General features: G+C 42.5%; 2 protein-coding genes across 3 annotated transcripts; one reads left to right on the top strand and one right to left on the bottom strand.

The window, feature by feature from the left end:
- Nucleotides 1–23,162: 23,162 nt before the first annotated feature.
- PPP1R3B (protein phosphatase 1 regulatory subunit 3B) lies at nt 23,163–34,455 on the bottom strand. Of its 2 annotated transcripts, XM_033173044.1 has the most exons (3): nt 34,182–34,455; nt 32,885–32,985; nt 23,163–25,301 (listed from the first exon to the last, which is right to left on the bottom strand). In XM_033173044.1, the coding sequence occupies exons 2-3, from the start codon at nt 32,887–32,889 to the stop codon at nt 24,410–24,412; spliced, it is 897 nt and encodes a 298-aa protein (XP_033028935.1). In that variant the 5' UTR covers nt 32,890–32,985; nt 34,182–34,455; the 3' UTR covers nt 23,163–24,409. The 2 variants fall into 2 exon arrangements, with proteins under 2 accessions (XP_033028935.1, XP_033028936.1); XM_033173045.1 differs by lacking the exon at nt 34,182–34,455 and having other exon boundaries at nt 32,885–33,142.
- A 33,314-nt stretch (nt 34,456–67,769) lies between these two features.
- TNKS (tankyrase) lies at nt 67,770–135,415 on the top strand. The gene is made up of 27 exons (XM_033173974.1): nt 67,770–68,333; nt 76,152–76,376; nt 78,128–78,223; nt 93,032–93,068; nt 93,739–93,814; nt 102,675–102,769; nt 104,155–104,221; nt 105,355–105,541; nt 106,378–106,499; nt 108,884–108,975; nt 109,070–109,148; nt 114,942–115,113; nt 117,946–118,025; nt 118,600–118,745; nt 119,346–119,511; nt 123,679–123,898; nt 124,096–124,205; nt 125,120–125,308; nt 126,038–126,275; nt 127,192–127,274; nt 127,537–127,657; nt 128,244–128,341; nt 129,699–129,773; nt 131,016–131,121; nt 132,278–132,464; nt 133,155–133,311; nt 134,958–135,415. The coding sequence occupies exons 1-27, from the start codon at nt 67,790–67,792 to the stop codon at nt 135,042–135,044; spliced, it is 3,855 nt and encodes a 1,284-aa protein (XP_033029865.1). The 5' UTR covers nt 67,770–67,789; the 3' UTR covers nt 135,045–135,415.
- The last annotated feature ends 8,764 nt before the right edge of the window (nt 135,416–144,179 follow it).

Raw genomic sequence — 144,179 nt, 5'->3', positions numbered from 1 at the left:
ACCAGGACTAATTTCTGAGTAAACACACATCTGTTTGCAGGTTTATTCAAATGTGGGTCAAGATGAAATGGCGAGGGAGTCAACTTAATAATAAGATGATGAAAGGAACAGTGTGAAACACACTTATTTATTTCTTGAATGTATGAATGTGGGAAGAAATTACTAATTCTGCACCAAAGCCCTGCAATGATTGCATGCTGAAAATGAAGACATTTGCACCTACTGTATTAATGCTCCAAGGGACTTTTTTATGTGTCATTATGACCAACAGGTGGTGGAAGGAGCGAGCCGCATTCCAGTGAGTGAGCCCGTCACTGGCTATACTGCTGGTGTTAGCCCTCTCACTGGTCAAAGCTAAAGGAGTTAAGGGGCAGAGGGATTAGGAGAGAGACCTGGCTGGGGAAGATGAAACAGGTTTGTAAACGCAACTGAAACCAGTTTAGGTGAGATTTTTTAAGTAAACAAAGGGATTTTACTCTACTGAAACATTACTGCTCTAGATTGTGCCCATCCAGTACCCATTTACTCAGGGATAATCTTTCTTTTTGATTTTTCATAATTGATGTATAAGCCATTAACAGAGCAATAATCTGAAAACTTCCTCAGTTGGTATTTCAAGCCAGGTCTAGAGCGGGAGAGGATGGCTGCATCATCCGCGTATAACAAGAGAGGGGTCTTTCTGGTGCCTATTTTTGGGAGATGGCCATCCGGGTCCATTAAGGTTGCCTCTAAGTCATTCAAGAACAGTCTAAACAAAGTGGGAGCCAGAATGCAGCCCTGTCTCACCCCCCACCGGTCGTCTTGATACAATCCGAGAGCTGACCCTTCAGCCCATATCTAACCTGCAGTTTGCTTCCACTGTACAGAGCTTTGATAAAGTAGAAAAGGCATTTATCCTGCAATATCAGGTGTAATTTGGACCATAATTTGGATCTGGAAATAGAGCCAACGGCCGATTTCAGGTCCATAAAGGCCACAAACAGTTTTCCCTGTAGAGGTCTAGTACAGTGTTTTTCAACCTTTTTTGGGCAAAGGCACACTTGTTTCATGGAAAAAATCACGAGGCACACCACCATTAGAAAATGTTAAAAAAATTAACTCTGTGCCTATATTGACTATATATAAAGTAATTTTTCAATTTTTCCCACGGCACACCAGGCAACATCTCGCGGCACACTAGTGTGCCGCGGAACAGTGGTTGAAAAACACTGGTCTAGTATACTTCTCGGCTAGGAGGGACAGCGCTAGGCAATGATCTGATGTTGAGTGATTCTTGCGAAGGCGGCCAGAGCTTCAGATATTATGTTATTGTTGTTCAGAAAAGTTGTCAGTTTGATATAGAGAAAGCGGGCATACAGCTTTCCTGTTATAGAGATCAAACTAATAGGCCTATAATTTAGAAGACATGTTTGACTGACCTTTCTTAAAAATTGGGACAACTATTGCATGTTTCCAACTGATCGGTACTTTGCCTGAATTGTTAACTGCTGTAAAAAGTGCTGCGATAAGAGGGGCCCACCGGTGCTGGTTTGATGTAATCAACTCCGCTGGAATAAAGTCGTTTCCCGGGGCCTTGCCAATCTTCAGGTTCCTAATTAATGTGCAGACCTCTTCTGCTGTAACTGGGTTCCATCCTGGGAGCAATGATATTTCTGCGGAATCTTCATCATAAAAGCAGGGGGAGGAGTTCATATTGTCTGTAAATATTTTTCTGAAATGGTTTTCCCATACTTGGGCTGGGATGGCACAGCTAGGGGCTGGGGAACTGTTACTTAACATACCGGATACCAATTGCCAGAAGAGTTTGACTTTGTAATTTAGCAAAGCATTCAGTAACAGGGATCAGGAATTTTGTTCAAACTGCCTTTTTTTCCATGACCAAAAGGGTTTTGTACTCTTTTTTGATATTTAAATAAGTTGGAGGTAGATAATTTAAACCAGCATTTCTACAAGCCAAATAAGAGTCCCTTAAGGCTTTCTTCTTCATGTGGCACTCTTGGTCAAACCAGTTGCTCCCTTTAACAATGCTGGCTAGATTTGTGTTCACTGAGACCACATCCTGCAAGTACTCAATGAGATTTTCGTAAGCCGCCAGGGAAGAATCTGTTGAAAGAGCATTAATTATAGTTGATCTTAAACTGATTGCAGTTTGCGAATTCAGTCTGGTCTCAGCTAAGATAGCCAGCTCAGGGGTCCATTTTTCCCTACGCTTTGCTGACCCTTTAGCTTGACTGTTTATCTCTTGTTCTGTGTGTGACCTCCGATTCGAGTTTTGGCCTGAGATGGAGAGAATCAGAGGAAGGTGATCACTCTCGGTTCTGTTATCAATACTAAAGTTTTTGATTGATTTAAAGGCCTTCCTGTTTGTGAGACAATAGTCTACTGTGCTGGCTCCATTAATATTAATATTTATAAATGTAAACTCTCCTTCGCTGCCCAAAGGAAACACCCCATTTACAATCATAAGGTAAAGACTTATCTGTAAAGAGGCCAGGCAGAAGCCAGTGTAGTTGGTTATGCAGTCTTTGGGGGACCTGCGGGGGGGGGGGAGCGTAAGGAGGAAGGACTATTTTCCTTGAGTTCCGTTAGCATATGGAATTTAGCTTCCAGGCAGTTGTCGGTGGGGCCTATTCTGCCGTTCAGGTTGTGGCGGAATAATGCCTGGTTCATCATGGGTTAACCTATCACTCCCATGTTAGGTAGGTGTTCCCTGGGAGGCGGAGCTAGTTGGCATTCTAAAAGGAGGGGGAACAACCTTGAAAGGCAGTTGGGGGTTTGGCAGTTGGGTGTGGAGGTTTAGAAAGAGAAACTGCGAGGTTAGGCTTTGGGGAATGGGAGGAAAGGTCATTACCATTGCTAACGGGATGCAGGAAAGATTATAACTGAGCTGAATTATATAAGAAGAATTTGTACCAGTAATAACTCAAGACATCCATGTTTTCAAGTTACCTAATAAAGTTAAAAGTGCTTAAACGTTCGCTGACTGTGGCAGTACCTTAAGAGGTTTGACTAAGAGGAGAAAACAAAGCTTTCCTGTGGAAGAGGAAACCGTTTGCTTATTCTCCTGTCATACAGAGGGCTGGACAGTGAAGCCAAGTGTGCCACGTAGTTGCCTAAAGTGAAGGCAAACTGCAGTAGGTGGGAACCCTGGGAGGGAGATCCCATAGGTGGCAAGAGGTTTTCAAACGGAAAGCACTGAGGTACCCCAGAGACAACTCCCATTTAACCACTGAAGGATTCATCCTAGTTGTCAGTGAAATTTAGGGAGAGTCACCGTAGGGGAAGTATCGACAGGGGAGGGAGTAGGACCCCTCACACAGGTCTCCCATTATATAGAGTGGTGCATCAGGGCACTTAATTTGGAGAGAGTATAATTTTTTATGGAAATTGTGCCATGTACTCTCAATCTGTACTTGTAGTTTGTATGGGGGATATAAACTGAAACAAGAAAAATACTTTTGGGCCCAGAATGCAAGATGATCCCCAGCGCCAAGTGTTCTGAATCTTTACAGTCAATAACCTGTGTCGTCAAGCAAGTAGATACCAGTGTTAAAGCCGCCGCCACCCTTTCGACTTACTTTCTCATACAGTTTAGTGGCCTTAATTCCGTTGGCAAAGTAAGCCTCCAGGACTATATAGAAAGTTGCCCAGGTTTCCTGCAACATTTATCACATCGAAACGCATTATATACTCGCGAAATGACTCATCTCCTACTTTGTTGGCCCACCCCGCTATGTTCCATGAGATAATATTTAGGCTACTCTCGTTGCTGGCGATTTGGCTTCATTGTGGAGGGCAGATTGTAGTCGGCTCTCCCCGTGTCTCAGTTATAACACTCAGTGTTGGAAGTGTTGTTCTTTCTGGGGTTGTTTGACAGACTTGTCCAGATTGCCAGCCGCCAGCAGTAGTGTCCAATTGTTTGTGGCTTTTGGGGGATCAGAGTCAAAAGTAATTCAGTCTGTCTCTGGCAGCCTTGGTGTAATGCTTTCCTCAGGTGGGGCAACGCCTGGCAATGGATGGTCTGTTTTCTGTGAGGATACTGAGTGGTGGATTTCGATATCTACCAAAGTCCTGGTGGAAGAACTTATTTTAGACATAGGTGAGTTGGGTAAGCATTCTTTGTGTGTTTGTCCATTAAACTCAGAAGGTTTTCTGTCCTGGGGGATGTTTCGGACAAATGCTCCACCCAGAACCCGCCTTAGTGGCACTGGGGTTTGTGCCTCAAACCTTTGGTGAATGCCCGCCGATCATGAGGGCTTGGATTGATTGGAGTCGGTCCGACTGCACAGAAGATTCGGCAGTAAAGGCTTTGATTCTGTGTCTTTAAAACCACGCCTCAAGATAATTTTATGATCCTGTACGAAGGTCTTGTATTTCAGAAGTAGTTTTGGAATAACTGAATCAGAGAATGATAATGAAAGACTAGAATGCTGAGAGTCCGATGAAAGCAGGTTTACCGTGGTAAGATTGTCAAGCTGGATGTTTAGCAACAGTTTGAAATTTCGCTTTGCACTTGTGATTGAATTCCAGATAGGGAGCAGACCATTAGAAGGGTAAACATCAAGAACTACTTGAGAGCTTTGCAGGATTAGTTTGCTATTTTCATGTTTGTTATTCTTGCTGTAAGAGGTTTTATGGGTTGTGGCACAAGAACAGCTACACCCCTGAGTTTGAAGATCTCGTTGAGGAAGAGCGCTGTGGCCAGACTCTTGGGTGGCAATAGGACTGTTCTGGGTCGCCAACAGCACCAACTCAGCCAGGAGGGACACTACCTTTTCTAATTTGAGGTTAATTTCCTCTCCATTCTTGCTGTTAACAAACAGTGGTCTGCAAGTACTTCAGCATAAGGTGGTACACCCTCAGGTGATAATTCATCGGCACTCAGCAATGAGTTCTCTCCAATATAGTCTCCCCCCATTAAAACATTCCTACACTCCTGGGATGAATGAGTTCTATTCAATGTAGAGGGTTCTAAGCCCTGCTCTGGTGAAACTCTAATGTATTCATCCAGTTTACTCTGCTTTGCTCTTAGGCTGTGGGCTCACTTGTAAAGGCGAAGACGGTCTCTCTTCTTTTTTCTGCTCATTTTGCAGAGTAAGTTTGTACTCTTAGAGGCGCAGCTGCTGCTAATTGCTGCTGCTTGTCGAGGATCTCGGCATCCTTCCAGCCCTTGTTGGAAGTAGATTAAAGCATTTAACAGCAACTATAGCTGATAAACAATCAGTAAAAAGAGTCAGTCCTGTAATTATAATAGCTTTGAGCATTAACTTAAAACCTGAGACTTAAAGGTAAAAATAATATAAAATGATTAAAACAGACTGAAGGATGTGGAGCTCAAAGTGATGCTTCCTCCCTCAACACCATCTTGAGAGGAGGAGTTTATCAGCCCATGGCTGAAAACTATGGCCAGAAAAGCCACCTCAATTGGACTGTCACCATCCCTTTTGTATCAACTGAGCTACGATACCGCCCTTGTATCGCTGAGGCAAAGGCTTTGGGACATCTCACATAGCGACCTGTGATCCAGATCCAATGTAATCTGTGGCCTGACTGGAGCTGGAATCCAATATGGGCATGACTTTCAGTTAGCCTCATATCTTAGGAATTTGTCTGTACCCACGTACCGGCGGTTATTTACCAAAGCTAGATTAAATGTGTTTCTATCGGAAGTTCTACATGGTAGACTGAGAGGCATCCCCTATCAGAATAGGCTTTGTTTATATTCTCAGGACATCGATTGTATGAAGCATATCCTACTGCATTGTGGGCAGTATGAGAAAGCAAGGGATCAGCTGATCAAACCCTTACTAGCAAATTTGGTGGGAAAATCTGAAGCCTCCCTTATTGAATACCTTCTGGAGGATAGGATAGGTCAAATGATAATACACTGACCGTGGCAAAGTTTCTTTCAGAGGTGGCAAGGAACAAAGACCATCATGCTCTAGACATAACAAAATGACTACCTCGGTCTCTTTCACCTGTCATTTGGTTGTTTTAACTGTATCTTGTTCTGAAACTGTTTAGTGGGTCTATGGACTGCAGTGAAGATATTTGATTTGACACAAACTAAAGATCCCAAGTAGCCTGTATTGAGCAATGCTGTTCATTCAATCATTTTTTTTTCCAGAAGAGAGGAGAACTTGAAAAACCAAGGTGGTCACCATCTGTGCTTCCAATCGGAGGAACTTCTGCCATCAGGATGCCACCGCAGGAGGCCCTATTCTGTGTTACCACAACGAGGTTCACCTGCTGGTAGGACAAACCAGCGATTCTAGATCTCAGACTAGGGAGGAAATCTCTATTGTGTTCCATCTGCAACTCGTGCTCAGACTCTTTCAGGTTGTGGTGACAGAGTTGTCACAAGAGGCCCTATTCCGTGTCACCACAATGAGGCTCACCTGCAGGTAGGAGAACACTTCTTCTTTTATTCCTGCCCTTCTTTCATTTTGTTCCAGCTGATCTTACCTTCAGGCTTCTCAGAGTACCCCTTGCTTGGCTAGGGAGGAAATCTCTACTATGTTCTGCCTGCAACACATTGTGCTAAGACTCTTTCATGTTGCGGTGACAGAGTTGTCAGAAGAGGCCCTTTTCCGTGTAACCGCAATGAGGCTTACTGGCAGGTAGGAGAACACTTCTTCTTTTGTTCCAGTTCTTCGTTCCTTTAGGCTTTGCAGAGTCCACTGTATCTGAAGTCACCTGCATTTGGACTGTGCTGCTTTAGGTAAGTTCACATTCCACCACTCAGTCGTATTTTTTTAAGACAATGTGTTTTGTATTGGTCACTTCTTTTTCTCATTTTCTTTTCTGCTGGTGTCTCCATAGGTCTTTCCAAATAACTCTTCTTAACACCTTAAGGTTTTCTTTTTCCTGAGAGAACATTCACAGAATGTTCTTTCAGGTTTTGCTTTTCCCCTTGTTGCATTGCTCAAAAAAAAAGCAAAAGACACTGGTGGTCGGCTCTCCTGGTTCCCAGGACGGGGTTCAAATCCCTGCGGTGTCCATGCTTACTTCCAATGCAACTGCTATGTCTCTCTATACCTCTCTGTCTCTCTATCCCTCTCTATCTCTCTATCCCACGCTGCCCAAATAACAATTGGCTCCCTTTTTCTTAGCCAAAGTATTAGCATGGGAGGGTGGTGACTTCAGTGACTGAGCTTGATTCTTAACTCCACCATTGCATCAAAGGACCATTTCAAGCACCACTTTCCTGGCAATGTGCTGTGGCTGGGAAGATGCTCACTTGATGCATCACTGGTTGTGTGTCTGGGTTGGCTGGATCTGGTGGCTGCTTCCCCTCCTAGCATTCCCAGTCACTGGTGTGAGAAGTTTCTCTATGGATCTGGTCTGTCTGCATTCCAGACACTACTGGAGGAGCAATTCTCCCTGCAAAGGTAACAGACAAGGTGACCTTATGGGGGAAACATGCTGTGGAGCTTGCCATGCAGGGCGGTGTTTTTGTTTTTTAACAATTCATGATCAATAGCTTGCCAATCTTCTGCCAATAAATGGTGGATCATGAAGCAAGGAGAACTGGGAGGAGACCTGGGCCAGGTGTGATGCAGGTGCAGGTGCAACTTTGATTACATGTGTTCTGGCAACTTAGAAAGTTCAGTGTCAAGTTTGCTTGCTTTCAGATTGGCTGGTACAACCAAACTATTGTCCGAGGCGGCCTCTGTTTCAAGGCCAGAATTGATTTGTATTCCCATAACTGTTACTCACTTTCTATTTTTGCAGATCATGGTGCAAGACTGTAGGTTTTCCCCCTTGCAATGTTAAGCAACAGTGACACAATTATTCAAGGTAGGCAAATCTGATAGATAAAAATGGAGCAGCCAGAAATACTTTTGAAATCTAAAGGCTTGTTTGTTCTGTTGTTAAAAATAGTTCCTAACTGTTTCTTGTTCAGGAAATCAGTTTTTTGGGGGGGAGGGAGGGGCAAGATTGCTATTGTACAGAGCGTGGTGTGACATAAAACCAGCACATTTTTGGTGCTTTGCTTCTCTTCCGAAAGCTCAACAACTTCACAACCTTTTCTAGGAAAAAAGCACTGCATAAAACCATTTTGGAGATGTGGGAGTATGCCTCCCAGAATCGTTGCTATCTCTTTCAAATACAGTAAACGTCTAAGCAGGTATTGAACATGCACAGTCAATGGAAATAGGAATGGATGGGAAAGTATTAGAAATCAAGAAAAAGTATTTTACTGTGAGCAGCAAAGGGCGGAGGGAAAATAAGCATCTTGAAAGACAGGCGTAAAGTCAACTTTTAAATTTGTGTTAAATTTGAATTAATTTGTTGAAACAGGAAGAATTACCAACATTGGAATAGTGGCAGATGAAGCTAATGGACTACACAGAATTGGATAAGATGACAGGAAGAATTTGAAACCGACGGGACCAGAGATTCTTGGAAGAAATTTGAGAACTATTTGAAAAATAACTGTAAACAGCAAATTACGCTAGTAGGTTTGCAGGAAGTTTTGTAAGGAGAATTATATGAAATATTATGGGATAAATTTACTATAATGAAAATTGGTTGTAGATTTTTAAAGTAATAGTAAAATTATGAAATTACAAAATTAAGATATGAAAATTGGAAATCTTTAGATGTGGTTGATGGAAGTCCCCAAAAAAAGATTGTATAAGATGTGAATAGATGTTAAATAATGTGTGGCAAATATGTTAAAATTTAATTTAAAAAAACATTTTTTAAAAAAAATGAATTAATTTGTTGTTAATTTGTGCTAAATTTGGAAAACTAATAAAAATTAATTGGCAAAAAAGGAGTTAGTAATGGTTCCCAACCTAGATTATTTTAAAAAGAGTAGACAAATTTGTGGAGGAGAGGGCATTGGTTGGCTACTGGCCACGATGCCGCCACTCTGCCTTCACAGTTGGAGGTGGCGATACTCATGCCGCCTCGTTGCTGGCCAGATACTGTGAAAAAATATCAAAGTGGCACGGAGCTTTACAAAAAGATAACATTTAAAAAGAAAGTCTCCTGATTTCCCACTGTTGTTTGCTTATAAGTAACAAAGCATACGAGCAAGCGACTCTTATTTAAATTACCTGGAAAGTGAAAAAGCCATGAATGCAAAAGGGCAAAGATCATGTACTGTTTACAAAAGAAAACAACACAAGGAAGCTTCCTAGCTGTCATTTCACAGTGTATATAGACTCCTCTCCTGCCTTCTCTTAGTTTACATAATCTGCAAGGAAGGAGCCTTTCACTGCTGCCAAGAAGTCCATCGAAAAAGTTACACTGGTTACTCCCAGAGCAGCATGGGATCCTGATATTTCTGACCCGCCTCCACAGCCACAAGACACATGGCAGTGTTTGCAAATGTTTGTCCTCATCTGACCCAGAAACCAAAACACAAGTGCCTGGACAGGGAAGTGCCCCCTAGAGAGTAGGAAGGGGGTAGTTCTTTGTCGTGTCCAAGGACTCTGGAATGTCACTTCTGCTTTAAACATACAGACATGCAATTAAAGTTTGAGTGAATGTTCAGAAATAGGACTATGTCTCCCTGGGAGAATTTCAACCCCCCTGCCCCCCATTCATGTTTCTGAAATGTGAGGAGGAAAGTTAGCAGGGGTGGTGTGGGAATAACCAAAGGCACTATTTATGTATATAGATTCATAAGGTATAGGCAACTCCCAATGTGCCGTGTGTTGAAGTGAAGTAATGAATAATAGAAACACAGTTCAAAAAGCCTGCAGGACCCCCCACCCCTTTCCTTGACATTTTTGTTACACTTCTTGGTTCAGCGTGATGCCTGTGTGCGTGTTTTAGGTTGTGCCTAAAACAGAAGAGAAGACTCCCTAGAAAAGACCTTGATGTTGGGAAAGATGGAGGGCACAAGGAGAAGGGGACGACAGAGGATGAGATGGTTGGACAGTGTTCTTGAAGCGACTAGCATGAGTTTGGCCAAACTGCGGGAGGCAGTGAAAGATAGGGGTGCCTGGCGTGCTCTGGTCCATGGGATCACGAAGAGTCAGACACGACTGAACAACAACAACAAAAACAGATGCTGCCTGCATCTTGGAGGCGATCCAGACCAAAACCAGTTTAATTCAGGGTGTACTATACAAGATGCAACACCAGCATCCCTAACAGGTGGCCATCCAGCCTCTGTTTAAATGCATCCAGCAAAAGAAAGCATATCACCTCCTGAGAACATAAGAATTTGCAGAGGTGTTAGATGCTGACAGGGTTTCACTCAGCAACCTCACTGCAGCATTCTGAAGCTTCTGGATCAAGCCTAAGGGATGCCCCACTGCTGTGATCCCAATTTTGAAGTCACCAGTGCCTGAACTACTGGAGAAACACAGTAGTGGATAGAAATTGCAAAATAAAAATAAAAAAGTAAAATGCTAATATAGCCCATCTAATTTGTGTCACTATCTTGCTGGGCATGTGCAGCATGCAAATTACACTGTCTCATTTTGAAGGCTTTGGTCTGTCCATCCTATTGAGAAGTCCCAGATGGAGACCACAGCCCATTGGCTACATCCAAACTATATTTCACTGGACCCTTCAGTCTGAAGCATGAGTGCTATGTCCTGCTAGACATTTGAGGCACTGACCCTGTGCATTTGGTGAAGTCAAAGTTTCCAGGGCAGCTGTGAGGCAGGGACATGCAAAACCATTTTTTCTCTTTCTGTAGAATGCCATAAACATGCTCCTTCACAGGTTCCTTTACATGCAGAATGGAAATGTGTGGACTACTGGGAAAGCTCAGATGAGGGCAGACATAATCTGAGTACGTGACGCTAAGATACTGCACTGCAGTTCTTCTGGCGGTTGCATAATGGAAATGTCAAGATTCATATCTGGTAACTGATGACTGGGCAGCAGCAGTCTATTTGAATTTCACGCCATTGTGCCTTTAATATGCAGGGATGAAAGCACTCTTAGAAAATGAGGTGCTGGGATGCAAGATCCCCTGACCTTTCTCCTAATCTCTGGTTTCCTGCTCTGAAGCTGCCTCATACAGTAAAGGTAAAGGTAAAGGGACCCCTGACCATTAGGTCCAGTCACAGACGACTCTGGGGTTGCGGTGCTCATCTTGCTTTACTGGCCGAGGGAGCCGGCGTACAGCTTCCGGGTCATGTGGCCAGCATGACTAAGCCGCTTCTGGTGAACCAGAGCAGTGCACGGAAACACCATTTACCTTCCCACCAGAGCAGTACCTATTTATCTACTTGCACTTTGACATGCTTTCAAACTGCTAGGTTGGCAGGAGCAGGGACCGAGCAACGGGAGCTCACCCCGTCGTGGGGATTCGAACCGCCGACCTTCTGATCGGCAAGCCCTAGGCTCTGTGGTTTAACCCACAGCGCCACCCGCCTCATACTTAGTCAGACCATTAACCCCTCTAGCCCTGGGCCAGCCTCCAGGGTTATTAGTCACTGGGTACCTGCTGAGGGCCCATTGCCTATCCCTGGAATCTTCTGGCCTTGTTGCCATTGCCATGCCCTCCAACCTTTCTCCAATGAAAATAGGGACGTCCTATTAAACAACAACAACAACAACAACAACAACAACAACAACAACAACAAATTTTATTCTTTATACCCCGCCCATCTGACTGGGTTGCCCCAGCTACTCTGAGCAGCTTCCAACATATATAAAAACATAATAAAACATAAAACATTAAAAAACCCCTCAAGGACAAGGTAGAGAAAGCAACTTTGATCTCAATCTCATTACTGTAAATTACTTTTAGTCCTGGCTTCCTGCCACGATCATGTGAAGCTCAGCTGTGATCCTCCGTGCACACCAATGCTGGCTGGCTCACAATGAGATATTAATGGTTCCCAAAAGATGGGTGGGGAAGTACAACATCCTTTGCCAGATTTGGATTCTCAGTGAAGTGATAAAAGACGCCATCAAACATGTCAAGACATTTTCCACCTCACCCCCGGAGCAGGAATTATGGGCTTGTTCTGTGATTATAGCCCACTGCAGGTTAGGTTTCTGTGCAGTGGTCTGGGGGGGGGGGCAGATCCTCCTTTTTTGTGACCAGGGAGCGGGCTCTGTAGCCTTTGCTGCACACACAGTTCTGTGATGCTAGGCTTTTAATTTCAAATCACAATTGTAATCTACCCTTGAGCTCAGACAGCATATGGGGGGTTTTCGTCTCCCCTGTTGCATCTTCACAACAGCCTTGCGAGGTAAAAATCCTCCAGTGTCCCTATTTTCCAGGGATGTCCCTGATTTAGAGAAGCTGTCCCGGATTCTGATTTGATCCTGGAATGTCCCGCTTTTCCTTAGGATGTCCCTATTTTCATTGGAGAAATGCCGGAGGGTACGGAGTTATCCATCCTTTGACCTGTCTGAAGGCAATGCTGCATAAACTTTTTTTAATGTTTTATTACGTTTTTATGTATGTTGGAAGCTGCCCAGAGTGGCTGAGGCAACCCAGTAAAATGTGTGGGGTATAAATAGTAAAATTATCATTATGAAACGAGACGTCTCTATTTTCATCGGAGAAATGTTGGAGGGTATGGAAGTAGCTTTCACTGAAAGTCAAATCACTGGAGCAAGGATCACCAAGCAAGCTTCTTGTCTGCACTGGTATTTCACCCTGTGTTTTCTTTGTATAAATCTTAACACTTCCAGCATTTTATCATTCTTATCGTAATATGTTTTAGATGTTTTAAGACACTCACCATCTGCACTCACTTATCTCTATTTTTATTTGCACTTTGATATAGTTCAGCCTGTCCCTTCTGGCAACAAACATTTATTTACCACAGACCATTTACTTCTATTATATAAATTGTTAGCGGAAACAAAGTACTTGTGAGACAGGTGGCTCCCGGGGCCAGGGTGGGGGTACAGACCAAACACAAGTGTGGGTTGAAAAAAGCCACAACTTTGTTGTCTATGGTGAAGTAAGCAGGCTGGGCATAGCATTGGGGCCTGGATCTGTTTGCCCAAAAGGACTTTGATACACATTCCAGCACACCTAGGTCTTTGGTTCTGTAGAGGGGCCAATCCGCACCATACATTTAAAACACACCCAGAAACTCCGAGACCAGAGGGAAGAAACAGTACAGGAAGATTGGAAGAAATTTAAAGACTATCTGAAACGACGTGAAAAGACAGACATTTGAAATTAAAATCAGAGGACATTTAAGGCTACAGTAATGCCAGAAGTTAGATTAAGATAGGATATAAGAAGTAGTTAGAATTATGTTATGTTGTTTTTTACTAGGATTAAAAATAGAGTTAAATGTTGATTAATGTTTATAATGACTAAGATTAGGTGAGAAAGAAGATTTTACAATGTTATAAAGTTACTAAAGAAGATTAGAAATGAACGCAGAAGAGAGGATGTGAGGAGGTCCCAAAATAATGCTTATAAATAGGATAAGGATAGTTAAATAAGTGTTTGTTTGTAGGATTTTTGTATTTTTTGTAGTGTTTGTTGTATTTTGTATTTTGTGTGTTTTCTTTTTTATTGTTAAAACTTAATAAATTTTTATTTAAAAAAAAACCATACACACACACACACATCCAAAAGCATATTTAAAGCACATTACTCCCACCTCCCCAAATTCTGGGAACTGTAATTTGTTGCAGGTACTGGGAATCAAAGGACTGTTGAGGGAAACCTCAGTTTCCAGGATTCTTTGTGGGAAGTTGTGTGATTTAAATATACCGGTATATTGAATGCACTTTAAATGTATGCTGCCTCTCTTCATATTTGTGACTGGTGGGATGCAAAGAGTCCTTATTGCTTTAGGATTTCTACCATCCAGAGGTTTACAAAAATCCCAGTAGTTGTGTTTTTCCTTCCTTCTTTTGAAGTTTAAATAGAGGAAAACATTGCAGCCCCACAAAATACCAATAGGACAGCTGAGGCTGCAATCCTAACCCCACCTGCTTGGAAGGTAAGCCCCACTGAATTTAATATGCTTATTTATGAGTAGACTTTATTAGAATTGCACTGCAAATATGACCACTCTCCCTGATCTGTGGGGAAATAATGATACTGGCTGAATGTGCAAGTATGACACCATTTAGTGCATAAGGTACTTGATCACAGAGAATGATGGTTGCCAGGCATTTATACAGCTGTGCCACAGATCTGCTATATTCATTTATGTTTATATCTGACCTTTCTTACGAGGAGATATGGCGGCATGCCTGATCCTCTCCTGTTTTATCCTTGCAACAACCCTGGCCCAAAGTCACCCAGTAAGCTTCATAGCTGAGTTACGATTTGAACCATGATCTACTATGAAGCATACCAATACCCTCCTTTTTTCAACCTAGCCAATTCTGTTCCTTCAGAGCAAATCTGTTGCAGCGGGACTTCTTTTCTCAAAAATTACATGCACAAAAATCACAAAGCATAGCTTTTTAATACAAAATTTCACCAGGGAGCTGGTACAGTCTGTGAATTCAGGACATATACAGTATGTGCTACATTTAAAATGTTTAATGTATACTGCCTTTTTTCATACGTGGAAGGAAATTTGTAACATTTGAAGAGAATCTCCTCCCAGTGCAGATATCAGTGTTCTAAGCTGCTAATGTAGCCTATGCAATATGTTGACAGCAGACATGCTTTCCAGTTGGCACATGGAAAGCCAGATACCAGTGCCTTATGGAGGGAAGCAGAGGGTCTCAGCTTGGCATTGGTTCTATGCCTCACACAGTGAAAACAGCACATTTAGCTTCCACATTCCATTGGGGGAGGGGGGAAGGAAACCAGAGGCCTGTGACTCATATCGCTGTGGGCTGGGGTGTGTGAGGATGTCCACAATAATTTTTGAGCAGATCTGTCATCATCACTTGCTTCCCTTCAGGGGCAGGAGGATGGACTTGGAGATCCCCTCCCTCTTAGTTCCTTTCAGCTGGGGGCGGGAGGGGTTTAATACAGTGGTACCTCGGGTTAAGAACTTAATTTGTTCTGGAGGTCCGTTCTTAACCTGAAACTGTTCTTAACCTGAAGCACCACTTTAGCTAATGGGACCTCCTTCTGCTGCTGCGCCACCAGAGCAGGATTTCTGTTCTTATCCTGAAGCAAAGTTCTTAACCTGAAGCATTATTTCTGGGTTAGCAGAGTCCGTAACCTGAAGCGTCTGTAACCTGAGGTACCACTGTACACCCTAGGGGAGCGGCTGTATTGTGGTCAAAGGAAGTGTGCCTTCAGGCAAGTGTTCTTAGAATCTCAACTCTCACCCGTGGGAGAATTTAAACTGTAAGGAAAAGTGCCCCTTCACAGTTTAAACATGTCTTTGTGTGATGTGTGTGTGAATTGGCCAGGGAGGACACCCTTCCTCTGAAGCCATGTTTCACCTTTCCTGCTTCATCCATATTTTTTAAAAACGTATCTTTACAAGTAGCGTATAAATTCTGTTATAGTGGTAACTCTGGTTACGAACTTAATTTGTTCTGGAGGTCCGTTCTTAAGCTGAAACCTTTCCTATCCTGTGGAGTGCTTTTGCTAATGGATTTCTGTTCGCATGCTTGGGCAAAGTTCGCAACCAGGAGCAGCTACTTCCAGGTTAGCGGACCTCATAACCTGAAGCGTTCGTAAACAGAGGTACCACTGTACCATTTTTAAAAGCTGTGTGATTCCATGTTTGGTGGAGAGGGTTTTTTCTGTGGAAAAGGAAACCTGTCTTGTGCATAAAAATGACTGGTTATAATACTTAACATTCCAAACTATTTATCTATCTTTACAGTTTTATGCTGCTTTGACTGTCATGGCTCCGCAAAGAATCCTGGGTTTTCCAGTTTTGTGAGTGTACTCAGAGCTCTCTGTTATGGAGTCCTCACTGAACTACGGTATGTTCCCATTTAATAGACACTCTTTTTGTCTCCTAATGATTGGCTGTCCTTCAGAGCCTCTCATGGAAGGTTTAGAGGACACACCGACCAGGAAGTTGAACTAAGTACTATGCGCAGGAAGTCTCGTGAAATTTCACATTATGGGGAAATGAACTGCTAACTAGAATTTTTGTACACCAAAATTTCGAAAGGAAAACTGTTCCATGCTATGTTGACCGATTAGCTAGAATCCAGTATGTTGTTACCCCATGCTCCCATTTCACATTTGGGCAAAGCAACTTACTAAGTATTGGTGGTTGGTTACTCACCTACTTTAAAGGATGTTATTCTTAGAAAAAGGAACTTCACTGGGGGAAGAAGAGAAAGTGGGTGGGTGAATGCTGGAGAAGGATGACGTATCTTAAGATTAAGATACAGTGACGGCTGGTTCATTAGGGCATATGGGGCACTTCCCACTAAACAGTGTCTGACCTCTTGCTTAAAACCAGTGCTCTGACTCCACTTACTGTTGGCCTCCCTGCCTTCTTCTCTACTCATCCCAGTGGGTGCAAGGCACCATTGGCCACCTTAGGCCACGTCTCAACTATTCCTTTTAACAGTATCATATTACTTTAAACAGTCGTTCCCCCCAAAGGATCCTGGGAAATGTAGCTGGTTAAGGGTTCTGTGTCTTGTCAGCAGACCGTTCTTCTGAGAGTCATTTAACAATCAATCCTCTTCCCAGGGAGCTCTGGGGATTATAGCTGGTGTGCATGTGTGTGTCTCCTAACAACTCTCAGCACCCTTTTATGCATTTTCAGTTATAAATACAGATAAACTGTCTATTTGCATGTGTGTGTCTCCTAACAACTCTCAGCACCCTTTAATGCATTTTCAGTTATAAATACAGATAAACTGTCTATTTCTAAAGAGCCCCCTATTCCCCCCTCCGTCCTTCCTCCATTCATCCCATGTATAGATATCATTCACACAGAGGCAAATTATTTAACAAATCATGTGTCGATACTGAGAACAATTGTAGGTATTAGTTAATACCTACCGTAGTTCATTATTTCAGCAGATTACTAAAGAAATTGCTAGGGGTCAGTGGTGGTGTCTTTGCCCCCCACCATGTTTCCTCAAAATCATCTTTAGTGTATTTTTAGAGTCTTAAGCTGCTTAGATCGTTCTTTCATGAGCACTATGTTCCAGATCTTCTCACACCATTCCTCCAGTGTCAAATTAGCAGCTGCCTTCCAATTTTGATCTACAACTTGTCTGGTGGCTATCATAAAAACCTTAAACAAAAAGCTTTTCAAAAAACTTTAATAATACTAGCCTTTGGTCACAGGGAACCATTTGACCTGTAATAAGAGTTACTTTATGTATTTTTAAGCTCTAAAAGCCTTGAACCTTCTTGCAGTTCCACCACATATGGTAATAAGATCCTAGTCAGGGCTAGCCTGCCTGTGAGGTAACAATTCACCCAAGTAAAAATGCTAACTTTATTAATAATAAATGTTATAAATATTAATAATAATAAATATTATTATTATCCAAAGACAGGAGAGCAAGAGTGGGATCAGGAGTATGTGTCTGTTCTGGAATAGCTTTAACTATGGAGAATATATTAAACCAAAAATACTCTTAGCAACAGACATTCCCACCACATGTGCAGGAACATACCTATTAAATAACAGCCCCTCCAGTGAGAGTGTATGGTTAACCCTAGAAAGATGAAGAGAAGTCCAATGCCACATACAAATGACTTCCAGTGAGGCTTCTGGAAGCCTAGCTCAAATTGTCCTTAGGCAGGGGTTTGGAACAGATTTTGTCCCAGTCATACTCTTCAGTCCGGTGACCTAGGTCCTATTCCCATACCACTGAGATCGTGGGAGTTACTCATAAGATCATCTATTAGTATTTTATCTATGGATGAGGCTACCCCCTTAGATTCCATATTTGGATGTGTGCAGAGTGTCTCAAATGCAGTCAAGGATCTCAGTCTTTCATCATTACAAACCAGCATCCTAGCAGGCGAGTGTAATTGAAGCAATTGAGTTCAATTAGTTCGGACATTGTTTGTTTTACCAGATTATCCATAGCAATCGGTTGTCCTTCTGGGAAAATACCTTTCAGTTTTATTATACCAGCCTTTGCCCATTGTGGGAATTATTTATACTTGTCAGTAAAGTAAATCTGTGGGTGGTCTAGAATAGGAATGAGTAGCAAAAATGGAGGCCAATTATGTATGATTGTGTTTGCTTACCATTTATCCTTTGTTATGTGGTCCTTTCTTCTTTCCTTTTTTTGCCCTCCTTTAGATTGTAAATACCCTGGTCCAATACTTTGGCTTGCTTTTTTTTTTTGCTTATAATATTTTGTAAAGTGCCATGTAAATTGATAGGATGTGCAAGCAGTACAACTGAATATTTTGAGAAGGGGTGGGGCAGTGAAGACTTACTCGTTCTAGCTCTGAAATTCTAATCCTTTATCCTGGAGCAGGATCAAGCAGTTGTGCCTGAACACATTTATTAAAAGGTCTTTTTCAGTTCAGTTGTTTGCAGACAATCACTTTGAACAACTCCCTTTTAATCTTCCATACATGGAAAACTTAAGTTTTGTTTCATAGCATTACCCTTTATCAGTTGAAGGCTGAATGTTACGTACTTGCTTACAAAATATGGTTTATTTCATTCATATTATCACAAAAGCATATGAAAAAGGAGAACGCCTTGCCCATCGCGCACTAGAATGCATGTCTAAAGAGGTGCACATTGTTCTTAACAGACTGGACCTCTGCATCCCCTCCCAAAAACCTGTTTCTTAGACAGACACAGAAACACCTCTTTTTAGTAGGAAATGAACCTACTAAGCGTCACTGTGTTTAGAAATGTTTGGGCAAATATATTTTTATATTAGAACCAGTTAATTTCCACTGCACATTTCTACCAGTATCAAAAACTGTTCCATCAAATCACTTTTGTAGCATTAAATGCCCCTTGCCATATAAATATCTGTTGTTGTTTAGTTGTGTCCGACTCTTCGTGACCCCATGGACCAGAGCACGCCAGGCACTCCTGTCTTCCACTGCCTCCCGCAGTTTGGTCAAACTCATGTTAGTAGCTTTGAGAACACTGTCCAACTATCTTGTCCTCTGTCATCCCCTTCTCCTTGTGCCCTCCATCTTTCCCAGCATCAGGGTCTTTTCCAGGGAGTCTTTTTTTCTCATGAGGTGGCCAAAGTATTGGAGCCTCAGCTTCAGGATCTGTCCTTCCATTGAGCATTCAAGGCTGATTTCCTTACTCAGAAGGAATCCCCACTGATTTCTGTAGGGCTTATTCACAGATAGGTCTTGAAAGACTTCAGAGACCAAGAATTGAATTATCCGGTAAATTGCTGGATTTGGGTTGAGCAAATACTGGCAAGTTTTTCTGGGCAGTCTCTCATTCATCATGTGTATTCTATAATGTCCACAAGTAACTTGTTCTAACTAGCTGCTTTTAAATTTAGTGTTAGTTTCTCTTTCATATAAATGATGAGTCAGTCACACTGCTTCTGCTGCACTGCAGCAGCCTTTTAAAGGGGATTCTGATTTCCTTGAACAAAATATTCCCATTGACACCAGTTACTCTTAAATCCTGTGCTCCAATCTGGTTATAGTTGCTCATGTAAACTCCATTTAATGCCCTCAGAACAACTGGCTGCCTATAATCCCTGTTGTTTTCAAAGGACTGAGGCTGCCATTCTAATGCATAGATATGGGTGGGAAAGGAATTTTAGTTTGCATTTTAATTTAAAGCTGCTTAGCCTGTACTTCCAGAACCAATATGCAAACCAAAGCACAGCTATTCTTGCCGAACAAAAGATGCTAAAAAAATGCTTATTAGGGGAAATGCACGCAGAAAAGTGTGTTAGTGTGAATAACATATTAAAAAATGCATTGCATTGCGGAATTGCTTTCAAAGTATTAGGAGAAACATGCATGAAAGTGTGTACTAATTTTCACATGGGCATGTTTTTGCAGACAGATGCAGAAATGGCATCAGCTTAAATGAATACTGGGAAAGTGAGAAACAGATATTCATCCATGCCTGCTCCAGGGTAAGAGTAATTAAACATAGGGGGACTTATTTCTGAGTAAACAGGCATAGGATTGGAGCTACACAGTGCAATGTTATGCATGTTGCCTCAGAAGTCAGTCCTGCTGTGTCCAATGAAGTATGCACCCAAGTAATTGGGATTGCAGCTTTAATTTCTAAAGGTAAAGGGACCCCTGACCATTAGGTCCAGTTGTGTCCGACTCTGGGGTTGCGGTGCTCATCTCGCATTACTGGCCGAGGGAGCCGGCGTACAGCTTCCGGGTCATGTGTCCAGCATGACTAAGCCGCTTCTGGTGAACCAGAGCAGCGCACGGAAACGCCGTTTACCTTCCCGCCGGAGCAGTACCTATTCATCTACTTGCACTTTGACGTGCTTTCGAACTGCTAGGTGGGACTGAGCAACGGGAGCTCACCCCGTCGCGGGGATTCGAACCACCGACCTTCTGATCAGCAAGCCCTAGACTCTGTGGTTTAACTCACAGCCACCCGCATTTCTGAAGGTAAGACAGAGCAATTGTTTCTTAAAATTGTGGCCTCCAAAATTGGATACACCAGGAGAGGCTGAGAAGTCTCCCTCCCTCAACTTCATTGCTTTTTATCAATGTCAAATCATGGTCCAGGTGTGCATTTTCTGGTGCAACCTGATTCCTTAGTAATTCTCAACCTCTGTAATAAAGAGGGCACCACTTAGCACTAAGGTTGTGCAGCCATGAAGCAAGTGTTCTTAGACATAGTTGTGGCACCTCAAATAAAATCCAATGAAAGATCAACCATGGCTGTGATCCTATGTACTTACTTAAAAGCAAGGCCCATTGCATAGAAGGGCCAGATCTAGCCTAGAGGACAGGAGTTACCTATCCCTTCTTTAGGTATAGCACACTCGTTTTACAACAGTGTGACTTTGCTCATCCTTAATTTGCCATCTGGCACAAGCCCTCCATTTTTCTCTTCCTCCCAGGCAATATTTTAGCCTCCAAGTTTACTTCTTAGGTATGTTTTACCACTGAGCTCTCACTTCACAAAACGCAAAGTCTCATTGTAACATTTTATTTTATTCAAGATAAAAACAAAAGCATTGTGGTATTACAGACAATACTACAGAAAACAAATCCATTGTGATTGTAAAGTGCATTTTTTCAGTTGTGTACAAAATATTTAAAAACATGCAAGGCACTGAAGCATAAAACCGAGGATGACAATTCCTCAGTTACATTCATATTGGCAATTGAAACCAGGAAGCCAGAAAGATGACTTTAAAAACAAAATGGCGGGGTAAGAGTTGAAATGAAAGGTGTTGTTTGCAAGAAGCATTCCTGGTTTCTATTTTACAGTCTTGTCTCCAGCTGCTTGCCTGGCAAGTTACTTACAAACACCTTTAGCAGAGCCAGTAAAGTCCCCACCCATCTAGCTACACATATATATTATTATTTACAAGAACGTACTGTCCTGATGTAGCTCCAAAGGAAGTAATTTAAGCCTTTGGGAGTTCAGCTTTATGCAAGAAATTGGATCCTGACTTTTTCAACAGTCTGATGGATTTATGTAGTGATCTTGCTGGAGCTCCTCAGTTCCAATACTTCTTCCCCATTTACTTCAGTCCTTGGTCCAGTTCCTACACATGGCCCCAGTATGTAGGTTTTACATGTAGTGGATCAAACAAGCAGGTCTTTAATCTGTAATCTTAGCCCATGACTAGAGGCCTGTAAGATTAAGTCTCACTTATACCCCAGCCTCATATAAAATCCAAATATTGGGGCAGCGTGCGACTCAGACCCCTGGGTAAAGTAGCCTTCAATCAAAGACTGGTGGTTCCTCACAACTCAACTTTCCCACTTAATTCAAAACATCCTGCTGAACATCTAGGGGCAGTTCTGGGGGGGAAAAAAACCTGTTTGTGATTTTGCTGGTTTTTCCATGGGTGACATCTACTCAAAAGTAAAGTGCAAAAATAGCATTATTTCCCCATGAGGAATTTTAATATCTAGTAGAAACTGTTCCGTAAAAGATGAAATTATTTAATACAGGCTCTTTTACCAGTTTCAATCCCAAGGTTGTATTTTAACTATTTTTCGCTCATATGCATTAGTAAGCCTTTTACGTTACATCAGGCTCCATTAACTTTGTTCATATTTCTGCACTTGGAAGAATTGTAAGAAGTGCACTATTTTATGGCAAGAGCAGCCATGTTTCATTACGGTTTTCATCGCTGGGAAATAAATCCTTTCCTTCTATCACTCTGTTAAAGCTATCGCAACCGCAGCAGTGAGCTGGATCGCTTTTTCCGTAACTGAAGAGAATAAATGAAGACATTGGAGCAGATTCAGCCACTCCCACTTCTCCCCAGAACATCCCAGTGCTACGGAAGCCACTCCTTCCATTCTAGGTGAGCAATGGAGGAGGGTGGGTTGGTGACTAGATAAGCATCAACTCTTAGGAAGCCAGATTCAGACCAAGTTACCCTAGCAGATTATTTTCTATTCTTTGTGGGGGAGCAGATTTTTGGTTTTAAAAGCACTAGCATCTGAGACCACCTGGGTACTTAATGCTGACATTTCCAACATGCAGATGCTTATAAGCACAGTTCCAAGTAGGAATTCAGGTTCTGTCTGTGCAGACTGAACAAGGGAAAATGACACAACTCCTACTGAGTTAGATGAGGAATGTGCCAGCTTTTCAGGATTTTTAAGAAGCTATTAGTGGCACATTAATTAGGATCCTTTTCCATATTTAATAGCAAGTGGACATTCCAAGGCAAAGTTTCTTCTACTGTGTGCCATCCTAAAGCACACAGCATTGTATGGATGCATGCACTTCACAATTCAAGATGACCTGAGCAGTTTTATGTAACAGAATGCAAGAGGAACCAGTAGGGTTAGGTAGCTGGGCACTTAGAAATATGACCCAAGAGTCTTGCAATATTTCATCAGCAGATTATGGAGCTATAGCTATAACTTTCAGTCCACCTTACTGTAACCCCATACTTGGGGAGAGCTGGCATAACTCAAGTTTGCTTCACGACTGAGCTGCAATACTCCTCAGATTCGTTTGTCTCATATGTTTGGGGTTGAATTCACTTGCAGCAATCAAAAGCTCTTGTGAGCTGGGCTTACACAGTACAAAGGCTGGAGGGAAGCTAAATGGCTTTCTTTAGTGTTCCAAGTCACAACGTAGGGGCTTGGATCTAACAGTCCCCAACGGACCATGAAACATGGCTGTCCGCCGTAGCCATGTACTGTGAAGCTAATGTGGAAATAAACAACTCAATCATTGTTTTTTTTGGCTCCACAGCCCTTGCTTCCTCCTGCCCTTTCTGCACTCTCCTTTCCTAGCCTACAGGAACACACAAAACTGCCTTCTACTAGGTCAGTCCATTAGCTGCATAGCTCTGTACGGTCAACACTGCCCAAAAGTGGTTTCAATCAGGGTCTCTCCATGTCCTACCCAGAAATGCCTGGGTTTAAACCTGGGCTTTTCTGCATGCAGAGAACACATGCTGTATCACCAATATACAGTCCTTCCTCCTCCTGTGAGTGAGCAGTGGGGGAGGGATGTTGCACTGAACATAACGAATATTCCTCATACAAGTCGATAACCTTTATTTGATTTTGTCAGTAACACTCAATTTTATAAAATTAACGGGGATGGGGAAGTAGTAAAACAAAACAGTTATTTAACCAGACAACTATACCGGCCTCAAAAGAAATACATTTAAATAAAATGGTCATATGAAAAGTTACGTGTTCATAAAAAAATAGATTATTTTTACTCTTTGCAGCCGACCCAAAGTAGTTGTTCAAGGCACATTAATAAGATCGCAGCCCCTCAACCTACTCTAACACGCACATTTTGCTCAGGGGCTACGAGATTATAACATGAATGACTTCCCAAAAGACTCTCCTGCCTCAGCCATTGTGAAGAACTTAAAACATACTGTTCCCGTAAAAAAAAAAGGGCAGAACAGTGAGTAAGCACCCTGGTATCTTCCCACAAATGAAGGCATTTCCTAAAATGGAAGGGAGCAGAGTCATAATACAAGCTAAAATTACAGCCACTTCTATTTGAACGCCTTGGTCTCTTCCAGATCGGACAAAGTAGATAAGGGAAGATGCTAGCATAGCTCCCTCACAAGGCTGGATATTGTCTGCATAGTTCCTTGTCAAACATGGAATAGCTTTTTGGAGATGTGTACCCCAGTAGGGTTCCATAGCTCAACAGGTGAAGCTAGGCAAACATTTCTCTGTACGGCTTGCAATACTGTGGTGAATCTCCAGCACTAGTCTTAAGACAGCAAAGAGATCTCCCCTTTTCTAGCTGTTTAAATTCATCACATCCAGGATGATGCAAAGAGCACCTGTTTTTAAAAACCACCTGCAGTCAGGAGTTTCACAAGTCCTTTAGTTTCAGTTTCTGCCAACTCAAAACATGCGAGCCTCCTTTCTCAACTGTGCCCTTGCAGCAAAACTCCCAGGAGTTTGCTGAGCAGGATTGTTTGCAAATACAGAGCCCAGGTCTTTCATTCAGTAGTAAGGCCCGCGTTTCTCATACCCCGAGTAGCTGGGCCATTCAGGAAACAGGCCGTAGGAACACCGGGGGCTTCCAAACTGGTCAAAGGCAATCCCAAAGCCAGGTCCGCCCTGCGGCTGAGAAATCTCCCGGGCAGATTTGAGTTCAGACCGTATGATCCTGTAGTTGAGGCCTTTGTTGCTGTCCCAGTATACCTTGCCATCACACTCATAACACACAGCAAACTCTATTCTTTCATGGGGTTGAACTCTCTCCGGCAAGCTGACCTCAAAGGAGAACGTGTCCTTATCTGAACCTGCATAAGTGTCCTTAACATACTGGCAGGGGTAGTCTGTGAAGGTTTTCCAGGTGTCAAATGTCATCCGGATCTTCACAGCCTTCTCAAATGCAAGATTCCTGACTTTCACGGTGCCGGCAATGGCTTTATCTTTCAGCATGCAGTTTTCAAGGCAGACGTAGTCAGCTTGGAGGCGATTCCGGAAGTCCAAATAATCTGCAGAAGGCTGTACGAAATCCAAGACAAAGTCGTCTCTGTCCACGGTCGTCAGGCCCACAATGTTGTCTATTAGTTCCGTGATATTAAACGGGATATCCAACGGCTCGTCAAACTGGGAGAACACTTTAACGACCGTGAGAGACAAGCCCCTGCTGTCCGCAAAGGAAACCCTCTTTTTCACCCGGTTGCTCTGCAGAGCTCTGACTTCCTTCCCCAGTTCGTTTAGCTCGGTGTTGCTGTTCAAGTGGATGCAAGGCCGCAAAGGCGTCTTCGGCTTCGGAGCATTTTTGCAGGCAAAACTCTCCCTTCGCAAGTAGGGCGTGCGCAGGTAGACCTGCATGGCTACATCCACTGCCATTGTGGGCTTGTGAGGAAAGGAGTCCAATATTCTGAAGAAGGAGAAGAAGGAAGAAAACAAAGACTGATCAATAATCAGAGGACCATTTCACATCTCACGCAGCTACAAAACCCAGGTTTTACAGTATATGCAAGGGGAGTCCTACTGGATCTGACTAGGCCTATTTAGTCCAGCATCCCACAGTGGCCAACCAGGTGCTTATGGGATAGCCACAAACAGGATGTGATCACAATGGCATTTTCCCACATCAATACATTATATGGTACTGTACTCCATCGTTTAACTATGACTTGTTTAAAGTGATACTTCCTCTTAGGTGTCCTTAATCTCCCAAAATTCAGCTTCATTGGGTGACCCTAGGTTCTAGTTTTCAACAGCATTCCAGAACCAATCCCAGCTCTCCATGATACACACATCTTTGCAAAATGTGTTTGCCACATTCACAATTTATATCTTTAGCTCGACGGCATTGCTTCAGGGTTGTGTATTTCGTTTTGATGGGAGATTCAGCCTTAAAGGTTCAAAAACCTTAAATAGAGTATTAAAATGCCTGAATCCATGACCCTCATATGCAGAGCAATCCAAAGCATGCTTATTCAGAAGAAAGTCCTGCAAAGTTCAATCAGTTTGCTCCAAGGTACATGCACATAGGATAGTAGCCTTTGTCACCAAGAAAGTGATCTTGGCCAACATCCTTGGTACAGAGAAACAGAAATTCCACAACTGCCTCATGCAGATTTAAAATTATGTAATGGAAGAGGTATATGGGTTGCATAATTAAAAGCATTCCAATCTGCATACCTGCAAACCAACAGATTTTGACTGCTTTTGCAATCAGCTGGCTTGGATATATGTTCAGAAGAATGTAAATTATCAAACAGAGAAAACTGGATTCAAATCACATTTCCTACATCACCCCCACGTGACAATTTAAAAAATTGTTTAAATTACAGTGGTACCTCAGTTTCCGAACGTCTCCGTTGACAAAACATTTCAGTTTTCGAATGCCGAAAACCCAGAAGTAAATGTTTCTGTTTCCGAATGCACCTCGGAAATCGAACAGCTTCCACTGAGTGTTCCTCAATTAAATTTGCAGGCTGCCCTTGGCACCTCGGTTTTCGAAGTTTCAGAACTTGAAAGGTCTTCCGGAACGGATTACGTTTGAAAACCGAAGTACCACTGTAATCAATTTGAATATTCTTTTTAAAATTTCAACCAAACCATGTTGATGAAAAGTGTAGTAATTTAATAACGATGTTCCTCCATTGGCTCCATCATACAGCCATTTCAGATGGAGTCCAATGCAGAATTTCAATGCAGAAGATCCATAGTTCAGATTCCTGCTCCATCCTAACAGTCTTCTATTTCACATGAAACACAATTATCAGCCCTCGTCCTCATCTACACCAGACAATCCCAGAAATATATAATATTTTATATTTATTTTAAGCAGTCTAATTGAGGAGCAACTCTTCTTCTAAACAATGTTTCCCAAACTTGGGTCTCCAGCTGTTTTTGGAATACAACTCCCATCATCCCTAGCTAGCAGGACCAGTGGTCAGGGGTGATGGGAATTGTAGTTCAAAACCATCTGGAGACCCAAGTTTGAGAAACACTGGTCTCACTTGAAAGCATTTTCAAAAAGCAAACACAGGGGCACATCCATCACCATGCTCACCCAGGAATCCAGAAGTTGCTGGACGGAAACCACATTGCAATCTGAAATGCTGGTATCCCAACACCGCTAAGGGCACAGATTGGTTCAGGCAGCTGAATGAAGTGCAACTTCTACACTGTCTCTAATAAGGCTTCTTTAAGGAGCAAATTTGCCCCGCCCATGAGTACTGTACTGGAAACTTTCCTTGGGAGTGTAGAAACAGGAAGTGGCAAGCTGATTAAGCAGCAGTGACAGACTCTATTGAATTCATTGCTGGAAAGGAAACCGCAGCAGACGTGCGACCGGAACCAGCATTAGCAAGTTCAGTCAGCGGCCAAACCCGTATTGAGACATTTCGCGAATTTGAACATTGAAGAAATGGCACAAATCCAAGTATGGAGTGACAAAAAGGGTTAAAAGAACCACCACAAACGTAAAGACAGACTGGAAAGTAATGTATTTCCTCCTATGCATGCTACCAGTTCCTAGGCCTAATTGAGTAATAAATTAGCTAGGTGATGCTTAGTGCCAAGTTCAACATTTGACCAGTTTCAAGTATTCTGCACCTCAAATGAGTGTAAATCTTGGATTGGAAGACTAGAATCTATAGCACAGGAGCATCTATCCCTTATTTTGCCATGTACTGGTCAGCTTTTCCTAATATGGTCCCCTCCAGACCCTGTTGGAACCATAACTCCCATAATCCTGACCACTGACTGTGCTATTTGAGGCTGGTTGTTGTAGTCCAGGATATTTGGAGGGCACAAAGTCCAGAAGCCTGAATTATGGGTTTGCAATAAACTGTCTCTAGGTTTCCATTCAGTTTATGCACGCACACACAAATTTTCTCAGTGACCACATTTCAATGTTGCCAGCTTATAATAGAAAACACTGAAATAAGAAGGGAGTAGTCCAAAGCAGGAGTGAGAAGTCTGTGACCCTCCAGATCAGTGTTTCCCAAACTTGGGTATCCACCTGTTTGTGGACTACAATTCCCATCATCCCTGACAGTGGATCCTGCTAGCTAGGGATGATGGGAGATGTAGTCCAGCAACATCTGAAGGTCCATAGGCTCACTCACCATTCCTAGTCTAGAAAACAAACTACAGGTAAAAATGGGAACCAATTGGGCGATAGCTTAAGCTGAACAAATTTAAGTTTAGCAGTCCCTGCACATTTTTTAAACCAAATCTACTAATTTATCATTCCAGATGGTGAGATTATTGCAAATAGGAAGCTCTGCTAATTTACGCAATTCTGACTAAAGTGCACACTGATTCAGCCAACAGATAAAATTATACCTGACAAACCCGAGACAACACCCATTTTGTGGATAAGCAAACCAATCTCTGTTTCTGCTCAGCCTTATACTGTCTAGAGACCTTTCACAACTTGGTCTCAGAGTAAAGCCCATATATACCATAACAATGTGGAGCAAGGGTTACCTATACAACTACTGTACTGTGTATATTTCTTTGGGAAGCAGTTTTCAAACAGCATTCTTGGGATCCTTAGAAATAAGAAGCTTCTCATTGAGAGGATGACTGACCAGTGGCAAACAAGCTGCCTAAAGGCAACTTGCCCGCCACTACTCATTTTTCTCCTGCAAGGTGGTGCAGATAGGGAGTGCTGGGTGGGTTTTGCAGTACATTTGATGCAGGGTAACATGAATACCCAACACAGACAGCCTGCTCTTCTCCAGAACATGACCCAGAATCCTCTGCAACATACAGCGGATGCTCACAGGTCCCTCACAGCAGACATGCCAATGTGGAATTGGTTCTCTAAAGATAACCAAGTTTGACAGCTCCATCATGTTCCAAAATTCCTCTTGACTGTAAGAAAATCCACTTGTCTGCACTCAACCCAAAGTATATCAAAATGGGATGAACTACTCCAAGGAACTTCAACAGAGGGGGACTGTAACATGAAACTACTGAACTGCAATACATCAAACCATCTGAATGGGAAGAACTACTCAAGATAAAGGAATCGGATGACACCATGGCCTTTGGGTAGTGCAATAAAAGTTTATGATGGTGATGATAAAGGAACTTTGTAGTGAGATTGCATTAAGATGTTCAATCATTTGTACTGCCATTTTTTATGCACTGAACATGATTTTTAGGACATTATTTATTTTAACTGGCTTATCAGTGCCAGGATGCCTGTGTAACCAGCAGCTGTTTTTGTGAATTACCACCATTAAGTAATAATTATCAAATGCCAACAGTGCCCTTCAGCTCTCTATACTGGACAAACAGGCCAAACCCTACGCCAAAGGATAAATGGACATAAACCTGATATCAGGAATCACAAGACAGAGAAACCTGTAGGAGAACACTTCAATCTCCCAGGACATTCTATACAAGATCTCAAAGTAGCTGTCTTAATACAAAGGAATTTCAGAAATAGACTGGAAAGAGAAGTTGCTGAATTGCAACTCATTACCAAACTCAAAACCACGGGAGAGACCTGGTCTGCACAAAAACATTGGATTCTTATCTCATTATTCATGACAAAGCTATCTTTAGCCATCTCACCCCTTGCTTTTTCCTTTAGGACTAACTGCAGTCGTTAACAGTCATCAACAGGTTTTCCACACCCATCAGCCAATCACCCATTCCCACCACCCTTCTGAGTAATACCCCTCCTTACTCTCTCACTATATATAAGGGTCTGGTGACTTCTATTTCAGTGTATCTGAAGAAGTGTGCATGCACACGAAAGCTCATACCAAGAACAAACTTAGTTGGTCTCTAAGGTGCTACTGGAAGGATTTTTTAATTTTTTTAATTTTGTTATAATTATCACTGTGTGTCCCTTGCTGCGTTTCATTCCCCACCCAAAAACTGTTTTGTACCCACTTCATGCATCTGATGAAGTGGACCACAATCCAGGGAAGGTTATGCAGTAATAAATGTGTTAAGTCTTTAAAGTGCCACAAGATTCTTTCTTTGTTTGAGAGACAATGTGCCAGACTTGGCCATCTATTCATGTTATCATGATGCCAGGTTTTAGCAGTTCTGTTGTCATGCAGATACCCCCTGACAAAACACCAAGACAATTCCTTCCTCACAACTCTTAAAAGAGTGGCAGAGCATATGCTTTGCATTTGAAAGGTTCAGTCCCTGGCATTTCCAGGTAGGAATGAAAATGCCCTCTGCCTGAGAGTCTGCAGAGCTGCTTCCAGTCAGGGTAAATACTTAGCTAGATGGATCCAGCTTCCTAAGAACTCATCACAGTTCTGACCAATTCGAAATCCTAAAAGACAGATTTTCTTTTGTTCAAAAAGTCACCTGCTGCATGATTTCAGGAACCGTATGTCAAAACGAAACCCTCATTTAATGAATAAGATTGCTGTCTAACAACAACAGAAATTTCCTGTTTGGAATCTAGTTTGGCAGATATTGGGGAAACAAGTCAGTTTTGGCCTCTCGCCTATTTGCAAACAAATATTTATTTATTTTTGCTGGAATTCAAGTGTCACGCCCCAACTGCAGTTACAAAATTGGCTACTGTGAGAACAGGATGCTGGCCAAGATAGGCCTGATTGTCTTAAATACTCTCTCCAAACTAAGTCAGAGCTAGCATGCTAGTTTTGCATCTATTTCCCAATATGCCCAATTTCACATCCTCCTCATTAATAAGGCTAAGCAAAATGATTTGTTACAAGTAACTCCCAGATGAAGCGTGAAGGTTTTGCTGCGATTCAAGCTTTGGAAGGATAAAGCCCTTTACAGATTTCTGTTGAGAGTCACAAGTACAAAGCTTCCCATGGGACCGTATTAGAGCTGAGTTTGCTGAGGTTTTCACACCTAAAGGATGTCAAAATCTGAAACCAGCCCATTATTAGTCAGGGGTTCACTGTAAAAGTCCATGTTTCAAAACACAGGCATTTAAATATTTAAATATGGATTTTTATGTATACTGCCCTTAACTCCATTGAAGGAAAGCATATAAATGTATATAAAAAGAAAGGGTAGCATATTAGCATGGTCAGTTTTTTTTTATTAAAATCACTTTGAATGACACTGAAAGAAGATCAAACCTATCCATTCTGAAGGAAATCAAGCCTGAGTGCTCACTGGAAGGACAGATCCTGAAGCTGAGGCTCCAATACTTTGACACCTCATGAGAAGAGAAGACTCCCTGGAAAATACTCTGATGTTGGGAAAGATGGAGGGCACAAGGAGAAGGGGACGACAGAGGACGAGATGGTTGGACAGTGTTCTTGAAGCTACCAACATGAGTCTGACAAAACTGCGGGAGACAGTGGAAGACAGGAGTGCCTGGTGTGCTTTGGTCCATGGGGTCACGAAGAGTCGGACACGACTAAACAACTAAACAACAATTATCATCATATAGAATCAAAGAATTGTAGAATTGGAAGGGATACCAAGGGTCATCTAGTCCAACCCCCTGCAATAGCTACATGAAACTGCCACATTCAGAGGCAGTACATATCTATCTGAATACCAGATATTGCATAAAAAGACCAACAGGGAAAGTAGTTAACTGCCTGTGAGTTTCCTAAGACTGGCGATTGTTTAAAACGCGAAACTAAACTAGATGGATCTTTGGTTTGTCTAAGGAAGGCCATTTTTATATAATCTTATCACTGCTTCAAGCCATTAAAAAAATACAAATATTAGCAGCTACCATAGTGCTTTCAACAATATCGGGAGAGCCAAAATCAGGTTCATTTGTTTTCATTCCTTTTTTTGCTGTTAATGAAATGACAGCAGACTTATTTCTCCAATTTAGAAAAATGTTTCTTGAATGACCTTAATCTGACCCAGCCACCAGACTTCTGCTTATTCTCGCCTTCATCATTTGCTGCAAATCCATTTGTCCATGTCCTTTATGATGCAAAAGCAACTGCTCATTTTTCTATAACCTTAAATATACAAAATAGAAAATTCATTCCAGTAGCACCTTACAGACCAACTGAGTTTGTTCTTGGTATGAGCTTTCGTGCACACGAAAGCTCATACCAAGAACAAACTCAGTTGGTCTCTAAGGTGCTACTGGAAAGAATTTTCTATTTTGTTTCGACTATGGCAGACCAACACGGCTACCCACCTGTAACTTAAATATACAGGCACTGCAGGTTGTATAACAACTACACACCTACTGAAATTCCCTGTTCTACGCAGCTATTGAAACTGCAGGAGCCCCCTCCCCCTTTTCATCTAGCCATTTTAGGTAGGATGTGGGTTTTGCTCCAGTCTCCCGCACACTCTTTTATGTATGGGCATGATGAAGCCTTTGTGCTCCATCAGAAACCCTCCAACACAGAGAACAAAAGCCACCCACCTAGATATCTGAAACAAGAGCTTCTGAAACTGTACCATCATCCAAATGAGATATAAGCATACTACAGATGTGCAGCCTGATCCGATGTATGGTTACAAGGTAGAAATGTCCCACCAAGCATAGGCTATCAATGGCTACTAGAGATAGCTATGTTCTACCTCCACTGTATAACAGTTGTTGATTGAGAACTGCAAATTGGGAGATTACTATCGCACTCAGGTCCTGTTTGCAATCTTCTATCTGCCTTTGGTTGCACAGCCTGAGGAGAAGCCTCAAACTGGTACAATAATTGCTTCTTCTTCCCAGGGAACTGTACTTCTAGAAGTAGGGATTATCAAAGTTCTCAGCAGAGTATAACCCTCAAAATTATTTGGGGGCAATTGATGACACATCCAAAACTGCTACCAATATCGTTCAATTCTATCCCTGACCCTGCAATGGCTTTTACAGCCTGCAATCCTATACCCATTCAACCTGGAAGTATTCCTGATTGAATTCAACAGGGGCCTGCTTACTTTTCAGTAGATGCTACAAAACTGTCCTGTTAAGTGAGCTTAGAAAAGCGGGAAAATGGATACTGAAAAGGTTCATCCTGTGCGCAAATAAAATAAAATAATGTAGCATTATGTTTTACATACCTCATAAGGACGAAGGTGGTTGGCTGTAAAGATGCTGCAAGATGATCTGGGCTGGAGGTGCACCCAGATTTCACAAGGCACAACAGCTATAGATTCACTGCCTGGAAACAGCAGGAAAAAGGCAGGATTAGCAGAGCTCCAAAACTAATGCCAGGCCCCACCCCTTCCTCCTCCTTTACATTCATGCCAACAAGGCAACCACCTTCCAAGTTCTACAGAGATCAAAGATATAGGCAGAGGCACCCCTATTCATATTTACACATACCCTTGCACACCTTCTTCACACGGGAGTGGATTCGGAGAGGAAATGTGTCTAGAGGTAAGATTCCTAGGCAAACTTGAAAACCCTGCTGAATTCAATAGGACTTCTGAGCATTAAGTGTTGGGAGGGCTTTCGATAATCTCAAAGCAAGGGACAAACGCCACCTTCTTGTTTTCCACAGTTTATAGTTGCAGTGGCTTCAGGCAAAAGCGGGCATTATAAAATATTGTAAGCCAATCTGCACCATTAGAAAGAAGAAAGAAAAACAACAATTGCTACAGAAATTATCTCCGGCAGGTGCGCCTCTTCTAAGATAAACCATTCACAGCCCCGATTTAAATTTTAAAGGTCCTCTCAGGCATGACTCATGCGACCTGATAAGGCAAGCTGTTGTCAGATCTGGTCATCTCCAGGTTCGCGCCTTGTAAGGCCGTTTTTGTTCGACTACGACTCACCTTTAGCGCCACTGTGAAAGCAAGTTCGGCGCTCTCATTTCCCGTTGTTTTTTTTTAAAGGAATGAATCCAAAGCGGAAAACGAAAAGAGCACACAACAAAGCAGACTCCCACTCCCCGCTTTCAAACCTGCCTCGCCAGGTGCTCAGCACGTTAGCCTCGGGGATTCTCTCTGTTTTCGTGGCTCAGGGAGCTGCAAGGCTGGATCCAGTTCAGGCTGAAGAGATGCTTCCTTGTGGCCCCGATCCCATCAGGACTTGCTCTTTACCAAGTTGTGCGCAAGCCTATTGCGCTTCCTCGGAATCCACACCGTGGCAACTTCCTCCCTCCCTCCTTCGCGCGCGCACACACCCACCACCAGGGAAGCGCGCACAGGATCGCCGCAGACCATTCCTGCGGAAACCAAGTCCCTTCTCTGCATAGGATTACGCTACCTAGGCAATTTTATTTTATTTTTTAAAAAATGCATTCCTTACATGGCTCGCTTGGGGGCCGACCTCGGAAGCAAATGCTGGGCAAAGAGAGAGAGAGAGCCCTCCCTGGACACCTGGCTCGCCACATTTCTCCGCCCCACCCCATACCTGGAGCCGCAGGGCCGAGAACCAGCTTCCCGTGCTTGCAGCAGTTTCACAAGCCGTCCAATTCGGGCCCGCTGCGCTGCGCGGATGCGCCCTGCCCACTCGTCTGCCTTCCTCGGCCCGGGCCATTCGGTTCCAGCGCGCACGCGAAGTGAGCGCCCCCTCCGCTCCCTTAAGAGCGACCCGTTCGGCAGCGAGCAGCCCCGGCAGGGGAGGAAGCAGCGGCGCGGCCAATGGCCGGCCTCTTAACCCGCACTCCGCCAGCCAATGGCGGCGCAGCTTCCCCGTGAGAGACCAGGAGGATGGCGCGTGGACGCCAGGCTGGCGGGGAGGGAGCGGTGGCGGCGGCGGCAGCAGCAGCCCCGGCAAGTGATAAGAGCTCATCTGTAGTGCACAGGGGCTGGGGATGGGATGGGGCATGGAGGGAAGCCTGTGCCAAGCGGACCACTTCCACCCCAGGCCTGTGCGCATTTTAGGGCCTTCTCTCAGACGGAGGCGTTGCTCTTGGTGCCCAACAAGGCTTCCTTTTCCTAATAAGCACAACATACGTTTAAGAACGCATTTCCTTTCCCCAACTGGACACACAACAATAATCCTGGGAACTGTGGTTTGGTCAGGGTGCCTGGAACCTGTAGCTCTGGGTGGGACAAGCTAAAGGTTCCCGAAAATGTGTGGGGCGGGTGCAGCCTTGAGCTGTGCCACCCTGCTTGAAGTTAAAAAGTCCCCTCAGGGGAAGATGGTGAGGAGGGGGGTGGGGTAAAGGGATTTATGAGATTTAATAGGAAGGCTTACCATGGTACTCCGAAGTCAGAGGGTAAAAAGGATCTGGAGAATGGAAGAAATATTTAGGTTTTATGAAAATGAGTTGATTATAATAATTTTGAAGTTGGAATTAGAAGTAATAAGAGCAACAGCTTTACTGAGTTAAGAGAAGAAAGGATATAAGAAGTTAAGATTTGGAATGTGATGTTTTATTTGATAAGAATAAGTTTTATGTTATAAGATTTGTTGATTATAATTGCAAGATTAAGATAATTGCAAGATTAAAAAAAAAAGTCCCCTCAGGATTCTCTGGAGGAAAGTACCTGTGCCAAATATATATGGTGCCTATGCAGCCAGTGTTTCCCAAACTTGGGTCTCCAGCTGTTTGTGGTGGGTTTTTTGGGGGGGACGACTACAATTCCCATCATCCCTGACCATTCGTCATTCTAGTTAGGGATTAATGGGAGTTGTAGTCCAAAAGCAGGAGACCCAAGTTTGGGACACAGTGAGCCAGAGTGTGACCCTGCATGGGAGTTTCATAGCAAGTACAGTACTTGTTTTTCCTTGTAAAAGTAAAAAAAAAAGGTAAAGGACCCCTGGATGGTTGATATCCCAGCACACATGGGTCTCTTTTCAGGACAGCTTTTATTCTCCCAATAACCCTGTGAGGTGGTTTTCTCTGGGAGTGGACCAAGGTCACCCAGTGAGCTTTTCCCCCACCCCAGTGTTTTTAGCTGTTCCTGTTTTATCTGTAAACCGCCTTGAGTCTCTGTCAGGGAAAAGGGCAGGGTATAAATGTATAATACAGTGGATGCTCAGATTGCGAATGCGATCTGTGCAGGAGGCGTGTTCATAACCCGCATCATTCGCAACCCACATTCCGTTATTTACGGGTTCGGCACAGTGCGCAACCTGAAATCACACAACCTGAAGCGGCCGTAACCCCGAGGTATAATTGTAATAATTTATAGGTGGGGAAGTATTCAAACCTGGGTGTTCCCAGTCCTAGTCTTGACATTCTAGTTTAAGTATGGGCAAAGGGTTATAATAGAGATAATAAAGCGTGGAATCGGCACCACATCTACCTCTGCCTTTTCTCCACATGTCACAATCTAGGAGGGAGGGATAAAATTAATCTTTGTCATAAGCAGTAAAGTATTTTGAGCTAGCCCTGATTGAGGATTATTTTCACATCCCAGCTGGAATACCTCAGTCGATTGAGTATGAGGGTAGTGGGTTCATGCGCCATGTTGGGCAAAAGATTCTTGCACTGCCCAGGGGACTAGTGGGACTAGGTGGCCCTCATGGTCCCTTCCCACTCTACAATTCTATGATTCTGTATAACCAGAAACCATTGTAAATAACTGCCCAGGGGCCAGATGTCTGATAAGATAGTGGCCACAATACTTGCCAAGAAGAAAGACAAATTGTGTGCTGGATAAATATGGTGTAGCTGACTGTAAATGTTTAGGGGTTTGTGTGAATTCCAGGCTCATGCACCTAATGCCAACCCATAGAAGTGCCATCAGTTTGCATTGATCCCTGTTCTGAGGAGCGTAGAATGATTTGGTGTAAAAACATCTGAAAATGACCAATAGACTACAAAGTTTTCAGGCAAGGATTGCACCAGAGTGGAAGGCAAATAGAAGCTGATCTTGTCAACAAAGTGTAGGATGGATGGGTCAAGAAACATGCCAGGATCAGAAGCAAGGAGACAACCTTTGGAGTAAGCGGGGAGGCGGGGACAGGGGGGGAGAGAGGGGGCAAGAGCTGCAGACAGGAAAAACAGGACTTGTTGTTGTTGTTGTTCAGTCGTTCAGTCGTGTCCGACTCTTCGTGACCCCATGGACCAGAGCACGCCAGGCACGCCTATCCTTCACTGCCTCTCGCAGTTTGGCCAAACTCATGTTAGTAGCTTCGAGAACACTGTCCAACCATCTCATCTTCTGTCGTCCCCTTCTCCTTGTGCCCTCCATCTTTCCCAGCATCAGGGTCTTTTCTAGGGAGTCTTCTCTTCTCATGAGGTGGCCAAAGTACTGGAGCCTCAACTTCAGGATCTGTCCTTCTAGTGCAGTGTTTTTCAACCTTTTTTGGGCAAAGGCACACTTGTTTCATGAAAAAAATCACGAGGCACACCACCATTAGAAAATGTTAAAAAATTTAACTCTGTGCCTATATTGACTATATATAAAGTAATTTTTCAATTTTTCCCACGGCACACCAGGCAACATCTCGCGGCACACTAGTGTGCCGCGGAACAGTGGTTGAAAAACACTGTTCTAGTGAGCACTCAGGGCTGATTTCTTTGAGAATGGATAGGTTTGATCTTCTTGCAGTCCATGGGACTCTCAAGAGTCTCCTCCAGCACCATAATTCAAAAGCATCAATTCTACGGCGATCAGCCTTCTTTATGGTCCAGCTCTCACTTCCGTACATTACTACTGGGAAAACCATAGCTTTAACTATACGGACCTTTGTCGGCAAGGTGATGTCTTTGCTTTTTAAGATGCTGTCTAGGTTTGTCATTGCTTTTCTCCCAAGAAGCAGGCGTCTTCTAATTTCGTGACTGCTGTCACCATCTGCAGTGATCATGGAACCCAAGAAAGTGAAATCTCTCACTGCCTCCATTTCTTCCCCTTCTATTTGCCAGGAGGTGATGGGACCAGTGGCCATGATCTTAGTTTTTTTGATGTTGAGCTTCAGACCATATTTTGCGCTCTCCTCTTTCACCCTCATGAAAAGGTTCTTTAATTCTTCCTCACTTTCTGCCATCAAGGTAGTATCATCAGCATATCTGAGGTTGTTGATATTTTTTCCGGCAATCTTAATTCCGGTTGGGGATTCATCCAGTCCAGCCTTTCGCATGATGAATTCTGCATATAAGTTAAATAAGCAGGGAGACAATATACAGCCTTGTCGTACTCCTTTCCCAATTTTGAACCAATCAGTTGTTCCATATCCAGTTCTAACTGTAGCTTCTTGTCCCACATAGAGATTTCTCAGGAGGCAAATGAGGTGATCCGGCACTCCCATTTCTTTAAGAACTTGCCATAGTTTGCTGTGGTCGACACAGTCAAATGCTTTTGCATAATCAATGAAGCAGAAGTAGATGTTTTTCTGGAACTCTCTGGCTTTCTCCATAATCCAGCGCATGTTTGCAATTTGGTCTCTGGTTCCTCTGCCCCTTCGAAATCCAGCTTGCACTTCTGGGAGTTCTCGGTCCACATACTGCTTAAGCCTGCCTTGTAGAATTTTAAGCATAACCTTGCTAGCGTGTGAAATGAGTGCAATTGTGCGGTAGTTGGAGCATTCTTTGGCACTGCCCTTCTTTGGGATTGGGATGTAGACTGATCTTCTCCAATCCTCTGGCCACTGCTGAGTTTTCCAAACTTGCTGGCATATTGAGTGCAGCACCTTAACAGCATCCTCTTTTAAAATTTTAAATAGTTCAGCTGGAATATCATCACTTCCACTGGCCTTGTTGTTAGCCAGGCTTTCTAAGGCCCATTTGACTTCACTCTCCAGGATGTCTGGCTCAAGGTCAGCAACCACATTACCTGGGGTGTATGAGACCTCCATATCTTTCTGGTATAATTCCTCTGTGTATTCTTGCCACCTCTTCTTGATGTCTTCTGCTTCTGTTAGGTCCTTTCCACTTTTGTCCTTTATTGTGGTAATCTTTGTACGAAATGTTCCTTTCATATCTCCAATTTTCTTGAATAAATCTCTGGTTTTTCCCATTCTGTTATTTTCCTCTATTTCTTTGCATTGCTCGTTTAGAAAGGCCCTCTTGTCTCTCCTTGCTATTCTTTGGAAATCTGCATTCAATTTCCTGTATCTTTCACGATCTCCTTCACATTTTGCTTGTCTTCTCTCCCCCGCTATTTGTAAGGCCTCATTGGACAGCCACTTTGCTTTCTTGCATTTCTTTTTCATTGGGATGGTTTTCGTTGCTGTCTCCTGTATAATGTTACGAGCCTCCATCCACAGTTCTTCAGGTACTCTATCCACCAAATCTAAATCCTTGAACCTGTTCTTCACTTCAACTGTGTATTCATAAGGAATTTGATTTAGATTGAATCTTACTGGCCCAGTGGTTTTTCCTACTTTCTTCAGTTTAAGCTGGAATTTTGCTATAAGAAGCTGATGATCTGAGCCACAGTCAGCTCCAGGTCTTGTTTTTGCTGAGTGTATAGAGCTTCTCCATCTTTGGCTGCAGAGAATATAATCAATCTGATTTCGATGTTGCCCATCTGGTGATGTCCATGTGTAGAGTCGTCTCTTGTGTTGTTGGAAAAGAGTGTTTGTGATGACCAGCTTGTTCTCTTGACAGAACTCTATTAGCCTTTGCCCTGCTTCATTTTGATCTCCAAGGCCAAACTTGCCAGTTGTTCCTTTTATCTCTTGACTCCCTACTTTACATTCCAGGTTCCTATGCAATACTTTTCTTTACAGCATTGGACTTTCCTTTCGCTTCCAGGCATATCCGCAACTGAGCGTCCTTTCGGCTTTGGCCTAGCCGCTTCATCAGCTCTGGATCTACTTGTACTTGTCCTCCGCTCTTCCCCAGTAGCATGTTGGACGCCTTCCGACCTGAGGGGCTCATCTTCCAGCGTCATATCTTTTATATGCCTGTTGTCTTTGTCCATGGAGTTTTCTTGGCAGGGATACTGGAGCGGCTTGCCAGTTCCTTCTCCAGGTGGATCACGTTTGGTCCAAACTCTCCGCTATGACCTGTCCATCTTGACCTGTCCATAGCTTCCCTGAGTAATTCAAGCCCCTTCGCCACGACAAGGCAGTGATCCATGAAGGGGAAAAACAGGACAAATATCTGGAAATATCTGGGGCTGGCCTGGCCCTACCATTTGGCAGAGTAAGGTGGCTGCCTCAGAAGGCAGGTGCTGGCGAGTAGTTGCAGGACAGAGCTGTGTGTGCTGTGCAACCTGCCCTGTAACCCCTAAGGTAACCTGCTGCCCTCATGTGGTATAGGATTCTGCCCTATCACCAATGTTGAAATAAAATTACAGTATTATTATTATTTATTACATTTGTATACCGCCCTTCATCCAAAGATCTTAGGGCAGTTCACAGCATAAAATACAAAAGAAAACCACAAAATAATTAATAGAAACACACACACAAACACACCCTCCAAAAAACACATTTAAAAGGCTGGGTTGAAGAGGAACGTTTTTGCCTGGCCCCTAATGATATATAATGAAGGTACCAGGCAAAGCTCCCTGGGGAGAGCATTCCACAAACGGGGAGCCATTGCAGAAAAGGCCCTTTCTCATGTTGCCGCCCTCCAGACCTCTCATGGAGGAGGCACATGAAGAAGGGCCTCAGATGATGAACACAGAGAGGCAGTCCTTGAGGTATTGCGGTCCTGAGCTGTTTTAAGACTTTATAGGTAAAAAATGCCAGCCTTTTGTATGCAGAATAACGAGGACATCTTTCCTTTGCTTCAGGTAGCGAACTTATTCTATCAGTTCCAGTTACAGGTAGGTAGCCGTGTTGGTCTGCCATAGTCAAAACAAAATAAAACAAAAAATTCCTTCCAGTAGCACCTTAGAGACTAACTAAGTTTGTTCTTGGTATGAGCTTTTGTGTGCATGCACACGAAAGCTCATACCAAGAACAAACTTAGTTGGTCTCGTAAGGTGCTACTGGAAGGAATTTTTTATTTTATTCGATTCTATCAGTGTTATGTTGAACCCAGAGACTATGCAGCACAGAGTTCTGGAGAGAAGACCTGGAACGAGAACATTGCAGTAATTCAAAACAACTCTTCTCTTTGGCATAGACTTGCCCAGTCATTAAAACAGACTTTTTTTAAAAAAAATCTGGCTTTCAAACTTTGATGTGGGCATTGGAACCCAGCCTGTTTGATTTGGCCTTGACAGATTAGCTTCCCAGTGTCTTCCAATGTTCTGTTCAGGTAGGACTGGCATGTACTATTGACAGTGTCCACTGCCCTTTGGACAATGAAAAGGGCCACAGTTGTTGGTAAGGGTGGTGTGATTTCCATGGAACAATAAATCTTAAATGCTATATTATGATGCACATGTATCTATGGCCTTTTAAACTGTGTGTGTGAGAGAGACAGATTTTGTTTGTTACTATGGTATGTTATTTTTGTGTTTTTATATTGTAAATTACCCTCTGATCATCAGATGAAGAGCAAGATAGTAATGTAATCAATAATAGTAATACTATTTCCCTTACTTTTTTCTTTTTCAAGCTGAAAGCAGCCTCTTGGGTTTCAGCAGCTGTTTAACCCTTCTTCTTTGGTGCTCAGAATTCACCTCCCTGCTTTTCACCTCCTGCAGGGAAACAGAAAATCAGGCATCTGTTTCTTCTAGCCTGCAGGGCCAAAAGCAATTCTGTGATCTTGTGTGATTTTAAAAGCAGCAGGGAGGGGGAAAGATTCAGAAGGGAAGGAGCAAGCCACCCCTCCATACTCCATTCTTCCATGGAAACTCAAACACCACAGTGGCTGCTTCAACTTGAAAGGAGAACAGAGGAAGCAGAGTGCACAGTGCTGCATGAAATGTGCATTGTGGCCCCAAGTTCTCAGGTGTTTGAATTCTGCTTCCTCATTCTGAAAACAGCTTGACTTAAAGCAACATTTTAAATGGCATTTTTACTATGCTAGCGATGTCATAACTGTAGGGAATCTCTTGAGTAAATCTGTGCTCCAGGGCCTGTTAATAAAGATGGTAGCTATGTTTATTGAGGACATCTGTTTTGGCCAACTAGAATGCAGATGGCCAAGACAAATCACTGGGACATCCTTCTCACTACCTAGAGCAGGGGTCACCAGGGGTCCACTCCCTCAGACCTTGTGGGGGGCTGGACTATATTTTTTTGGGGGGGGAAGAGAGAACGAATTCCTATGCCCCACAAATAACCCAGAGATGCATTTTAAATAAAAGCACATATTCTACTCATGTAAAAACACCAGGCAGGCCCCACAAAAAACCCAGAGATGTGTTTAAAATAAAAGGACACATTCTACTCGTGGAAAAACACACTGATTCCGGGACCGTCCGCAGTCTGGATTTAGAAGGCTATTGGGCCAGGTCCAGCCCCCGGGCCTTAGTTTGCATACCCATGACCTAGAGGTCATTGAAGCCTGGCTAGATATTTGATAGGACATCCTGCTGTCTTAACTAGGCTTCTAATCAATGCTCTCAGTCTTTACTGTTCTGTGTAAGCATCTTCTCTGGAGTATTTGTGAGCTTGATGCCCTCCACCCCACTGGAAAAGTTATCACACACACACACACACACACACACATATATTCCTGACTGTAAACAGCTAGGTTGCCAACAGTTTTCCTGTTAGGTCTTTCATGCCTTTAATGGATGTGTTAAGGGCAGGCATTCAACAGCAGAATCACAGCTCAGCATGGAGGTGCTGTGGTTTAAGAGTAGATTGGCCAGGAAGCCATGAACTCCCCAGGTGGCCTTTTAGTCACCTAGTTATTGTATTTAGTTATTGTATTCTATTAATACAATATAATAAAAAAGAAACAATAGAAATACAGTTAAAAATTAATATGAAAGTTTAATATTTGACTTCCTTTAGTAATGTATTCTTTTGAAATGTTTTAAGATATAGATATATTTGTTAACTTGATTGTGTTAAATGTGCACCCTGTAGCTGACCTCCTTTGTAATGTTTTATTTTGAAATATTTAAGATAATATTTTATTTCCATGTTAATTGTGTTGCTTTGAAGATATACTTTGTATCTGACTTTCTTCAGTAATGCTTTATCTGATGTTTTAGCGTGTTGTAAACTGCACTGCATTTCTGTGCGCTGCTCTGATTCGCCAGAAGCGGCTTAGTCATGCTGGCCACATGATCCGGAAGCTGTATGCTGGCTCCCTCGGCCAATAAAGCGAGATGAGCACTGCAACCCTAGAGTCGTCCGCGACTGGACTTAACGGTCAGGGGTCCCTTTACTTTTACCTTTAAACTGCTTTGAGTTTAAGGATTTTTTCCCTTAAAAATATAAAGCCGTATAGAAATGAAATGAATAATAACAATAATAATGTGGGCATGAATGAAGCTTGTGGACCACTGGTGGTCCACTTGACTACAATTTGGGAACTCCTGGCATTGTGGAGAGAGAATAGTGTTGAACTAGTTCATTTCGTTGAACTAGGAGTGGGGAGACCCAGGTTCAGTCTGCACAAGTCAGGTGTGAAACTCTCACTGGGTGCCCTTGATCCTCTATCTATCTATCTATCTATCTATCTATCTATCTATCTATCTATCCATCTATCTATCCCTGATGTTTCACAAGGTTATTGTTTGTATAAAAGTGGGTGGATGTAAGGGACTGGACTGAAGGGGACGAGATGGAGGAGGAATGGTGGAGATCGCCCCCCTCTTCTGAAGCTTCGAGAGAAGAGGAAGGCAGTATTGATTTACAGCAGGGGTTTGAGGAAGATCACAGCATAGAGACGGGCAAACAGAACAGTTGGGAGGTGTTAGAAGAAGGGGGGGAAGGAGGCAGAGCCAGAGCAATTAGCTGACATGTTGTCACTGGAGAGTATTTCTGACCCCCCTTTACCCAGAACTTGGTGTTCATTAAGAGTGAAAGAGCTAAGGACCCAGAGACAGTTGACCACGGGCAGACACCTTAAGGGGAAGGGAGGGAGGAGAGCTCAGTTGGAACAATGCCATTATCGATAGGCAGACTGCATTCTTTTGTCTTTTGCTATGATGAATGAATAAACTCATTCGAAAAGACTCTTCCTTGTTTTTCTCTCCTTCTTGCTGCTACCGGGGGGGGGGGGGGAGGGATAGAATTCCCGAAGCCTGACAGTAGGTGGGAAGCACGTGTGTCCCTTTGGAGCTCTTTGGAGAAAAGGTGTGAATGTACAGTACTTAGTCATAGACTAAATGGACTCTTGAGTTTCTGGAGCTTCCTGGGATACAAATGGGATCTGAAAGAAGGAATCTCTTTGCCCCCTCCTCCTAGATGGATCTGATGCACTGGCGTAGCAACCCTTGCTGGCGGTCGGGGCGTGCCCCCCCCAATACCTGAGATCGCCCAAAGTTGTTCAGCATTTTTGGGGAGATCGCTGCCGCTGCCTGCTTCAAACCCTTCCAAAATCATGAGAGGACGTAAGGTCCTTCACATCTGACCATGACCAGCAGGTATATTTACCCATTTCATCACCACTAATCAATGATCATTTTAGATGGATGAGATAATAATTTATTCTTGAGATGTGGAAGAAGATATGCTGCTCTAAAGCTTTTTAAGTTCGAACTGATGTGCTATCAGAGAATTGTCTTCCCCTTCTTCCTCTCATTGCTTTGTCAGAATTTTCATTCTGCTGGGCATATTCTGTATCATATTTTTTTTGACCTAATTCTCTGAGTTAGAGATTTCTGCATTGCATCATAATGAACAAGTGCCAACTTTCTGAACTCTGGCAGCTATTTAAAGAGTGACCAGATCAAACAGGGCATAAGACTGCCTCAAAGTCACTGGATGTGACTGGAGAATAAATTGGCACGGTTTCATTCCCCAACACAGAGCTTGTACTAAATTGATACCTACGTGGAGGCCGATGAGCCAATTCTAAACAGGGATTGCATAACATGAGCATGTCTTTTAAACAAACATTATTTGGTTCCGATGATGAACTGGCTTGCCAATAAAAGGTGGGGGTGGGAAGAGGCTGTTCTTCCTCTGTGCCGTAAAACAACTGAGATCCTAGCATGCTTTCTCAAGTCAGTAGCTGGAAAACTTATTCAGAGTCTTAGTGAAGGCAGAAGGCCAGGCTGAGTGGTCCTCTTGCACCTTCTCATTGGTGGCCTTGTGTCTGCAACAGTTCAGCACAGAAAAACACATTCCTGCCACTGACTACCGCTAGTGGAAAGGATAAAAACGGAACTTGTGACATTGGAGGCAAAAGGTTTATTCCCTGGTATAAACTACCAATGATCTGACTTGGTAGAAGGCACCTTCCTGTGTTCTGTGGACAGCAGAAGCCAGTTCCTGAGCAGAAGTAGACTCCCTGGTCCATGAAAACTGGGCCTTGAACTTTCATCAGCAAGCGCCCTTAAACATGGTTGGTTCCAATGGAAGATATTGGAGTGGAAACAGGAACTGTTAACAATGACTCTCTGGACTCAGTACTCTTGCGAGCCATTCTGATCCTACTGGATTTGCCTCATGCTTCCAATATTAACTGTAAAAAGGTCATGTTGAAGCTACTATACTGCAGGACATAAGGGGAAGCTGCCCTGCCTCAGTAATAGAGAACAGTGATAGAGAACAGGCAATTTCTCCCCCCCCCCCCGGAAGAGTGATTGACTATTAAACCACTCTGAGAACTGCAGGGTTATGAGAGGAATAAAGGTAAAGGGACCCCTGACCATTAGGTCCAGTCGCGGACGACTCCGGGCTTGCGGTGCTCCTCTTGCTTTATTGGCCTAGGGAGCCGGCATACAGCTTCCGGGTCATGTGGCCAGCATGACTAAGCCGCTTCTGGCGAACCAAAGCAGCGCACGGAAACGCCGTTTACCTTCCTGCCGGAGCGGTACCTATTTATCTACTTGCACTTCGTGCTTTCGAACTGCTAGGTTGGCAGGAGCAGGGACCGAACAACAGGTGCTCACCCCGTCATGGGAATTTGAACCGCTGACCTTCTGATCGGCAAGCCCTAGGCTCTGTGGTTTAACCCACAGCGCCACCCGCGCCCCTTATGAGAGGAATAGATGTCTTCTAATAACACACGACCTCAATACCTCAAGGACCGCCTCTCTCCATATGAAACGACCAGGACCCTGATATCATCTTCTGAGGCTCCTCTTTGTGGGCCTCCCCCATGAGAGGTCTGGAGGGTGGCAACATGAGAACAGGCCTTTTCTGTGATGACTCCCTGTTTGTGGAGTGCTCTCCCCAGGGAGGTTTGGCTGGCGCCCTCATTATACACCTTTAGGCGCCAAGCGAAAGCAACAACATTCAGAAATTACATTCATTCAGGAGCAACATTCCTCTCTCCTCACTAGTGCTACCCTAATTGCCATTCTGTGCTCATCCGGGGATACTATAGGCATTGTTGCACTCGAAGTTAATTCTTACCTGCATCTGTGAGCCTGCATGACTCTGCATGCCACATAAAATAGTTTGTGTAATATGTACTCTGATGTGAGAAAGGATGAGGCAATGTGAGAATTTGTGAGATGTTACTGCAGTTGAGTTCCACTTGAATATGTTTGAGGATGAAACTGTACTTGGTTCCAAGTTCATAAACCTCCTGGCAATGCTTATCTGGTTGGCAGGAAGCCTGTGAATTTGCTTGTTAGTTACCACGAAGTTCCCTTGACACTGCCAAGTCTTATTGACCAATGAAGCTCTCAGTCATGCCACCCGGTTAAAGGTATCTTCTGTCTTTAAAAAAAACCCAGCTGTTACAAATCACTTATACTTGAATAAAAGTCACATGGTTTGATGAGACTGCTAGTTTTTTTAAAGGGAATAATTGAAGTCAGTGATGATTTTTTTTGGCAGAATATTCTTGAAAAGAATGTAACCCCGGTTATGCAAGAAAGCTAAATGCAGGATTTTCTGCTTCTGTAGCTGACATTTGTAAGGGTCATCCTGGCCTTCAGAGGAAAAAATGGGCTGGTCAGAAAGCAAGCAATACTAAATAGACATTTTTCTTAGCTTCCTGTGGAGCATCTACATACCACAGCCAAGGGCATAGTTTTTTGGGTGGGGCAGCTGGCCCCCAATCAAGTAAAAAAAAACAACTTACCGGTAACTAAAAGTAGAAATAATCAGAATATTTGAAATTGAAATGCTTGCTGAGGTCGCTTGGATGATGTGGTGCATTCTAGCGATGCAACTGGTAACCTGACTAAGCGATAGGCGTGGCTTCCATGAACTGACCAATCATGTCACAGGTAGCTCAGTTCTGGAAGCTTCTCATAGTTTCTGGTATTTTCTCCTGAGAGCCTTCACCTGCAGGTCCTGTCTAGAAATGAACTGGAAGTTTCCCACAGACTATTTATACTGCAGAAAGCCCTCGGGTCTCAATCGATGATATAGTTCATTGGAGGAAAAAGGAGAAATTTGAGAAGAAAGTGCTGATATGGTTTTCAGCAAATCCAATAAAACTTGTTTTAGTTTAATTTTTTTAAAATGAAAAAGATGTGTGCTTTATAATTTTGCAAACCATACTCGTTAACCGCATGGAAGGTTAATTTTTTATTTCACTTCCTAGTTTTCAAACGACTGAAGATTTTGACAGATTTTTCTGAGCACTTGTTGGGGTCGAAAGAAAACAATTTAAAATAACTGTTGTTGAGACATTTCATTCCGAATCTGCTAGATGGAGCCAGACAAAGGATGCTGACAGGTGGGTGTCCTGCTCCCCCATAACATAATTCCTAGCTACACTCATGACCTCAGCGGTGAAGCACCATACAGATGGTCCCAAGTTCAATCCCAAGCATCTCTGGAAAAGATCTCTCAGGTCCTGGAGAGCCACTGCTGAGCCAATGTTCCGATTTCTTAAAAGGCACTTTCCTACCGTATCTTATTCCTAAAGCCTAGGAAAAGAAGTATCATGTGACATGCATTGCTTCATTGGCCGCCAGGGCCAGAAAACTGAGTGTGGTGGCATTACTTCACACGTCTTCCTTTCCTGGACATTGCTGTGGAGGTGAAGCAAGGAGACCTTGGGCTGCTGTTCTTGGCAACAGGCATGGATTCCTTATGTTGTCTCATCTTGCTTTGGGCTATGTCTGAAAACTCCAAGGGCCAGTAATGTGAAGACTTCTGCAGCAGCATCCCTGTGGGGCAGGGATGATAAACCTCTAGCCTTTGGGTGCGGTTGGACTCTATATCTCCTCTGACCATTAGCCATCCTGGCTGGGGCAGAGAGCAGTTGAGCCCATTGGTGGTTGTCCCTTCCTCCCCAGCTGATGCCAGGGCTGGCCTGCCCATGAAGTGAGGTGAAGCAACAAGCTCTAGGCAACTGGGAGGAGGTGGCACCACTCGCCCCTCACTGCCACTGCCACCACTGCACCACCTCCTGCGCCTGCTTCCTCCTCCTCTGCATGCTGTCTGCCTACTGCTGCTGGGTGCACAGGCGTTGCACAGTGGAGGAGGAGGAGATGGGCGCTGGCAACCCATGCCACGCCACGCCACTGCTCCTGAATCTTCCATGTAATGTGCCATTTGCCCCGAGCTGGTTTTGCTTTCTGAATTGCCTGCTGGATGCCTCTCTTCTTTCTGCCAATAAAAATACTGGTTTAACAGCTTTGCCGTCAAATTTATTGCACCTATTAAAATGCTGGTATCAAATTGCAGCTCAGCAATAATCCCATGTGACTATGATGCTTGGCTGTGTGACTGATCTGGATAAGAATAGATGCTTGGAAAGTTAGAGACGTTGTGTATGTGGGTAACAGACCTGCTCTTATTGTAGGCCCTCTTGAGTCATCTTCTCCCAAATGACACATCTGCGTGGTGACATGGTCCTCCTGAGGCACAGCCCAAGGCAGTTTTTAGTAGCACTTGTAAGAAACTGATGGCACAGTACACATGAATGAATATGTGTCATTGTAATCATTGTTACTATTATTTAAAAAGTTGGACAGCCTGTCCAATGCAAAGGAGCGAGAATGTGGGCTGATGCACCTTCTTGGCAACTTATGCACCAGGTGTTCGATTTGCAATGGAATAAACCACTGTGGGATTTTAGTGCCACACATGTGCAGTGTGATAGCATCCACTTCTCTGTAGTCACTAGGAGGCTTAAATCAGCATCACTTTGCCCGATCACACATTCACTGGGTGCTATTTGTAGATATGTCATTTGCTTATATTTAACACAAGCAGAAGTACATAAGTAACATGGGCTGAAGTGCAACACCAGGCTTTTCGTAAATATGGTACTGTTTTCCAATGTGGAATTTGTTAGGAGCTGTAAATAGCTCGGGATAGTTCTGCAGAATTTTATGAGCAGGCTATTTATGGAAAGGCATTTTGGTCAGCCAAGGGAAGTGTTCTTAAGAGCAAAGCCCAGTCAGAAGAATACCAGTGATAACAGCTGGGAATGGCATATGCTTTCTTTTTGAAGTCTCTTAACTTTTTCATGTTCTCTCCTCCTTGTTCCTGTCTCAGAACCAATCTATGCAGTCAGCTAAATCACATGATACAGAGTTTGTTGGATGGTGCCATTTCAGATTTCAATGGCTACTTATTTGTTTCTGGGCTAAATTTAAGATACTGGTTCTTAACCCTACGTGACCTGAGCCCTGGAATATCTGGTGGAGAGTGCCTTCTCGCATATATATCTCCCCATTTGTCAAGGTCTGTGAGTGAAACTTTTTAGTAGGCTCTGGTGCTACAGAGCCATGATTTTCCTCAACAGTAAATACTGTAGGTCTTTCTCAGTAATGAGAAAGTCCTGCAGAGGGGTTACTCTATTGCCAAAGCCTAGACAGCCAGATGTTGGTGAGGGAGGGCTCCATCAAGGGTTCTGCCATCAAACCAGTTCAGATACCTTTGACACGATCTGGTCTCCCTTTTTCTCTTTTATTGAAGAATAACAGGGTTATTATACAGCCAGATGGGCGGGGTATAAATATTATTATTATTATTATTATTATTATTATTTTAATGCCACCATCACAGAGGTGTCTGCAGAGGTGATATATTGATTGAAAACGTATTGTATTGTAACTGTATTGTACCTTTTGAATAAATGTTTTTTTGGCAGGAAAAAAACCTCATTTCTTCCCCCAATGTGGCAGGAGCAGTTCTGATCTCTTGACGCAGACAGGGGTATAAATTCACTGTTGGAGGCAGTATGCCTCTGAATACTAATTGCTGTGAATTGCAGGTAGGTAGAATGCTGTTACACTCACCTCTTGCTTCTGAGCTTCCCATAAGCCTCTTTAAGGTTTTTAAACCACTTTGATTTTTCTTCTTCTTACAGTCAAGTGGTACATAAATGTTATGGGAGGGAAAAAAGGCACCTGACTGCTCGCTCTGAGAATAGGATGTTGGAGAAGATGGGCCTTTGGCTTGGTCCAAATGGTTCTTATGATCTTTGTTCCACCTCAGTGACCATTCATGAGCCACGAGCTTGGGCCTGCAACTAGGATGATCGCTTAAGCACACCCCAAACGATGAATGATTTGCATTAAAGACTGCATATGCCAATGTATGAATATAGATGCAAATTTGGAATTAATTAGTTCAGTTTAAATATAAATGTAATACAGTTTCACTGTTGTGGGAAATGCCAGGACAATTGACAACAGTTAGACGACACATTGCCACCCTGCTAAAAGCACTGTGCAGAAATGACAAAAGCAATAACTGTTCAGGTTAGATATAAAAACAAACAACATAAAAGCAATACGTCAGCAGGATCTGAGCAAAACAGAAAATCCTGACCAGACATAAATGCCAACATCAGCTCATGGTTGAATGTCCATTTCCCATATTTATATATACTGTATATAAAAACTTCCTTGAGGCTCAGGGACTGTGTTACCACATGGTTTGCCTGCCTGTGCAGATGGGTTTTCCAAAATTGTGGGGAAAGGTTATTGTACAATTATAACACACATTGCATCACAATTGGCTTAAACTGTAATAAGCCCCTTATTTATTTTGGAGCTGTAGCATTCATGCGAAAGGCTGGGCTGGATGAATCCCAAACCGGAATTAAGATTGCCGGAAAAAATATCAACAACCTCAGATATGCTGATGATACAACCTTGATGGCAGAAAGTGAGGAGGAATTGAAGAACCTTTTAATGAGGGTGAAAGAGGAAAGCGCAAAATATGGTCTGAAGCTCAACATCAAAAAAACTAAGATCATGGCCACTGGTCCCATCACCTCCTGGCAAATAGAAGGGGAAGAAATGGAGGCAGTGAGAGATTTCACTTTCTTGGGTTCCATGATCACTGCAGATGGTGACAGCAGTCACGAAATTAGGAGACGCCTGCTTCTTGGGAGAAAAGCAATGACAAACCTAGACAGCATCTTAAAAAGCAAAGACATCACCTTGCCGAGAAAGGTCCGTATAGTTAAAGCTATGGTTTTCCCAGTAGTAATGTACGGAAGTGAGAGCTGGACCATAAAGAAGGCTGATCGCTGAAGAATTGATGCTTTTGAATTATGGTGCTGGAGGAGACTCTTGAGAGTCCCATGGACTGCAAGAAGATCAAACCTATTCATTCTCAAGGAAATCGGCCCTGAGTGCTCACTAGAAGGACAGATCCTGAAGTTGAGGCTCCAGTACTTTGGCCACCTCATGAGAAGAGAAGACTCCCTGGAAAAGACCCTGATGTTGGGAAAGATGGAGGGCACAAGGAGAAGGGGACGACAGAGGATGAGATGGTTGGACAGTGTTCTTGAAGCTACTAACATTAGTTTGGCCAAACTGCGGGAGGCAGTGAAGGATAGGTGTGCCTGGCGTGCTCTGGTCCATGGGGTCACGAAGAGTCGGACACGACTGAACGACTGAACAACAACAAGCATTCAAACAGTCTTGATAGTGGTCCCAGGCATCCTGAAAGTTCCCACTCCTGAAAATGTCCATGTTGGACCCATTGTTGCTTTGTGACAACTACTGCCCCATTGGAAATACCCCCCTTTTATAGGGAAGTCAATTTCAAGGGTTGTGGTGCACCAATTGCAAGTACTCTTTTAGTGAAACAGATTATCTCGACCCATTTCAATCCGGGTTAAGGCCTTGTTATTTATTTTATTGCATAAAATTTACACACCACTTGATTATAAAAGACCCCAGAGCGATTTGTGAAAAAGATAAAAACAAGAAAATCAAGAAAAAAATTGCAACAATCCTTTAAAACACACAAAGGGCCTGATGGACCTTCATCTAGAGAAGGACAAGGGGGATGTCGTCCTGTTACTCTTACTTGAATCTCTTAGCAGCTTTTGGTACCTTTAACCATGGTATCCTTCTGAGCAGTCTTAGTAGGATGGATATTGGAGGCCCTGTGTTACAGAATAGTTAAGGGGCTGCAAGCCTATGCACATCTTTGAGGGTGAGTTCCATTGAATTGAATACTTTGGATTGTGCAGTAATTTTCTCAGCCATTGTGAAACAAATTATACATGTCTTGTTATGCTAAAAATTAATTTCTAAGGGTGGAATTCAACATCACATTATGGTGAGCGTTCTGTCAGTGCTGCGTTCTAACCCCCCCTCTCCTGCCCCCCCTGCCCATGTGCTGTTCTGAGGTTTTCCAGAGCCCCCTAAGCCAATTTGTGGGGTGGGGGGGCAAAGCAGCAACAGGACTTGCACTGACAGGATTGATTAGATGAATCCTGCCCAATCATTCCGTTCCAGAAGATCAAGACTGTAGCCAAGAGTGTGACAGATTCTTAGGCTTAGTGCAGGATGATGGAGAAGAATGACATACCCAGAGGGCAAAACTGAAATCTTAAATCGCTTTAGACTGGCAGGTGTGAAATGCCTCACAGGAAGCCACATGTTAAAGCTGCAATCCTATGCCCACCTACCCAGGAGTAAGCCCCACTTAATGAGCATCACATACTTCTGGGTAGACATGTGTAAGAAGGTAAAAGGTAAAGGACCTCTGGATGGTTAAGTCCAGTCAAACTTGACTATGGGGTGGTGGTGCTCATTTCGCTTTCAGGCCAAAGGAGCTGGCGTTTGTCCACACATGAGAATCAAAAAACACAGCAACACGAGACCAAGAGCAAAATGATAGGAGTTTTTAAGAGCTTTAGTATTAAGCATGAACATTCCAAGGGAAATTCCTCCTAACAATATAACAAAACGTAATGTGTGTAAATAGTCTCTACTAATCCAACATGGTAAGTATAGTGAAGTGAAGAAACTAGTGAATATAATATTCCAACGGACAGTGTTTCCAGATAAAGTCACTGTTTTGGTGTTACTTCTTCAGCAGATGATATGTGATAAATTTAAGGCCCATCTTGTGGCATAGAAAGCATACTAGGGACTGTGCTCATAATAGTATGTAAACACTGTCCACACACAACTTTCCAGGTCATGTGGCCAGCATGGCTAAACCGCTTCTTGCGCACAGAACACCGCGACGAGCGCCAGCATGCACAGAAACAGCGTTTACCTTCCTGCCGCAGTGGTACCTATTCGTCTACGCGTGCTGGTATGCTTTCGAACTGCTAGGTTGGCTGGAGCTGGGACAGAGCAATGGGAGCTCACCCCGTCCCGCTGACTTGAACTGCGGACCTTTCAACCTCTAAGCCCAAGAGGCTCAATGGTTTTGTCCACAGTGCCACCCGCTCCCTCCTTCTTACATGTGTAAGAACCACACTGTAAAAGCGACATTGCCATTCTCCATAATTTCTTGGCTGGTGGCAGAGGGTGACGGTTGTAAATGCTTGAGAAGGGTGGGTTTGAGGTGGAGGAAAAGGTTGGAGCAAAAGCCGCCAAATGAAAAGCCCAAAGAGTGCACCAAAAGACAGACACCCAGACAAAGCTGGACCATTGTTGACAAATGCAGCAGGGATTCTGACATGCGGCATAAATGAAGGGAAGGGCTTGCCTGGTCTCTCACCATGCCTACACTTATGGAATGTCTCAAATTGCCAGTTCCAATATTTACCTTACTGTAATAGCCACAGGCCTCATTGTGCTACACCCTGTGTAAACACCTAGCAGGAACCAGCCCCTGTTGAGAAGCACACCCCTCTGCAGGTTGGAGTTGCTTGGCATATAATGTGGCTCCTGTTATGAAAAGCCAGAGAGTATTCCTTCACCCGCTACAAAGGAGGTGGGGAGGGAATGTGTCAGGAGAAGATCAAAAGTACAAGTGCTGTGCGAAACGTGGGTCGGGGGGGAGGGAAACGATTAGGGATTAAAAATGGTATAGAAGTCTGCTGAGAAAAGTATCTCAGAAAATGCACGGGAAGTGAAGATCTGTGCTTAAATTCAGAACATCTCTCGGCTTTTGTTTTATTGCTTATTTACACGGCAAGGCGATCCTGCGTATCAGTGGATATTGTGCGCTGTGAATTAGAAGTTGAAATAGCAGTTCAGTGCTCATGAGTGGTCGCTGGAGATTTGGAGTTCATGGGAAAGGGAAGCCCCCTCCCCCCCAGGTTGAAATGCAGAGGAAACCCAATGCATTGAACAAAGGGCCACTAAGCTAAGGAAACAACCATGGGCTGTGTATAATTTTCTAGTAGGCGTGATAAATTAAATTTATCTATTTATCTATCCTCCAGGATAAATTAAATTATATGGAAACAGAGATGCAGTGGATTTCCCTGTCCTCAAAAGAGGCAGCCTGTTGCATTACTATGAGCCTGCTCTAGACCTAGTCTAGAGACCTTTCTGGAGCATACTCAAAACAGTGCAAAAACACAGGGGTAAGTCTCTCTCACACGCCCACACCCATACCCACACCCTTCACCCAAAGGTCTTGGTGAGGTACACACACACATATTTGAAGCCAAACTGACAACATATGAGCTAAAACCAAAATACATAAATCATGCTATGACCTCTAAGAAAAATGTCCTTTAGATGGCAACAGGAACCAGACACTGCATCAAAGAATTTTGTGGTGCATGTGCCCCATGCTGTGGATTCATGGAAGAGAACATGTTCTGCATGTCAAAAGTTCAGGTTCTTCTCTTGATATCTCCAGCCAAAAGGCTCTCGGGTAGCAGAATTGAGAAAGTTCTCTGCTGAAGTCCTTGAAGAGCTGTTATGGACAGCTTAGTCTAGAGAGACGAATGGACTGATGGCATAGGAGGCAACTATATGCTTCTGCCTGGGTCTCTCCCTCAGTGGTGGCTGACCTGGTGCAAGGTAGGGAGTGATTCCCTTGCACTTGGGCTGGGATAAGTGACCCTTATTCCAGGTTCAGCTGCTGCAGCACAGCTAAACATAAAGACTGGACCCTAGACAGGTTTTGCATTGGTCTGCGTTAAAGGTGAGATCAAATGCGGTTTTTAAAAAATGCCAAAAAATCAGATGTTATAATTACCAATCACTAAATGCCACTCCACTGTTTAAGTCAGATACTGTACTTAATTCCACTGGAACTATGAAAACAGTCAAATATTGGTCCACATATCTACTTCTTTATGGTCCAGCTCTCACTTCCATACATCACTACTGGGAAAACCATAGCTTTAACTATACAGACATTTGTCGGCAAGCTGATGTCTGCTTTTTAAGACCAGCTCTGAGGGGATTGTGTTGCTGGGGTGCATAATTTTGGGACTAGGGTGGGGGAGAATGCTCTTTAAGGTCCCCAGTGCCCTCACCTAAAATGGTCGCTGCAGCTCCGCATGCGAAAAAAAAAAGACAGAGCAGGAGGCATGCCTGAGAGGTCGCACTGAGTAAGACCGGTTCTGAGGGGATGGTGTCGCTGGGGTGCGTAATTTTGGGACTAGGGTGGGGGAGAATGCTCTTTAAGGTCCCCAGTGCCCTCACTTAAAATGGCCGTCATGCTGTTTTTACATGAGTAGAATGTGTTCTTTTATTTAAAATGCATCTCTGGGTTATTTGTGGGGCATAGGAATTACCGGTAGTTCATTCCCCCCCCCAAAAAAAATATAGTCCGGCCTACCACATGGTCTGAGGGAAAGTGGACCGGCCCACGGGTGGAAAAGGTTGCTGACCCCAGCTCTAAAGGGACAGGGAAGAATGAAAACAGGAGCTTCCAGAATACTCTCGGGGTCAGGAGTATTTTAAAAAGCAAAAAACAAAACAAAACACAGCAACGCGTGGCCGGGCCAGCTAGTGCTGTATAAATATGTCACTCTTTATGGTGTCATAATCAAAATGTGAGGGAGATAGTGAAAGATATAGGAAATTGAATGCAGATTTCCAAAGAATAGCAAGAAGAGACAAGAGGGCCTTCTTAAACAAGCAATGCAAAGAAATAGAGGAAAACAATAGAATGGGAAAAACCAGAGATCTGATCGCGCTGAAAGAAGCGGCCGAAAGGGGAGAAAAAAGGTAGCTTCCTTTTTTCTCCCCTTTCAGCTGCTTCTTTTGACACTGGCTGGGCTGCGGAGCCGCAGTCCTGCCAGCGCCGAAAGAAGCGGCCGAAAGGTAAAAGCGCTTCTTTTGGTGCTGACTGGGCTGTGGCTCCGGGGCGGGGCATCGCACTGTGCACGTGCATCATGACATCATGACGCACGCACACGCCGCGATGCCCCGCCCCCAGGGGTGCCTCTTGGCTTCTGTCTCCTGAGAAATCTCTTTGTAGAACAAGAAGCTACAGTTAGAACTGGATATGGAACAACTGATTGGTTCAAAATTGGGAAAGGAGTACAACAAGGCTGTATATTATTTAACTCATATGCAGAATTAATGCAAAAGGCTGGACTGAATGAATCCCAAACTGGAATTAAGATTGCCGGAAAAAATATCAACAACCTCAGATATGCTGATGATACAACCTTGATGGCAGAAAGTGAGGAGGAATTGAAGAACCTTTTAATGAGGGTGAAAGAGGAAAGCGCAAAATATGGTCTGAAGCTCAACATCAAAAAAACTAAGATCATGGCCACTGGTCCCATCACCTCCTGGCAAATAGAAGGGGAAGAAATGGAGGCAGTGAGAGATTTTACTTTCTGTCAGATGGTGACATCGGTCAGGGAATTAAAAGACGCCTGCTTCTTGGGAGAAAAGCAATGACAAACCTAGACAGCATCTTAAAAAGCAGAGACATCACCTTGCCGATAAAGGTCTGTATAGTTAAAGCTATGGTTTTCCCAGTAGTGATGTATGGAAGTGAGAGCTGGACCATAAAGAAGGCTGATCGCCGAAGAATTTATGCTTTTGAATTTGGGTGCTGGAGGAGACTCTTGAGAGTCCCATGGACTGCAAGAAGATCAAACCTATCCATTCTGAAGGAAATCAGCCCTGAGTGCTCACTGGAAGGACAGATCCTGAAGCTGAGGCTCCAATACTTTGGCTAACTCATGAGAAGAGAAGACTTCCTGGAAAAGACCCTGATGTTGGGAAAGATGGAGGGCACAAGGAGAAGGGGACGACAGAGGACGAGGTGGTTGGACAGTGTTCTCGAAGCGACTAACATGAGTTTGACCAAACTGTGGGAGGCAGTGGAAGACAGGAGTGCCTGGTATGCTTTGGTCCATGGGGTCATGAAGAGTTGGACACGACTAAACGACTAAATAACAACAAAGACTCTTCGTTATTTTTATCCAACAGTGATAGAAACAAAATGTCAGATACTGAAATAATATTTTATGGGGTGTCAGTATTCCAGAACAAAATGAAACACCAAATTATTTTGAGAGTATCTGATTAATTTTAAGCATCAAGCTTCATACTGGAGAATTTGGGGAAACAAATTCATATACAGAGAGAGAGGGGGGCGGAGAGATTACAGTTTTGCCTCAAATGACTGTTTTGTAATTTTGGAACAATTAATCTGTATGAAGGATGGAATTAATGCAAACTTTTGAGAAACCTGTTGTTTTTTTGTCAGGAGAGGATAATAGTTGGGTATTGTGTTTAGATGGTCTTTTGGGTGGTGGTCTTTCAGCTGATGTGCTACCCTGAGTGCTGTCATGTTTTCTGGACCATTCGACTTAATGTATATCATTTCTTTTCCTTCCCAGTTTAATGCGGCAGAGCTGACTGCTGGTTTTACAAGATATCCCAGGACCTTTTGTGCTAGGAAGGTCACTTGGAATTAAAAAGGGGCCTCTGAAACCAAATTCGAGCTCCAACACTGCTAGGCAGGAGGAGAAAAGCAGCCTGTGAGCATTTGAATTTTGAATTCTCACATCTTGTCTCTCTGTTATTATCCCTGCCTGTGTATATTAGCCTCACCAGAGTGGCGCTAACGTTTTGTTTTAAGAGAGAGCTATCCAATTTTCTTTTGTTCTTGGATGGCATGAGGTGCTAACCCCTTGGAAATTTTCCAGACTACCCATTTCTGGGGTACATTTGACCAGTCCAAGAATGTTTCATGAGGGCACTTTAAAGTGTCTCTTACTTTCAGTTTTCTATAAATATGCCCTTTTGTGAAAGGCAAGTTCAAAGCAAAATCCTCTTGCAGTTAGTTCCCTTGGCTTGGCCAAGCTTTGTGCAGCACAGGGCCTTGCAGAACAAGGAAATACATACACTCTTGAATGTGAGCCTGGCCAGGGAGCTCTTCTAAAAATCATCACTGGCATCTTGACATCATATCTGTTATCACCAAGTGCACCGAGGAAGCATTCAAAAACAGTTTTCTTTGGTTTTTCTCTTTCTGTTAGGGTTGACTGTTTTTCCAGTGGTTTCTGTAGCCTTTAGTGAGAGCTTGCTCTGCAGAGATTGGTGATAATGCTGTCTACTCCAGGGGTGAGAAAGCATGTCTGAGAAATATGGGCCCATTCAGGTCCCCAAGGTTCCTCTTTCTCATTATACATCCCCCTCCATCAGCCTGAGGGCCTCATTCCTTATTGCACAGCCCTTTGGGAGCCACATAATGATAGTGGGTGGGGCCAGAGGCAAATGTAGACAGAGCAAGGGACGCAACTCTTAAACACATTCGCACACACCTCCATCACAGCATGCAAGAGGCATTATCAGGAGGAGGAAACAATCCACTCAAGGAAGATGTGGAGTAATACCGCTGATGGGTGTAGTCTGGGAGGGCCATGTTTATTCCTGGAATCTGAGCTTCCTGACCCCAGCTCTACTCCTTCCTGCAGTCAAAGTTACAAGAGCAAACCAGGCTGCTTTTTCTCTGGCCAGTGCCAGACCCTCCATGTGTCCCTATTTTCCAGGGACAATCCTGGATATACAGAAGCCGTCCCAGTTTCTGATTTGATCCCAGAAGGTCCCACTTTCCCTTGGGACATCCCTATTTTACTTGGAGAAAGGTTGGAGGGTATGGAGTTATGCGACCCCCCTGAGCCATGGAGAAAAGTAACTATACAACTTTTAGAAGACATATGAAGGCAGCTCCGCATAGGGAAGTTTTTAAATGTTTAATTATGTTTTTTTATATATGTTGGAAGCCACCCAGAGTGTCTGGGGCAACCCTGTCAGATGGGTGGGGTATAAATAACAAAATTATTATTACAATCATTATGGAATAGGACATCCCTATTTTCATCGGAGAAACGTTGGAGTATGTAGTTGACAACCCTGCCACCTCTTTACTTCCTTCAGGTGCTGCCCTTTCAGCTGAGTTGGTGTTATTATTCCAGTGCAAGGTTGCCTCTTGTCTTACTGGCCCAGTGGCTCCTGAGTCTTTAATTACAGCTTGCCGTGAGGAAATCTAGCAGATGCTGCATTTCTAGGAATGGAGAGAGAGTGTGTGGGGTGGTGGTGGTGGTGGGAATTTCTCTGGTTAAATTTCTGCACCTAAGACTACTGTTGAAGCACAAAGGGAAGGCTGGTGGGGGGAAGGTGGGCCCCACATTCCTTAACACAATTGTGGAGATGGGGGGGCAGGGGGCAGAGGCTTGCCAAAGGCTGCCTAGTACATTCCACTGGCCAAGGTAGCCTTTGAACTGGGATCATATGTGGTGTGAATGCACGCTTCTGCTGGAGGCAAATAATGCTTATTCCAGAGAATTGGAGGAAATTTTGCAACTGGGCTGGGAAACAAGCCTGGCAGCTTTCCATATCATTTCAAAAGCTGCAAAACGTGTTCCACCAGAAGCTGACTGTGGGACAGAAGAAATGCCTGTGTGTCCAAGCGATGCCTCTTTCTCTTTCATCACCTATCATCACCTCTCCTATAAGCAACAGCAGGGGTCGGCAAAGTTTTTGTGGCTTGGGCCGGTTCATGGTCCCGCAGACGCTGCAGTGGGCCAGAGTGCGCATGTGCGCACGCATGCGCAAACGCTATTTTCGGCACTCCTTCCGGCACTGAGGAGGCATACGCAGCATCCTGCAGCCAATGGGAAGCCGGCCAGGGTCATGGAAGATGGTCCCCGCTCTGCTCCGTGACGGTTTAGCGCGGCACACATGAGCTGACTGAATGGGCCGGTCCATGGGCTGGTTAAACGACCCCGGGCCGCTTGTGGCCCATGGGCCTTAGGTTGCCGACCCCTGAGCTACAGTCTTATTTCTTTCCATTGAATGGTGGTCCGTGCAGCCAGCTAGGCGAGATGAGCTCTGGTGATGCAAATACTGGGTTGCAGATCCAGAGGGGCACAGCACTGTGAAGAGAGAACTGCTAGGTGAGGTGGCTGCAGTCACCTTCCTTGTACACAAAGGGTCCAGCCTCCCCGCTAGTACAAACATCCATTTGGAGCAGGAGAGTGGAACCTGTCAGCTGTGGAACTCGCAGGGTGACTTTAGGCCAGTCACAGTTTGAGACAAGTGCCAGCCCATCCTCTTCCCTGAGCCCTGCGGCGGTGCTGGTGGAGGATCAAATCAGAAGCAGGGGAGGGTTTCGTAATTCTGGGATTGTCCCTGGAAAATAGGGACACTTGGAGGGTGTGAGAGTGGTGTTTTCCAGTAATGTGCTGGGGAACCTTGCAAGGCTTATTAGATGGTATTCAAAGAGATTACTATTGACAGGCATGCTTTCTTGAAGGATAACATGCCTGCTTCCACTGAACTTCTGCAACGTTTGGCGTGGCTGAGGGTATGTTCTTGGTTCATCATTTGTTCCAAGAATCCTGGCCGGTTCCCTGCATGGGCAGAGCATGCTTTTTCCTCCCTCTCCCCCAAATATGCCCCAGGACAATCTGTAATGCACTGACAGATGTGCTCAGCAGACAAGCTAATGTGGAAAGAGTTCCCCGGAGGTGGAAAGTCTGAAAACCTCTCCCTTTACAAAGTTTTAACTGTATTTGGTAAGGGTTGCTGCTGGGAATTGCAACTCTGTGGGAAGTAAGCGACAGTGCTCCGAATTCTTTGAGAGGGGGAATGTGCTTTGAAGGTGGTTGTGTGTGTATGCAGCTGTAGCTCAAAAAAGTTACTGTTGGGAAAGGTTTGGCTGAGCAAGGATGAATAAACTTAACTAGTACAGTACTGTAAATGCAGTAAGACTGCCTCCATGTGGTTATCCGAGTAACGTGATTAACTTTTGGCCTTGGCTGTTGACAGCAAAGATAAAAGAAATACCTGTATCATCAGATCGCTGCAATTGGTTTCAGCTTTGCATTTTGACCCCTGTTGAAGGCCTGAAATATGTGAGGCTGAAATGTATATTGTGATTTCCCCACTCCCCATTTTGGTCCATTTTGGATGCTGAACCTTTATCAGAAGAGGGCAACCAAAATGGTCGAAGGCCTGGAAACAATGCCTTATGAGGAACGGCTTAGGGAGCTGGGTATGTTTAGCCTGGAGAAGAGAAGGTTAAGGGGTGATATGATAGCCGTGTTCAAATATATAAAAGGATGTCATATAGAGGAGGGTGAAAGGTTGTTTTCTGCTGCTCCAGAGAAGCGGACACGGGGCAATGGATTCAAACGACAAGAAAGAAGATTCCACCTAAACATTAGGAAGAACTTCCTGACAGGGAGAGCTGTTCGGCAGTGGAATTTGCTACCAAGGAGTGTGGTGGAGTCTCCTTCTTTGGAGGTCTTTAAGCAGAGGCTTGACAGCCATCTGTCAGGAATGCTTTGATGGTGTTTCCTGCTTGGCAGGGGGTTGGACTGGATGGCCCTTGTGGTCTCTTCCAACTCTATGATTCTATCATTGTTGTTGTATATGACTGTCTCCAGAGACAATGGAGTGTGCCTCTGGAGGTGAAGTCAAACTGCTGCATTAGCAGCACCAAAGCAGCACCCAGGGTGCAAGCCTGGGCAGTGTGTATGGAGTCCTGAGCTGCCCAGAAGACAAATTTGGCAGGGGGCAGGTTGGGGAGAGAATTAATTATACCCTATGCTCCTGAAAGGGACACGGGTGGGGCAGTGGGTTAAACCACAGAGCCTAGGGCTTGCCGATCAGGTCGGCGGTTCGAATCCCCGCGACGGGGTGAGCTCCCGTTGCTCGGTCCCTGCTCCTGCCAACCTAGCTGTTCGAAAGCACGCAGTACAAGTAGATAAATAGGTACCGCTCCGGCGGGAAGGTAAACGGCGTTTCCGTGCGCTGCTCTGGTTCGCCAGAAGCGGCTTAGTTATGCTGGCCACATGACCTGGAAGCTGTATGCCAGCTCCCTCGGCCAGAGCGCCGCAACCCTAGAGTTGTCCGCGACTGGCAGGGGCGGAGCAAAGGGGGTGTGATGGGGGCGGTCCACCCTGGGTGCCACCCTGAGGGAGGGTGACACTCGGCGCGACTCCCAAGCCTACAGCGAGCGACGGCCATGATGGCCCATCTGGGAGCCGGCAAAGTGGCAAAGCTCTCTCCCATTCCCCAGGCTCACTGTAGGCTTGGGAAGCGGGGGTCGCCGTTGCCCCGCCACCCGGTAAAAAGCCTCGCTTCGCGGCTTGCTCGCTCACCCACTCGCCGCTTTGCTTCCTTCCCGCTCGGGCTGCGGGTGGAGGCAAGGGGCGGGCTAGGGAGGGGCGTCAGCGGTCCAAGAGAAGCGTCCCCTCCCGCCCCTCACCTCCACCCGCAGCCTGAGCAGGAAGGAAGCAAAACACCAAGGAGGTGAGCAAGCTGCGGAGCGAGGCTTTTTACCGTTGTCCCGCCGCCTCCCAAGCCGCCCAGTAAAAAGCCTCGCTCCGCAGCTTGCTCGCAGTTTGCTGTCGCTGCCAGCAACCCGCTATGTAGTGCGCATGCGTGCTACGTAGTGACGCTGTGCATGCGTGCTATGTAGCGACGCCCTGCCCCAGGTGCACGGTGTGTCGCTCCGGGTGCCGGAACGGCTTCCTACACCTCTGGCGACTGGACCTAACGGTCAGGGGTCCCTTTACCTTTTATGCTCCTGAAAACAACCCCCCACTTCTCTACATTTTGCAGTGTATTTCTGTGCACTAGCATTTTTTTTAAATGTAAAAAGTTGCATACAAATTTCTTTCTGGTGTATGCATTGAAAAGCATGTACCGGTATTTCACATAAAGAGTGCACACAGCAGGATGGAACAGGGTGCAAGGAACCTCTGAGTTCCAGTAAGACCAAAAGCACATTGGAATTCTCTGCCTGTCCCTTCCCTAGTATCCCCTGGTGACCATATTTTATTTCTCACACAATTCTCCTTGCAAATGATGTGCCGGATTCCTCTGTTGGGCAACATTAAAGCTCATCTGAAAGAGAATGCTGGATACAGCCCAACATAAGAAATACAACACACAAATTCCACATGCAAAACCACACACCATCCCTAATATGAATAACAGTGCCACATTTTAAGTAACATAATCAAATGAAACACTTGATTCGTACTTTGGATGAAGTTGGCTCTGTTGTTTCCAAGGCCTTTGGCTGCTCATCTGGTAGTTCTAGAATCCATCTTGCTTTGGCTACCAAGGGCTTAAAGAATTCTGATTGAAAGAGTCTCCCCTTTGGTGGGGATTCCTCCAGTTATTATTCCGAAATGTGGAAATGGTGCATCCAAAATACTATGCGAAGGTTTTTTTTAAAAATATCAAAATATTATGCGAAGGGTTAATGCTGTAGCAGAGAATCCTGCAATGTCATATGCCTGAGGCAATTTTTTTTCAGTTCAGTTGTTAAGTTTTAACTGTTAGAGCAGCAAGTATATTGTGTTATGCTGCTGTCTGCCTCAGAGTGAGTATGTACGTGTCAGTCTCAGATAATTTTGTTTTCAATAGACGCAGGAGTTGGTAAACGGACAACTGAGGAATGAGGAATTTGCTTTTAAAAATGGATGTTAATTGGAGAAAAATCTGTAAAATAAGCAGAATGAAAAAGGGGAATAAATGGAAATATCTGAGAGACTGGGAAGCCAGTTTTTGAAAAAACAACAACAACCACGTATTAAATCAGCTTTAATTTGGTGTTGATGTGTTACAAATTTGAATTTTTTAAAATAAAAATTAATTGGCAAAAGAAGAAAGTGAGGTTTGCAGCATAAACCAGCACCAAACCAGCATACCACTTTGGCACCAGTTTGCAGTCAATCAGACAAGGTTGGGTTTGGGGGTATACTGATGGTCCCCAGTTTGAATGTCAATTATTGGCCTCGGTCCAGTATATCTGAAGGAGCGTCTCCACCCCCATTGATCTACCCGGACACTAAGGTCCAGCGCCGAGGGCCTTCTGGCGTTTCCCTCATTACGAGAAGCCGAGCTACAGGGAACCAGACAGAGGGCCTTCTCGGTAGTGGCACCTGCCCTGTGGAATACCCTCCCATCAGATGTCAAAGAGAACAACAACTAACAGACTTTTAGAAGACATCTTAATGCAGCTCTGTTTAGGGAAGCTTTTAATGCCTGATGAATTACAGTGGTGCCTCGCAAGACGAAATTAATTCGTTCCGTGAGTGCTGTCGTACAGCGGAAATTTCGTCTTGCGAAGCACGGTTGGAGGAAGCGCTGTTTGACAAAAAAAAAATCGCGGCTATAGGGAAATTCGTCTTGCGAGTCACCCTTTCATTAGCGAATGCCTTTCGTCTAGTGATTTTTTCGTCTAGCGAGGCATTCGTCTTGCGAGGTACCACTGTATTGTACTTTGATATTATGTTAGAAGCCGCCCAGCCACATGGCCCACATTGGCGGGGTATAAATAAATTATTATTATTATTATTATTACTCAGTTTTGGGGAGGTGCTAAAAGTGGGGTTTGCAGCTCAAAATGGCACCAAACCAGCACACTACTTTGGAACCAGTTTGCAATCAGACAAAGTTAGAGGTTTGGCCATTTAGTTGTGACCCCTGTTTGAGTGTGTTATAAGAATTTTAAGGTCTCAAATATAGAATATTCATAAATGCGACGGGGGTGGCGCTGTGGTCTAAACCACTGAGCCTCTTGGGCTTGCTGATCAGACTTAACTGTCCAGGGGTCCTTTATTTTTACCCTTTTTATTCATAAATGCACACATTCTAAATATATGAACCATGAGTCTGAAATAGTATGGAAGAGCAATCCTGAAGCCATTTTGACTCTCCCAATGAACTCAAATATTCCTCTACGTAAGGGAGGCAAATGGGGAAAGCCTTCCCATTGTCTTTTTTATTGTAAATCCTGTCTTAAGGGCATATTTGTGTATGAATAGGGTGAGCCTGTGACCTGGAGTCAGGAACTAAAGTGTTAACCATCACAAAAGAATGACCAAACTGCCCATATCTGCTGTTTACCACCTCCTTCTGTGATGTATGTATGATTTTTTTTTTTGGGGGGGGATCTTGGGCTACAGGGTGGGCAACTTCAAGAGTCTATATAAGGGCTTGCGCCCCATTGTTCAGGGTTCCCCTCCCTCCTGCTTGTGCTGAGTGGGGATCCTATTGCAACAGTTTATTTTCCTTCAATAAAGATCAGGCTTACCAGCCTCTTTACTTCTCATCATACTCTGGTTGGCCTTTGTTATTTTTGTCATACCGATAGAGAACCCACTTAAGGACTATTTGGGCTCTGGAATATCCCAAAAGGGAAAGGTAGCAGTTTTTTCTTATAACAAGTGGAAATTACTGGCTGGGTCGAGATGACATGGGGTCGGGGGGCCAACTCCGATCTCTTGCAGGGGTGCAATTAGTGCCAGCGCCTTCTGTCAGGAGTTTGGGTGTAACCTTTGACGCCTCACTTTCTATGGAGGCGCAGGTTACAGCTACAGCAAAGTTGGCATTTTTCCATCTCCGCCGTATTAGGCAGTTGGCCCCCTACCTCTCTCGCCCTGATCTGGCCACAGTGATCCATGCGACGGTCACCTCCAGACTTGATTATTGTAACTCGCTCTACGCGGGGCTGCCCCTGAAGCTGACCCAGAAACTCCAGCGGGTGCAGAATGCCGCGGCGAGGCTCCTCACGGGGTCTTTGCCGCAGGACCACATTCATCCAGTGCTTTACCAGCTGCACTGGCTCCCGGTGGAGTACAGGGTCAGGTTTAAGGTGCTGGTTTTGACCTTTAAAGCCCTATGCGGCTTAGGACCCTCATACCTAAGGGACCGCCTCTCCTGGTATGTCCCAGGTAGGACCTTAAGGTCCTCAAATAATAATTTGTTGGAGGTCCCGAGCCACAAGGACGCTAGGTTGGCTTCAACTAGGGCCAGGGCCTTCTCAGTACTGGCCCCGACTTGGTGGAACAGTCTGGCACAAGAGACCAGGGCCCTGCGGGATTTGGCATCTTTCCGCAGGGCCTGCAAGATGGAGCTGTTCCACCTAGCCTTTCGGTTGGTTTCAGTTTAACCCTGATGTTTCGTTCTTTTGGGGTGATTGATGGGCTACTTAAAAATGAGGCTGAAGTTTAGATTTAGTTTTTAAATTGTATTTTAATGAACTTTTTAATGTTTTTGTTGTGGTTTTTATTGGTGTTAGCCGCCCTGAGCCCGGTTTGGCGGGGAAGGGCGGGGTATAAATAATTTTTTATTATTATTATTATTACTCATTTCAGAGAGCAGCACAAAACATGAGGTTTGCAGCAAAAACTGCAGAAAACTAGCACAAATCTTTGGCACCTGTTTGGAGTCAATTAGACAAGGTTGGATTTATTGGCATAAACTTGTGACCCCGATTTGCCATTGTCAGTTATTCGGTTTGGGGGGCGGCACGAAACACAGGGTTTGTGGCACAAAACTAGCACAAAACTGTGTCATCCAAAATTTCTGGGTCACATGCTAATGAAGCTTGGATAGTAAACATCCACAGGAACAAAGAGAACTCCAGCTTTAAAAGCAGAAGAATTCAAGCAGGCAGGAAAACTCTCAAGATTGCATGAGCCTAAATTGAGATTGGGATGCGGGTGGCGCTGTGGGTTAAACCAGAGCCTAGGGCTTGCTGATCAGAAGGCCAGCGGTTCGAATCCCCGTGACAGGGTGAGCTCCCGTTGCTCAGTCCCAGCTCCTGCCCACCTAGCAGTTTGAAAGCACGTCAAAGTGCAAGTAGATAAATAGGTATCGCTCTGGCGGGAAGGTAAATGGCGTTTCCGTGCGCTGCTCTGGTTCACCAGAAGCGGCTTAGTCATGCTGGCCACATGACCCGGAAGCTGTACGCCGGCTCCCTCGGCCAGTAAAGCGAGATGAGCGCCGCAACCCCAGAGTCGGACACGACTGGACCTAATGGTCAGGGGTCCCTTTACCTTTAAATTGAGATTGCAGTTATCTTGTTGTAAATTAATTAATTTTGGAATTGGACTAAATAGGTTTCTGGCATCCCCTCCAGGCCTCTGATTTTATAGCCCTTCCTATAGAAGTGACCGATAAAAAGAGGTCAAACCAGCTGGGCGAGCTTAATCTTGCAGATACTCCTTTATTGTGAGAACGAGACTTTGCATAACTAAAGAACTGGCTAAGTACAGGTGAAATGGATAGCGGGAGACCCTTCTGATGTCATCAAAGTGTGTAGGAAAGAGAACAAAGAACAGAGTCCTAAGTCCTATCTCGAAACAAAATAAAAAATTCCTTCCAGTAACACCTTAGAGGCCAACTAAGTTTGTTTGCAGACTTCTTCAGCACACGAAAGCTCATACTGTACCAAGAACAAACTTAGTTGGTCTCTAAGGTGCTACTAGAAGGAATTTTTTATTTTTTATTTTCTTTCGACTACGGCAGACCAACACGGCTACCTACCTGTAACTAAGTCCTATCTGTATGTTTCCTTGGAAGTAAGCTCCCCTGTTCAGCAGGGCTTACTCCCAAGTAAGCAGGCAAGAACTGGGTCACTTTTAGGCCCCTAAGCCCTTCCGTAGCAACCACAACGCGTGACGTCACGTCCCCCCAGCGTGGGCGCTGATTGGCTGCGAGGAGGCGGAAGCGAGGGCGGGCGCTCCGTCGCCGTTGCCGCAGTGACAGGACCGGGCCGCTCTTAAGAGCTGGGAAATGGCGGCGGCATCGTCGTCGCGTCGCTCCCAGCAGCAGCATCACCACCCCCCTCACCACCCGGCCGCGACTCCCGCGTCGCCGCCGCAGAGCCCCAGCCTTTCCCCCCTCGGAGCTTCCCCTCAGCAGAGGCCCAGCCTAGCCGGACCCGAGGGGGAGGCTCACGGGAGCAGCGGCCGGGAGGCGGCGGCGGCGGACAGGCCTTTCTCTCCGGAGAGCGCCTGCGAGGCCTCCGGGCCTCCTCCTCCTCCGGGCTCCGGCGCCAGCAGCGCCGCCAACAGCAGCAGCAGTAGCAGCAGCTCCGGCTCGTCGCCGTCGTCGTCGTCCTCGGCTGCTTCCAGCCCGGCCGCCGCCGAGAGCCCCGACCCGCCTGCCCCTCCTCTGCAGCCGCCCCCTGCGCCCGTGGGAAGCGGCACTTTCCGGGAGCTGCTCGAGGCCTGCCGCAATGGGGACGTGACCCGCGTCCGGCGCTTGGTGGATGCCACCAACGTCAACGCCAAGGATATGGCAGGGAGAAAATCCACCCCGTTGCACTTCGCGGCAGGTGAGGGGCCGCCGGGGGTGGGGCGAGGCGGGCCGGGCCGGGCCGGGAAGCTGCCTGGGGCGCGTTGCCCCGAGAGGGTCCTCTTGATGCTTGCGGGGAACGACCGCCTTGTAATGCTTAAGTGTGCTTAATCGGAGAAGGGAACGTCATTGCACCCCAATATTCCACTTCCCCAGAATCTGTACGAGGTTGAACATAGTTGCAGAAGAGGCAGAAATGCTCTTTACTTTCTCAAAGGGATGCTCCTTCCGCACAGATCAGAGGCGGAGAGGACAGAAAGCCCGTCTGTTTATAATTTGACACCCTGGCGGTTGGCTTCCTGCTGTTGGTTGGGTGGGAGGGTAGATGGGCCTCCGCCCTGCTTGTTGTGCTCCACTCTACTTGTAGTGGCTGGATCAACAGCTCCTCCAGCCCAGATTCCGAGGGCTGCGCAGCAATCAGGCACCTATCCTGTATGTGTGTGTGTCCCACACAAGGGGCAGCGAAGGAAGGGGCATGGAGGCGATAGTTGCCCTTTCCAGGAGCAGCCTCTGCCTACTTGGCCCTTTCTCTCTGGGCTAGCTAACTGGGAGAATTGGGCCCTCTGACACAGATTCCCACTTCCCTACTGGGGGGAAATGTGCAACTGAACCAAGGGGTAGGAGGTGGTGGTTGCTGCCTCCCTAGGGCAGCCACCCACCCCCCTGCCCTTTTTCACTCGCTTTGCCATTTTCTGTGGGTGGCAGTCTCTGGAGGATGGGGCCTAGTAGTATATAAGTAAGTAAGCAAGGGGAGGAGTTGCTGCTGCCTCCTCCTGCTCTGTTTGGGCAGTCCAGCAGGGAGGAATGAATCCTTTCAGGTAGTAAGTGCTGCCTCTTCCCAGACTTTTCCCCCCTCAAAGGAATAACAGGGAGAATTGGTGATTACTTAGCTGTCCAGAAGGAATGCCCACCTGTTCTCTCTCTCTCTTTCTGCTAATATTGGACTCACAGCAGGGGTAATGAAGGAAGACAAGGCCTTGAAAGATCTCTGACTGTAGGCCTGCTGTAACTAAGCTACCCTGGAGAGGTGAATGGTCATAAGCTTTTTAAGTTCTTCATTCGCCACCTCTTAAAGGACAAGGGTGTAGAGGCCCATAGACCCTTGGTGTCAATTTAAGGTGAAGCACCAGTTGCTTCTAAGGGCCACTTCACATATTGCAACACTACTATTAACATTTCATAACATTTGAACGGCTTGGACTTCCATCAACTCCGGCTGGTGACCCAGCTATGCCTCTCATCAGGGATAGCCTAGCTTGTGTTGTCTATACTCTGGTAATATTTAGGTTAGATTACTACAATGCATTCATTACACGTGGGGTTGCCTCTGAAGATGGTTCGGAAATTTCAGATGATGCAAAATCCCATAGCCAGGTTGCTCTACGGGGCAATACAATTTGAACATATTACACTGATCTTGGTCCGACTGCAATGGCTGCCAATTTCCAGGCCCAATTCAAAGTGCTGGTTTTGACCTATAAAGCCTTAGACAGCTGAGAACTGCAAACTACTTCTCTCCATATGAACCTGTCTGGACCCTGAGATCATCCTCTGAGGCCCTTCTTAATATGCCACTTCCATGAGAGGTCCAGAGGGTGGCAGCCTGAGAATGGGCCTTTTCTGTAGTGGCTCTCCCGTTTGTGAAATGCTTTCCTCAGGGAGATTAGCCTGGAACCTTCATTATCTATTTTTAGGTGCCATACAAAAACATTCCTCTTCAACCAGGCCTTTGGTTGACTAAAATCTTATACCCCTTTTAAATATGGTATATTTGTGGGAGAGGTGGGGGAGGGGGAGAAAGAGGATTATTGGTTTGTGGGGGGCTTTTTGTTCTTGTTTTTATCATGTCCTTTGTGTTTTTTTTATATTGTATTTTTATGTTGTGAACTGCCCTGAGATCTATGAATAAAGGGCAGTACAGTATACATATTTAATTAATAATGATGATAATATTTCATGTGTATACTGTAAAATGTTGATGAGGCAAGCATTTGTATCCTGTTGGTACAGGTTTTAGCACAGGAGTAGTGAATGTGGTATCCTTAAGATATTGCTGGACTCCAGTTCCCATCAGCCCCAGCCTGCTTTGCCATTGGTCAGGGATGATGGAGGTTGTAGTCCAAAAACATCTGGAGGGCCCCACATTGGCTACCACTGCATTCTGTGGTTGAGGTTTTTTATGATACCTTATAGTGGTATAAGTTTTTGTGAATTGGATTCTGCTGTTTTTCTCTGCAGATAACTGCTACCATGAGTTGCCCACTCTGTGTGAGCAGTTTAGTGTTGGCATGATAAACTTGTGTGGGATTGCTGCTCTTGTCTACAAATGTACAGTGTGATTTATTGAGTTTGAGGAATACGGAGGGAGAGTTTGCATGTGTTACTTTATGGGCCTATTCATGCACATACTATATAACATTATTTATTACATTTGTTAGTCTGTAGCAAAAAAGTCTCAAAGTGACTTAAGATAAAATAAGAAATAAAAAAATTAAAAGCCAAAAATCTGGTAAATGATGTGCAATACAAAATTCCTAAAACACTCATCCTAAAACACAATAGGAACAAGAAGTCCCACCCTGCCTCCACTAAATGATGAGCATCACATTTTAGAATGCACTGGGGAGAGCATTCTACAAATGAAAAGGCCACCACTGAAAAATAGATTTGTTCACATGAGCAGTTAACTGTGGAGGGGTGTTATTGGGTTGTTGTTTTTTATTATGATTATCTACTTTGTGATTTTATATTCTGATTTTATCCTGTGAATCTCCCTGAGACCTGCGGGTACAGGGCAATATAGAAATTCAATAAATAAATAGGCTAATTGTGAGAACTGTCTCAGAGAGCCAGCACCGCCTGCACCTCCTAATTGAGTGTATTCTTCTTGGCAAACTTCAGCTTTTGTTGCCATGTAATGTGTGAAGAGGCCCTAATAAGTACAGAACTAATGCTTCTCTTTTCTCAAAAGTATTGTGTATCTTAGTTAGAGCTGGGGACTTTAGGATTTTTCCTGAAAGTCACACTAAAAGAACAAGTCCACATCTGTACTTATAGAATCGTAGAGTTGGAAGGGACCCTGAGGGTCATTTAGTCCAACTCCTGCAATGCAGGAATCTCAGCTAGACCATACATGGCAGGTGTATGCAATTCAGTGGTATCCAGAGTAGATCCACTGAGATGAATGGACCTAAATTGGTCATCTACATTAATTTCAAAGGGTCTAGCCTGAATATGACTTAACACTAGATTGTTGTTGTTGTTTTAGTCGTGTCCGACTCTTCGTGACCCCATAGACCAGAGCATGCCAGGCACTCCTGTCTTCCACTGCCTCCCACAGTTTGATCAGACTCACATTGTTAGCTTCGAAAACACTGTCCAACCATCTCGTCCTCTGTCATCTCCTTCTCCTTGTGCCCTCAATCTTTCCCAACATCAGGGTCTTTTCCAGGTAGTCTTCTCTTCTCATGTGGTGGCCAAAGTATTGGAGCCTCAGCTTCAGGATCTGTCCTTCTAGTGAGCACTCAGGGCTGATTTCTTTCAGAATGAATAGGTTTGATCTTCTTGCAGTCCATGGGACTCTCAAGAGTCTCCTCCAGCACCCTAATTAAAAAGCATCAATTCTTCAGCGATCAGCCTTCTTTATGGTCCAGCTCTCACTTCCATACATCACTACTGGGAAAACCATAGCTTTAACTATACAGACCTTTGTTGGCAAGGTGATGTCTCTGCTTTTTAAGATGCTGTCTAGGTTTGTCATTGCTTTCCCCCCAAGAATCAGGTATCTTTTAATTTCGTGATTGCTGTCACCATCTGCAGTGATCATGGAACCCAAGAAAGTAAAATCTCTCACTGCCTCCATTTCTTCCCCTTCTATTTGCCAGGAGGTGATGGGACCAGTGGCCATGATCTTAGTTTTTTTGATGTTGAGCTGCAGATCATATTTTATGCTCTCCACTTTCACCCTCATTAATAGCTTCTTGAATTCCTCCTCACTTTCTACCATCAAGGTTGTGTCATCATTATATCTGAGCTTGTTGATATTTCTTCCGGTAATCTTAATTCTGGCTTGGGATTCATCCAGTCCAGCCTTTCACATGATCAATTTTGCATATAAGTTAAATAAGGAGGGAGACAATATACAGCCTTGTCATACTACTTTCCCAATTTTGAACCAATCAGTTATTCCATATCCAGTTCTAACTGTAGCTTCTTGTCCCACATAGAGATTTCTCAGGAGACAGATGAGGTGATCAGGCACTCCCATTTCTTTAAGAACTTGCCATAGTTTGTAACACTAGATACAATCCAGATTTATGTAGCTTTTAGATTCAAGAGGACATCAGACCACTATCTGGTGTTTACTTCATATAAAATGTTTACTTTAATTCCTATCCAGATAATAATGCATTATGGTTTTAAAGGATTTATGTCAACTGAAGAAAGTGTTCAAAAAGTTGGTTTAAAAGGGTTACATGAAAAATTTGATGCAGATCCCATTGGTATTAGATTTGCTGAGGTGACAAATAGGATGTGTCTGACCTTAAGGAACTCAGCTTGGGATTTCCAAGGTTGTTTGTCTATGCCAATTCGTGGAGCCTTTTTTAGTATCAAGGGCAACTGACCCACAGGAAAAAAAATCAGTTGGGGGCTGCACACAACTATTAGTCAGGTAATTAACTGTATTCTATTCTCTTATATTATAAATATCATAGGTTCATATATTCCATAATGGCTGGAATATAATGCTGGGGTTTTGCTTAGTTTCTCAGGTGGAGATCTAGTGATTAGCCTAAACAATATACTGTACCGGTAACTAGCACTCCGAGAGAGAGGGGCCAGTGAAGACACACACCTTCTCCTTCTATGAATTAATACTTCTGTTGGAGCAGGAAAGACAGGTGAGGGGGGAGTCTTGGAGCACTTTCCAGTAGCAGCACTCAATTGGTTGCTGTACTCTCTGGCCCTTTCTGGAAGGAAGTGGCTCCCTAGAAATGCTTAGAGGCTGGTTGAGATTAAACATGCGACTCCATCCACCTTATAGATTAGAAGTTTCCCATCCCTGGTGCAGGTCCCCCCTCTTCGAGGAGACATTTGTTCAAATCTCTCCTTAGCCATGAGGCTCACTGGCTGGCCCCCTCAGCGTATTCTACCTCATGGGGTGGTTGTGAGATAAAATGGGGGGAGGGAAGCATGAGCACTGCCCTGAGCAATTTGAAGAAGAGTTGGGGGGGGGTGTAGTGTCTCCTGCACTACACGGATGACTGTCTTCTGGTGGGCCAATTTTTCTTTTTCCTTTTCTCTGAACAAAACTTCTTGTAGCTCAGTCTAGCAGCTGAACAATGAGGAGTAAGCAAGTTTTTCTTTTCCAAAAATAGCTATTCCTTCATTCAAGTAGGTTTCTCCCAAACATAGTTGGCCCTAATCCCACACTAGTTATCAAATTTAAGAATTCCTGAAAGGCATCCTTGTCACCTTCTGTCTTGCAACTAACAGGCAATCTTGACAAGAATTGGAAGCAACTGTTTATTAGTTATATGTGATGTGTGTTTTTTCCAAATCAAATTCATATTTTTGCTTGCATTACAGTCATACCTCTAGATACGATCGCTGCGGGTTGCGTTCGTCACAGGATATGAACGCGCCGAACCTGGAAGTACTGGAATGGGTTACTTTTGGGTTCGGTGGTTCGCGTATGTGCAGAAGTGCCAAATTGTGTCGCGCACACGCGCAGACGTGGCGCTTCAGGATACTCGCTGCTCGTGTTGCGAACGGGGCTCCGGAACGGATCCCGTTCTCAACCAGAGGTACCACTGTACTTATTTTTTTTGTATGTAGGTACAATTTTACTCACTATTTGTAGTTATTATTTAAAATTATTTTGTTTAGACCTTTGTCTAGGACAGCAGTTTTCAAACATGTCATGGACCCTTTGAAAATGAGTGGAGGCCTTGGTGGATTACTTAAAACATTTTTCTTCAGTGCACCATCAAAATCAGTGCAGTATTATGAAAACCTTGATAGTTGGGTACCAAAGGAATAAAACTGGAAATTTGTTTGTCTCGTTTATATGCAGGTGCAAAAACCAGACAATCCTAATCAGTAACTTTTGGGCAGTTTGAGATACATGGCTTGATTGACCAATAACTAAGAAAGCTGAACATGTCTGATACACTAAAATTACAGGTTGACTCAAAATGCAGCATTGGGCACCCAGACTATGAACCCTAGGCCTTGTTATCCTATGCAATAAATTCAGTATTGGCCCTAGCAAACTTGATCACTGTTATGTAAAATAAATAAATAAATCAAGTGCAGCACCAAGTACAAATATTCCTACCAATTCTGCATTCTTTCCACAGTCTACATAAATGGCATCGTAAGCCCCCAAGAGCTTCTGGACTAGGACAATTTGCAAATAAAAATCTTAATCAAATCCATTACTAGATAATTTAATCCTGTGCTCTTGGCAGTTAATAGCTAGCTTGGTATATGTTCTGGGCTTTCAACCCTGAAGGCAGAGAAATGTGGAGCTCATAACTACAGAGTAGGCACATTTCATTTTGGGGTGTTGTAGAAATAGAGACAAGTAAAAGTGCCATTTTTAAAGCCGTTAGCGCTGTCTCATTTGGGTTAACAATACCCATCCTTAGTCAGTTGTGTTCAGAAATGATGAAGTCAGATTACAAGTGCACACAATAGCAACTGGAGCTACTGCTGAATGAAAAACCTTCAAGAGATGAGACTGGAAATAAAGGGATTTCTTTAACCTTTTTTTTAAGTGGTGAACTGTGAGAAGAGAACACTAGTACTCCACATATCTCATAGGTTTTTTTGGGTTAAATATTCTAGTGTAAGAACTAATGATTTAAAAAAAATATGGTTTTGTACTCAGGCTGAGATTATGCAGTAAGTGATGCTGCTTGCTCATAATCTCAGATACAAAGAATCCTTAGCCTCAGAAACAACACTGGGCATACTCAAAGTAAAAAAGAAGGTACTAGTCTTATCATGAAGTTCGGTTGTGTATGGGAGGCTGACGCAATTTACCAGCACTGTGGTCAATAGGTCACCTGGATCCCATTGGAGAATACCAAAAGAACTGCGCCATCTGCAGAAGAATTTTGCTATAGAAACAGAGAAGCAAATATACCAGTATTAAGCATTTCACAGGACTCTTAAGCAGGGAACTTGTGTTTGCTGCCAAAAAGATCATTCTAGATGCCCCATTTTCTTGAGCATTGTTAGCCCTTATGGCATGGTATTTCAGGCTGTTCAGTTCTGTGTCTGTCCTCACCTGCACTAAAATAATTACCGTACTCATATGACCCAAAGGTGTGCCTTAGAACAGTACTTTTTCAGTGCTCTCTTATACCATTGATAACATTTTTGTTATTTAGACTGATAGGAAGGAGAACTTGCTAAAATGGCAGTTTCATCAGGGATTTCATTGGGGCTGTTTCAATAGAGGAAAGGGTTGAATCCCCGTCCACATGTTGTGTGATCCTAGTCCAGATTGGGACTCCCTGTGGTTACTTCTTGAAAACCACCACCAAATACACAGATGCCAATGCAAAAATGTATTTACTGTTGTGATTTGGTCCTCTGTTGGTACAAACAGGTAGGAAGGAGCTACCCTAAACTACATGAAATTAGCAAGAAAATAGTATGCCATATTCATGAATGCAATCTAAGTCTTAGTTTGCACAATGTACTAGGTGGACTATATATATATTTGTTCTAAATGTTTGTATATTTCAACATTTTAATGGTTTTCTCAAATTACATATTTTTGCAGGTTTTGGAAGAAAGGATGTAGTAGAACACTTATTACAGACAGGAGCCAATGTCCATGCTCGTGACGATGGTGGATTGATACCTCTTCATAATGCCTGTTCTTTCGGTCATGCTGAGGTAGTCAGCCTGTTGCTGTGTCAGGGTGCAGATCCAAATGCCAGAGACAACTGGAACTATACTCCTCTGCATGAAGCTGCTATCAAAGGCAAGATAGATGTGTGTATTGGTAAGTGCATCTTTCCAAAAATATGTTTTTTTCCAGTGGTTTTCTATAGTATTATTTCTTATGGGCCCATAGTTACTACCGTATTTACTCACGTCTAATGCGCCATTGAATCTAATGCACACCTCAGTTTTCAGAACCTTGAAACCAAAAAAAAGTATTTGCTGGCAAATGTAAATGTGTCATCAAATCTAATGCGCACATCAATTTTTGCAACTTAATTTGGCCCAAAAAGGTGAGCATTAGAATCGAGTAAATATGGTACTGTATCTTGTAACAATAATACTGATACCAAAGCAAAAATATTCAGGTGCTACAAAATGTCTGAAAAGGCCTCTTCACATCAGTTCCTCTATATTTTCCACCAATCTATTATGAAATATACAGAGAACTTAACTGATACAATCTTTGTTTTGGCTGGCCATTAACTTCCTTGGTTCTTTGTTTTTTGATGAAGGATTCTGATTATATCTCCATTATCAGCTCACAGGTATTATCCCCAGACCAAATTGCCCATCATGCATAAACCTCTTGTGTTTATCTTTCTTGCTGCAGTCAGATTGTTAGTGGCCTCCTGTTGGAAGTCCAAATCATCTCCTTCCTGAGAGGAGTGGCTAGCAAAAGATCAGAATATCTGACACATAAATGGAGTCCTTAAGTGTTCATTAAAAACATATCTTTTTTATTCAACATGGTATAAGTTTTTTCCTATGTTAACTCTGTCGAACAGCCCACTAAACCCCCTGCAAATAAACGTGGAGAGGCTTTATTGAGGGCTGAATTGACTCTCTCTCACTCACCCCTTTTAAAATATGCGATAGTTGAATGTGGTATTGAATTTTCAATTGTTTTCAGGTTTTCCTTCCCATTGTATTTTTCATTTTATTTTTTCTATTTCTGCATGCATTTGTATTCAGGTCTCTTTTCACTTTTAATGACACCTATCACTTTTAAGGTATTTTTGTATTGGTTTATATCAACAAATTTCTATTCTTTTAAAAAATAATAATGAAGGATTTTGGTCAGACAAATTATATTATTACTTCACCCTAGAGAATAAGGGAGAAAAAAGGAAAAGCGAGCATGATTCTTAATTATCTGGAATCCCTTTCGAAAGAAAAAGAAATTTACATGGCTGCCTGCTAGTGTAAAATACTGCAGAATACTTCAGATTATTGCTTTAGTTTCATGCTTTCATCTGTATAGGAGTGTAATAGCTAATATATAAAAAACTGAGCTGAACAAAAGTCAGCACTAGCCTATTAGTGTATGTACTGTATAGCCTGTGCAGATTTACAGTCTAATAATTGTCTGGTAAGGCTTTGTAGCTTGCTAGCCTTCTGGGATAAAAGATGACTAGGGATGCAATTCTGTGAACTCTTTTCTGGTAGCTAGGCCTGTTGAACTCAATGAGACTTGCATCTGAGTAGACATGTATAAGATGGCACTGCAAATCTATGTAAGACAACTATACTTGATGTTCAGGAACCGCGTGGCTAACTACATGGGCCAAATGGGACTGCTTTTTTCTTTGAGCAGCAACTGCCCCCTCCTCTCCCTGGATAAGATACTTTTGAAACATGTTTCGAAGTCATTTGAAATGCGAAAATGGAGGGGCAGATGCTCTCTTGATTGTGGCCGTTTGTTTGTTTGTTTGTGTGTGTGTAATATATTATATGGTTACTGGGACTATTTATGGCCAATGTATTCATTCTGCAAGTCAGTTTTCAGAGCTTTCCTCCTTCTTTGCACAGTTCTACTGCAGCATGGAGCTGATCCAAATATTCGAAACACAGATGGGAAGTCGGCCTTGGATCTTGCAGATCCCTCTGCAAAAGCTGTACTTACAGGTGAGAAGTATTTGGGTTCTTATTACCTTACCATGTGTAATCAGTCTCTTAAACTACTCCCTAGTTTTTCTACTATAAAAACAGCACAAATGTACACAGTTTACAGATTTCATTGTAGTACTTAATGAGGACCAAATGTTATAAATATTATTTATTACATAAAATTTCATAAAGTTGCTTGTTGTGCTTCCTTATGGCACTCTACAACTAACCTGCAGTTAATGTATTTTGGTTGAACTGTAGTGATACTGATACATTTTTCTATGTATGTACATCATTTACAATAAACCATTTCAATCCTTTACAACTTATATACAGAAAGGAGTTGAGGATCATTTGTAGAATTAAAGTTTACATGACCAAATATGCTGATTGAAATTAAATTTAAAGGGGCTCAGGAGTTGTAGCAAGGGATGAAAAGCTAAAATCTATATTTCTATTTTGGTGATCGATCATGCTGTCTTTCTTGAGAGAGTCTCACATTTTGAGGCTTTAAAGGACAGAGTACTGAGTGAAATGTTAGGAACATAGTTTATTTTCTCATCTCTGTTTCTTTATTCACTTGCAAGCAAAAAGGAAGTCATTTGAGACTCACAGGGGATAGAAATGAGGGATGGTTTTTTATTTACGTGAGGATGACACAGTAGCTTGCTAGATTTATTATGGAAAGAAGAGTTATCAGAATGATTTTTTTTTTAAAAAAATAATTATTTAAAATACTTATATCCCACTTTACAGCTCTGAAAGACTTTCATAAGCTTACAAAAGTTTCTCAAACTAAAGTCATGCTCAAATTGAGTACAGGGACAGAAATTACAAGGAGTCCATATTGAACTCAGATTATTTAAGGCAGCATTTCTTGCCCTTGCCCTTTAGGGTGTTACACCAGCTCCCACCAAAATCCCCTGCAGCAAGGGTGTGGAGCTGAGCACCTGGGACCCATGCAGTTAGAGCAGGTGAAATACTCCTAGAGATGATAAAATAAATGACACTAAATAAATTAGTCAGTTTTGGTCATTCCTTGGAGAAAATTTTCCAGTTCTCTACTGCTAGAACTGATAACCTTGGTTAGTGCTTTAAGTAAGACAGCCATGTCTTCGTTATTTGCCAGCAGCTTGTGGCTTCTGAAAAATTTCCTCTGCACTTTGGATCTGACAATTTAACTCTGTAGCCTGTAGTTTTTTAAGACAGTGCTTAACCAGAGTGTTCTTTTTGGCACCACATCTTCATTATATTGATATGGCACAAATACACCAGGCCAACAATTTGGGTTGCAACTAGAAACATATCAGTTACAGTACTTTTGTTAGCATTTATTGTTTGTTAAAAGAAAGGTGCTATTGTTGATTCCTGGAGTAACAATGTTGATTGGTTAGGAATATGGCTGAATTGCTCCATATGTATATTGCAAATTGTTTACATCCCTTTGCTCCACAAGGTACCTAGAAATGCATTATGAAAAATAGAGGGTAAAAGATCACAGATAGGAAGATGAAGGACCACCTTTCATTGCTTTCTAACACCCCAATGTTTCTTCCTGCCTTCTAAGTTCCTGAGTAGGCAATGAGGATTGACTTTTGTTTCTCACAAGCCAACGTTCCAACACAGTTTAGGCTACTGTGTCAATTTCACAGGCAAAGTTCTATAAATGCATAGGCAGATCCTATGTCTTCAACTGCTGCTAGTGAGTTCTCCAGTCTGATGCTGCTCATCTGCCAGGAAGGTAGAGAGATTGCTGATTTTAGGCTCTGCTAGTGCTGTAGCATGTAAGAGAAGTCATCTGCCTATGTCAGTTGTTAGGGAAATTCCAGAAGTTAAAACAATTTCCTGTTTATTTAAATAGACTGCAATAATGAATTCTGTATATTTGGTTGAAATCAAATTATTTAAAGTACAATTGATATGATTTGATCAAAGGGGATTATGAACAACCTCCTATAGCATCTCAATTCACATCCTTGCTTTGACCTTTTAGCTAAGCTATGGTAGAGTCGTACTGTACTAAATTCGGTAGATAGTGGCAGCTAACAATTCATTGAGCTATTATTTTTATCCTTACAATAAGGTGAGGCATTTAGATGTCCAGCTAAATTGGTCTTCCAAGTGACCCATACAATGTGCTGGGGTACAGAGAGAGCTAAGAACTCACTCATAAAGACCGTTGGGTACATCACACATCCAGGTGAAAGAATATATGGAACTCAAGCCACTGAGGCCTCTGATACTACGTTTGGAAGACTCAAGATTCATATAAACCCTAAAGAGTTACATAGAAGTTAAGTCAATGCTCCACCTTGCCTTGTACAGTCAAGTCTCTACTTGGGGACCTCAGACAGATCTTTCCCAGTCATTTATTCTGAGAGTAATACCTGGAGATGTACTCCAAATTTCACTGAAGCAGCGTGCCACTAACCGACACTGCCTTATTCCTAGCTTTTGTGATGCTGGTGTGAGAGAGAATCTGCTGTGAAAGGTATAGACCTGCACTATTTTCAGATTTAAGTGTTTTTTGTGCTGTTAATTATATCACCCTTCAGTTTAACTTCCCTCTCAGTCTTTTATCTGTTTTTAATGAAGGAGTTTATGTTTTGGCAAAGAAATGAAAATCCTGATAATGTGAATTTTTAATACTACATCTGTTCACAGGAGAAAGAAAACGTGCATTCATCAGCTTATAACAAAGGAAAAAGAAAAGCAAATGTTCCTAAGCAAGCACATTTCTAGGTACTTAAAAAGATTAAGGGCACTGGTCTATAGGCACACATTAGCATATGCTAAATTATTTGTATAGACGTAAATTGCAATTTAAATGCCACAGAAGGCAAGCCAATTAATTTCCTATCCAAATCACGCCATATAAATAATTTAATTAACATGCCCCCCCAGACCAGATGATCCCAAATCATTCCTCTTCAGTGTATTTACCCCCAATTAATTTCCCAACAGATTTCATTCCAATTGATTTTGGTTTCCTTACATATACCCCATCTTCTATAGTTAATCTTAATTTATTCCTCAAATTTATACATTACTCAGTAACAAAGATCACCCTGCTCAATTCAGTTTGTTCAAATCCATTACCCACCCAGAAAAACTTTGAAAAAGATTTGAGGCTGTGGGCTAATTTCTAGCAAGGCCTCTGTTCCAAAGGAATAAATGCTGGGGAAAGGGAGAAAGCCCTACTCAAAAACTGCTCCAGTGTTTCCCTAGCTTGCTTATTTCACACAATAAGGGCGGGTGAAGTTTTTGCCACTTTCATTAACCTTAAAATACAGCCTTTAAAATGTACCACAGAACCACCTAGTTTATTATAGGTTAGTGTTTTGTTGATACAGCAGACTAAAATATCTACTTTTTGACATCTGTGTTACATTTGTTGTGCTTGGGAGTCTTGGAAATGTATTCCTTCCCAATAGAGGCTACACAAAGTAGGAGCATGCATTTTGAGGGGTAGAGGGAGGGTGATTCAGGGAGGGGAGATAGCATCACTTCCGGAAGCTGTACATCCCAGGGGCCCACTGCTTAGATCCTGCAGGTCTGCCCTTGCCAGCTAGGTGAACCTTCTGGAGGGCACCAGGATGGCGAAAGCTGTTGTAGGCTAATCTATATTCTCACAAGTGACATATAACTGCTAACAGCCTGCTGCTGTCCAATTAAAGACATTTTGATTTATTAATTATCAGTTTTAATCTACAGACCTTGGACAAAGCATTCAGTCCCGTAGAACATGGTAAACATGCAGTGGATTTAGTTGAGAGGAACTCAGGCTGATAGTGTTAGCAGGATCGTCCTACTCTCGTGTAGGACCCTGGCAGAGACACATGCCCGACTGGTATGTTCTCTCCCTCCTGGTTGATCGTTCGGGAGCTGCAGACACGGGGAATGAATCTCCAACAGATAGGTCATGCTCAGGGTAGACCTTCTTTTGAATTCTAGCAAAAAGGCTGTTTGTAACTTGATGAACACAGCAAACCTGTGCCAAGGGTAGGGAACCTTTGATCTCCAGATGTTGTTGGAATCTTAACATCCATCAGCACTAGCCAGTGTGATTAATGATGACAAATGATGAGAGCTGCACCCCAATAGGGTCACAGGTTCCTCACTCCTGTTTTCTGCCCTTAGGAATGTCCTCCCCCCACCCCCAATACTCATCAAATACATGTATGTATGCATAATTCCTCATGATCTTGTTCTGAAATCATGAAGTAGAAGTTTTTCTAAGAGGTATTGCCAGTATTGTAACTTGGGTAAAAATAAATGAGGAATTGCAGCTAAGGGTTTTTATATTGGCCAAGGTACGCTTATAGTTCTTGGTTTATTTACAGCTTCCTTGGATTAGCATTTTAAATTTGCCAAAGTGTTTTATATTCTTTTACTCTCACAACAACCCTTTAAAGTAAGGCCATAGTGCAATTTTATCAAAACATGGTTTATTCATATGCAGCCATTCCACTGCTAAGCCATGCTCAAGGTGGCTGCAATTTCAAAAAAAAATACATAGTTCAGTCTGCTACAAAAATATAAGAAAATTTTAAACAGTCATAGACAATAAAGGGCAGGTGGAAATCGGCCAGCAAAACAGGGAGCAGGTCTTGTAGGTAAGATGAAGAGAACAGCACTACCACCTTAAGGACTATCATTATAGATTATTGCATAAGCTTTCTTGGGCTAGAATCGTCTTCATCAGGTGCATCATTCTTGGTATTCCTTGATGTTTATATGCAATATTACTGTTATACACTTAAAACCAATTCATCTTGGCATAGCTACCTAGGTGGTGAACAAAAGTTGAGAGCTAGTCTCATCTGGAGTTGGGAAGACATGCAGACTTGACTTGCTCTATGTGTTGTGTTGAAAGCTATGGCTTTCAGGGGTTCCCTAGAAACCTAATGGGTAATGGGGGAACAAGATCTATTTGACGGTTAATGCTGCGAGAAGTTCCACCTTGTGCTCAGCCTCTCTCTCTCTCTGTGTAAATAAAATCATATATCCACAAATACACTGCATTCTCTTGTGACCTTCATTCTAAGAAATCAAAACCCAAGGTAAGCACTGGCACTTCCTAAAGTCTTACATTGGTTGGAGATTGCATTACACTGGCAGCCTCACTCCTAAAGGAGTGTGAGAGAAACGTATTTCCTCCTTCTGTAAGCATCACTAGCTAGTTGTTTCTGTGTCAACATACATGTACTTGTGCAGATCTTTAGACATGTGCAAAGGGTGCTTAACTTAACAAAATAAACTGGTTTGACTGCATTAGCAGTACCTTCTACTGCAGAATCTCATTTGACAGATATAAAACCACAAGCCTGGAGGGGACCCAAGATACTGTTCAACCCAACCCAACCTTCCAATCCTTTATTAATATATTTGCTATAGGCTTAAAATGCCGCTGGACTGTTTTTTCATTTCTACTGTAAGCAATGGCTAGTAGGATATCCCTTTGAAAATGTACCACATCATTTTAAGTAATGGTACCCCACAGCAACACCATGTAATGGGTCTATGGCAAAGAGGAGGAATCTTAAATTAGGGCTCCAAATCAACACCCCCTGCTGCGCTGAATATTCTAAGTGGGTGTTTGGATTGTAATTCTATATAATGAAATTAATAGTGAACTATAAATGAGGGGACGACGACATTTTATTGGAGATCAAATTATTATTTTGGTAGACTTGGTCTGCCTTTACAGCCTGACAAGTTGGTTATCCCCCTTTGAAGAGAAAATGTTCTATGAACATGCTAGCAGCAACTATTCACACAGTGAAATGTGCTATAGTGACCTAGGAAATTGAATTAAAATGTTAGATGTTATCATCTGCAAAGAATTGTAGCAATAAATGGTCAATCATCCCGACTCCCAACATCTTCAGCAGTAAAAGCAGTGATGTTAGGAGTGTATTACAACCATGAACCAAAGAACTGCTGCTGATTTACATGTAATTGCATAAAATTGTAGCAGCTTGCATTTTTTTAATGAGGTGATTGCGAGGACATAGCTGATGGAGAGCTTGTACTCTTTCCTGTGATGTATTTATAATTCACTGTGTGAGTCTAGACATAAATATTTTGGAGACAGTAATAAAATAGGGATTTACTTTTAGATATCAAAATGACAGTTTGCACAATAACAAATTTTCAGCATAAATACCTGCAAAGAAGTTAAAGTGGACATCTTAATGAAAATGCATAATGTAATCTGCTGAAAGACCAATGTTTCATACCAATGTTAATACTTAACCTTTTTAGCTATGTGACCAGTTGAGATGAATGGGAATGAGTTTAGAAATCATGGTATTTGGCATGATTCAGAACTTAACACATATGTTTGAAGGGTGCTGATGAACATGTGAATGTGAATTTTGGACTTTGTAGTGTTGTTGCTTGATCAGTCATCACTCCTTAAAAGCCTTTGCTATTTCTGTTCCTCCTCCCATGGCCCTTGTTCAACTGTCTGTTTTCAGTTGTCTTTTACTTCCTTGCAATTTCTGTATTGATGTCTCTGGTTATAGAATATCTCTTTATATACAGGTATATTTCCCGCCACGACTTGGGGCAAGTTGTTTTTGCCTGCTTTCTTCTAACAACTCAAGGCCCTCTGGCAATTTTGATCATGCAATCATTTATCACATATTCCCCCTCTTTTCTCTATAGAGTAATGAGCTGTGGATACAGGAACTGCTTGTTTATATACAATCACAATAGTGACATCTTAAAGTTGTGTTAAAAATCTCCTGGTAGCTCTAATCCACCCAACCCCAGCTGTTGGTTAATTTATGTGATACCTTGGAATGTTTACATACACAAATATTACCAAAAAAAGCCTTGGGATCATCTTAAATGCAACTGTGTACCCTTCCTCTGCTACTGCTGTTCTCTGTCTCCATTGTGCTGCACTATCCCAGATGTCTGGCATCACCTGTTGACAATAGGAGAGGCAGTTGGTATAGTGTTATAACAATTTACTGTCACAAATAGCACAGCACCAAAGGCTTTAAAAAGTCACTGTGTTGCATTAATTTATGGCATCACTGTCTCTGCTTTGTTTTTCTTGTTAGATTAAGACAGAACTTAAAAACTATTCTTTTTGTAGTAATTTGCTGCTTCAGATTTTTTAAAATAGGAAATAGATCTCTGAAAGGCATTGAGTTTATATCTGGCCAAGTTTGACTTTTATGGTAGTTTGTTTGGTGCATCCACAGTTCATCCACAACTTCATTGTAATGAGCTGCAGAAGGTGTGGATATGTAACTGATAGAGCAGTTTTGATATGATTATTATGCCTTGTACAAAATGCATGTGGATTTATTTTAGCATGGGTGGTGTGACAAGGCTCTCTGGACCAGCTCAACTCCATGACAACCATAGGACTGTCCCACGTTGTGACTGGCCGTACACATGATTAGGACATACCCTTGATTTTAGTCTGCAGCTCAGATCATGCGGGGTAGTCTGGATTATTTTGGTGGTGGTGTGCCATTTAACCCCATTGGAATGGTCAGACCATCATCTGTAGCTTGGTATTGCAGTGCAGATCCCCACTGCATAGTTGAGGGACCCATGAGGATGGCCTGCCCATGGATACTTACAGAATATGACAGATGCATGAATGCTTTGGGAGATTTTCCAGAAGTCATATTTGACAATCGTGTTGATGTCTTGGTCTTGCTATAGAATGGCGAGATGCGCTGGGCTGTTGACACAATTGTTCTCGAGTGCCCTATCCGGCACTGTGGATTTCCAGTGGGTTCCTGCTTGTCCAAGGATATTTTTAATATATTAAGCAGTTTATAAAGGCTAATTAATTAATTAACAACACTCCCAGGTTACTTACGTTTTTACTCTCCTGCCCCCAAGACCCACAGACTTTGGCAGCAATGACAAAAACAAAAAGAATTAAATACAGCACTGGGGTGGATGGAGAGGTTTAAGACTCTCTGTTCAACCGGTGCTCTGATGGAGATGCAGTTTTCCCCTTCTCCTGTCGCAATACTAATAATCTGATGAGTGGAGAGGGGACTGCAGATGTCCTAACTGCATAGGGGTGGCACATGAAAAAGTGCCTATCATAATGATAATTAAATTCTGACATAGGTAAAGGTCATGGTCTCTGAGGTCTGGGATAAATGACAAAATACCATCTATTGTACCTCAATGCTTAGATAATGTTTTCAAAGTTTAATAAGGGGTAAGTGCTTCATGGAGGCTTTTAGACTATGCCCTGGTCATTTTTGTTTTTAAAGGCACATGGCATAGCCACCTTGCTGAAGCCAAGCAGGACTGCATCTAGGAAGCAGGTGTAATCAGCTTTGAGTTGCATGATGGAGAAAGGCAAGATATACACACACTAAATAAAATATAGCTACCGTATTTTTCGCTCCATAGGGCGCACCGGACCATAGGGCGCACCTCGTTTTTAGAGGAGGAAACAAGGGGGAAAAATATTTTTCTGGTTTTCCTCCTCTAAAAGCCCTGTTTTTTTTGAGGATCAGCTAAAAGTTTTGAAGCTTTTTTTGCAAAGGGAAAAGCTCTGTTTTTCTGAGGATCAGCTAAAACTTTTGCAGCTTTTTTTGCAAAGGGAAAAGCTCTTTTTTTGAGTATCAGCTAAAAGTTTTGCAGCTTTTTTGCAAAGGGAAAAGCCCTGGTTTTTTGAGGATCAGCTAAAAGTTTTGCAGCTTTTTCTGCAAAGGGAAAAACCCTGTTTTTTTGAGGATCAGCTAAAAGTTTTGCAGCTTTTTTTGCAAAGGGGGAAAAGCAAAGAGGAAAAGCCCCGTTTTTATGGGGTTCAACTCACATTTTTGCAGCTTCTAAAGGAAAGGGAGCCTTTTCTACAGTTTCCAGACAGATAATCTAATCAGCCAGTCACATGTTGCTGGGGAAACAAACAACCTCCCTCTGCAGTACATTCAACAAAGGAGGCCTGGGCAAGAGGGCGGGGCTAAAAGGGAGCCAGGACTCTTATCTCTCTCCCGATCTCTTGCTGATCAGCTGCTGAGCTGGGCCCTTTCAACACCAACTTTTCTCTTTGTAAAATAAAAAGCATGATCCTCTTTTGGCCCCTGGGCAATTCAGCTCCAGGGACCACCACTCGCTCCGTAAGACGCACAGATATTTCCCCTTACTTTTTAGGAGGAAAAAAGTGCGTCTTATGGAGCAAAAAATACGGTACTCCATAGCCGTGCTCTTACTTTAAGAATGTTTTCCTTTAGCACTCTTTTTCAAAAGATAAAATGCCAAACAGGTTGTTTCCCTGCAGCAAATTCTTCACTGCTGCAGGTTTCTCCTTCATTATGTTGCTACAATTCTAACACTACTGTAGTAGCATTGGCTACCCCTAGCATTGAGCTAAAGCAGAAATCCCTCCCCATCCAATAGTATGGTCATGTATCCTTCTTTGTTTGAAAGGCTGACCAGTCCCTCTGGTTTAAAGAAGGGAGGCAAGGGCCTTGACGTTGCCCATCAACAGTTAACATCTTGATTGCTTAGGCCAGTGTTTTTCAACCTTTTTTGGGCAAAGGCGTACTTGTTTCATGAAAAAAATCACGAGGCACACCACCATTAGAAAATGTTAAAAAAATTAACTCTGTGCCTATATTGACTATCTATAAAGTAATTTTCCCACGGCACACCAGGCAACATCTCACGGCACACTAGTGTGCCGCGGAACAGTGGTTGAAAAACACTGGCTTAGGCCACCTATGCATTGGATTTCATTTTAAATTCTAGTAATTGCTTCTTAATATGTATTTATACATACCGGTACAGTATATATTAGCACATGCACATTTTATCGTGTGTGTGTGTGTTTATGAGTATGAATGGCCATTTTATTCCCCTCAATGGTTGTTGGTACAAGCCCTAAAGTCAGCAACCTTGTTCTTCTGGAGTGATATAGCTTACAATCCTCGGTTTTGTTGGCAGGCTGCCAACTCATGAGCCTGGGAGACACTCCACTCCAATACTTCCTATATGCCTGTATAGTTTTAAAAATGGCTTCAGTTTGATTCACTTTGCAAGAGAAGACAAGGAGGCTGCTTGAGGCCTGCTTGAGGGGAAAAGTAGCTGAAGAAGTTAGGTTGGTCATCTCAAGGGAGTGCATGTTGCAAGTCATATGTGCAGGACATGACCCTGGCCAGTACAATCCAGTTAGCCATCAGTACAACAAGTGCCCCTTCAGATCCATTATTCCAGTTTAAAATCCAATTATGCTAATAAGGTAGTTGCCATGCCAGCTAAAGCAACAAAAGAAAACTCCATCAGGGTAGTAGTGGGGTAGGAGAACTGAAAACAATGCTAATATATTTCACGTCTGGCAACCAATGTGTCTCTTTGGTTTCAGACACAGTACATGGATAGATGAGTTTTAAAAGCCTGGGGCACAATTTTTCAGGGCACTCTAGAGGCTGTGGTGGCTCATCTACCAGAAGTAATGTATTTTGTGTTAACTCTGGAAGTCGTTACTAGATTCTGACCAAACTAAGCATCCTAGAGCAAAAGATACAACAGGAGACCACAAAGCCATACGAGGTATTGGAAAACATGACTGCCAAGGAATTACGCATTTCTTGTATCAAATCAGTTTTGGAATTTGCTCTAAAGCCTTTGTTTACTAGGGACTATAAACTCCAGGTTTCCCAGTAAAAAATGTTATGGTTGCCTAGATCTACTCTGCCTGTAATCACTTGCCGAATCACTCAAACCGCCAGGCCAGAACCTGTTGTCCTCCTTTGCTTTTCCTCCACTACATCTGGTTTCTGCTCCTTTGGGCACATGTGCAGTATGTCAGACTTCCTCAACCTCGGCCCTCCAGAGGTTTTAAGACTACAATTCCCATCATCCCTGACCACTGGTCCTGCTAGCTAGGGATCATGGGAGTTGTAGGCCAAAAACATCTGAAGGGCCGAGGTTGAGGAAGCCTGCTGTATATAGTCCTTTTAAGGACTCCATACAGTCTCCTGCCTCCTGATGGCTGAAGCAGAGTTCTTTTCCAGTTGCCAAGAAGCTTTTTTAAAGGGCCCCCTCTTGCTTACTGTGCTTGCTCTTGGCTTCAACACGCACAGGTGCTCTTTCCCATTGCCCAATGGTGCTTTGATTGGTGATTCTCACTCTCTATTCTGTCTTCTGGAGACCCTTTCCTTACAAATCATCTGCTCCTTCTGTCGTTGCCCCCCCCCGTGTGTGTGTGTGTGTGTGTGAGAGAGAGAGAGAGAGAGAGAGAGAGGTTTTTGTATGTCACCCTCTGGTCCTCCTTTCCCAGCTGCTCATAACTGTGCCCTACTTTATAAAATGATTCCACAGAGAAATGAATCCAGTACTGTTCTTCCTTAAGCAGCACTTACCTCCTCCACCTCACCCTTCCTTCTCTTACACCCTATATTGTTACTGAGTGATCATCATTGCTGTAAAAGTGATGCATTGTTGCTGAGCTATTCCTCACTGAAGTGTTAAGTATGTATATTTTGATTCTCTCAATTTTGAGACCTGTGTGAGTGTAAGTTGCTGGATAAATCTGCCAATGCCCTTTGTTGCCATTGTCTATAATTCATGACTCTTTTAGAATATGCGTATGTAAAACAAGTGTCTCCTGAAAGCCTAAGTATTCAAATAATTAGTTGTCATTCGTAGCTATAACAATCTTGATGCTGCCCTTTCATATATGAATATATTAATTCATGGATCTGATTTTCTTGACTGGGCAGGAAAAGAGTGATCTGAGAGTGGAGGATATCAACATCATTCCCTTGTCATGACTACATCACTTGTTGCTGAGATTTTGCTGAGATTTTGACTTTTAGCAGCTTACCTTCTCCGCAGAGGCAGGGGCCCTATTTGGATGGTCTGCTTTTGGAGGCTGATGGAGCAAATTGGTTTTCAGATGACTTGGAGCCTGTGGGGCAGCGGTGGGATTTTCTGATGGGTACAGTTGATGCTTTGTTGAAGCCCTGGCTGATCTGTGGAATATGCAGAAGGATTCTTGGTCTGTTAACGTTATTAGCCCTAAATATCTTCTCCTGCTTCGTAAAGCTCTTCTAACTTCTTGGTATACACCAGAGCTTCGGGCAATGAAGCAAGGTGGGAGATGGCTTTCTTCGGAGGCAAGTAGAGCAAAATTTCAGGTGAATGCATCCAAACACCCGTGAGTGCTCTTTATCGAGCCTAATCTTTGCTAGTGAAGAAGACATACATTGCTGTTTCCATTGCATCCTCACTGTGTTGTCTGGTGGAGCTTTTCCAGGTAGTATGGGGCCTTTTACATTGCCCAAAGGAGACAATAGAACTGACAGTGACTTGCTATGTCTTGTTTGCCAAGCATTTTGAGGATAAAGTCTTGTGCATCTGCCAGGATCTTGCCTCCGCTGTTACAGATGAATCTCAAGAGGTGTCCAGAGCACTTTCTAGTCCTCCTGTTCTTGATCAACCAGCAAATAATAATGTAGTTCTTTAGAATCATCCTGCAGATTGAACAAAGAAGCTTGCGCACTTTCCAATTTATTCATGCTTCAGCAGGATATGGTAAAGTTTGAAACATACTGTAACCTTGTTTTGTGTTGTGGTACTAGCGAGGTTGTTGAGTGTAAAGCAGGAATGCCAGTGATCCTCAAAATGCGTAAGTGTATTTCACCTAGGTTGTCTGCTTCGAATAATAAAAAAAAAATCTCTCTAACCACTAGCATAGTTAGCAGTTTGTATTTGCATGTGAATAGTAATGTTTAGTGTTTCCACTTGGGTGCTGCATACAAGGTTGTAGCTGATGGCCAGGATCCAAAGTACCGGTAACAGCTGGACTAGTTCCACATGCCTAAGGGGAATTCATTGAACAGCAGTACCCTGTCTAGTTTATGATATGGTATTATCTATTATTCAGAATAAAAAATCCTACTTGTTTCACAGAAGTCCTGGGACACACCCAAGAATCCCTCTAGCACTCAGGCAGCATGTGCTGAATTTCTTTTTTTCTTTGTGAAAGGCAAAAGAGCAAAAAGACAGTGTAAGGAGGAGTGAATAAAACTGTATCTCCCTCTAGTCCTTAGTGATATTGCAGTATGAGAAAGATTAGACGACATGCACAAAGTCTCTGGTAAAGGTAAAGTGACCCCTGACTGTTAAGTCCAGTCGCAGACGACTCTGGGGTTGCGGCGCTCATCTTGCTTTACTGGCTGAGGGAGCCGGCGTTTGTCCGCAGACAGCTTTCAGGTCATGTGGCCAGCATGACTAAGCTGCTTCTGGCGAACCAGAGCAGCGCATGGAAACGCCGTTTACCTTCCTGCCGGAGCGGTACCTATTTATCTACTTGCACTTGGATGTGGGTGGCACTGTGGTCTAAACCATAGCCTAGGGCTTGCCAATCAGAAGGTCGGCGGTTCGAATCCCCACAATGGGGTGAGCTCCTGTTGCTCGGTACCTGCTCCTGCCAACCTAGCAGTTTGAAAGGTCTCTGGTACTTCCAGCTAAAGCAAGCATGTCCAAAGTCCGTTTTGGGGGCCTAATCCGGCCCGCCGGTCGATTTAAACGCAGTCTGAGTGCTCCTGTTTCCTCCTCTCTTCGTTGAGCTAGGAAACAAACCATAGAGTTACGTCTGAGCAAGGATTTGTGCCTTGTTTCTCTCAAACTGCAACAAAGGAGCCCATGTTTTGTTTTTGGTTTGTTTGAGAGAAACAAATCATGAATGCTGATTAAGATGTGATTTTAAGGCAGCCACTTCATGGCTTGTTTCCCCACCAACTAAGGAAGGAGTGAAGTGGGATCTCTTGACAAATTACACAGTGTGGCTTAGTGTTGTGCATCTGTGGCCATTGAATAGAAATTATGAGTGTGCTATTCAAATATTCCAACATTGATTTAACACTCATCATTCAGTAGTTGTGTCCGTGTGTGTGGATTTGTGCAAGTGTCCCTGGATTTGTGGAATGGTTTTTAATTGTAATATTGCTATGAGTGACCTGCAGAGTGAAAGGGCAATGTTAAGATGGCCTGGATACTGTAGCTGCTATTGTGAGGATTATTTTAGTTGTAATTTCCTGACTTTATGGCTTTTAAATTGAGGTATACTCAGCATTTCCCAGTTCAGGTTTTTGCAGCTATAAAATTTGAAGACCTAAGGGTTCAAATAATACTTTTTAAATCAAAAATGCTCCAGATATTCCACGGAACCCTTGGCGCTGGAAGTATAGCTAGAGTTCAGGACATGCATTTAGAATTTTGCCCTAAGATACGAAAACAGCCAAATAACCTTTTAATGGTAGGTTTTAAGTGCAGCTTTCTACATGCTTTTGCCCTTCCCCATCTCTTTTGATGCATTGCTTTCCTTAAGGCCAGAAGCATGCTCTTATGAGGCAGAGGCTTAGGAAGTTCTGACGTAAAATAATTGTTTTGCAAGATACTGTCAAGCTAGTAATGGATTCAGGGGTTTGTGGCTTTATATTTTTCTTACGTTTTCATGCTATGCTAGTACCGGTATGCTCTGATACAATGAATAGGAAAAGTGGGGGAGGATACATTGTATTCAGCTGCCATGCTGTTATCGGAGGGATTGTTTCTAGATACAGGTTTAGCATTCATTGGTTGTCTGAAGAAAGCCATTTCATCCGAGGATTGGACAAGAAGCTGCGTCAGTTTGCTGCCCGTCTCCAAGGCACTGGTGATGCTGCCTCCACAAGCTGGCTAACGTCACAGCTCCATCACCCAGCGGGGTGTGGGCTCACTCTCCCCCCATCCCCCGTTCTGTTTAATTCTGTATTTGCTTCCTGCTGCATTTCTTAATCTGTCTTCTGCCAAATGCTAACAGCATGATATTTTGCAATCATTTAGGTGAATACAAGAAGGACGAACTCCTGGAAGCTGCTAGGTAAGTGCTGCTCAGAATACAAATGGTTTTTGAAGGGAGGATGTAGAAAGCCGGGATGAAAAATGGGCTTTTATGATCGCTGTCATTCTGTCATTACCCTAATATGAAATTATGCAGATAAACAAGCCTTGTTAGCATGGGTTGCTTTGGATTTTAGCCACTTGCAAAAAGCAAAAGAATGTGTTTATTTGTAATCATGCAGTATGATGGGGGGTGCTTGCATTTTGACATAATGTACTCCAAATTTCATTTATGTTTAGAGAGTGATCATTTTAGAAAGAAATAGTATATTAGGATTATTTTCTCTTTATACCCGAAAGGCATATTTTGCATTTTCTTATTAAAGCCCATCATAAGAAACCTTGAGTAAGAGCTCTGAAGCTATATATAGTGTCTTGGGGAATGTAACAAAAAATAGGTGTTTGGGAAACGTCTTTTCAGCAGATACATAAAACCAAGTAAAATATAAATTAAACATTAAATTGATGTTAATCTTTTACATGGTGTATTCTTAAAGGAAATGTTTCAAGGTGTCTGTTTTTTTGCAATTTGAAATGCATATTAGGTGGTTCTTTGAACATGCCAGTATATAGAACAGTATATAATGTGAAACTCCATTTCAAATATTTTATAAGGGGCTCTCCCTCTTTCTTACTTCTCTATCATGCAGGAGTGGTAATGAAGAAAAACTAATGGCTTTGTTGACACCTTTAAATGTGAACTGCCATGCAAGTGATGGGCGAAAAGTAAGTCTGTGCATATTTAACACATTTTGTCATTTTTATTTTTTCTGACAGCTAACCTGCATGCCTTGTCAATTTGAAAATATTTTTAACCCATCACTTATGTGGAAGTGTTGTAATTCATGTCTGTTAACTATGAAATTAAATGATGCTATGCCTAATATTGATGGTTTGTGACAGATTGACAGAGGCAGTGGAGCGTGCACTTGAAATCATGCTATTTGTTTCAAATGTCAACTATTGGGCTATGCTTCAGATGGTTCAGCTATAAAAATAAACTGCATGTTTGGGCTGTTAATAGCTGTAAAATAGCAGTCTGTCTAGTATTTTCTTTTTTGTGATATTCTCCAGTTAAGAAAGGTAGGAGTCTATGCCCCTACTACTATGCTTAGCATAGCTAATTCCATGTCGGTATGATTTGTGCCTATTGAATTCTCTTAACTTTTGATATTTTTATGCTTTTGATGTCTGGCTGCAGCTTTATATAACGGGGATGTTGAATGAAATGGATTGGGTTAGAAGGGGAAGGAAAGAATGACAGGGTACCAGCCAGACTTCATGACATGTTCTCTTAAATTACATAATGTGCATTTGACCATTTAATTTCTCTGCTTAGCTTTGAATTTTTGTAATTGTTACACTGGAATTTGCTCTTGGGACTGACAGGTCCACACAGATTAGGAATCTTATCCTTCGGTGACTATTTTTAGGGTTTGCCAAAATCTTCACAGCATAGTCTCAACAGGGATGACCAGCTGCTTTGGCCTGCAAGGCTGGATCATTCCTGCCCAAGCTGAGCTGGAGAGGGAAGACTCATAAAAATTGGGGCAGGTTGTGGCCCTTGGTCTCTCAGTTGGCTATTTTGGAGCTAAATCTTTTTAAAAGAAGTTTATTCATTTGCAATGCAAAAAGGGCCAGTTTAAACATTTTTTGACACAAAACACTACAGAGCAAGGCTCGTGTAAGTGCCATTTATTTCATTGTTTATAACTGCTTATACTTGATGGGAACATGCCCTTTCTTTTTAATAATGTTGTCTGTATTCTTGATTAGTTGTACTGATTTAAAACTTGGTGGCATGCATTGCTTTTGTGTGTGTGTGTGTGTGTGTCTGTGTGTATGATTATATATATTGTTTTGTTTTTACTTATTTGTTAGAATGGCCATCAGTTGGTTTTACTGTCACAATGAACTGTGTACACTATTCCCCGCCCCCATTTGTCAGTAACCGTCTGTGCAAGCAACTTATATTTAGGAATTATTCAGATGATTTGTAGTACTGTATTCTTAGTCTGATAGCATGGGGAAGTCTTTTAAGTGAGGATATGCAAGTGTGTGTTTTTATTTAAAGAGTTTTCTTTTATAATCAGTATTCTTAATATAGAAGTCCTGAGCAGAACTTTTTTGTGTAGCTAAACCCCCACAGATAGTTAAATGAGGCCCAAAACAGTATGCCATCAAGTATAGTATTAATGGTTCAGGAATATAATGTATCCGAATGTTCTGAAAGGAAAAGGAAAGAAGTTCAGTGTATTTAAAACAATTGAGATGCAGTAGCAGATAAAATTGATCAAAACCAATAGATTTCTATTCAAAACAAAAATAAAATTATTATTAATAACAAAAACCATTTATATAATGAGTATATTTGGTAACTACTGTTGAGAGCTCCTCTGTTGAGAACTGTTCCTACCATGTCATGGATCTTGGGGTATCCCTACAGGTCAGCAAATGATAAGTTCCTTTTAATCTATTACTGCAACTATTACTGTAACAGTTCTCTCCCCTATCAAAATGGCTTATGTCTTCTGTTGAAAGCATACTCCTTCTGTCAGGGAATAAGTCACATATCGCATAGGGAACAGTGCACACGTAATGCTTTTGAACATTGAACCTTGATTGGGGTTGGGGAATGCTGCTGGCTTCTGCATTGACCAAAGGAATGCGATTTTGAGACTATTGCCTTTCAATATGTTTCATTCTGTGATACTGCTGAAGCCTTCTTCTCCTTTCCTTCTTCTGGCATCCCCAAGGTTCAGTAGTGTACCAAATTGCATAACTGTCTCATTGCTCTGGCTTCACCATTAGTATTAAATCCACCCTAAAAGCCACCAAAATCTACAGCTGGCTTCAGGTAGAATTCAGCATGGCACTATTACAAATGTTCCGTCTATGCAAGCATATCAGCTTGCCAGATGACTCCCCATGTGCTGTTCTGGGGGGGGGGGTGTTCTGCCCCCCCATGCCATTTGGGGGGGCACATCGGGGTGGTGGTCATACAGAGAGGAAAGCCCTATTGTGCAAGTGGAAGCCCTTGTGCAGGACTTCGTTGAGGTTCGTTGGGTGAATCCCACCCTTCATCTATGGGTTTCAAGGCTCCACCATATTAGGCAGAAAATACCTAAGTTGAGTACCAGGTTACATTCTGCCATCTTTCCATGTTTAAGCATCCAATTAGGCCAAAAGGATAGGCGTTAACCAGGGGTGTGACCTTTTAGTTGGCCTAGTAAAGATTGCCCTCATGTGGATTTGGAATTTATCTGGAAAATTCCCTTTATTAAAACACACACACACACACACACACACACACACACGTACTCCCTTTATCTCTCTCTATTATGTTCAGATAAATGAGTAAAATGGTTTGAGCTTCAGATACTTGACATTGTTGATATAGGAAGATAGGCTATGCATGGCTAAATAAGTGACCTAGGAGCAAGCCTTAATTTTGGGTCAGGAATCCCAGCAATCAGAGTAATGACTGCGAAAGATTCATGTGCACAGCAGTCATTACTTAAAACACTAGTGTTTGTGCAACACAAACTGGTTCTAGGTACCAACATTAATTGCTTAGCTGAAATGTGAGGATGCGCTTTTTTGTATACAGTTATAAGAGGCTGTAATTCTTCAATAAAATCTTCAACACTGAATATTGTATAGAATTAACACACACACACACACACTGTTGAATTCCATCATTCAAGCTTGTATCCTACTGACGTTGTAGTACCTAATAGTCTCTGCTTATTAATAACAGCTAGAGGTTGGGGTTTTGCACGGAAAAAAAAAACTCCAAGATACTATAAATAATCCTATCAGTAATCCTTTATATTTTTAGAATCCATTTGTGCAGTTTTTTGTATTATTTCTAATGAACCCATGACCCTATTATCTGTCAATTGAATTGTAAATGAAGAATTGGCTAGTATCTGTGTTTGAATTCAGAATGCCAAGTGATGAAACATATTGGCAGGAAATCAATGGCAAATATGCTCATCAAAGATTAAAAAATTAAACAGTAACACCAGGAAAAATAAATTCAATTAGATAATTCAGTTAGACAAACTGTGTATATTGTGTTGACACAATACAGAAGAAAATGATACAAACTCAATTTTACATTACGAAACAACTTTTACAATATTGCATTAAAATAAATTGCCTCTGCATTACTCTCCAAAAAGCTCTTGCAAAGTTTAGCTCTGCATAAATGCTTCTGTGTGACATAAGGGAAGTTTTCATAGTGGGCAGCAATGGAACCACAGTTATCCCTTTGGAAGCAGTCATATAGAGCAAGGCCAGGAAACAAGAAGTTACTGAACTCCTTCTCGCACCAGTCAAAGCCTGCAAGGCCAATGGTCTGGGATAATGTTGTTGTAGTCTGACAACATCTGGAGGGCTGCAGGTTCCATATCATTGTAGTGGATGTCCAGAGTCCGTTTGCCTCAGCAACCCTAGTAGTTACTGATACACCATTTAAAATGGTTGTTACTTATTCCAGCTTTACTGCTGGTGCTCAAACCATCATAAAACACATTACAGTGGTACCTTGGGTTAAGAACTTAATTCGTTCTGGGGGTCTGTTCTTAACCTGAAACTGTTTTTAACCTGAGGTACCACTTTAGCTAATGGGACCCAGGTGGCGCTGTGGGTTAAACCACAGAGTCTAGGGCTTGCTGATCAGAAGGTCGGTGGTTCGAATCCCTGCCATGGGGTGAGCTCCCGTTGCTCGGTCCCAGCTCCTGCCCACCTAGCAGTTTGAAAGCATGTCAAAAGTGCAAGTAGATAAATAGGGACCGCTCCAGCGGGAAGGTAAACGGCGTTTCCGTGCACTGCTCTGGTTCGTCAGAAGCGGCTTTGTCATGCTGGCCACATGACCCGGAAGCTGTCTGCGGACAAACACCGGCTCCCGCAGCCTATAGAGCGAGATGAGCTCTGCAACCCCAGAGTCAGACACGACTGGACCTGATGGTCAGGGGTCCCTTTACCTTTACCACTTTAGCTAATGGGCCTCCCACCGCCGCCCCACCACTGCCGCACGATTTCTGTTCTCATCCTGAAGCAAAGTTCTTAACCCGAGGTACTATTTCTGGGTTAGCAGAGTCTAACCTGAAGCGTCTGTAACCCGAGGTACCACTGCTAATTTATTTACTTCAAAGCAGTGGGATTCTGAGGGTTGTCATCAGTGTTTGTTTACACTGGATGAGAGTTTAGACCAGAAAAGGTTTCAACGTGCAATCTGTTTGTGTAGATTTGCCCTTACTGAGCTGCAGTTCTGCAGACTGCTAATTCTTTTAAAAGTTCTGCCCCTCACCCCCTTAAACCTTTATAGTGCAAGTTTGGATCTCTGGACTCACTTAACTGTTTGTTTGCTTTCTGTCATGTTAAAGTGTGTTTCTGGAACTTTCTGCAGTGTTGTTTCATGGTGCTGGAAACTGGAGAATAAAAGCAGCTTGATATAGATATTAACTTCCTTTTCATGCTGTGCATACTTAACAACAAAGCCCCTAAACATAAATGGAGGCCCATAGGGAGATGCAAGACCAATGCAGAGCCAAAAAATAACTCATCATGCTTTCTGCAGATACAAATGAGCCAACTGAGTGCATCTTATTTCAGAAGACAGAGCCTTTATAGTATTTCACTACTTTCCTTAACTATCACCTGGGGAGAGGGAGCCATTTCATCTTCCTCCCGTTGCCTTGTATGAATTGATGCAATGTGGGAAAATGACTAGCACGGGAAGTCTTAAAAACCTTTTCAATTCTGCATGTGAGAATAAATAGGGCAAGTGTTTCCTTTCTCTCTTTGCTGTTATAAATCCATTTAATTACAATGATGTATCTAAACCCAGACAATCTTTTGTATAAACTTGAAAACAAAACTAGGCACATCTGCACTTGGAATGGTTTTGGATGTGAGGGGAAATGGTTTTTCATGTGGGGGGGGGGGAAGGAAGTTCTTACCTTCTGTTCTTGGTTATTCATACACCCTACCCTACTTGGGTTCTTCGTCCTAACCCTGTACACCTTTTATCCTTCAGCAGCCCTGTAATGGTACATGTAGTTTGAGAGACATCAACTGGCCCAAGGTCACCCAGTGAGCTTCACGACTGACACAGCTAGTGCACCATACTACTTAGTTCAAGTTCAGATATTAGAAGTCACTTGTTTTTCCTATTCACCATTTTATATACTGTACAAAGTCATTCTTTGTTTACAGCTTGTAAGTCTTAATTCTTGAGGGAAACAAACTCAAGTCCCCATTTTGGAGTAGTTTCCCATTGTGTTTACATTTAACTACCATAAACAGGATTCTGGAAGACAATGTTTGCTTTTGTTTGGCTTTTAGAGGATGATGCAATTGGAAAAGCTAATGGATTTTCACAAGAAGATTTTCTGTTTTCCAAGCATTGTGTGTTTCTTACCCTTAAATACAAAGTAATTTGAGGAAGTTCGCTCTTACTGGTTACCTACTGAAGTGCAAACTGGAAGATTTTCGTCAAACCCAGCAATCGCATTCTGTATAACCACTCCAAATAACTTGCGCTAGACTGCTTCTATTAGTCTCCAGATGACATGAATACACTATTCTACAGTCAGGAAGGAATCTTCATTTGTTTACACAAAGATCTTAAAAAGGATCATTCACAATGCTGGAATACCTGTGGAAGTGATAGGCTCATTGTGGTAGGAGCAAAGGTGACATAATGGTTGGACTGGGTGTTCAGCTAATACAAGGAAGATGCCACTCAGCCATTCAGCTTACTGAGTGATCTTGGCCAGTCACCACCACACTGACTTCCCATGCAATCAGTGCCTATATATATATATATATATATATATATATATATATGGCACTGTTTACCACCCTTCTTCAGTTCCATGAAAGAAAGGTGGCATATAAATGTAAGACATACTAATACAAAATAAAAAACAGCCTTTCAGTTTGAGCAAGGAAAAAGGTTTCTTTTGTCATTCTTGTGATGTTTCAGCCCTTCATTGTTTGTCTCATCTGTAAAGTAAAAAAAAACCCTGCTAATGTACACATTCTTACAAAAGAGTGCCAATTTCTTATTCATTTCTTCAAATGAGGAACTGTGATGCCAGTAAAACACTAATCATTAAAGTTACTATACTATACTATACTATACTATACTATACTATACATACTTTATTCGACCGACAGTCAGAAAAACATTTCTCAGTACAAAGTTAGTACAACTAAAACATCAAACAGGCTACACAAGTAAAATATGGACAGCACTATTAAAGTTTCTTAAGTAACCAAAAAAAAATGTTAAGTGTCTTCAATGTCACCCTTTTTTCTTTTGGGGGTATATGTTAACAGGGTTGTAAAGTAGGTGGGAAAGCTGTTTTGGAAGGCTAATTATGATTTTTCACTACTGGGTACTACCAGTAAATTACTTTAGACAAATAAGAATTTGAAAAATCAAGTAATGCAGTGTTTCACTTTGGAATGTTTTGGGTGTTCAGTATTTGGAAGGAAGAGTTATAGGAGTCCATAGATGGAAAGAAAGCAGTTTGTTTTCAGCTTCAACAATTCAGACTATAGTAATGTTTGTTTACCGTTTACCTATGGCCAGTCACCTCATGTTTACCCTCAAATGAAATAATGCTTAAGGCATTATATTTATCATTTTAAAAGGGCTGTGTTTAGGACAGAACTACTGTCCTTTTGCATTACATTGGTACTAGTTTCTTTGTAATACAGGGGTCACCAGCTTTTTTGAGCCCCTGGGTAGGCACACTGAGGTTGATGAGCAATGTGTGTTCTTGAACATATATGTAATATATTTGGTTACTTCTCTTATGGAGCTCCTGCCAGAATGTTGTTGTTTTTTTGCATCAGATTCTGATACAAATTAGATGTGCTAAGATACCCAGTTTGTATCTATTAGAAACTGACTGGTGGTGTCGTGGTATAAACTCTTTACAATCAAAATACTTTCTCCCTTCTGCAGTTCTCTTTCCATAGGCAGAGATCTGTTTTCAACACCAAAGCTAAAAAGGCTACGATCACCATATTTCCCTCCACAGAAGATGTCCACTCCAGGTTTTCTGGTGACCTGCTATTCTCTAAGAGCACCTCAGTTTTCCTGCATGAAACCGGCAGGGAATCTTCATCCTCCTTGGTGTTTATCTTTAAACAATTTGCTTAAAACTGTTCCCCCCCTTTCTGGAGTGAGAAATGAGGTGTGAGGGAGAGTCCTGCTGTGAGTGTACCTCTGCTGTAGAGGCTACTAAAGAGATTGGAGAAAAGATTATGCTGAGATTAAGTCACAGGGAAGAGTGGCAGATGAAGGCAAATACAGAAATGGGAAATAGGGAAGTAAAAAAGAGGTTTTAAAATGCTGCTCCCAGAAGCAGGAGCTGGCATGGAAATGTAACAAAGCTGCCGGCAGGGAGAAGGCTGACAATTTAAAGAAAAATAAATAAATGCCAAAGGCTAGCACTGGTCACACTACAGAGCTTGCCCCAAGCATGCATGTGTTAGGGGGCACAGAAGGAGCCTACACATGGCAGTGGCTCATTCTTAATTTCTTCAGTGCATACATGCTAATCACATGATGCACCTTCAGTGTGTGAAGAAGACTCCTGGGGCTTATCCTGGCCAGAAACTACACCCTAATTCTGTTCACCAGATATAAACTCTTGCTTGCCAAAGCAACTGTAATTGTACCTCCTGGTTGCTGAGCAGGTTTTAAGTGTATCCAGTTGTGAGAGGACCATGATAGGACAGCAGGGTCACTTAAACAGTCTGGGCTAATTTCCCCAAAGCTGGAATGCAAGAAGCGTTTTTCATTAATTTTGGGGAAGCTAGACTGATTTAACCTAGAGAATCCTAATTAAGTTGAGACTTGGATTTGGTATTTGCAATCAGTGAGAGAAGTTGAAAGTAGGGCAACCACTTTTAATCAATTGATCTGTTCAACAGATTAAATACCTTTTACATCAGTTAAAAAAACGATTTCTTGGGTAGTGGTAGCTAGATATGTCATTGGAAATATTCAGCCTGTTGATAAAATGCATATAATGTTATATATCATGATGTTATAACAAAATCTGCGATGTAGCCTTTTAAACAAAACTTACAAACTTATTGAACATTTGTAAATGTTTTTTCTGTCTGTTTAAAACGAAAGTAGCCAGTTTCTCTTTTGTTGTGAAAGAAAGCAAATGAACACACTCAAAATGGAGGCAGTATTTTAATGGTTAAATAGTGGGTAGATTAATGGAGCTACAGAGAAGGCAGTAGCCAGAAGAATTTTTTTAATCGACTGGGAAGAGAAAACAGAGGAAGGGGGTGTATTATTGATGATAAGTTTATCCCTATGCCCACCTCAAGTAGCCCATGCATGCAAGCTGTTCTGGTGTTTTGAGGCAGCTGCTCATGTGAGGTGGTTCTCATAGGAAATCTGTGCAGAACATAGAAGGTGCTTTGTAATTGCTCCCCAGCCAGAGTTGCCATTTCTGCCTGCAGTATCTGTCTGTGTGGAAACTTGCCTTACCCAAAGAAAGAGACTTAATTTCATTCTTTTTGTTTCTGCCTTTTATTACAGTCTACTCCGTTACATTTGGCTGCGGGATACAACAGAGTTCGGATAGTCCAGCTTTTGCTTCAGCATGGTGCTGATGTCCATGCGAAGGATAAGGGGTATGTAAGACAGCATAATGAACTCACTGGCTTTGTTAGCGCTCAGAAAGCAGGTGGATACTAGTGAAAGGGCCTCTTAAATAGTGGCACCTAATTATGAAAATTGGGATGCGGGTAGCACTGTGGTCTAAACCACGGAGGCTCTTGGGCTTGCCGATCGGAAGGTCAGCAGTTCGAATCCCTGCAACGGGGTGAGCTCCCGTTGCTCGGTCCCTGCTCCTGCCAACCTAGCAGTTCGAAAGCACGTCAAGTGCTAGTAGATAAATAGGTACCGCACCAGCAGGAAGGTAAACGGTGTTTCCGTGCACTGCTCTGGTTTGCCAGAAGCACCTTAGCCATGCTGGCCACATGACCCGGAAGCTGTCTCGGCCAGTAAAGCGAGATGAGCGCCACAACCCCAGAGTCATCTGCGACTGGACTTAACGGTCAGGGGTCCCTTTACCTTTACCTTTAATTATGAAAACAACCTTCCCACAAAGGCTTACCCTTTGGGCAACAGTAAAACCTTGATTATTCTCCCAAGCATTTCAAATCATTTGGAGTAAAGTTTTGAGATCACATAATTGATTAATTATCACATGCTGCAGCTCCCCCCCCCCCAATGGCTTAGAGCAGTGGTTTCCAAACTGCATTCTGGGGGAGGTATAGTGGTTCCTCCACAGATATGCCTGTGTGGAAAGCGAAGGGAGATAAACAACAATGCTGTAGAGTAATTCAGAAATATCTTAAGACCTTTTCATATTTCCTACTGCATTTTTTTCTAGTGTGGTCGGGGTGTTTCCACGCCATTTTTTTATTTGTCACACCTTTACAAATTAGTCTGTTAGATTATTGTAACAATTTTCTGTTCTTCTAAAGCTTTCCTTTGTGTTCTGACCTCATTTTTTGCATTCAGTGTTTTTTTTTAAGCTCCTCTTCTCTTGCTTGTGAAGTAGTTGGGACCTTTGTACGAAGGCAAGAAAGAGGCGCATTTCAGATGTTGGAATAAGATATAGCAAAGTGCTTTAAAAAGTGGCTTGCACATAGGGCTCAGAAAGGTTTTTAAAAGTTGGTCGTGTGGAACAGCTGCTGTGCTGCCTCTCTGGATGAGTTCAAGCAATCTTCTCATCTATGCATCAGAATTCCTATTTGTGCAGGCCTGCATCATGTGACTGATACCCTGCATGAAACTGGGCAGTGCAGTGTTGCGTTTGTTACATGCTCAGATTTTCATAAAATCCTGCACGTGGCTAGAATCTATGACCAAGCATCTGTTTGAATAATAATGTATTGAGGTTAAATTACATTTTACATCTTTAAATGTCTCTCGCTGCAGCCAATTTGGTTCTAAGTTGCCTAATTACTACTTTTTAGGTAATGTAATTTTAATGCTTTATTTATTGCAGTGGACTTGTGCCCCTCCACAATGCATGTTCCTATGGACATTATGAAGTTACGGAACTGTTGTTGAAGGTAACATTAAAGAGGAGTAATTCCTTAATGTTACATAATTAATTGAAGGAAATAATTAACATGTAATGTGCTGTCATGTTTACTGTTTGTGTGTTGTTCTTTATTGTATGATTACTTGTATTTTTTAAGTTAAATTGTGTAAGCAGCCTTGCAGACCCCATGAACTAAACGTGGCAATAGCAATATAAATGTCCTTAGCTGCTGTGCACAGCATATGTATGGAATATGGTATGGCTTGTGGGGGTTTTTCTGTGTAGTCAAACAAATGAAAGAACAATGTTTGAGGGACACACATTTCTTATCAACGAGGCCATTTTTCAAACAATAACATATGATTAACTGAATTTGTGTGTGATTGTGACATATTTGTGATTGAAATGTTACACCTCTGAAGAATACGCTGTAAAAATTAGGTGTTACACCATCCATAACACGTAAATTTGCTAAATCAACGGGGGCCCTTTAACTGAAGTCCATAATATTATGCCATCTTATTAAAAACTAAGGGAAAATAACAGACCTGGTCAACATCCCACACATATAAGATAGGAGAGTATTTTCCCCATATTACAGAGGCTGGGTTACGTCTAGCTAAATTATTACATGATTGGAGTGACTTCTGCTCACACAATGGAACTTCTCCTTCTATGCAGCCCCCTCACTGCCCCAAATATATCTGCTCCAGAGGGTTTGGGAAACACCCCAAGCAGATTTGGAGGGTTGGAGGAGGAAGTTCTGTTGTGCAAGTGGAAGTCATGCAATAATTTAAGTTAGATACAACCTATAACTTGCCCCAAGCCAACCACTGTTTGTGGCTGAGTCAAGATTCAAAATAGGATGTTTTTTACCTTCTATGCTACACCAAGTCTTACTGAAACTGACTCATTTTTTTAAAACAACTCCGTAATCTCATATTCTGAGAGAGACTCTGGGCTTTCAATAAACATTTGTAAGCCTGGAGACATTCTTTCTATCAAGTTCCTATTATTTGAACATGTATTAAAATATCAGTTCATTATAATCAAAGGTTTCATTAGATAACACCTATTCTGTTTAGCATTGAAAGTTAACTGTGGTTCTGACACTACATAGAAGGACCTGTCCAGTTTAACTCTTATTCTTTCCTTACTTAGCATGGTGCCTGTGTTAATGCGATGGATCTTTGGCAGTTTACTCCATTACATGAAGCCGCTTCTAAGAATCGTGTGGAAGTTTGTTCTTTGTTACTCAGCCATGGTGCAGATCCAACGTTGGTCAACTGTCATGGAAAGAGTGCTGTTGACATGGCCCCAACGCCTGAGCTGAAAGAGAGGCTTACCTGTAGGTATCACTAGGGTGAAAAATACTGTATTTCACATCTAGAAAGGGCTCTTTGTGCTCTACAGCGTGTGGTATTGATCAGAGAATTCAGCTCCCTGTAAACCAACTTTTTTGGGTTTTTTAAAAGCAAAGATGGTTGCAAAGATCATTTTGATGTGGGCGTTTCTGGTGAAATCTCAGAGGGATTGCTGTGTAACATTTTGAGCAGTCATAGGGTAGGGTTTCAATGCCTGGGGTTCCTTCACATCCCTCATCATGACCAGCAGAAGCAGAATACATTGTTCGAAATAATGAAAATTACGTAATAAATTATGCAAACTGAGAATAATCATGCAAGTTGCTTGTGTAATATTTACTTACTTAGTTACTTGCCCTTATAATATCTGCTTCATATGTGTTAATAGATTTCACTATTGTCACAAAATTTGGGTCACTTTGGGCCAACATTCTAATTTATTTCAGGCCTTAAAAGTCAGTTCAAAAACCTTTCCCTGCTACCTTTTTCTTGTTAATCTTCTTTTATCAACATATTTGGCAGATCAGAACTCTGTGTGTGTGTGTGTGTGAGAAGTCCTTTAGGCAGCATTTATACAAGTCACTGAGCATCTAAACTAATTTTGCATTTAGGCTGAGTAGCATTGATATAGAACCCCCCCCCTTTACCTCTCAGCCCAAGAATCTTATTTTGTCTTCACAAGCTTCACTTGAGAGAACGCAATAGGACAGTTCTTAGTGAACTATGTGGAATTATAGTGTGCCTCTTAACTGTTGTTTGGCTTTTCTGAGCTAATGCTATATAATTCTGACAGTCATGAATATTGTTTATTCCCCTGCAGATGAATTCAAAGGACATTCCTTACTACAAGCAGCAAGAGAAGCTGACTTAGCCAAAGTAAAGAAGACACTTGCCTTGGAGGTCATTAATTTCAAGCAGCCACAGTCCCATGAGACAGCACTGGTGAGATCATAGAGTCACTCTGCTTGCTTTAGGCAGCATGTAAGGTTTTGTATACATAATTGTGGCTGAAGTTATCCCATAGTTAAGACTGGCGTTTTCAAGGTAGATCTAGTTCAGCCCATCACATATCTAATGATGCTTGACCTGCCAGTGACTTTATGCTGAGCTAAGGAAGAACCTGCAGTAAGCATCTTCTTTCATGTTTACACCATTTGAGCAGGGACCTGAGAATTCTGCCATTCAAAATTAAATGTTTTTCAGTTTTATGCTTTGAAATGAATAGTTTGATCCCTCAGTACATCATGTATTTTTGCAACTGTAATTGCTTCAGCAGCTTTCAAAATCTGCTAGAGTTAATAAAAAAAAAGGTTGCATATCTGTGGGCACGATGGCACAAGCTGTAGCCTGTGCTGTGAGAGGAAAGGGAGGCAAGCAAACCAACTAATTTAGCTCCTCCCTTTATCCTCACTGCTGCCACCAAGTGTGGATAACCTGCCTGCCTCCACTAAGCAGCCCTTAATGTCTGGAATTTATTTAGTGGCCCAGCGAACTTTCTATATCAAGTAGTGTGGTAAGGCAATTAGTGTGGTGTGAACTACAAAGCCTCTTACATGTTTAACCCAAATTTAGATTTTGTAAAAGATTTTGTAAGGCGGCAATGTAAAAAATAACCGTGAAGGTCTTTATTCAACAGTAATGATTTGAAACAGTTTGAACAAAAAAGATAAAATGAAAATAAATAGGAAAACACGTTCACCTAAACCTAGTCTAGATTGTTTCCCTACCCAAGTTGATACTTTTATCAGGCAGTGTCGATCTCTCTCACTGTTGAGCATCTTCTGTTCCTGGAATCTGGATGCATAGCTGTCCTTTAGCTTCCTTCTTTTGAGTCCAGCTCTTTCCTTTTTCACCAGCACTGTTCACTCTTTCTAAACTCCGTTTGCCAGCTTTACTTACAAGCATCATTTCATGTCAGAAGGGCAGTAGAATTCTGCTTGAGATTCTCTTTTCCATAATTTCATCTTACTCATGTTTAGGTTTCATTTGCACTTCACTTGTTTGGTTCATGCAATGAACTTCTGATCTGCCTGGTTTTATAGAACAGAGAGCGAAAAGCAGCCATTTTATAACCCAATAACAAAAGACAAAATGGTTGAAACAGTTTCATACTTCCACAGTTGGAAAGACATGACTGTAGAGCGCCAGTTGAAATATATCATAGTACGTCCTCTAACAGCGACCATGCTGAGGTTAAGATGAGGGATCATATTGTACCTCTCACCAGCCTCTCCTCATTGGTGCTCAAATTCCCTTGCCACTGTTTGCTATGATTAAGGGCTAGGTTTGCATCACCAAAGAAGTGTGTGATCTTGTAACCTAGGGGTAAGGAACCTGTAGCCCTCTGGATAAAGTTAGACTTCCACCAGTCACAGCCAGCATGGCCAGCGGTCAGGAATGATGGAGTTGCGTTCAGTAACATCTGCAGGGCCACAAATTCTCCTTCTCCCGGGACCAGCCCGTCTATGAGGCAGACTGAGACATCTGCCTCAGGTGGTAGAACTCAAGGTGCACCCTCCCTCCGTGTCAGAGAAGTGCCTGTGAAGGCTTCCATGTTCTGATAAGATCTTGCAAGAGCCCCACGAATCCCCCCTGGGCTCTTGCGAGATCTTGCTGGAAGCTGCAGCCACACAACCCCAGTAAGCGAGGCTTTGGCTGGGGGCGCATGACACCTTCCTGTTTTGGCTCCGGTGGCAAAGCGGAATAGGCCGCCCCTGCCAGTCTCTGGGATGCGTTAGACCTATTCTAGAATATTTTGTGCTTTCTGTTATAGTTTTGTACTAAATACATATGAAGTAGAAGCAACAGTTCATGTTTTACTCCAGGGAAATAGAAAGCGATTGATGCCTCTAAATTATTGCATTATACCTCAGCACCCCCCCCCCCCAAAAAAAAAGCTGTTATAGGTTCTAAGTCCACTTTTTGCATTCGTACTCAGATTTTCACATGAGAACAAGTTCAAAATATGATAGTACAGTATGTGCACTTTTTGTTGTTATTGTTTAGTCGTGTCCAACTCTTTGTGACCCCATGGACCACAGCACACCAGAAGAAGCAAGCTGTGACTCCATTTAAGTAGCAGATTGCATCTTCGGCGCAAGGAATTACTCTGGCACATGAAGGGCTACTTGAACTTAAATGACTTGCATACATTTCCACTTTGAATCCCTGACCCAGTCCTGCATACTAAGAAGCAACTTCCTTGTTGTACACTATTACAATTTATACATGTTAACTGCAGCCTTCTCATCTTGTATTTCCAGCACATTCTTCAGTTTTGATTTCCAACCCTTGGCTTAAGTTTCCCCACATTTCCTTTTTTTCAGCACTGCGCTGTGGCTTCTCTTCACCCCAAACGGAAACAAGTCACTGAGTTACTACTCCGGAAAGGAGCGAACGTAAATGAGAAGAATAAAGAGTATGTTTTCTTCTTTAAAACTGCACCATTTGTGTTTAGATGAAATGGATGCGTTCTGAAACTTATTTATTTGTATCTTTCTTTTCCAAACTAGTTTCATGACACCTTTGCATTTTGCTGCTGAACGAGCTCACAATGACGTTATGGAAGTTCTTCATAAACATGGAGCAAAGGTAAATATTGGACTATGCCTAATTTTCCACACACTGTATTATTTATTACATCTGGCCTTGTGTGCTAGTACTACAGGTATGAAAAATTAGGGAAACATTTACTCTGATATTTATTTGTGGTTCTGTGGAAATGGTGGAGGTTCAACTCTTTGCTTCTTTTCACACAAACAAATGTAGTTGTTACATTTTCGTTGATACCAGCTTTGATAGTTGGAAGTAATTATTTGCACACATTTTCTCTCTGCTAGCATGAGGTTTTGGAAGAAGCTTGTTTGTCACAAATTCTTTGACTTTGTAATCTCTGCTTGATATGATCCTGGTAAAAGTCTGCCTTACCTTTGAAGAATTTACCGGGATAAAATGTTCTCCTTGTATAATTTCCTGCCAAGCTTTTAAAGATTCAATTTGGATGAGAGCTTTGATATTAGACAGGAAATCATAGGGTGCTTTCACATCTGAAGTCTGCAGCTCAGACCATGATAATACTAAGTATTATGGAATAAGAAGAGCTGCAATATGCCTTTTTTCAACACACCTGTTAACTATCACTGCACTGAACCATCACAGCTACATTTCACCCATTCCATTGTTTGGCACTAATGTCCTAGCTGCAGCCGAGCCACAAAACTCGTAATCTACCCACATTTGTCCTGTCTATATTTACATCCTTTTGTTCCAATCAACCAGTGTATAATCAAATAAAAATGCTAATTCAAATTGCTCCTGTTATCCAAAGTGCTTGGGCACATGTAATGTTTACATATTTTTCAAAGATAAAATAATGTTCTTCAAAGCCTATTGGGTAAATTATTGTCAAGGCTCTTTCATTAGCTGTCCTTTTCAAGTTCCTTTTTCTGTTTCTTTAAAACACAGAGGTGCAATTTCATAAATTAATGTATAAATGTTGTTACATATACTTCTTTCTTACTTGAGTATACAGGTGAAACTCGAAAAATTAGAATATCGTGGAAAAGTCCATTTATGTAAGCAATTGTTTTCATTAGCTGCTGGAGTTTAATAAAGGAGATAGACTCATGACATGCAAAGCGAGATATGGCAAGCCTTTGTTTGTTATAATTGTGATGATTATGGCGCACAGCTGATGAAAACCCCAAAGTTGAAATTGTTAATTTGGGGTTCTCACCAGCTGTATGCCATAATCATCACAATTATAACAAATAAAGGCTTGACATATCTTGCTTTGCATGTCATGAGTCTATCTCATATATTAGTTTTACCTTTTAAGTTGAATTACTGAAAGAAGTGAACCTTTCCACGATATTCTAATTTTTCGAGTTTCACCTGTAGACTTGTTAGATTCTTGTTAGTTTAACTTGTTTTATGTCTTCTTTAAAGTGCAAGTTTCAAGATGGCTTATAAAGTGAGGATTTCATACATGTTGCCAGGGGTCCCCAACCTGTGGTCCGTGAGATTCGTTCAATTGGTATGCGGCATGACCGCATTTATACTGATTTTTAATTGTATTCTATTGCTTCTTTTAGTTCTTGTATTGTACCACATTTTGAATTTCTGTGGCATTCAGAATGTAATACAATATAGGAAATAAAAGAAACCATAAAAATACAAATAGAGATCATACGGCATCTAGCACCGTGCATTACAATTTCTATAACAGGTAAAAAAAACCTTTAAGTGGCCCACCAAAGACAATCAGTAATTTTCAAGTGGTCCATGGGCAGGAAAATCCTGGGAATCACTGAACTCCTGAATGGTGAATTATACTTCTGATTCTCTGTGTTTGGGGTTCTTCAGAGTCTTTTCTGGAAATATGGTGACACGAGCCATACATTTGGCTGAGGTATGGTCAGTTTATTATTTGAAAGTATTAAATAGAGAAGTTCATATAAAGAGATCTTGGGTGCAGTTCACAAGTGGTTGCCTTGCTGGCACAGGCAAATGAAGCTTCTAAGGCCCAAGGGTACCAAGGCTTCAGGAAGCTAGATAGCCCATAGCTTTGCAATAAGTACCAGGCCTTGCAATAGTAGCAATGGTGGCTCCTATTCTTAAATGGGTGGGTCCAGATTTGCAGTTCTTAAGTGCAACCTTTGAGGCTTCTTGGCGGCTGTTGCATGGCCTGGATTGAGGGGACCTTGAGTGTGGAGGAGGGGAAGAGAGAGTTTGTGGTTTGCATTCAAACCCCCAAACAGTTAAGTATACCCTCTTCATTCTATCTTATTAGAGAGATATAACATATATCAACAATTCTTCAGTTATGTCAGACAGATGCGTTTCAATTTAGGAATCTATTATATAGAAGTGCTATTTTCCAGACCTCTGTTTCTGTATTTGTTCCAAGCAGGTTTAATAGGATCATAAAATACAGTGATATACAGAATCGTGAATGTGTAGTGTGTTATGTTCCAGAATTTTGAACCAGCTGTTACCTTTTTTCTGTGGGGAAACATTTTAGAAAAGAGCCTTTGCGTTCACTGAAATGGCAAAATTGTTTACTCAGGCTGCTAATTAAATGACTTCCCCAAATTGCCATCTAATAAAATTTCAGAAGTGGGGATCCTGTTTGCCAATTAAAATAAGCTTGGCCCACTGGGTTACAGGAAAATGAGATTGTTTGAGTAACAGTGTCTTTTGAGTCCAGTAAATAAGACTTCACCCACAGTTCCTAACCATACACTGGAGAGAATAGATGAGAAATGTACGTCCAAATGTTCTACCTTTCCATCATCTACCTCTAGAAAGTAAGGATGTAGGAAACACTGAGAATTCAAAACGGGAAGGAAATCAGTAATAAGAGGCGCTGTCAAAATAGTCTTCAGTTGCTGAGCTATTACAGATGATTGGCAGAACATAGGACACAGTTATAGGTGTGAGTGCTGCATTGCCACACAGGAGCAGTAAAAAGTGCTGAAGTAAAAAATAATTGCTCGGTGAACATTGACATACATCCATTTTGACTTTCGGTAACATTTCACATAGGGATGGGACTTGGATGTAGTGAAAATAATTCATTCCAATGGCAAACTCTTACTTGATAGACCTGGGCAACATGACTTTGAAAGTGATGTTAGCATTGCTTATTTTAGCAGGTTTAAAACATGTGACTATCAGGTCTGCGCTGATGTCTGTCTGGTGGAGCTGATAGACCTGTCACTTTGTAAGCTGAAAGAGCTCTTCACAGTCTGCAGAGCTATTCATCACTGCATCAACATAATGTGCACAACAACCATCAATGTGACTGCCACGGAGTTTTTTTTGGGGGGGTGGTGGTTGGTGTAGCTTTAGCGAACAGTGTAACTTTTAAGTGTATATATCTGTCAGGGAACTGTCTCTGGCTCAGTGCAGGGTGGTGGAAGGGCTCTCGGGATGTTACAGAGAGCCCTGGCCCCACCTGACCAGCAGCATGTCCTCTTCCAGTGGAGGAAACAGCGAGGTCTCCAGCGGGGAGGGGCCGGCAGCTCCGGGTCTGGAGAGCAGAGGCTCTGGGGATGTTGGAGAGACCCTGCAATCCCCTCGCTCAGCGGGTGAGGAGGGAGACATGCCATTTCTGGCACCCCAAGTGCGCAGAGGGGTGAAATGTAAGGAGGGGAGGTGGAGATTTGGGATACCAAAACTCTAATGTTGGGGTCACAGCCAGAAGGGGCCACTCCCGGATTCTGCAAGTGACTGATACAGACATGAACTTGTAGCTTTGCACTGTAAATAGCATGCACAATAAACCTCTTAAAAGATGGTTTGGAAACTTGCCTGGTTACTCATGAACAACCACCCCATGGACCTTACAATATCGTTGGGAAACCAGCAGTGGGCTGATGAGCGAAGCTTTCATTTCATACCAGGCAAATAGTCATTTTGGTATGTTAGCTCTCAGCCAGTTCTACTTAGGTCAATTGGAATTAATATGTTTGAAGCGATTTTTTTTTGTTTTGGTTGATAAAAATTTAATATGGAGGAACCAGATACTTCAGGAAAGAAATTTGGGTCTGTATGGTGAGGGCCTTCTGGCCAGGGTCTCTAAGAAGCCACCTCTACCTACACTTGGGGAACTTGGAGCTATCAATTTAGCTCCCATTTTCCATAAATGAAGTATGCAGTGTGTGCTGGTTAGGTCAGACAGTATGGCAGCTAAAATGCATCTGTCACAGAGAGGCAGTTGATCAAAATCAGTCCTGAAGGAAGGAAACTATTCTCTTATGTAAACACCCATCTGCCCACAAGGGCAAAAACACTGGAAAAGGTTCATTTTTAACCTTCATCCAGATCGGCTTGGTTAACCCCAGTGGAGTAAGCCTTTAACCCAAAGATATTTGATCAGATCTGATTCAGTTCTGAAGACTGATCATGTGTCTTTTTACCTCTTTTTCCAACAAGATGTTGTCGAGGTTCAGCATAAGTTTTCAGGTAGGAGGAGAACCGGTTGATGCCCTAAAGGCAGATTAGCCATGCTGTTAACTTTGCACTTCCTTGCCATAACCTCTTCTTCCAAGAGTAATCTGGAAAATCAGGTATAAGTGTTAACTGGCCCAAGATTGCTAGCTATAACACCTCTGATACCATGAGAGATCTTGATAACTCAAAGGCAGCTTTGCAGGATGTGTCCTTATTCACATAGTTGGGATGATGTCAAATAGTTCATAGTGGTTGGATTTCTGACCCTGGATGCACTGCAATGTCACATTCTTGTGCTTATGGCCCTCCCCTTGAGAAATTCTGAATTTACCTGTGAAGTTCTGCTCTTCTCAAGGGAAGCAGGGTAGCCAAACCCACCCTTAGTGATTCTGCTCATACATACGGAGGTCCATATATTATAGCCTGAAGTATATGCCTGGAGGGGAGAGTCAGTTATGTACAGGGATCCTTTCTGACCCTGTGCTTAAGTTCCCTTGATATCTGGGCAAATTGCTCATCCTAAGTGGTAGGAGAGCTGGGAGTTGGGTTGTGTGTGTTGTTTGAAGAATATTTAGCAACTCTGGTTAGTGTTTTGCTATGTACTATGCCAGTGTTTTTCAACCTTTTTTGGGCAAAGGCACACTTGTTTCATGAAAAAAATAATGAGGCACACCACCATTAGAAAATGTTAAAAAATTTAACTCTGTGCCTATATTGACTATATATAAAGTAATTTTCCCACGGCACACCAGGCAACATCTCGCGGCACACTAGTGTGCCACGGAACAGTGGTTGAAAAACACTGTACTATGCTTTGATCTGCTCTTCAGTCCCTGTCCCCCCTTTCTCAGCCAGACAGGTTATTCCCTCAGATTGTTTATTTTGACTACAGGGGATGACTACAGGGGAGAGTCCTTCCTCTAGGCACAAAAATGGAGACTGGTCTGTCAGAGCAAAACCCTATTTAAATGCTAGCTGCCCCCATTCTCTCCCAAAACACATTTTCACATATAAATCCAGCATTTATGTTTCCATTTGTTATAGTAACCGGATATTATTTAATTTGTTAGCAGAATTTGAAAGCATGCATTTATTTTACAGTTAAATAAATTGTGTTTATTGTACATTTAAATTTATGGTAGCCCCATTTAATTTTTTTACCTTGGTAACAATTTCAGTTAATCACCTACTTCATATGAAATAAATGTGCCTTCAAAGTAATGTGGAAGAACTTAATTGATCCTTTATTGTCCTGCTGTGTTACTGTTTAAACACAGCAGGAGGGGCAATGAAATTAGTGTCTTGTAGTCTTGGTTAACTTTTTCCCTTCCACCCACAGATTGTGAGGCCGGGTAGATTGTAAAGCATTTATAAGCTCTGTTTGGATTAAGCATATACATATATATATATATATATTTCCCCCCTCAGATGAATGCACTAGACACACTTGGACAAACTGCTTTGCATAGGGCTGCTATGGCAGGTCACCTGCAGACATGTCGCCTCCTGCTGAATTATGGTTCTGACCCCTCCATCATCTCCTTACAAGGTTTTACAGCAGCGCAGATGGGCAACGAAGCAGTGCAGCAGATATTGAATGGTGGGTGCTGTTTCAGACGATAATGATAACCAATGATGTGCATTTGTGATTTGCAGGAAAGGCTGATTGGTTCGTATTTTAATTAAAATAAAATTACTTTGCAAATGAGGCTCAAGGCAGCGACTGAAAAGGATAAACAAAATGACACACTGAAACAACGTGACTCAATTTACAATGACTGTTAAAAGTCACTGTAAACAGGATGACAAGCTCTACATGAGCTAATTTCAGACTTGGGAACTCTTTGCAGTAATTATGTCAATTCTCTTTATACTTTAGTCACTCACTCCCTCTCCTCCTCCTCCTCCTCCTCCTGCCTCCCAGACTCTTTTTATGATTTACTTTACTGAGCTTGTTTTGAAACTTTTACATGCATCTTGTACCTACCTGCCCTTGGGCTAGGCAAATGGGAAACTTCCCAGTTAGTTAACTCATTAGGTGAATTTTTGAGAGCTGCTTTTGGTTTTTTGTTTATTTTAAAAATTATTTTTATTTATTATCTTAAGAAAATTACACCATATACAAACAACAAATTAAAATACATTCACTTCCTCCTTTAAGTTTCTGCTCTGGTTACATTGTGTTGCTATTATGTAAGAATCTATTGTGGAATCTATCTGTAAGAATCTATTAAATATTGGGGGGGGGAAGAGAACCATGGAAAAACATTTGTTGTTGTTCAGTCGTTCAGTCGTGTCCGACTCTTCGTGACCCCATGGACCAGAGCACGCCAGGCACGCCTATCCTTCACTGCCTCTCGCAGTTTGGCCAAACTCATGTTAGTAGCTTCGAGAACATGGAAAAACATGGAGAGTTGCTTTTGATGTTCCAAAAGCTAAAGTGATTCTAAGACCACAGATCATAAGGAACTGGGATTATTTAACAGCTGGAAATATGAATAGCCAATTTTGGGATTTTAGCTTTTATAACAACAAAGAATCTTCATATGCACAGTTCTGGCTGAGGGATCATAAAGAGGAATGATAAATGCAGCAACCCTGTCCAGCTGTTCAGATCAGGACATAAATGCTTTAAAATCATAGCTTCTAATAATAAAAGCTGCAGCTCCACTTGAATGCTTTATAATTCTTTTCAGAGAAACATATCCCTTTAAGAAAATAAGTATGTTTTTTAAAAAAATCCAGTTTACTACACCAAAAGCCAATTAGCCTTTTTTTATCCATATATTTAAATTTCCAGGCAGCACGTTATTTTGTGCAGTGTCCACAATCATGCAGTCAGACTTAAGATCAGGCAGTGGAACTTCCTTTCCTCTTCCCTTCCCTTCATCCCCCTGAAATCTGTGGAAGGGGAATCTATATGTGCCATTGGTGTCCAGCCTGCCAGAAGACGGACACCATTAGAGTTCTTGGGGTTTCTTTTGTTTTTGTTCTTGTTTTTATGTCTTTTGTGTTTTTCTGACTTGTATATTTATTATGTGAACCGTTCTGAGATCTACGGTTGAAGGGTGGTATACAAAACAAACAAACAAACACCTCCCTTTGTCACTTCCATGAAATAATTAGTATTAGTTACCCGACCTTCACCAGCAGATGCCATGATGGGTTGCAACAATTTGAAATTCAGTATCAAAAACAGTGAACACATTAGACATTATAAAGTGCCTTACTGTTGCTAATTCTTACAGCTCCGTAAGATCAGCCATGGGCCCATCTAGTTGAGCATCCTGTTTTTACAGTGGCCAACTACAGGCGAAACTCGAAAAATTAGAATATTGTGGAAAAGTCCATTTATGTAAGCAATTGTTTTCATTAGCTACTGGAGTTTAATATATGAGATAGACTCATGACATGCAAAGTGAGATATGTCAAGCCTTTATTTGTTATAATTGTGATGTTTATGGCGCACAGCTGATGAAAACCCCAAAGTTGAAATTGTCAATTTGGGGTTCTCACCAGCTGTACGCCGTAATCATCACAATTATAACAAATAAAGGCTTGACATATCTCGCTTTGCATGTCATGAATCTATCTCGTATATCAGTTTTCACCTTTTAAGTTGAATTACTGAAATAAATGAACCTTTCCACAATATTCTAATTCTTCGAGTTTCACCTGTAGATGCCTACAAGAAGCCCTCAGGCAGAACTTGAGCACAACTGTGCTCTGCCAGTAGCTGGGAAGCATATGTGGGCATGGAGAGTGAAGAAACTCAACAGTGCTTAGCTTATTTTGCTACTGCTGCTATTTTGTTAATGTTTTTAAGTGTTGTTTTGTAGACTATAAATGCCGTATTGACTGGTTATTCATAAAACATTATGCTGCAATTGTGCTGTTTGGCTTTTTTAGTTTGTTTTGTTAATAGTGTTTTTAATATTATAATTGTTTTATTGATGAACTGTTGATGATTTGTGGATTATTTTATATGTTTGTAAGCCGCTTTGAGATTCATTTGAATGGAAAGCAACATAGAAATCCAATCCATCATTGCTCACCCCCCACCCCCCAAGCTAGAAATCCTCAAATGTTATAACCTTTCCTCATTGGAGAGTTGCTCCAGCCCCATGGTATGCCCCAGTATGTTCCTCATATGGGGTCTGCAGCTGACATGTAATTACTTGTCTAAGTTGATCCAATGAACTCATGGGGAAGGTGGGATTTATAGAATTGTAAAGTTGGAATGTACTTTGGGGGTCATTTAGTGCAACCCCCTGCAATGCCGAATGTGGGGTTTGAACCCATGACTCTGAGATCAAGAGTCTCATGCTCTACCAACTTAACTGGGAACGTCCTGGTTTGTAGTTCACATTTTTGCTTAAAAGTTGTTTCTATAAATTCAACAGGTTGGTAATTTTTTTTGTCTCTTGTGTAGAGAGCACTCCTGTACATACATCTGATGTGGATTACAGACTGTTGGAAGCCTCTAAAGCTGGAGACTTGGAAACTGTGAAGGTGGGTTGGAGCAAATAACATCCAGTGTGTTCCTGTATATTACTGTCACTGCTTGTGCGATCTGCCTAAAAAGATAGGAGGAAGTATTTGGCAGCATCAAAATCAGCCCTACCTTTTGTGCGTGATGATTCCGTTTTGGGTGCATTATAATGCGGCTTGCTGGTGGGCAGGTGCGTTTGACTGCTTTAGAATCAGTGGGATTAAATCGATCACAATTGCAATGGAGCACAGTAAGACAATTATGACTCACAGACCAGCTTGGGTGTCATGATGAACCATGGCTTATTGTGAGTAGACTGAAAAATCATGTCTTACTCAAAAATATTTTGAATTAGTCTTCTTTATTGGAAGAGAGTCACTTCATGGTTTAAAATTTAAATAAGCAATTCAAGAATTTGCATCTGTAAGGCAGGACATGGCAGTAGCCACTGAGGCAAAGAAAGAAAGAAAAAAGCAGCAGCAGCAATGAAGCCTCCTCTCATTTTTACACTTTGAGAAGGTGGTAACTGCTTGAAAAGGTCTCTTTCACGAGTTCCTTTATGGATGTTTTTCTTTTTCAATTTTCATTTCACAGCAACTTTGCAGTCCTCAGAATGTGAACTGCAGGGATTTGGAGGGGCGTCATTCAACCCCATTGCACTTCGCTGCAGGTTATAACCGAGTGTCAGTCGTGGAGTACTTGCTTCATCATGGAGCGGATGTGCATGCAAAGGATAAAGGGTAACCTGGGATTCAGTTTACGGTTTTGTGTGTGAATAGAATAGCTTCTTGCTTTCCAAGTCCTTTTGCTTCTGTGCTTTTCATTACCTTATTCTTCAGCTGTATGGCCACAGTCCAAAGGTTCTATTTATATGCTCCGGTTTTGCAGCCAACAAAGGCAAACTCTTGATTAAATTTCAACCACTACTGCCAAATGCTGTTTTTGGGGGGGAGAAGATTGCTGCTTCTGGATCTCATGAGGAAAAGGGGTTGGGTTTCATCAATGTTAGGGACCCCTGACCGTTAGAGGTCCAGTCGCGGACGACTCTGGGGTTGCGGCGCTCATCTCACTTTACTGGCCTGAAAAGTGAGATGAGCTACATACCACATAGTTGCCTTTGACTGGACTTAACCGACCAGGGGTCATTTACCTATTTTACCTTTACATTTTTATTAAATGTGTATAATTTTTAAGGTTTGAAGGTCTATCACTTGTCAGAGACAGTTAATGTCATCATTTGGAAAATAAGAATGCTGATTTATCTTGAAGGATAACTACAATTTTTACTTACTTCTAGATCCTGACATATTAAATGCTGACATGTTTCTTTCTTTGATTAGTGGCTTAGTGCCTCTCCACAATGCTTGTTCATATGGACACTATGAAGTGGCAGAGTTATTGGTGAGACACGGGGCATCTGTCAACGTCGCAGATCTGTGGAAGTTCACACCACTACATGAAGCAGCAGCAAAGGGAAAATATGAAATATGCAAGCTCCTTTTAAAAGTATGCAACTTACAATTTCTTTAGACTTTTGAAGATGTGAGAAAGAGCTGAGTAATAGCAGGGCTTTATGTTTTAAGAAATGGGGATCAGCTTCAACATCCAGCCTGACGATGAGTTCTAGAGAATGTGCTTACCAGTTGTGACATTTTGTCTGTTCTAATAAAATTTCAAAATCCAACTGGATTTTGAAATTTTTTGACTTGAATTTTCTTCTACTAAAGAGCCTTCATCTAATGGAACCTGTGGCATGTGGTACCGCATGCAATGTTTTTGAGCTGGACTATAGTTCAGTTGGTAGAGCATGAGTCTCTTAATCTGAGAGTTGTGGGTTCAAGCCACATGTTGGGCAAAAGATTCCTGCATTGCAGGGGGTAGGGCTGAGCGATATCAGCTTTGCAACATCGCGGTGTGTCGCCAGCCAAACATTGTGGTTTGGCGATATACCGCGATGTTGAAAAAACAAGATGCATTGGCCTCTGCCCACGAGACACCAGGTGAAACTGACGCAGCTCTCACCTTGAAAGATGAGGTGGTTTCATCCAGGCTCTTGGGCTGGGACAATGCAGCTTGTTTATGCCACTCAGCTGGGAGGAGGGAACATTCCCCACTCCAGCTGAGACAGCCCTGGTGTTCTCCCCGCTTGCCCATGAGTGGGCGGAGCATCGGGGCTCCTTTAACTGCTTGCTGTGGGGAGTGGCAACCTTTAACTTCTCAACTGAGGCAAGGGGAGCTGCACACTCTTCAGTCAAGCAGTTTAAAGATGCAGGAAGAGGAACAAAGTGTATCAGCGCCTCACCGATACAGCTTGTTTATCCCTCTCGGTCATATGATGGCAGAGTGGCTTGGCGGTTTCACTCAGCGGTATATTGCTGGTGAAACCGCCGCCACTCCTGAGTCCCTCTGCTAGCAGCGCCTGTTGGAGGAAGGAATTCTTTACTCCCTCCAGCGGATGCTGCTAGCAGAGGGACTCGGGAGCGGTGGCAGTTTCACCAGCAATATACCACTGAGTGAAACCAACATCTGTTCCTCCTACCGCTCCTGAGTGATATATTGATAAATCACCCAGGCCTAGCAGGGGGTTGAACTAGATTACCCTTGTGGTCCCTTCCAACTCTGGGATTTCATGATTCTATGAAAATAAGATCAGAAATGATAATAAAAATTAAAATTACATAATTAATACAATTGCATTTTTACTTATAGGTTAGACATGGTACTCTTCTTCAGATTTAAAGGCTGCCCCCCGTTTTGCGGGGGTTATGTTCCAAGCCCAGTGTGCATTGATGAAATCACACATAATTGAAACCCATTGAAAAACCCTGCAAACACCCCGATCCGCCACCATTCCGCTCATTTAGTGATGTTTCAATGGTGTCTTTATGACGTTTCCAGGTCACTTCTGGGTTCGGCGCAATGCGTGTATACACACTCACGCGCACATGGGGCTGCCTGTAATAGTATCTCTGCAAACTAGCATAACTTTGCAAATAAAATCAGTAGTTTATATATGCAGCATGCCATGGAAAAATCTGAACTCATAATTCCTGGTTTCTAATTCATTGAATGTTAGCTCCAATAATTAGGACAAATTGTTATGCTCTTAGCAGAAGTGGTTCCTTCTACAACTTAGTTGAGTTTTTCTCCCTTTCTTCCCCCTCACCTTTATCTTTATCTGATAAAGGTCATGTATCACTCAAATTGCCACCATTGTGAAAACAATTTGAGTCCTTTACTGGTGTTTCATAGGTTTGACTCTGGACTTAAAAAGGAAATTGCTCTTTATGTCTGCAGAAAGATATGCATTGCATCAAAGCCTTCCCTCCAGAGTCCATAAAATGTTAAAATTTCCTTTTGTTAAACTTAATGCCACAACTTTGACTTCACTGTGTTAAAATGATCATGTACAAGTCCACCATTTTGCTTCAAATGGTTTCCAATATAAGCATCACTTTTCTCCCACTTGTCTCTTGTGGGGAGCCATCTGAAGCTCTTTTTTCTCAGCAAAGAAAGGGGTGTCACCCACCCTGCACCAGTTATATAGTATTGCTGGATTGCTGACCATGTGAATGGGTTCTACATCTTTGTTATCCCCACAGCTTGTGGAGGAGCAGACTTAGGTGCTCATAATGAACACCTGTTTGGGGCTATTTTTGCAGGAGGAATCAGCTTAGTAGGGGAGGGAGTGGCCCTTCCTGGACCTCACCCATCAAATTATCAAGATAATTATTTACAATGTGAAGTTGTGCCTGCAGCTGTCAACATCTAGTTCTGCACTGCTGTGAAGCAATTTCAGAGCAAGGACAGGATTTTCTCTTTGAAAAATCACAACACCTGTAGTCAGACTTGTGGCTAACTGATTAATATTTTTTCACGGGCTTCTCACAGTTTCCATGGTATCAGCATTTCTGTTCTGGAAAGTCTCTACCCACAAGCCATTATTTTTTGTATTTTTAAAGGAAAGTCTTCAGGAAGGTAGTATGAAAATTATAAAATCTGCTTTTGCTACTGGGCCTATTTGGGGAGAATTGATAATTTTAAAGAAGACGCAATCAAAATAATTACAAAACCTTTTCTTCCTTTCTCTTTCCTCCTTCCTTTTCTTTGAGTTATATGTAGAACAAATCATTTAGTGAAGATACTCATCTTGTAAGGACTCATAATGCTATTTTCCTGAAATGGTGGGGGATATCCCTTTTTGGGTTGCACCTTCCACTCGCTTCAGAAGGCAGGGCTATGTAATTTACTTTGCATGAGAGAGAGAGAGCACCCCTCCCAGTTTTCAGTCCTGCCTACTCCTGGAGATGGGCTCAGGCAATGTTTGTGCCTTCCGCCATTTTCTATTTCTGATTTTATTCTGTTTGCCTTGCCTTCCTCCCAGCTAACCTGCCCTGCCCTGAGAAGAGGGATGGGTGTGTGTGTCTTGGCTTGGAGATCTCCCTGAGAGGCAATATAGAAAGACATCAGGGCATCTTATCACCAGAAAGATGATAGACCAGTGCTATTGTTAGACTTGTCCAAAGATCGATTTGAAAGAGCATTATCAAGTTGCTGCCAGAGCTTTGGCTTGTTGTCATCAACTGCTCAGGGAACAAAGTTCCCTCAATTGGACATTTTGCTTGGTTCTTGATGCACACCTTTGTTTGGGGGGTGACTAGTCACATGCAATGAAGTGTGACTAGAGCTGCAGCCAGGACCAGTTCATTTTCTTCCTAATGAGCTATTTAATCTGGTTAAAAGATGTAAAATAAGTAAATGGATTAAAGAAGAGAGAAGATTTAGTTGTGTTGCAGTGTACACATTTCAAGCCACCAGAATCTCATGGTTTAAGTACTGTATTTAAAGGAGATTCTCTTCGCTTGTGCTGTGATAAAACACAAGGAAGTGAATGCTTAGATCTTCCAACAAAGGGTATTTGGGTGTTTATAAGGATATGTGTTTGTAAAAGGGAATATTGAGAAGATAAGAATGACAGCAGCGGATTGAGTTTTGGATTTTAAGCTTTTCCTATGATACTTCTGAAAGAGAGAGTGGTGAGCTTCAAGGCAGAATAACGTAATGCTCAACCACAGTGCTAATCTTAGGCTTAAGAAATGAATAACAGAATAATTTATTGAGTAGTGAGGGAAAATGCATCTCTTTATCTTGAATGTGTGGTATATGTTAAAATACGTTTGCCCACATATTCTCTACTGGCATATACTATTAAATACATTAGGGTCTGTTTTAAGTAACACCTGCTGGTATTTATATACAGTGGTACCTCAGGTTACAGACGCTTCAGGTTACAGACTCCGCTAACCCAGAAATAGTATCTCGGGTTAAGAAGTTTGCTTCAGGTTGAGAACAGAAATCGTGTGGCGTCAGTGGGAGGCCCCATTAGCTAATGTGGTACCTCAGGTTAAGAACAGACCTCCAGAACAAATTAAGTTCTTAACCCGAGGTACCACTGTATTCTTTCTTTTGGTACTGCATTACTTTAATATAGCATTAGAGGGGTATACACTATTAGTTGCACTCTTGAGTAGAGCTATTTTGGTTTTACTTATCTAGAAATATTAAACTGTAAACAGTTCTGTTTTGGGGTCCTGTGGGGAGGGTGAAGGAATCAGAATCTTAGCCACCCTGCATTTTATTTCTGCTAGTAAACAGTAGAAATGTTGTTTATAGCATGGAGCAGATCCAACAAAAAAGAACAGAGATGGCAACACACCTCTAGACCTCGTGAAGGAGGGAGACACAGATATACAGGACCTGCTGCGAGGTGATGCAGCTTTGTTGGATGCTGCCAAGAAGGGCTGCCTGGCACGAGTTCAGAAATTGTGTTCTCCAGAAAACATCAATTGCCGAGATACCCAGGGACGAAACTCAACTCCACTGCATCTTGCTGGTAAGTGGTTTGTCAGGCTTTCTTTATCACAGCCACATAATTTATTTACCAAAAAATTGTCTTGGAAACGGTCCCAGCTATTTAAAGAATCGTACATGAATGCAGCAGGAAGTGAGAGGTTCTCCATTAAAAATACAAGTGATTTTTTTCTATTAACCGCTAGATGTTCCATTGATGCTTTGTTTTTCTTCATAAAGCCGGTTACAATAATTTGGAAGTTGCTGAGTATCTTCTGGAGCATGGTGCTGATGTCAACGCTCAAGATAAAGGAGGATTAATTCCACTACACAATGCAGCATCCTATGGGGTAAGCATTATTCATTAATGTATAGATTTTCAAGACTCTTATTCCACCTTGCTGTAGAATAATCAAGGCACCTTACAATGCAAAAAACAGAAAAGAGCAATAAATAATAACAGCAATAAATAATAAAGAAAACAATCTATACCCCCAAATAAGGTGCAGCAGCAATATACTATAAAAGCTTGCTAAAACTGGTACAGGTGTAGAGTATATTGGTAGCTTCTAATTACCGCAGTTTCCCCTTTAAGTGGAAAGCCTGTCGGATGGGAAACAGAAATGTCTTTCCAGGACTGTTAATTGAAATAGGGTGAATAGACCATTTTTACTGAAACTGTTCCCTGCATGCATATAGCTATTTGATAAGCTGGGGGTGAGAATTCAGCACATTTTTGCACCTGGCCAAAAATCTGAGCAGCAGGGGAATGATAAGATTATTTGCACGATGCGGCAGAAAAATGCACATGACTGTTTCTAGTGATCACATGACTACCATGATAAGTTACCCCTTGGTAAATAGTCATCAATATTTACCAGTGGATTGGTGAAATCCAGATCAAAGTATAAGGGGAGGACAAGTTCCTCGGAAAATCCTACCTTATATGCAATCAATAAGCAAGGCTTTTTCAATTTCTTCTGTTCCCATCTTCCTATGTAGAAATGGAAAAAGGCTTCCTTATTGATTGCAACTAAGAAATGTCCACTTTAGGGAAACTCCAGATAACTGAACAACTGCAGGAGCCTCAGTATACTGCAAGTGTGTTAAGGAGTTTCCAGCACTTAATACGTCCATCCATCCAAGACTTATAAATGCATAACCAATCATTTAAGAAGGCTTTCTTTTGCACTTCCTTTATGAGTGATGCCTGCTTGCTATTCTATTCTCTCTTTTTTATCTCTCTCTCTTGCCCCGCTGGCAGCATGTGGATATAGCAGCTTTGCTGATTAAGTACAATACCTGCGTAAATGCCACAGATAAATGGGCATTTACACCACTGCATGAAGCAGCACAAAAAGGAAGGACGCAGCTGTGTGCCCTACTTCTAGCTCACGGAGCAGATCCAACGATGAAGAACCAAGAAGGACAGACACCTTTGGATTTAGCTACAGTAAGTCCATTTTGAAAAAGAAACAGCAGTTATTTCTATGCCGCAGGTCACTAACTAGTACAATGGCATGCTCTTTACTTAATCAGCCACATTTCTGTTAAGGAGCTCAGGGTGGCGGATGTAAAGTTGGTCCAATTTTATCCCCTCAACCACCTTGCGAGGTCAGGTAGACCTCTCAGTGAGTTTCAAGACTAAGTAGAGACATGAGCCTACTTCCCTCCAGCCCAAATCCAGCACATTATTCATTACACAACATTGACCGTTGTATCAGAATTCTCTTGTTTTACATCAAGAGCAGGCAGAACTATGAATCTTGTACAGATTGTGCATCTTTGTTTGTAAACCCATCATTTCGTCCAGGCAAATTCACGATGTGTTCATTCATTTGGTTACTACTGAGCGATTGCTTTCCGCCTTAAATTAGATTTTGATCCTGCTCCTTGAACTTTTATATTGAACTTTGAAAACCAAGTGACGGCACCTGAAATGTGAACATGTGTAAAAATAATCTTCTCACAGTTTCGAAACAGCGGAACTTAATGCTTCCAAATTTTGTGTCCTGAGGCTGATGGTATTTAACATTCACAAGTAGATGCCAGTTTAAAGAACAGCTCGGAAATTGAAATACAAATGATCTAATCAGGGTACATCTTCAAGAAACAATTGAACGCTGGTTCTATTTTTAAAAATATATATATATATATATATATGTGATGTTCTTGTTTTCAGGCTGATGATATTCGAGCCTTGCTGATAGATGCGATGCCTCCAGAGGCCTTGCCAACCTGCTTTAAACCTCAGGCTACTGTTGTTAGTGCCTCTATCATTTCGCCAGCATCAACTCCGTCCTGTCTCTCTGCTGCCAGCAGCATAGACAACCTTGCAGGACCTCTGGCAGAAATAGCAGTGGGAGGGGCATCCAATGCCGGTGATGGAGCAGCAGGAACAGAAAGAAAAGAAGGAGAAGGTAAGTTTGCTGACAGTGCAAAACACTCAGGCTACAATCCTGTGCAGGCTGACTAGGAAGTGAGCTCCCTGGTACCTAGTGGGACTTCTTTATATTTATTCATAAAAATATTTACATATTGCTGTATCACAAAAATGTATCAAAGCGGTTTACGACAGTAAAAACAAATATATGTAGGATTGCACTGTGACAACTGTAATCTCTCGCATTATCCTAATAAGTTTGCTTCATCATGTTGTCCAACTGTAAAATAAATTAGTGTCTTGGGATTTGCTTTAATCAAATGAAATTTCATTTTGAATCAGTAATCTTCCTGACTTTTTGTTAGCAATTGATCCTCTGGTTTTTAAAAAAATATTTTAAATTAATGAAAGGTGTGTTCTGTTTCTTTCTTTCTGCCTATAGTGGAAGCTTGACTTGTAGAAAGGAATACATGAAAATATAACCGAAGTTGTAAGGCTTTAGAAATAGTGATGACTGTTAAGAGGGGATTAATATGTTTGTGTAGTTTAACTACTAACAGTTGTGAGTGGCCTCCTCATGTGAGTGATGCAATATCATAGGGTGATACTGATAGAAAAGCAGGCAGGGAGCATTGAATATTCTCTAGCATTAACCTATGCCTAACAGTTTAAATGTCACAAACTGTGAATCAAAGCTTCTGAACCTGTTTTGGAATCCACTTTGTAAAAAAACAAAACACCTCAGCAGAAAAACACTTACGGTAGTCTTCATCTGAATTGCTTAATAATTCTTCATATTTAGATTCCTCCCCCTCAATCTACTTTCAATGAAAGTTTTCTCAAAGTTAGTTTTTGCATTTTAAAATTGCATTTTGCAATCGATGTTTGGTAGATTGTTCAGTATGTGTTTGCATCCTCTTGTGAAAAATACACTGCTGTGTCTCTGATTGTAGTTGTTGGACTTGACATGAACATCAGTCAGTTCCTAAAGAGTCTTGGTCTGGAACATCTTCGGGATATCTTTGAAACAGAACAGGTAAGATTTCCTGCTTGCTCCAAAGTAGTGTTCCACTATTTTTTAGTCTTATAATACACCTAGAATATTAGGAGATAATTGGCTAAGATTGGAGGAACTGTGCAGCTAGTTTTGTGTGTGATGGGGCCTTTGGACTTTAATTTCCAATCAGCATTTGATAGTTTTACTTTCCCATTTATTTCAGTAAGGGCAAATCAGTAAAAAAGGCAGACCCCTGTCCTAATGTAAAATATTTTTTTTTGTTCTTTTCTGTGCTTCTCAGATTACCTTGGATGTACTGGCAGACATGGGACACGAGGAGCTGAAAGAAATTGGCATCAATGCCTATGGGCATCGTCATAAGTTGATAAAGGGTGTAGAGAGACTTCTAGGTGGGCAGCAAGGTGAGTCTGCTAAAGCATCCTGCAACGAAATCAATTGGAGCTTTGTCTATAAACAGTAAGCTCCATCCTTCGTACACTATAGAAATCTTTCAGGAAGGTCCTTAGGTAATGAGTGATCTATTCATTTTTGTAGCCTAATCTGCTAGAGAACCTCAGGCTTGAGCACAGCAGTTTTGCCTGATGGACTTGAAGGCAACAAAGAAAAGAGCACCAGAATAAAATATAAAACCTTTTAAAAAACGCAAGTGAAATGAGAGGGTTTTATCTTCATGCCTAAGTCATGGCCCCAATCTCAAACAAAATCAAGCTATTCCTGTTGCCATTGTGCCGGAAGCGCCGCTTGTCACCAACCCTTCCCATGTGACATCACCATCCCCCCTTCCAAACTGCAATTCCTCTTATGCTCCTGTCCCAAGGAATCACCTTGGTATTTCCAAGGCCCTTTCTCTTAACAGTGGTCAGGGAGTCAGCATGTTACACGAACTTGGCTAAGGTCTTGTGCAGTATGTATTATCAAGAGAACTGAGGGCTGTAGAATACTTGTAGAATGAATACAGTATTTCCATGTGTATGTTCTATTTTTCAGGCACCAATCCTTATTTGACTTTTCACTGTGTCAGCCAGGGAACTATACTTATAGACCTTGCTCCTGATGACAAAGAGTATCAATCTGTGGAAGAAGAGGTAATTATATCTGTAAAGACATTTGGGAATGACTCATTCGTGAATGTATTAAACTTCTTAAGGGTGCTTCCACACCACATAGAGAACTGAAAGTTGGTGATCACCTGATCGTTCAATAAAGGGACTAGTAATTTAATTTACTAATTACCAAAACCTTCTGAAATTGGTACTTTATACCTCTCTGTTGCAGTGTGGGACAAGAAATAATTTCCTGAAAGACACAAGTAGTCCAACATAGAGCAACACATGGGGATGGAAGGTTGTGGCGTAAAATTTGGTTTCTCCCTTTATACACTTGAATCCATCTTTTACTGGAGGAAAATTCCATTGGCAGACTGGAGCCTATCTATGTTTGTAAATACAGTTTGTATTGTGCTGATAGAGATGCAAAATATCCTAGGGTTAATTTTGTACCCCGTTTCCAAAACCTGCGTAGTTGTACTTTAAACATGCCGTGGCTTAGGGCTATGTTGGATGCTTTGTGTTTCTCACTGTCTAGAGATAAAATGAGCGTTCCTAATTACTATGTCTGTGTTTTAAATGCCCCAAACGCTAAGGCTGCTGGATAACTTCTTGTTGTTAATACATTTGTAGCTGGAGTCAGTCAGGGACCTGCCCTCCTAGGCCAGGTAGAAAAAGCCCTGCTAGGCAGGGAGCAGGTCTTCCAGGATGCACAGCCAAGACGGTCTCTAGATATGAAAAAGAAAGAATTCCTTCTGTGAATAAAAGTTTATCTACCCACTCCCAACAAGGTTACAGGGGAGCAAGTAGTGGTATGCCTGATAAGGCTTCTCAGTGCCCATAACTCAGTGCAAGTTCTCATTCACTAAAGGGAAACAGTATTCAACCCTTTATCTGTTGTGCTCATCTGGTTAGATGCCCTTACAGCTGCACAAGGGGTTGAATCTTGTTGGGAGCAGTTAGGAGCTTGTATTCATTGAAGGAGTTCCATGAAATGAGGATGGGGGCAACTCAAAAGCATGCCTCCTTTCCAGATTATACTGGGCATCGAGCAGGTGAATGGGAAAGTTCCTTCTCTGTAACAAAGAAGATTGTGGGCATCACTATCTCTTATTCATTCTTTTACTGAAGAAGAAGAAAATGCAGAAATGCCCACCTTTCTCTTTTCCATTGCTGCCTCCTTCCTCAGAAGGATAAGAAGAAGAGCAAGAATGGTTTATTCAGAGCTTGCCTCTCTCGGCTGGGGAGATAAACACTGCTTCTGTATTTGTTCACCCTCCACCCAGTCACAGAACGTAAAAGGCAATAGATGTAAACACCAGATTAAGATGCGGGCAGTATTTCTGAGATGTCCCCTTCTGGGTGTCTTACTGTATACCAATTGACTGTTTTACAGATGCAGAGTACCATCAGGGAACACAGAGATGGTGGCAATGCTGGGGGGATCTTCAACAGGTATAATGTCATCAGGGTAAGTTTCAAGGACTTTGAAAGCCTTCATATGAAACAGCTACCAATTTTGCTGATAAAGAAATCCTTGCCTAGCAGGATAGACTAGAGGACCCTTAGGTCCTCTTAACTAAAGCGATCGCAGGAATGGATGGAGTACTGGGGAGAATTTGAGCAGCAGCTTTGAACAGAAAGCTTTTACATTACTGTTTATACTGACCTTTTAGACTGGGGACCATAATTAAGGAAGCAGGTGAAAAGGGAGCACAAGTAGGTGGTTTAGTTTAGCCATTTATTCACAAGGCTAATATATTTCCAGTTCAGGATCTTCATAAGTAATCACACCCAGTGCTCCTTCTGGCCTTATTTCAGTTGTGTCTTGTGACCAGGCACCCCCAACCTTCAGCCCTCCAGATGTTTTGGACTACAATTCCCATCACCCCTGACCACTGGTCCTGTTGGCTAGGGATCATGGGAGTTGTAGGCCAAAACATCTGGAGGGCCGCAGGTTGGGAGAAGCCAGTTCAATGGTGCTCATTTCCCATATCAAAGAGTGCTTGTTGCTCCTGCTTTCTCCGCTTTAAAGGAAAGAGAGCTGCAGCAGCAGCCTTTGAAACCTGGTGGAATAATGTTGCCATATGCCTTTTCTCCCTGGGGCCAAATGTGTTTTGGTCCAAGCCATTTCTTCTCTGAATTATACTACATTGTATTTAATCTACTAACGTATATTCTCCAGAGAGTGTTAAGTATTTCTATTCTGGAGGAATCGTGGGTGAAGCTACGGCTTGTTATACAAGGCTACAAAAGGGGATTATTATTATTATTATTATTATTATTATTATTATTATTATTATTACAATGATGTAGTAGTCTATGGGTTGGATCCAGATTTACATTCTGTGAACATAATGGCTCCTTTTGTTTGTGCACATTACCCAAATTCAACAGAGGCTCCCACTGGAGGAAGGATGGGGGGAGGCAGTTTTCACCAGTTCCTGCTGCAGCTCTGAATATCACTTCCCCTTCCTTTTCTCTGGAGCGCCTTTTCATGGGATTGCAGGAAAAATTACCTCTCCTTTCTTTCATTCAGTGGAGTGTCATATAACGAGAGCCAGCCATAGGATCTCCCTTATATTTAGTAATACTGTTTTCTTTTATTTAAGGTAATCCCACATATTTTTAAAAAGTCAGTTTATATGGAAATATTTTCTCTGGAGTTCTGTTCCTCTGGTTCAGTTATTGCTTATCTTGTATCCTTCTAAAGATTCAAAAGGTGGTGAATAAGAAGCTGAGGGAGAGATTCTGTCATAGACAGAAAGAAGTCTCAGAAGAAAACCATAACCACCACAATGAACGCATGCTATTTCATGGTGAGTAGCCTTGCCTCATCTAGTCATCTAGTCCAGGCATCCTCAAACTTGGCCCTTCAGATGTTTTTGGCCTACAACTCCCATGATCCCTAGCTAGCAGGACCAGTAGTCAGGGATGATGGGAATTGTAGTCTCAAAACATCTGGAGGGCTGAGTTTGAGGAAGCCTGATCTAGTCCAACCCCTTGAAATGCAGGAATCTCAGCTAGTTCATATATGACAGATGGTAATCCAACTTCTGCTTAAAAACCTCCAAGGAAGGAGAGTCCACTGCCTCTCGTAGGAGTCTGTTCCACTGTCAAACAGCTCTTATTTCAGAAAGTTCTTCCTGATGTTTCATCAGAATTTCCTTTCTTGTAACTTGAATCCATAAATTGTGTTTTTGTTCCCTTTGGGCTCTATCCAGTGTTAGTCATACACACAACAGGCCCATTGAAATTAATGGACATTAATTTTCTGTTTGGACATCATTTGTTGACCGCCAGTTCTTCCTAGATTAGTTAAAAGTAGGGTGCCAGCAAACGGTGGAAGAGGCACTCTACCACTGGAGTCAAAGGAGCTTGCCAAAGATTCTGGAGAGTTTAACAAATGTTACTGCTCATTGGTGCCCACAGTATAAGGAAATACCTTTGCAGATGTTGAAAAGGACCAGAAGCCCATGTTGGTGCTGGTGGTATTCAGAGATTTCCTATATGCCCCTGGCAGTCTCTATCAGAGAAAGGGATTGGTTGAGCCTTAGTATTAGTCATGCAGTATGAATGACTATATTTATATTGTACAAGTGGGGGGCCGGGTAGAGAACAGCCTTCCTTCTTTCTGTGCAAACAAGCCCAAACTCTTTCCAACACCAGTGGTTTGTCCAACAACTTAATCAGTAGAAATGCAGAACTCTGGCTGTAAGTGGTAGTGCTATCTAATCCCATAGAATGGCTTACAAAGCTACACAGCTTTGTTTTTATGTATATTCAGCAATATTTGAAGTAGGGAGCTTGCCATTTCCTCGTATATATGGAAATCATAAATATGTACTTGAAAATCTCCAGTGCAGTTTCTTACCCATTTGTGCATTGCTTCCGAATTTGATTTGATTAATTTGCATTTGAACATGGAGGCTTTATACCACATGCATAAGCAACGTGTTTTATGTTATGTTCCAGGGTCCCCTTTTATAAATGCTATTATTCACAAAGGATTTGATGAAAGGCACGCATACATTGGAGGCATGTTTGGAGCTGGGATTTACTTTGCAGAAAATTCCTCTAAAAGTAACCAATACGTATATGGAATTGGGGGAGGCACAGGTTGCCCCACGCATAAAGACAGATCATGCTACATCTGCCACAGGTGGGTTTCTGGTGACCTGCATCACCCCGTCAGCCAAATGTAATGTTTCTTTTTATTTAAGAGTTCTTGGGAGGAAAAATGCTGGTTGAACATCAAACTGGAAATAGAAGGAAATGCTTTAAGCTTGTCAGGTCTTTCACCTGGAGAAATGTTTCTGTTGTGCACACTGATAAATTCACTGTTGATAACAAAGTTTTGGCTTCACTGCCACTTTGGCCATCGTCCAACATGCAAGTAGACATAGCTTGAGGAGCTAGTTATTGACAAAGGACCTTCATCAGATCTGCTGTTTAGCTATGCCTGCTTTCCTAGGTTAGCCATCTTACTTCTCCCTTCAGTCATGAATCCTGACACAGGGGAAATCTGCAGTAAAAATTTAGTCATGATGTGTCGTTGGCTAACCACTCTGAAGCCACGGGTTGTTGTTGGCTTGCTGGTTGTGGCTTTTCACACAAAGCAATTGGGCAGCATGTGAGAGCATGTTGCTTTTTCTAGCTAAACTGCGGTAAGCCAGAAAGCCTGGCTTATAATGTGCAAATGCAGCCTAAAATACAACTTTTGACTGCTCTAGGAACTTTGGGCATTCAAAATAAATAGCTTAAGAAGTTTCAGGTAGCTGCTCATCCCAAGCATTCCTTCTTTCCTGCTAGTGACATTACTTTGTTCATCTTGTTCTCCTCCCCCTTTCAGGCAAATGCTCTTTTGTCGTGTGACGTTGGGGAAATCCTTCTTGCAGTTTAGCACCATGAAAATGGCCCATGCCCCGCCTGGGCATCATTCAGTCATTGGCCGGCCAAGCGTCAATGGACTTGCATATGCTGAGTATGTTATCTATAGAGGAGAACAGGTAAGCAGTGTATGTGGTGCTTCAGTACAGCTGGATGATTGATGTGCTAATTGACTGTACCAGTCAACTGATGCGCACTGCCTATGTGTCACTAAAGTCCATCAGGGCTGCCTCATGCTTTGCACAGCAAGCTCATCCACTGAGTATACCGTCATGCTGTTTCCCACAGCACATTTACAGTTTGCTGTCTTGGTTGGCCAGGATATATATATAGATGTTTAAAGACACATGTGCCTTTCACGCTTCACAAAGCGGATGTGATTGCTACATGTTTCCTGCCACAAATACGTAAAGCATGGGTGGCAAACTAAGGCCCGGGGGCTGGATGCAGCCCAATCACCTTCTAAATCCGGCCCGCAGATGGTCCAGGAATCAGCATGTTTTTAACGAGTAGAATGTGTCCTTTTATTTAAAATGTATCTCTGGGTTATTTGTGGGGCCTGCCTGGTGTTTTTACCTGAGTCGAATGTGTGCTTTTATTTAAAATGCATCTCTGGGTTATTTGTGGGATATAGGAATTTGTTCATTCCCCCCCCCAAAAAAAAATTGTCCGGCCCCCCACAAGGTCTGAGGGACAGTGGACCAGCCCCCTGCTGAAAAAGTTTGCTGACCCCTGGCGTAAAGTGTGGTGCTTCCCTAATTAATTCTGATTTTCTTGTATGAGGATCAAGCCTCAACCCTGCCTGGTAACCCTAAAGGCTCCTAAAAGATCCAAATTGCTTTAAAATTCATGCAACAAGAGATATCTCTTTGCCACTGGAACATTTGAGCATTTACCTGTGGTTTAAAAAAAAACAAAACATTTCATTGGGTTTCATTCCATCCATTTCACTCATTCATATTCAGTGGCATTTTTAAAAGCCTCCCCCCAGAAAACCCTCTTTGGGCCAGACACTCCCCCTCTGTCTGATGATGCAATGTTGAAATTGGGTAACTTCCCTGTATTACCACCCTGAGCTCCTCAGAGGAAGGCTGGGGTATGAATGTGATAAATAAGTCCCAGCGTGCTGCTTGCAGGAGGCAAAATAGTGTCGCTCGTCTACCAGCTCTGAACATCGGACAGAAAAAAGACTCCAAGCTACTTGCTGGACCAGCAGCTGCCATTGTGGTGGATGCTTTAGAAAGCCTAACGTCTAAAACGTAGCTTTCAGTCTCCCATGCCCTTTTGACATTCAGTTCTTAATGCTCTGCCCTGTCTTTTTAATAGCACTTGTTCAGATGGTAGTTTCTTTCTGAAGAAAAGGGAGAGCTTAGGAACTGGCCTTGGGTGCGGGGGCTCCTGCTGCCTTTTGCAGGAGGGGGAAATGAGCAGCTGATAACTATGGTGGGCAGCATGGAGGGAACATCTTCCAGATATAGGATGCAATGTCTGGAGGGGTGGTGGATACCTTCTGAACACAGTGTTGCAGTGCACTGGAAAGGGTTTGTATTCTGTTGGAAGCCACCTGGAGTGGCTGAAGCAACCCAGCCAGATGTGCAGGTTACAAGTAATACTCTATCTATCTATCTATCTATCTATCATCAGCATCATAGGAAGGGGTGGAATAAGGAAGGGAAGCAACATGAAAGTGGACTGAAATGTGATTTCTTTCTGAACCTCTGAAATGCATTATTTTTTAAAATTATATTTATCTTCTTGTTCTTAGGCTTACCCCGAGTATCTGATTACATACCAAATTGTAAAGCCAGATACTCCCTCACAGACAGCAACGGCTGCAGAGCAGAAGACCTAGTAAATGCTGTTTTGGTGAAACAAATCAGATGACTTTAATAACTTAACGGACTGGATGGATGACATTAGTTTCAAAACATCAACGTTTTATGAAATGCTTGTCACCCTGGAACTAAGCTGTATGTGTTTTTATAAAGCATTGCTCTATAAACAGATGTGAGTAACGGATACGTACTCAATTGCTACTATTCCTTTTGAGGAAATGTTTACAAAGGTTTGCCTTGTAACAACATATCTCAGGCTCACTTTCCCTGCAGTTGCCATGTGTGTGACAACATCATTGCTTCAATCTGGGTAGTTTGGGAACATTATTTAACAAGCAGGGCTAGGTCAAGACCATGTTTTTAAAAATAAATTCTGATGCCACTGCTCTGGTTGTGTGATGTGTGCATAGCTTGTATTGAACCCATGCCGCCTTCTCAGAGTTGGTTGTCTTTTCGAAAAGTCCTTAGTTGGCTATTTATTTTACTTCCCCCCCCCCCCCCCGCACTGTGTTACGAAAATGAGCCAGGCCCTTCTTGAGGATATTTTTGCACAAAGTCAAGTTGACTAAAATCAATGAACAATGCAATAGGAATTTCTTGTCCAAGAAGGTGTTAGAGATCTAGTTCTTTGGTCTGGGATTCTTTTTGCACTTTTTATGAACTCTTCTTTTTTATGTTACTAGAAGCGTAGTTTCAGGGTAGAAACCCGTCCTTTTGACCCTCCCGAGTTCCTCTTTCGATAAGAGGAGTTCATACTAGTATTCATGTAGCAGCCTCATTTTAAAAATGCCCCTGTCCTTGAAATATATGAGTTACTTTGCTAGGATGAACACAAACGGATAAATCTGCCAGAGGAACCTGTGTTTAATGGCATGTTTCAGTCATGGCTTTCTCTTTGGAAAGAGATCAGGCAATGGGCCTTCAGTTCAGATACTCCCCTGCCTGTTCCTTCTGCCCATCCCATTGCCTCCATTCCAGTGCTTAACAACAGGAAGAAATGAGCAAGTGAACAAAAGCCCCAGTGGTTGTTTGAGCTTGACATCTCATGTACTTCTCTCCATGATAACAAGCCAGTAGGGGAGGAAAGGGGTGAGCCAGGAGCCCATCATTGGTACAATCCAAGAGAAAAAAATCTTTCCCACACAGCGGCTGTGAGAAAGTAAAAATTGTCCTTAAGCTTGCAACCAGAAGAAATTCTGAACTGTTACATTGCTGACAGTCTCAGTCATGTGCTGTATCAGCAACTGTCTTCTAACGTGCAAATTTTGTGGGTTTTTTTAAAAAGCACCAATTGATCAAGTAGTGTATTTGCATTTATCTAATCCCAGAAGCCTGACAGTTATTTTCTCTCCATTAAATTTGTCCCCATAAATCTTGTTTGTATGTGAAGAATCCTCTTTGTGGACCACCTGTCTATTTTCAGAGGTCTAGCCACAAAAAAATAAATTTTCCAAGAGAAGCAACTTCCCCCCCCCCTACAATGCAAAATAGCTTTAGGGGGGAAGGGAAGAAGTTGAAAATTAAGTAGCAATAGAGGTTTATAAATAGGATATGTAACAGAGAGATTGCAATGTTTGTTGTAGAAATATAACCTTGTAAAGTCTTTAGTCTGAGGTCAACAGCCAAAGAAGGTTGAATTGCTCAAATTACAGTTCTTCCATTAAAGGTTTTTATTATGATTATTCCTTTAGAGTAACAACAGCAGACTGTTGCAATTATTTTACAACATATACTGGCATCTGCTTGGAAATGGTGGCAAAAATCTTACCTGCTGACACAGCAAGCACAAGAACAAAACCCAAAAAACCTTTTGGAAAAAATGTCTTTGCCAATAATAATCATGTAGACTTTGACATTGGCCAAGATCAGTACTTGATTCAGGCTGGCGAAATGACTTCTAATACAGTGGTACCCCGCTAGACGAATGCCTCGCTAGACGAAAAACTCGCTAGACGAAAGCATTCGTCTAGCGGGAGGCAGCCCCGCTAGACGAAAAAGTCTATGGGGCTGCCTCGCAAGACGAAAAAATTTCGTCTTTTTTTTTTTTTTTTTGCGGAGCGCGGCTCCCATTGCCGCTCCGCAAGACGAAAACCCCGCTAGACGAAAATTTTCGCGGGACGAATTATTTTCGTCTAGCGGGGCACCACTGTATTAAGAGAGACCAGATGAAACAAGCTTTGACAACTGTGAACCTTTCCTTTTGCTTCTGTCGTTCATGGCCACTTAAGTCTCTTTCGGTTTGTTGGCTTACAATGTAGGACTTTGAAGGCCAAAGCTGACCAAAATAGTTTTTCTTTTAATTATGAAATTAATTGGGGCTTCACTGTTAGAATTCTGATTACCATTCATGTTGGGATTTATGTTTTTAAGCATAGCTGGGGGGATATGGCAACTGCATTGCAAGCTAAAAGACTTTTCCGCCAGCTTCACATAGTTGTTAGTCGTATCCCAGCCGTACTTCATAGTTCAGTTAAATGGTTAACTTGAATGTGGAAGTTCAGTGTTCCTTTCTCTCGGGAGAGAGAAATCATGGTTCTGTGGTTGTCTTTCTCCTCCGGTGTGCTAGTTCAACTAATGGATGTTTTAGATTTCATCTTGAGTCCTAACAGCCAGATTCTCAAACTATGGCCCCGATCTTTTAAACTGCCCGTGTTTTGTAACTGATGTTTTGTGCAGAGTAAAAGGTGCTGTACGAGGAATTCCATTTGCAGTGGCTTTTGTCTTGTAGTTACGTGATTCTGTTAATCCTTTCTTGGTCGGACCTTGAAAAATACGCATTGCATGTTTGCTCCAAGTCTTCAGAGATCTCAAAGCCTAACATGGATAGTCTTAGAAAAATGAAATGCACACCTGGTGTTTACTGTCCTTCAGAATAACATGATAGCCACCTTTCTCTCATACAGGAGCTGGTAGTGCCCCAAAGAACTCACAAACGGAATTCCTAAATCTTCTTATTTCAGAATAAATTCCATAGTAATTATTTCAGTACAACTTCTTACTTGCTCTGGGGAGAGGGCCTGGTAAGAGCTTTGGGCATAAGCGCACCCCTTCCTTCCAATTGTGAAGTTGAAGTAACAAGAGTTGTGTTATCTTTTAAGTAAATGCAGTATCTCCTTGGCCATTGGATTTAAAAAAAGGCACTCTTTACAGGATGGATCAACAAGATGATATAAACATTGTACAATTTATTAGTTTCATCCTGCCCTGGGAACAAGGGATACTAGTGCATGAGAGTGAGGGCTGACTCACTGGGCTGAGAGACCTCAGAATTCAGTTAACAGACCTCAATCACAACATTATAGAAACACAACATTATATAATGCATTCTACATTTTTTAGTATGCAGCTGCAGATGTAAATGTGTGACAAAGCCCATGATGATTATTTTTCAATGCCCCAAGTCACACCATTTCTGCGATTGGTATGTTGCTGCTACAGGAGCAAGGTTAATTCGTTTGCCGAAAATGGGGTTTGCAAGAAACAAAACATTATTTGCAGAATTTGCCTTTTTTAATGTCACGTTGAATACTTGGTAGAAAAGAGATGTATAAATCTGCACCATTAAAACAAAATGTGTTCAAAGAACTCTAAGAATAGCTGTTTCCTCTTTCCAGGGAACCCTAAAAATTTGTAGCAGGTTTTTTTTTTTTAAGAGGGTGCGATCATAAAATTGGCAACAGGTATAATATTTTTCTATCCAAAAGATGGCAAGTCCCTCTTTTCTGGCTAAATTGTCTGGGCCCCATGGGGCAAAACATTAATATTCCACTAGCTATGGTTTGAACTCCTGAAGCGGTGAGGATGTGTATGCATTTTTTGTTTGCTTTAAATCAGGCATAGGAGACTCTGATTTTGATAGAAGCAACGGTGCTGCTGGAAACTACTGTGCTGTTTCCAACTCTAAATTGTGCCTCTCCCCAGCTGCTGTAAATCCAACAGCAGGAATAAAGCAACATGTGCCTCTATTGTAGGGGTTGTGTTTTTTATTGCGGGTCCACAGGACAGTTTAGAGCAATGGAATGACCCAAAAAGAAGGATGGAATAAAATCCTACTTTAAAGCAAAAGAAGAAGAAGAGTAGATCAGCTACTGGACCTTCCTTATATAGGCGACTCCCCACTTACACAGGGGTTACATTCCAGGGCCCAATGTGCATAAGTGAAATTGCATGAAGTGGGGAGCACTCTCTAAACACCCTTTAAATGCCCTCTGTGCTGCCGTCTCTTCAATCCATGCCAAAAATACTGTATCCAAAAATATCCACAACTAGAATTTAAGCTCTGGGGCTGGAGGTTGCAAGGGAAAGCGTCTGCTGCTGCTGCTGCTGCTGTGCTACCCTGCGCATCAGCTGTTAGCTGGGGAGGCTGAGCAGTGTAAACAAAGGCCCACTGTGCCTCCAGTCTCTTCAGGGCTTCCTCTGCTTTCACTGATGTCTTCTTGGGGGGAAGAGTCTCCTTGTGAGCTATGAGGTCTCTCCTGCTCACTCCCAGGTTTGAATTGAATTATTTAATTAATTGACTTATTTAAAGAGTCTGGATAGCTCAGTTGGTTAGACTGTGGTGCTGATAACACCAAGGTTACAGGTTCGATCCCCATATGGAACAGCTGCATATTCTTGCATTGCAGGGGGTTGGAATAGATGATCCTCGGGGTTCCTTCCATCTCTAGAATTCTACGATTGTATTTAATTATTACCCAGTGCCACACGTATACATGGCCATGTGCAAGTAGGACACGCATTAAGTGGTGGGATGCCTGTATATGTTCCAGCCCTTAAGAGATTGGCATGAGAATCTGCTAGCAGGGCTACCATTAGGCGGAGGAGATTTTGGCGTATCACTTAAAGGAGAGCAAATCATCAGCTAGTCAATATTTTTACCACCGTGGAGGGGGAGGGTGTTGAATTTTTGGCCTTGCACATCAAAGTCTCTGCCAGGATACTGAATTACAGCCCGTCACGGGGGAAACTTTGGGTGCTGTTTTCAGTGCTGTTAATCTGCTTAATTTAGTAGTATACTTGGCAGCATTTAAATAAGGTATTAAATAACGACTGGAAAAATTAGAATGCCATGTTTGTGTGGCTGATGGATAACCACAATAGGCACGAGCAGAGCAACAGTGCCGTGGTTGGAGTTGATTACACATGCATTGTAAAGCATAAAATACCAGCTGATTTGTTCCCTTAGTTCACATTTGCAGTAGCCTTCTCAGCATGGGCAGAGGCTGCAGTCAGGTTCTGTCAAATGTGAGAGCTGTATCCATGGCCGCTGAAGTTCGCGTTGCAAACAAAATAGCTGTGAGTGCTGTGAGAGAAGCCTACCCTTAGCTGCTCCCCCGGCAATGGTGTGTGGGCTGCTGTGAATGTGAACAGAGCCAGTGAAATTGGTGGCTGAAGACTGCTGCAGTTTATGTTGCGTTTGCTTGCCGCAATCCTCATCTTGAAGCTGGTCTCAAATGTTAAAATGTCCCTATGAATATGAGCTCTAATGTTTCCACCCACCATACATCTGATTATTGTGCATACTAATATCAATACTGCTTCTGATGCTTTCTGACACTCCCAAGTATAAATCTCCCATTCCCAGCAGGCTTCAGGCATGCAAGAGGAACTAGATTTGTAGTTATTGCTGCAACACCCAGTGTCAGTGACTGAAGCCTTCAACTGTTCTCAAAGGAATTCTCTTACAAGTTGGGTTCCTGGCATATGTAGAAATGGCTCCCCAGGATTGTACCCAATAGGAGCAAGAGTATTCTGTGACTCTTCAGTAGCACTGGAAAAAAGTTGCAGAATACTATTGGGTGTAGGACTCCTGCTAACCTCATCTGCACCAAAACACAGTTTTCTGGTGCTTTATAGTGTGTGGGCAATTAGTCTGCTGAAATCTTAGAAGTCGGGGTTGGTTGAATAAAATTTCCCTAAATCGAGGCTAGGACTTCAGTATCCTTCATAGCTCCTTGCTACTCCCCAATACAAAAGTAGAACAAATAATGGAAAATTGTAGAATTACATAAAATAGTTAACACATGGGAAATAAGATCATGCATATTTGCTTAGTACATAATTTAGACAAGCTGCAGAAACTGGATGCAGAATTTCAGTTTTTTTTAGAATGGAATCTCACCCAGGTTTCCACCATGTCTGCTTAGAGGTTTTGTGAAGCACAGAGTTGGGTTTTCTTCATACAAATAAAAGGAACGTTTTTATTGGAGGAAAATATGGCTGTGATCACAGAGGACGGTAATATTTTCACCTTGACTTCCTTTCATGGTCCTTGTGGTTTGTGGCTGTGAAGGTGGTGAAAAAAGACTAATTATGCATCAAAGTTGAAATGTGTCTTTGGCGGTGAATACTCATTTGTGTTTGTAGCTTATTGATCGACCAGAAGGTAGATTTGTGCGTGTGCTGGTTCAGTTCAAACTATTACTGGTAAAGGGTTTAAAAGCTTGTCTGTTACAATGCAATCTCAACTTTCTTCCCCCCCCCCTTTTTTGGCAATTGGCAACTTTGCAGTAGCCATCAACCTGTGTATACAACCCTCCTAACAATTTTAACACCTAGTTACTTCCATAGGCACTACCAACTACTAGCTTTGCATTAAAAAACAAAAACAAAAAAACCTTGTATAACTTGCTTGCATAGCTAGCCTTGTGTTCTTGATACCTGTTGGCCATAGAAGAACATATGAATCCCAAAATGGCCTTTCATTGTTTGTGACCTGGAACTGGGATGTTTATTCCCCTCCCCCCCCCCTTGCTAAAAGAGGTTATTAGAGTCTCTTAACCAATGTGATGGAATTTTGCATAAAGCCAATGTAACAACTTAGATCTTACTGTGCTTTAACTTAATGTCTGACCTATAAGTACTTGTGACAGATTAAGGTTCAATAAACACACTTTTTTAAAAACACTTTTATGGCGGTTTTTATCATGTGTGAGGAGGCACCAACGGTTGTACCACTTGCTTCAGTTGCTTACTCCAAAGGCTGGTTGTTGCCAGAGGTGTGTGTAACTTGCTATTCTTTCCACATTGCTGCAATGTGTGGCACTGGATGCACAAGCTCGCTCCATTTCTTCTAAACTTTCTGGTTCTTACAGCTTCTTCTACAGCGCGAGCAACGCTTCCTGAAATGTCAGAAGGCAGGAAAAGATAAATCTGTAAGAGGCTAGTGGGAGGGTTTGTCTTGTGCAGCTCCTTGCCTCTCCTTAGGACTAGCCAAAAACAAATAAATACATCAGAATAAAGTAGTAAAATACTGCAGGGGGAATTGCTGATATAATAATGCAGTCATCCAACTTCAAGGATCTTTAATCTGCAATAGTAACTGTGAGGGAATTATGACACGTGCAGCTATTTTTTTTAGCAAAAATTACATATGCAGTAAAGCCGTTATCTAAAAAGTACAGGAGTTCTAAAGCTGATAGGGTTGATCCACTCCATTGTACAATTTAGTCAATGCCTGGTTTTCTTGATACTCAAATAGCATTCTGCAATATAACTGCTTTTTACTATCTGGGTAAATGGTCTTTCTATTTGTACATTAAGTGCAGAAGAAATGTTGTTGGGGCCTTTTGTTTTATGGTACAAATTTTTACACCTCTCCACTTCATCCCCCTTAAACTGTGTTCCCTCTATAAAGATCTGAGGCCCGAATTTATTACTCCACTCTTACTCACTATCCCAGGCCATCCATCTGCGAATACGTTGTTCTTTCTCTTATCTGATCAAAATGAGCTGACAACAACAAACGTTGCTAGATTTACTGAGGGCGCAATGAGATTAAGGGCCACTATTTGAACGATAGTCATAACCATTTGACCGATCTTTTTTACCTACTATTGTTTTTAACTGTACATTGTGTATCTTTTGTTGCAATGGCTGCTGGCTATGCGAATAGTTTATTATTATAAATATAAACGCAAAGAGGGATATGTTTAGCCTAGAGAAGAGCTGTGTTCCAGACAGTGTAGGCAAGGGTTCATTGATAAAATGAGGAATAGCAAATTCCTTTGAAATAAACCAGCTTGTTCACTATGGCCATTTTCCCTCTCCAAGACCATACCCAAGCAGGACCAAAGAGCCTCTTGTTACTTTGTATGAAAGGAGACCATTACTGAAAATTTATTTTAAATGATCATTGTCAGACAATAAATTAAACACTTGATAACCTAAAACACACACATGCATTTTAGACAGCCTATACATAAAAATATAGAGAGAGGTGGGAGTTTGGGCTATTGCACTGGTGGGAGGTGTATCAAAAGCTCATTCATAAAGGTGAGTGGACTAAGCCACCTGCCTTCAAGGAGGTATCTTTGCTTCCTATCCTTTGGCCGTGGAGAGGAGAACAAACCAGGCAGCGCCTGTACAAGCAGCATAACCAGGAGGCATGGTGTAAGTCTTGATTTAAAGCATTGGGGCTGAAAATTGAAGACTTCAATCTAATCATTCCATACTTAGATGAGCTGAGGAGAGAGGGGACAGACCAATTTGCTTTTTCGCTTAAGGCTTGCTTGCAGGGGTACACACGTGGCTGTAAAGTGGCTTTTGCACTTGGGGTGAAGCAGCAGCAGTACGTACGATGTGGGGAACTAAAGGGAAGCCCAGCAGGTTTTATTCGAGCCATCACACAATTTGCAGGGAAGTATTTACACCCCTGGGACCCAGGTGGCGCTGTGGGTTAAACCACAGAGTCTAGGGCTTGCTGATCAGAAGGTTGGCGGTTCAAATCCCTGCCACGGGGTGAGCTCCTGTTGTTCGGTCCCAGCTCCTGCCCACCTAGCAGTTCGAAAGCACGTCAAAGTACAAGTAGATAAATAGGGACCGCTCCAGCGGGAAGGTAAACGGCGTTTCCGTGCGCTCCTCTGGTTCACCAGAAGCGGCTCTGTCATGCTGGCCACATGACCCGGAAGCTGTCTGCGGACAAACGCCGGCTCCCTCGGCCTATAGAGCGAGATGAGCGCCGCAACCCCAGAGTTGGACACGACTGGACCTGATGGTCAGGGGTCCCTTTACCTTACCTATTTACACCCCTAACATGCCTAAATCCCATTGAAAATAAAAAGCCTTTCCCCTCACCCCACCCCACTTTAAGCAACAGATTGGAGTTGTAGTTTGAAGAGAATGGACACCAAGCAAGGAGCAGAAAACGTGCG

The sequence above is a fragment of the Lacerta agilis genome, chromosome 16, assembly GCF_009819535.1.
Source record: "Lacerta agilis isolate rLacAgi1 chromosome 16, rLacAgi1.pri, whole genome shotgun sequence".
NCBI lineage: Eukaryota > Metazoa > Chordata > Lepidosauria > Squamata > Lacertidae > Lacerta > Lacerta agilis.
Note: the sequence above shows the minus strand (reverse complement) of the source record. Positions and strands in the feature narration are given on the sequence as shown.

Bases quoted from the DNA above. Each gene is read 5' to 3' on its own strand.
- TNKS (XM_033173974.1), top strand. From the start codon at position 67,790: ATGGCGGCGGCATCGTCGTCGCGTCGCTCCCAGCAGCAGCATCACCAC. The intron at 106,500-108,883 runs GTGAGATCATAG...CCTTTTTTTCAG, and splicing joins AGTCCCATGAGACAGCACTG to CACTGCGCTGTGGCTTCTCT. The intron at 129,774-131,015 runs GTAAGTTTCAAG...ATCCTTCTAAAG, and splicing joins ACAGGTATAATGTCATCAGG to ATTCAAAAGGTGGTGAATAA.